Genomic DNA, 144179 nt, shown 5'->3' on the forward strand with positions numbered 1-144179 from the left:
CCAAACTACTCCATGTACCGCGACGATACACGAGGCTTTTTTTACTGATGGGATTGTGGTAGCACTCAAATTAATCGCTCTATTTGAGGACATGGTCTATATAGTTGCAGAAATAAAGCTCTTTGAGAAATTAAACGACTGCATAGTTGCTTGAAGCTTGCAAAATAAACGACCGAAGTCCAACGACCTCGGCAGTATGGTACTTGATGTTGTTTTTTGAGATAAATTGAGTTCACAAAGAGGGAATGGCGGTTACCGTCAGACACTGGCACAGGTCGTGATGAACTCGAAATGAAACAACACAACTTTGGAACAGAAGACGAAAGCCTTCCAGGCAGTGGCGTAACTAGGGTTAACATTCCAAGGGGGCGCCTGGGGCTGCGCCACTGATCTCTATATAAAGACTGGATAGCGGATATGCATACAACATTCACACAGTAGACTTTGCATATTGACCAATTCGCCCCCGGTCTCACGAAGATGGCCGCGTATAATACGAACGTTCTACGCGTAAATACGCGCGCGTTGTATCAACAGTTGACGCGCATTTTGGTCACGTACACATATTATGATGTTCTAAAAGGGACACATTTCCTTAGTGATTATTATTTCAAAACGCCGAAAAAGTGATATTTGCGGCATTTTAGTAACCACAACATTAGAAAAACTGCAGTTAACCTTGGTCAGTGGTGGTGGTCAAAATCTAAGTCAAGTGAACCGCGACGTTACAAAAGAAATCATGCTGTCTATAAAAACGGCAACTTGTCCTTTGTAGATCACCAGCCGGTCTCACCAATATGGCGTCAAATTCGTACATTGTGCGGCTCTGTATTAGCTATCCAGTCTTTATATAGAGATCAGTGGGCTGCGCACACTGTTCAAAGGGGGGAAGGGGCACCCGAAGGCAAGTGATATATAAATGGTGGGGGAGGGGCACCCAGGTAGGGGTGGGTGGTGTGGTTGGGGTCACGGAAAGCCGCTGGGGAAAGCGTGCCCAGCACCCTGCCCCCCTCCCCCACCCGTAGTAATGCCACTCCTTCAAGGATGCGACAGTCAGGCAGGGGTGAATGACATGTGGGGAAGTTGGATTAATACAGGAATAGATGGTTGATGGCAAATTAGACACGGCACGGTTGCTGACAAAACTAGCAACCAAAAAGGAAAAAACCCCAGATATTTTGCTGTCCGAGAAAAGACTGGAATATTTCATCATGGTTTGCGTCAAACACTGGAGTATACTTTCCGTTGGTTTCAGTGGAATCAAATTACTCACAGGGGTCTACTTTCATGGCAGTTTATTCAATGCATGTTTCGAAATTCCCAGAAACATATTCGCTATAGACTGTTTTTAGAATTAATGTAAAATACTTGTGTTTTGAATCGGAAAGTGATTATATTTTCTACTCGTATTTCATATACCATTTCAACTAGTCAAAATAAATATTCAAACAACACACTAAGCAAAATACCACATGAATGTAGATTAAAACCCTTCATAAATGCCCTTATACGGCAGCTGAAAGGTTAATAGTGACTTTGGTTGTTGTTTTTGTGTGTGAAACAGCGACTGTGCGTAATTTCTGTTTAGGATCTGATACACCGTGCCCACTGGAGACATGTACACAATAGGAACAAAAAATTGTATCCGAAATTCAGCCAAGGAAATTAATTCTGGTTAAAATAAGAGCATTTTGAAACTGTACTTTCAAACTCGAAAACTTTAGTAAACAAAAACAAAGAAATGTCTCCACAAGGATACAAATTTCAGTATCTTGCAACAACAAACTTTTGTTTGTGAATTATGTTTATATCAAAGATGACGTGTTTGTGTGCTAAAAATAAAGTTGTTGAAGTAACGTGTAGTTCGCAAATTAGTGCTCGTAATGTAAACCTCAAAAAGCCTTAGAAAAATTGAGGTGTATACGATCGTTATATGAAGATGTTAACCACAATGCATCAAAACTATGTATATTTACTGCATGTTTGTAAAGCTTGATATTGATAACATGAATTACTTGTATAATGTAAAACTTTTAGATAAACATTCACTAAATAATTCACCAAATCTCTGCGATATCAAAATTTTCCGTCGAGACACTCCGAAATGAACAACACGGATATACCAAGCGCTACCTATACAAATCCGCCAAAAGCAGCTATACTATGCGCTTTAAATTTTAATTGTCGAATAAACAGCAAGCGCAAATTGATTATAGGTGAATATATAAGAGAAAACTGACAGGAGCAGGGTTAACATGCGACCTCCGCAAAGTCGTACCAGTGCTCTGCAAACTTGGCTATCAGGCCCCATGTTGGCGGATACACGTTATTTCAATATTTATGTTCAAGGGTGCTAGCTCGTCAGAATCGCTTCAATCTCTCACAGTCATTCCAAAAAGCACAAATGCTCTAAGATAAATGTACCGTTTTCCGATTTTGTTTTGAAAAGAAACAACCAGTGATGTAGTGCCTTGATGCTGGGCCTTGGCCTTAAGGCTGCCTTAAGGCTGGATTTTAGGGCCTTGGCCTTGGCCTCGAGGCTTGAGGGCAAAAGCCTTGGCCTTGGCCTTAGCCTTGAGAGTTCAGGGCCTTGCAATTTTGAGTCAAGGCTCCTCAAGGCCCATAGATTTTTGCATTTTCAAGATAAAGCTGTTCGAAATTTTGCTGTTACCATTTTAATCGTATTACCATGGAGGAGGGAAGCACCCTATAGATTTGTGTGTTGGGCACACTTTCACTTTTGTAGCATCACATTTTGTTACCATTGTAGTAGATTTGCTGCAAAAATATTCCGTACACTTGTGGGGCTAATGAGATGATCACTTAAATTGCATATAACTATGGAATAGATCTGATTGGTTGTATATGTCTCCCTGATAAGTGCTAAAGATTTGCATGTATCTGTTTTAGATAATGCTGATATTTCTGACCATGTTGGGCCAGCAAATAAAAATTTCCCAAATCAGTTTCTTGGATCCCCCTTTTGTTACACTTGGGAGAATTGTGTGTCAATATAGAAGTAAATCATTATTTTGTTTAGTTAAACCATATTGAAGACCTGAACTTATACTTTATTAGATACAGTGCAGTCATAAAATGGTGTAGGCCTACATGTATGCGAGCATGTTGATTGCAATTAAAGAAATGTTGTTCTTCGTAACGAGCAATTCGTGATGATAAGGGCGGATCCAGGAGGGCCAAAAGGGGCCATGCCCCCCCCCCCCCCAAAAAAAAAAACCCCGAAACCCCGAAGCCCAAGCCGTAATTTTTTGACCCACTTTTTTGGGGGGGACCAAAATTTCTTCCCCCCCTCCAAAAAAAAAATTGTGTTCTGGATCCGCCCTTGCGTGATGATGTGTCACTCATGTGACTATAATTACAAATGTAGTTCTATATCAGTAGTCATTTCATAAAACAGGGCCTTGGCCTTGGCCTTGGCCTTGAGGGTTAAGCCTTGGCCTTGGCCTCGAGGCTTTAGGGTCAAAGCTTTGGCCTTGGCCTTGGCCTTGATGGTCAAAGCCTTGGCCTTGGTCTTGGCCTTGAGGGTCAAAGCCTTTGCTCCAACACTGGAAACAACAGTGTACCAGGGATCATTTTTAGGTTAATGAATGTCAATCCACATGGAAAAAATCCATTGGACATTGAATCAACTCAAACCGAAGCACAGGTTTACCGATGTATACAGTAGGGTGAATGCGCACAGTAGACGCCATGATGGACTGGTTGAAGTAATTAGTGTGTGGGGTAGAAGCAGAGTTGACATCCCCGCCATCAAACAACTGAAAAGAAGAGAAAACATTTGAAAACGCTGTGAAAATTAACTGCTTAAAAAATCTTATAAGAACGATGAAGTTACTTTTCTATTCCACTTGGGATTGGGCGTTTCACAATGCCGTGTGCGACCAAGAGTTTGCCATAGAGAGTCCACTTTTCAAGTTGGACAAAACACGGCCCGGTGGACAAAACACGGCCCATTTTAACGAGTACCAGTAGACAACTTGAGCTAATTTGTTAAAGATTGGGGCATAGCGTTCTGCCACGTTACAAAACAACACCATATTGATAAAAAGTGACAGAAAAGGGCAAACAGATACTCGAACCATACGCTCACGAAACTACTGGCCGGGCAAATTTGTCGACCATCTTCCACAATGCACTGGCAAACTCTTGGTGGCGCACTACATTGTGAAACGACCGAATTACTTCAGGCTTTGCGATGCATTTGTAGGTGGATTGTTGTTAATCAAGTAGCTCGTGTGGTGCATATTTTTTTTGAAGACACTAATCTCATTTTTTCGAAACTCACATAAAACTGGATCTAGCTCAATATCAATTAAATGATTCACGTAATTAGTGAAGGACTTATATACTGTAAGCCTATACCTTGATATCACCGTTGGTTTCCTTGATGTACTCGTAGCTAAATGAAGGTGTAGGCTTGTAAGACACCTGGAATTCTGTCACCAGATGTGAGGCCCAGACCAGTTTATTTCCTTGTGTGATGACGCCAGAAACCCTAGTCGTTTGGAGGAGATCCACCCCAATCCAACAGGACGTCAGGCTATAATGGTCACTAAAACCAAAAATTAACAAAAAACAAATCAGCGTCATCAAAAAACGGGGGCACATTAAGTTATGAGAATGGGTTTTCCCGTGAAATTACTGCATATACATTGATAACCACGTGATATGTAAACCACGCAAGTGGAGCAGATTTTACACCATTATTGTTTCAAAGATATTTTCTGCTTTCATGGTATACATAATGTATATTATAATAATTATAGCGTTTATTCACAACATGCGGGCCCTAAATTGAGAAATTAACAGAATCACTAAACAAAGCGACGCTGACGTAGTAGCGAAACGTTATTACTAAAATTATTTAAGTCGGTGAGGATCCGCTCAAGTGGCAAAAGCTTGCCACCAGCTTAGTCTTGGTCCAAGGATGAAATTGTTTTTTCGTTCCTCATATTCAGCCAATCTGATACAAAACGCCGTCAAACTGCAGCGGTGGTAGACGGTATAGTCAGAAGGATTAATCAAAGAAAAGAGCTACATTGACATTCTCAGGGTCTGAGTGTCAAACTTCCCAAGACGGAATTTGATCATCTTGTCGATAGCGCCCCAGCGCCGAGGTGGTTTAACGGCGCTTGTCAGGGATCGGGACTATTCTTGTTCCCTGAACTGACAATAAGCCAGTTTTGTATTTCAATGACCCGAGGACATTCGGGATCAACCTCGTTCCCATGGGTACGAGATCTTGCTGCGCCATCATGCCTTGCGCGATATCAAGTGTAAGGAACGCGCACGCGCCCATGGAGTCGAGGCTGCTTCGGGATAACATCGCTGATCGGGTGCGTTCGAGCATGCTACTCGTTTTAACGCGTGTATACTCCTGAGCGCACGAACGGCAGGAGTACCACCCGCGGGTTAGCAAGAGTATGCTCTCTGTCATACCGGGCATACTCCTGCACCGAGAGAAAGGCCAAAAAAAAGTCTCTGGTTTCTGGTATGGAGCTTGCCCAAAAAGTGGTGCGGCGACGCGGCTTTTGTTTTTTTACCTGATTTTTTGCTTCAAATGTCGGCTGATGACTGCAAATTTTGCCCGACTAAACTTAGTGCGAATATATGGGAGTCCAGAGAGGCCACATAAAGCTTATTCTCGACCATAACCCAATCTAAAAACACGTTAAAATTGTGCAGCAGCAGCATTCCAGTAAAAACAGTGAGTTCGGCGGTTTTGAGACATCATCTTTTATTGAAAAAAAAAAACTTTTTCATTTTGCTAACGTGCATGGCTACGGAGACGCGCGCGCAAGCATTGACACTACGCACAGGCGCGCGCGGTTAATACAATTCTTCGGATCAGCAACTTTTGATTTGAAATTAAGATCCTAGAATGCTGTTTTTCTCGGAAAATACAGCTGAAGCTGATCTGAAACTTCATCAGGTTAGTTGTTCAGTATGCTTCAAATAAACAAAATGCACAAATTACAAATGATAGATTATATCTTTAAATACACAGAAACACACATGAAATATGAACATTTAAGACAAAACATACACGGTACAATATTTAACCAGCTCCCGCTGGTTCACCCCAAAAGAAACATGGTTTCTGTCGAGGGGCTCTCAAACTGATTAAATATGACACACTAAAAACAATGTTTAATAAATCATAACTATGTAAAACTTTACAGAAATAAAACAATAAAACAAGTCCTTAAATGAATAAAACTATGAATAAAACAAAATACTGCATTGTGTCTTAAATTGAATTTATTACAGTCAGTGAGTAAAAATAATAAAATGATTTGTTATTTGTTGTAGATCAGGCAGCCTGCGTGTCTAAAAACATAAACATGGCGACACTGACAGCCCTTTTTAAAGCTCGGCTTCGTTACCGAATTCGCTTTATCACTTTCAGCTTTTAATGTTCCGATCGAATTTTCAATAAAATCACTTGCTTCATTTATCATACAGTCATCACATGCAGTTTGAAATTTCTGTAAGAAAACATTGACTAATGTTGACCTGAAATCCGAAAGTTAGGAACCCGAAAAGCACTGTTGGGCAGGCGGCGTCGAATGGAGACCACGCCGAGTTTTGGCAAATCCCGGCAACGGTCGTTAAATTCAAAAAAGCACACGACACAGCAAAACGTTCGCCCCTCGTACACGATCCGAATGCATACTTGTTGCACAAAATCGTCGTTGAATTTCAAATTTTCGAAATGCAAGCAATGAGTATATATTACCAAATCATTTTTCAAAGTTTCAATAAGCAATTAGGCAGTTCATAAAACCTGTATTAGACTCAACAATACCCGGGCCCTATCCGATTGTCGACGAAACGAAATTGGCAAACTTCGGACATTTTCGGGAAAAGGAGGCATTCTTTCCGTTTTAGTCAAGTGACGTATAGTTGTAATACAATGTATTACTAGCTGCTACCTGACCTAAGCTTCATCAGGAATAATCAGAATCTATAGAAACCAGACTTGGATCAGGACCGGCTACAGGGAAAAAAAGGGCAAATCTAGTTTTTTAGACTTAGACCCAACCCAACCTCGCAATGAACCCATGGGAACAGTGACCTATAGCATGATGCGACGTTCCAATCAAGTTTCCAAGATCATGAGACGTCCCTCAGCTAGCTCAGGGGAGGGCCGGCGCTTGTCAGGGATCGAGACCGGCTGAATGAGGGCGGAAAAGTCAAAATCCATTCTTTGACTAAGACCCAACCTCGCAATGAACCCAGGGGAACAGGTACCTACCAGTATATCGGACTCCAATACGACGGGCCATTCAGTCGTCCCATGGCGGCAGGATTAAAGACACCATCACTTGATGCTCGGATGCGCTCATCAGGAATGGTGCCGTCTTCAAGACCCAGTCGCTGACAACTATCTGATGTCAATATCAACATAAAATCATGGATGAAAACTCATCATTTGGTAACACTTTCAATAAAGACAGCATTCACTCCGAAAAGGTGCACTTGTGCTTAGAGGTAGCAAAAATGCGAAGTTTAAATTTAGTGGTCCCGGAAAACCCATGTCTTATATTTAAGAAGGACTAGTGCAGGGCCAGTCGAAAATGTGCCTGTTTGGAAGGGGCAGTTGAGAATTATAGCTCGTGCAAACAACGCACATTATTCAATGATGCTTCCACAGGTTGAACGCACACTCGCAGGTTAAACGCACACAATGTCGCCATCCCCTGGCGCTGTTATTTACCCCTACTTGACAATATGGTATCGCCCTGCAGTAAGGTTGCTCAGCCGACCGCCTACAATGGTCGCGCAGTCGACTGCACAAATAATGTGCCCGTGTAGCTACCACGTACGTGTACATACGGAAACAGGGTATGCAGTGCTATTCATCCATACTGAACAATGGTATCGCCCTACAATGCACGCGCGCGTGCCCACATCCTTTTTCCATTGTTGCGTCATATTGAGCACGCGCGCTTTAGCTTTACATGACGTAAACAATTGGAAAGAACGGCAGTGCGTGGTGTTACTGTTATGTCCTAAGCTATATACTGTCACGTTAGGACTTAGAAAATATTGGGGGGTTTTTGGCAGCTTTTTCCGAGAACCGCTGGTCCAAACCACTACAAACTTGCCACTGCACATGCTGGTATCCCGAGCAATACGGCGCCCGGTTCTGGAGATAATCGAAGTACAGACAGACAGACAGACAGACAGACAGACAGACACACACACACACCCACCCACCCAGGTTTACGTTACATACCTTGTTTGGACATTCCTTTATTTTCGTGTAGTTAAGAAATTCTGTACAAAAAATAACTTTACTTAAACTGTGAAAACTCTTTTAACCCAATTTTTTCCCTATGATTCCCTATAGTGTTTCTCTTCATTTTGCTACGGATAAACCTAACCAAAATGCCTCTAAACCTGTTTTCCAGTAAGGGCAAAACGTTATGTGGACACGGCTTAGTCCACAAAACGTTAACACAACCTGCATTATGTGGACATCTTTTGTTCACAAGTCCACATAGGGAATGTAAGACAAACTCACACGCAGTCGTGTTTTACTATACGCCTGAGGACAACCTATTGTGTTTCCCTTTGTCCCTCTAATATAACACTTTCCCATTGACTAAGCACATAACCATACGATCGAGGACCGGTTTTAACAATAGGCATCGTCGTCCGAGGATCAAAGGCCCCTTTGTGCTCCTTTTGTTGTCTGTCCTCGAGTGTAATACAATACAAGAGCGCACACACACACACAGATTCCTGGAATTATAGTAAGGATAATTATGTTCCATCAAAAAGTGCCTACATCCGACTCAGGCTGTTTATCTAAATTGATTACCATGGCGACCATGGGTATCCCACAATTTATCTTTGTACCGCTGATAAAAGTAGAGAACTCCACCAAATGTTAATGCCGATCGGACGGAACGTTCCGCAGCTAGAGCAAGAAGGTTCATCAGGTTGTGCCACCCTCCCCCCCCCCCCCGGAAAAAAAATTATGTGCTCTGTAAAAAAAAAGATGCTTCTCAGGGCATGCTGCTTATTAAGATCGTAAAATATCCGTGTTTTTCTTTACAATGAAAGTTTAATTTGCGATAACATGCCTTCTTTGGCGAAATGATCATCATTTGATGCTCCAGATGCACTGCAATGTCTTGGGCATCCTTTCCATACTAACTCCATGAACTGTGCCGTCCATTGGTGCATGTCTGCTGCATCCAGCTCCGGTGGTTGACCGAAGAAACAAACCCTCGCCTTGCTCTCCGCACAGTCCATGAATACTAGAACTATCGAATTAAGCACACAGAACACATTCACTGCAATATTCTTGGAGGTGATAATTTTGTCTTAAAATTAAGGTTAAGGAGTAAGATATTTCTATTGAAACCACACGATACAGAGACAGGAAACTTGGATTGTCGAAAACCACATTTTTTTTTTTAAACTTGGCATATCAAAGTTTCATAATCAGAGTGTAAAATTTCCTACAGATTCGGATATGACTGAGTGACCGATAATCTTGGCAATCTTCAATACTTCAACATTCATTTCATTCTGAAAATCGCAAGGATTTCCTGTACTATAATGACCGCTTATATAAATGTGTTCCCAAAACTGTAACGAGAAGGCAACCTGAGGGGGGCTTTGTGGGCACGCCGCCTCCCCCCCCCCCAGCCCGCCAGAGGCTTTGCTCCGTTCCCTTGTGCAACGGCCCCTCCCGCTCGCAATTATTTTTTTCTGCAACCAAGTATAGCCAATGACCACAATGTGCATATATATCAGTTGGTGTATCGGTGTGGTTCTCGGACTTAATTTCCCTTAAAAAATATCCTTTGGAGCCATGAGTCAGCCAAAAAATAGGAATTATTTTACAAATCAGTCAGACTTGATAAACACAATTCAAGAAAACAAATTGCTCAGACACAAACCCGCAACCTTCAGCATTGCGACCACTATCAAAGCGTGTAAGCAAGCCATAGTGAAGCCACGCTTCCCACCGTGAAATCTAACTTACAATTCACATGACATCACGCGAAATGTTGGCATGCGTTTTAGGCCTAAGGTGAATGGGCCTTATTCACGAATCGGCCATATTGAATTGAACATTAGGTAAATGGAAACAAGTTAATGTTTGATAAATTCCAGTCTGCTTTAATGAATAATTTAACATTATTTTGTAATTAAACGTTCCCTAATGTTTAAAGCCATCTTAAAAAAACAAACAAATGACACTAAAAAAAAAAAGGCTGCATTGTGCCTGCATCAAAAGTCTGGCGCCATCCCATTCAACAGTTAACAATTAATGAAATCAATAAAGGGAACTCGATAAAAATGGCCAAATCGTGAATAAGGGCCATGACTGTACTAGCCTGCAAAAAGAGAAATCTGTTGAGCAGCGGCAGTAATAGTTTAATTAATTTTAAACGAAAGGGGAAATAGCGGATTAAAAAGAATGGCCCATGCAGACTGCGGAGAAGAGCGAAACTATTTTACAGGGAAACGAGCTGTAACTCCTATTATTGTTAATCGATTCTGCATGACCCCGTGAAAAAAAGACCAAATAAAGAGAAAAAACAATACAAAACTCCTAGTTTTACAAGAAGGGGATATTTTCAAGGGGTCTTGTCGAAAAAGGGGACGATTTCACCGACTTGAGCAAACTTACCACTGATGGTTGCAAAGAATGACACAATTGCCACGAACTGCGACATGATTATTCACTTCCACAAATCTGGTCTACTAAATTTGCAGACAAAATTCGTTGGCTGTGCTCATCTACACCAACCGAGAAACAATGCTGAGTCTGTTGACATAGGTTCGCGTCAGACTGAAACTTGCTACGAGAGTTGAACAAGAGTACTGACATTTCGATGTTACATCACAGGGGTTTGGAAGGATTGCATAAACTGGTTGCATAAAGGCACTTTAAATAAAGGAGTTTTCTTGCACTGATGAATCGGTTACGACATTGCAGGAGAAAAACCAGAATCTAATCAACGTTTGAGTGCCTCGCACTCAAGTTGATCAAGACAAGTCTGTTACCAGCTTGAGTAAACCAAGCATGAAGAACGTGGCGCCATACCACTAGCAAATGAGTGAGTAAACTCAGACAAAGTACGGTATACCCTAATAATCGACAGCGGCATTGCGCCCATAGACCAATCCTGGCACGCTATCACGGAGGCCCCCCTCAGTGGCGAAATCTAGCTATTGTTCAGATAATAGGTACGTCATGGAAAAGTCGCTTTGTACAATAGCTATATACAACGCCTTCGTCTAGTAAAGGGGGACCGTGAGAGTATCATGTGCCAGGATTCGTCTATATCTTCCACATGATGATACGCGCCATAACTTATTATTACAAATACACACTATACAGGCATGCAACTGGGAAATCCAAAAAAAGAGGAAAGTAAAATATTTTCCAGACTTTGTACAGTGTTTTTCTATTTTCAATAGCACACATGGGAAGTAAAAAAAAGAGGAAATCAGCTGATCCGAGGAAAAGTTGCATGCCTGACTATATGTGTTTGATTGTAGGTTTTTTTAAAACATTGAATTTGGACGACCTCGCGTCCGGATAAAAATATTCAATTATTGAAAGACTTTGTAAGCATCTTCATCCAGCCTTTTCAAAGGAAGAATACTTTGAACTGAGAGGAAATTAGAAAAGAAGAACGGGGAAAAGAAGAAACAGAATAATTATTAAAGTCATGGAGCTCCTTTCAGTTTATACGCGGCGAAATAAACCCCTCCTTTATGCGAGTGACAAGTTGGAAGTGAAAGCGTAAAGTTAGGTCTTACTATCTAAGGTGAACGATACCCACTGAGACCAAACCTGGAAGATGACAACAAAATAACCAACTCTTCATATGCGAGAGTTGAATGACTGGCCATCAGTTTGGCTACTTCGATGCGTGCCCGATGGATGATAAGCCACATTAAGCTAATGAATGGATAGTGGTAGAAATGGCGCAATGGTTATTGGAATACGTATGATCGTAATACCAATTCTGGTATGGACTCGGTTGCGTCGTTCATCAGCAGAATGGACGCTGGTTACCTCCAACATTTTCTGATTAAGTTCGACTATCTATACCAAACAAAACCAAACTACTCCATGTACCGCGACGATACACGAGGCTTTTTTTACTGATGGGATTGTGGTAGCACTCAAAACTAATCGCTCTATTTGAGGACATGGTCTATATAGTTGCAGAAATAAAGCTCTTTGAGAAATTAAACGACTGCACAGTTGCTTGAAGCTTGCAAAATAAACGACCGAAGTCCAACGACCTCGGCAGTGTGGTACTTGATGTTGTTTTTTGAGATAAATTGAGTTCACAAAGAGGGAATGGCGGTTACCGTCAGACACTGGCACAGGCATTGATGAACTCGAAATGAAACAACACAACTTTGGAACAGAAGACGAAAGCCTTCCAGGCAGTGGCGTAACTAGGGTTAACATTCCAAGGGGGCGCCTGGGGCTGCGCACATTTTTCAAAGGGGGGAAGGGGCAACCGAAGGCAAGTGATATATAAATGGTGTGGGAGGGGCACCCAGGTAGGGGTGGGTGGGGTGGTTGGGGTCACGGAAAGCCGCTGGGGAAAGCGTGCCCCCCCCACCCCGCCCCACCCCTCCCCCACCCGTAGTAATGCCACTCCTTCAAGGATGCGACAGTCAGGCAGGGGTGAATGACATGTGGGGAAGTTGGATTAATACAGGAATGGATGGTTGATGGCAAATTAGACACGGCATGGTTGCTGACAAAACTAGCAACCAAAAGTGAAAAACAGATATTTTGCTGTCCGAGAAAAGACTGGAATGTTTCATCACGGTTTCCGTCAAACACTTGAGTGTACTTTCCGTTGGTATCAGTGGAATCAAATTACTCACAGGGGTCTACTTTCATGGCAGTTTATTCAATGCATGTTTCGAAATTCCCAGAAACATATTCGCTATAGACTGTTTTTAGAATTAATGTAAAATACTTGTGTTTTGAATCGGAAAGTGATTATATTTTCTACTCGTATTTCATATACCATTTCAACTAGTCAAAATAAATATTCAAACAACACACTAAGCAAAATACCACATGAATGTAGATTAAAACCCTTCATAAATGCCCTTATACGGCAGCTGAAAGGTTAGTGACTTTGGTTGTTGTTTTTGTGTGTGAAACAGCGACTGTGCGTAATTTCTGTTTAGGATCTGATACACCGTGCCCACTGGAGACATGTACACAATAGGAACAAAAAATTGTATCCGAAATTCAGCCAAGGAAATTGATTCTGGTTAAAATAAGAGCATTTTGAAACTGTACTTTCAAACTCGAAAACTTTAGTAAACGAAAACAAAGAAATGTCTCCACAAGGATACAAATTTCAGTATCTTGCAACAACAAACATTTGTTTGTGAATTATGTTTATATCAAAGATGACGTGTTTGTGTGCTAAAAATAAAGTTGTTGAAGTAACGTGTAATTCGCAAATTAGTGCTCATAATGTAAACCTCAAAAAGCCTTAGAATAATTGAGGTGTATACGATCGTTATATGAAGATGTGAACCACAATGCATCAAAACTATGTTCATTTACTGCATGTTTGTAAAGCTTGATATTGATAACATGAATTACTTGTATAGGCCTAACGTAAAACTTTTAGATATAAACATTCACTAAATAATTCACCAAATCACTGCGATATCAAAATTTTCCGTCGAGACACTCCGAAATGAACAACACGGATATACCAATCCGCCAAAAGCAGCTATACTATGCGCTTTAAATTTTAATTGGCGAATAAACAGCAAGTGAAAATTGATTATAGGTAAATATAATAAGAGAAAACTGACAGGAGCAGGGTTAACATGCGACCTCCGCAAAGTCGTACCGGTGCTCTGCAAACTTGGCTATCAGGCCCCATGTTGGCGGATACACGTTATTTCAATATTTATGATCAAGGGTGCTAGCTCGTCAGAATCGCTTCAATCTCTCACAGTCATTCCAAAAAGCACACATGCTACAAGTAGTTCCGTTTTCCGATTTTGAAAAGAAACAACAGTGTACCAGGGATCATTTCTAGGTTAATGAATGTCAATCCACATGGAATTAATCCATTGGACATTGAATCAACTCAAACCGAAGCGCAGGTTTACTGATGTATACAGTAGGGTGAATGCGCACAGTAGACGCCATGATGGACTGGTTGAAGTAATTAGTGTGTGGGGTAGAAGCAGAGTTGACATCCCCGCCATCAAACAACTGAAAAGAAAAGAAAACATTGGAAAACGCTGTGAACATTAACTGCTTAAAAAATCTTTTAAGAACGATGAAGTTACTTTTCTATTCCTCTTGGGATTGGGCGTTTCACAATGCAGTGCGCCACCAAGAGTTTGCCATAGAGAGTCCACTTTTCAAGTTGGACAAAAACACGGCCCGGTGGACAAAACACGGCCCATTTTAACGAGTACCAGTAGACAACTTGAGCTAATTTGTTAAAGATTGGGGCATAGCATTCTGCCACGTTACAAAAAAACACTATATTGATAAAAAGTGAAAGAAAAGGGCAAACAGATACTCGAACCATACGCTCACGAAACTACTGGCCGGGCAAATTTGTCGACCATCTCCCACAATGCACTAGCAAACTCTTGGTGGCGCACTACATTGTGAAACGACCGAATTACTTCAGGCTTTGCCATGCATTTCGAGGTGGATTGTTGTTAATCAAGTAACTCGTGTGGTGCATATTTTTTTTGAAGACACTAATCTCATTTTTTCGAAACTCACATAAAACTGAATCTAGCTCAATATCAATTAAAACCCTCCGACGCAGAAACTCGCCCTTTTGGGGACCCAATTTGGTTAATTACCTTAATAAAAAAAAATTTCAAACCAATTCTGGTGATCTTCCATCTAATCCTAGCCAGAGGCACCCACTACGCAACCTTGTCCCCAGTGCTTACTTTATTTCCAACACGGTTTCCAATAGTAAATCCTGGATAGGAAACTTTCTTCCTGTATCCTGATTGGATACCGCAATTGGCTAGTAAAGGGACCCCTTACTGTAAGTGTGTTAGTCAATGGGCCGTCTGCATCGGAGGGTTAATGATTCACGTAATTAGTGAAGCACTTATTTACTGTAAGCCTATACCTTGATATCACCGTTGGTTTCCTTGATGTACTCGTAGCTAAATGAAGGTGTAGGCTTGTAAGACACCTGGAATTCTGTCACAAGATGTGAGGCCCAGACCAGTTTATTTCCTTGTGTGATGACGCCAGAAACCCTAGTCGTTTGGAGGAGATCCACCCCAATCCAACAGGACGTCGGGCTATAATGGGCACTAAAACAAAAACAAACAAAAAACAAATCAGCGTCATCAAAAAACGGGGGCACATTAAGTTATGAGAATGGGTTTTCCCGTGAAATTACTGCATATACATTGATAACCACGTGATATGTAAACCACGCAAGTGGAGCCGATTTTACACCATTATTGTTTCAAAGATATTTTCTGCTTTCATGGTATACATAATGTATATTATAATAATTATAGCGTGTATTCACAACATGCGGGCCCTAAATTGAGAAATTAACAGAATCACTAAACAAAGCGACGCTGACGTAGTAGCGAAACGTTATTACTAAAATTATTTAAGTCGGTGAGGATCCGTTCAAGTGGCAAAAGCTTGCCACCTGCTTAGTCTTGGTCCAAGGTTGAAATTGTTTTTTCGTTCCTCATATTCAGCCAGTCTGATACAAAACGCCGTCCAACTGCAGCGGTGGTAGACGGTATAGTCAGAAGGATTAATCAAAGAAAAGAGCTACATGGACATTCTCAGGGTCTGAGTGTCAAACTTCCCAAGACGGAATTTTATCATCTTGTCGATAGCGCCCCAGCGCCGAGGTGGTTTAACGGCGCTTGTCATGGATCTGGACTATTCTTGTTCCCTGACCTCAAGTGTAAGGAACGCGCACGCGCCCATGGAGTCGAGGCTGCTTCGGGATAACATCGCTGATCGGGTGCGTTCGAGCATGCTACTCGTTTTAACGCGAGTATACTCCTGAGCGCACGAACGGCAGTAGTACGACCCGCGGGTTAGCAAGAGTATGCTCTCTGTCATACCGGGCATACTCCTGCAGCGAGAGAAAGGCCAAAAAAGTCTCTGGTTTCTGGTTTGGAGCTTGCCCAAAAAGTGGTGCGGCGACGCGGCTTTTGTTTTTTTTACCTGATTTTTTGCTTCAAATGTCGGCTGATGACTGCAAATTTTGCCCGACTAAACTTAGTGCGAATATATGGGAGTCCAGAGAGGCCACATAAAGCTTATTCTCGACCATAACCCAATCTAAAAACACGTTAAAATTGTGCAGCAGCAGCATTCCAGTCAAAACAGTGAGTTTGGCGGTTTTGAGACATCATCTTTTATTGAAAAAACAAAACTTTTTCATTTTGCTGACGTGCATGGCTACGGCGACGCGCGCGATAGCATTGACACTACGCACAGGCGCGCGCGGTTGCTATAATTCTTCGGATCAGCAACTTTTGATTTGAAATTAAGATCCTAGAATGCTGTTTTTCTCGGAAAATACAGCTGAAGCTGATCTGAAACTTCATCAGGTTAGTTGTTCAGTATGCTTCAAATAAACAAAATGCACAAATTACAAATGATAGATTATAATCTTTAAATACACAGAAACACACATGAAATATGAACATTTAAGACAAAACATACACGGTACAATATTTAACCAGCTCCCGCTGGTTCACCCCAAAAGAAACATGGTTTCTGTCGAGGGGCTCTCAAACCGATTAAATATGACACACTCAAAACAATGTTTAATAATTCATACCTATGTAAAACTTTACAGAAATAAAACAATAAAACAAGTTCTGAAATGAATAAAACTATGAATAAAACAAAATACTGCATTGTGTCTTATATTGAATATAATACAGTAAGTGAGTAAAAATAATAAAATGATTTGTTATTTGTTGTAGATCAGGCAGCCTCCGTGTCTAAAAACATAAACATGGCGACACTGACAGCCCTTTTTAAAGCTCGGCTTCGTTACTGAATTCGCTTTATCACTTTCAGCTTTTAATGTTCCGATCGAATTTTCAATAAAATCACTTGCTTCATTTATCATACAGTCATCACATGCAGTTTAACATTTCTGTAAGAAAACATTGACTAATGTTGACCTGAAATCCGAAAGTTAGGCACCCGAAAAGCACTGTTGGGCAGGCGGCGTCGAATGGAGACCACGCCGAGTTTTGGCAAATCCCGGCAACCGTCGTTAAATTCAAAAAAGCACACGACACAGCAAAACGTTCGCCCCTCGTACACGATCCGAATGCATACTTGTTGCACAAAATCGTCGTTGAATTTCAAATTTTCGAAATGCAAGCAATGAGTATATATTATCAAATCATTTTTCAAAGTTTCAATAAGCAATTAGGCAGTTCATACAACCGGTATTAGTCTCAACAATACCCGGGCGCTATCCGATTGTCGACGAAACGAAATTGGCAAACTTCGGACATTTTCGGGAAAAGGAGGCCTTCCTCCCGTTTTAGTCAAGTGACGTATAGTTGTAATACAATGTATTACTAGCTGCTACCTGACCTAAGCTTCATCAGGAATAATCAGAATCTATTGAAACCAGACTTGGATCGGGACCGGCTACAGGGGAAAAGAGGGCAAATCTAGTCTTTTAGACTTAGACCCAACCCAACCTCGCAATGAACCCATGGGAACAGTGACCTATAGCATGATGCGACGTTCCAATCAAGTTTCCAAGATCATGAGACGTCCCTCAGCTAGCTCAGGGGAGGGCCGGCGCTTGTCAGGGATCGAGACCGGCTGAATGAGGGCGGAAAAGTCAAAATCCATTCTTTGACTAAGACCCAACCTCGCAATGAACCCAGGGGAACAGGTACCTACCAGTATATCGGACTCCAATACGACGGGCCATTCAGTCGTCCCATGGCGGCAGGATTAAAGACATCATCACTTGATGCTCGGATGCGCTCATCAGGAATGGTGCCGTCTTCAAGACCCAGTCGCTGACAACTATCTGATGTCAATATCAACATAAAATCATGGATGAAAACTCATCATTTGGTAACACTTTCACTAAAGACAGCATTCACTCCGAAAAGGTGCACTTGTGCTTAGAGGTAGCGAAAATGTGAAGTTTAAATTTAGTGGTCCCAGAAAACCCATCTCTTATATTTAAGAAAAATAATTATGTTCCATCAAAAAGTGCCTACATCCGACTCAGGCTGTTTATCTAACTTGGTTACCATGGCGACCATGGGTATCCTGATAAAAGTAGAGAACTCCACCAAATGTTAATGCAGATCGGACGGAACGTTCCGCAGCTAAAACAAGAAGGGTCGTTAGGTTGTGCCCCGCCCCCCCCCCCCGGGGGAAAATTATGTGCTCTGTAAAAAAAAAAATGCTTCTCAGGGCATGTCGTCTTTATTAAGATCGTAAAATTTCCGTGTTTTTCTTTACAATGAAAGTTTAATTTGTGATAACATGCCTTCGTTGGCGAAATGGAGCTCATTTGATACTCGAGATGCACTGCATTGTCTCGGGCATCCTTTCCGTACAAACTCCATGAACTGTGCCGTCCATTGGTGCATGTCTGCTGCATCCAGCTCCGGTGGTTGACCGAAGAAACAAACCCTCGCCTTGCTCTCCGCACAGTCCATGAATACTAGAACTATCGAATTAAGCACACAGAACACATTCACTGCAATATTTTCATGTCTATATTTCTATTGAAACCACACGATCCAGAGACAAGAAAGCTTGGATTGTCGAAAACCACATTTTTGTTTTAACTTTGCAAATCAAAGTTTCATAATCAGAGTGTAAAATTACCTACAGATTCGGATATGACTGAGTGACCGATAATCTTGGCAATCTTCAATACTTCAACATTCAGTTCATTCTGAAAATCGCAAGGATTTCCTGTACTATAATGACCGCTTATATGAATGTGTTCCCAAAACTGTAACGAGAAGGCAACCTGGGGGGGGGGGGGGGGGGGGGAAGGGGGCTTTGTGGGCACGCCCCCCCCCCCCCAGCCCGCCAGAGGCTTTGCTCCGTTTCGTTGTGCAACGGCCCCTCCCGCTCGCAATTTTTTTGTCTGCAACCAAGTATAGCCAATGACCACAGTGTGCATATATATTTGTTGGTATACCGGAGTGGTTCTCTGACTTAATTTCCCTTAAAAAATATCCTTTGGAGCCATGCGTCAGCCAAAAAAAATAGGTATTATTTTACCAATTAGTAGGACTTGATCAACACAATTCAAGAAAACAAATATCACTGTTTAAATTGTGGTTTAACGGCGCTTGTCATGGATCTGGACTATTCTTGTTCCCTGACCTGACAATAAGCCAGTTTTGTATTTCAATGACCCGAGGACATTCGGGATCAACCTTGTTCCCATGGGTATGAGATCTTGCTGCGCCATCATGCCTTGCGCGATCTCAAGTGATCAGTAGGACTTGATAAACACAATTCAAGAAAACAAATTCGCAGACACAAACCCGCAACCTTCAGCATTGTGACCGCCATCAAAGCGTGTAAGCAAGCCATAGTGAAGCCACGCTTCCCACCGTGAAATCTAATTTACAATTCACATGACATCACGCAAAAATGTTGGCATGCGTTTTAGGCCTAAGGTGAATGGGCCTTATTCACGAATCGGCCATATTGAATTGAACATTAGGTAAATGGAAACAAGTTAATGTTTGATAAATTCCAGTCTGCTTCAATGAATAATTTACCATTTGTAATTAAACATTCCCAAATGTTTTAAAAAGCCATATTTAAAAAAAAATGACACTAAAATAAGGCTGCATTGTGCCTGCATCTCATTCAACAGTTAACAATTAATGACTCAACAGTTAACAATAATTATTAATAAATCAATTCAGGGAACTTGAACAAAATTTCAAAATCGTGAATAAGGGCCATGAATTTACTAGCCTGCAAAAAGAGAAATCTGTTGAGAAGAGGCAATAATAGTTTAAATAATTTTAAACGAAGGGGGAAATATCGGATTAAAAAGAATGGGCCATGCAGACTGCGGAGAAGAGCGAAACTATTTTGCAGGGAAACGAGCTGTAACTCTTGTCATTGTTAACTGATTCTGCAAGAACCCGTAAAAAAAGACCAAAGAAAGAAAGAAAAAAAAATACAAAACTCCTAGGTTTACAAGAAGGGGAGATGTTCAATGGGTCTTAGCGAAAACGGGGACGATTTCACCGACTTGAGCAAACTTACCACTGATGGTTGCAAAGAATGACACGATTGCCACGAACCGCGACATGATTATTCACTTCCACAAATCTGGTCTACTAAATTTGCGGACAAAATTCGTTGGCTGTGCTCATCTACACCAACCGAGAAACAATGCTGAGTCTGTTTACATAGGTTCGCGCCAGACTGAAACTTGCTACGAGAGTTGAACAAGAGCACTGACATTTCGAGGTTACATCACAGGCGTTTTAACGGATTGCATAAATTGGGTGGACAAAGTCACTTTAAATAAATGAGCTTTTCACCAAAAATTAAAAATCGGTTGCGACATTGCAGGAAAAAAACAGAATCAAATCAACGTTTGAGTGCCTCGCACTCAAGTTGATCAAGACAACTTTGTTACCAGCTTGAGTAAACCAAGCATGAAGAACGTGGCGCCATACCACTAGCCAATGAGTGAGTAAACTCAGTAAAAAAGTACGGTATACCCTAATAATCGACGGCGGCATTGCGCCCATAGACCAATCCTGGCACGCTATCACGGAGGCCCCCCTCAGTGGCGAGATCTAGCTATTGTTCAGATAATAGGTACGTCATGGAAAAGTCGCTTTGTACAATAGCTATATACAACGCCTTCGTCTAGTAAAGGGGGCCGTGAGAGTATCATGTGCCAGGATTCGTCTATGTCTTCCACATGATGATACGCGCCATAACTTATTATTACAAATACACACTATATGTGTTTGATTGTAGGAGATTTTTAAAAACATTGAATTTGGACGACGTCGCGTCCGGATGAAAATATTCAATTATTAAAAGACTTTGTAAGCATCTTCATCCAGCCTTTCAAAGGAAGCTGCAGTTTAGGAAGCAACTGACCTTATGAAGAATACTTTGAACTGAGAGGAAATTAGAAAGAAAAAAAAAAGAAGAAGAAACAGAATAATTATTGAAGTCATGGAATTCCTTTCAGTTTATGTCGCGGCGAAATAAACCCCTCCCTCATGCGAGTGACAAGTTGGAAGTGAAAGCGTAAAGTTAGGTATTACAATCTAAGGTGAATGATACCCACTGAGACCAAAGTTGGAAGATGTCAACAAAATAACCAACTCTTCATTTGTATGCGAGAGTTGAAGGACTGGCCATCAGTTTGGCTACTTCGATGCGTGCCCGATGGACGATAAGCCACATTAACCTAATGAATGGATAGTGGTAGAAATGGCGCAATGGTTATTGGAATTACGTATGATCGTAATACCAATTCTGGTATGGACTCAGTAGCTTCGTCCATCAGCAGAATGGACGCTGGTTACCTCCAACTTTCTCTGATTAAGTTCGACTATCTGTACTGCACTCTCCGGTTTTTTTTCTCGTTTTTTACATATAATTATGCGTCGTGTTTTATGTTTGTTTACTTTTTTTCGGGGGGGGGGGGGGGTGCTAGTCAAAAGTGTTGTTTTTTTTAGGGACCCCCCCCCCCACGCATAAGCTAGCTGCGTATGACCTCTCAATGTTTTACTGGAACCCCGCTTGAAAAGTTGACTGTGAACTCGGGAAAGTGATTAGATATTTGACTTGATTTTCAAACGAGAATAGTTTTATGATGTTAAGGAAATGATAACATCTTTATTTTTCTGAGTTGTGCACAACGTTGAAGTAAACTCGTTAGGCAGGCCCGCACCAAGTGGGGCTAGACCGAGTAGCTAGTAATTTGGTCCCTATAGTCCGTGGGACGAGAGGTCGAAAACGCTTTAGTTTTCGAGATAGGCGATCTGGTGGGCCGAATTTTATAAAACTTTCCAGACATGTAGATTATGACGTACAATATCTAAAAAAACATTGCTCCCCGATCCACAGTTTGTTTGGGAATGAGAAAATCTCGGATAAAAACGCCGAAAATTCTGCATGAGGAAAAACATAAGAAACAGCGCCCTCTATTGACACAGTCAGATACCTTTTCACACGCAATGGGTGCTTGCCAGATAATGCTTCTCTTAAGTTTCATATTACATGCATATTCTAGATTTTTGTTATTATTTCTCATCAGGATGCCAAATCATTTTCATTACAGTTTGTCCAACTTAAAATGATCAATTTTTAAGATCGAATGTTATGTATTAGCTACATGTACATAAACATTGATTGGTATTGTAGCGGACTTTACCAGGCGGCGTCTGCCGCTGACTAAATAATGGGCTTCGGCCTCCACGACGAGCGGTAACCGCAGAGGCCTGAGGGGCGGACTCGTTTTGGGGGAAGTCTACCTCCAGGCGCCTAGGTCTGCACACCACGCACACACGCTCACCACACAAGGGTAGACACGTCAAAGATTATGCACCACACCAGGCTTTTTATATACTTGAACTGGTTGATTTATTCAAGGCAATTCACAGGTTCCTATATAGGCGCTAATTACAGGGTTGATTCGTACACCAACGATGATTATCTCTTGGGGACTTTATAATTAAGAATCACAAACAATCACCAATCGGGTAATTACAATAGACATCGGGACCGATAAGCCTAAGACGCAGCTACTCACCCCGCAACCAGGGTTCACGGGGTAAAGCCTAATCCCACCACTCCAACAGCCAGCGAGCAACGGCAGAGCGTACTTGCTTTCGTCCGCACGGAGCAAGAGCAAGCAGCGGAAAGACGCCCGCGACGCACGTGCAGCGCGCTTAAATACACTGCACGCAGAGCACCAGCGACGTGCACTGCCGCACGGAACGCAGCCCGCGCACCAGCGCTCAGCAGCTACGGAAGCCCAGTGCGCGAAGCAATATTTCGTTACACAGCCGCACCTCAAGGCTGGTCAGTCCCCTTGACCATTCAGCTTAGCAAAACTTTAAAAGAAATATTGCGCCTTAAGTAAGGTGTCCTAAAGTCTCTTAGGTGTTTGTTTAAACAAGAACAATACTGACCTAATTTTAAAAAGTCTTTAAACTTCAGAAAACTACGTAAGACTTTCTTATACAAAAATAAAAGGCTACAAATCTCTTTCATAAAACTTTAGTTAAATAACATTAAGACCCTATCCTCAAGAGCCTATACAGGTTTAACTTTAAACCTAAGGTCTTTTACAAAAACTCCTTCATAAAACTTAAGTTAAACAACAATAAAACCTTATCCTTATAAGAGCCTTTACAGGTTTGACTTTAAACCTGAGATCTTTTATCAGAAACATTGACGCCTAACGCTAAAATACCTAGAAGGTCGAACTCGGCAACACTAAAAAAATCCTTCAAGGTGTTAACATCAAACTTAAAAGTTTAAACGTCCCTGTACAGCTATGGTTTTCTGTTCACTGCAACTCCCGCCTGGAAACTGCAGTCGAAGACCCGCTTTGTCTTGTCCTTCGTTACTCTCTCTCCATCCACGTAGACTTCCCGTACGTCAGTCTCTGCCACCCGCCGAACATTGCTGATCATGGCGTCAACTAGGTCGTTATCCTTGTAGGGTGCTCCTGCTTGGTCACCCTCCGTCCTCACCAGCCTGCACAGGTGTCTACTCTGACCAGGTGGTGCGGTGCCCGGCTCTTTCCCCTTGGACTCCGCTTGCTCAGCATAGGGCCGTAAGTAAACAACATCGAATTCTCGAGACGTTTCACCTTTGATTACCTTGTCGTCGCCCTTGTATAGGTAGGTCTCCTTTACCTCCCTCCAGCGGACCATTTGTCCAGGCAGCAGCTTGTTGATCTGGAAGGGTGTGGATGGCATGCGCAGGCCCTCCGTCTCTGCGGCGCCTTCCACGGGATTTTCTCCCAGACCACGAATCAACCTCATCATGCTTAACGGTTTTCCTCCTGGCCTGACAGGTCGCCATTCTCGCTGTGGGCTCCCGGACCCCTCATTCTCCCACATACTCGGTGATGCAGACACCATTATCTCCGGTACACTCTCATCCTCACCATCCGCTGCAGTTGTGGGTATCTCGACCTCTGTGGCCGCTTGCGGCACGTCCGTGCCCAGCAAATCACCTCCTGAGGTGTTTTCTGCTGCTACAGATACCACCACCTGTGTAGGTGACTCAGCTTTCTCCTTTGCTTTCTCAGAGCTGGAGAGCTCCATCGCCTCGTCGTCGGGGGCACGAGAGATCGTGGAAGGAGCCTTCACCCTGCGCGCCCTTGTGGCCGGTCGCTCCTCCTCAACCTGGCGTTCATTTGGTGCTCTTGACACTGTTGCTGGGGCACTTTCACCTCGAAGGCGCTTCTTTGATGGCTTGTCTCCGGCATCAGTCGCTCGGCTACGCTTTCTCTCGTTGTTACCGGCGTCCGGGTGGTCACTGCCCCGTCCAGAAGAGCCTGACTTTGTCTCTGCCTTGCGTCTGGCTTCATTATCCCTCTCGGCTGTGGTAGGGTGGTCCTCATGAGAGCGGTGGCCTGACTCTTCGATGTTAGAGCGCCTAGCACGCTCTCTGGATTCGTACGTCTCAGCTCTAATCTGGCTTACTTCTCTCTGTGCCGATGGGTGACAGTCACGATAGTGGGCCCGTAGGTTATCCCGTCTGTTGTTTCTGTGCTCACATTGCCCACACCAATAATATTCTTGCGGGCCATGCTCCACCTTGATGTGTCGCTCCAAACTGCGCTTGTGCAGAAACACATCATGGCAGGTGGGGCACTCCACTGTCGCTGCTTCATCAAGGTCCCTTGGTGTCTTCTTCGGCGGTGATTTTCTCATGATGATGACTCTGTCGACAAATTACAGAATGAAATTACGGTTAGTCCTCACTGCTATCTTAAACCTTTAGGGTGTCTACTTTTTACAACTCATTCACTCTCTCCTCACACACCCACGCCTCAGAGGAGGTGATTCCCTGGGTTAACCCTACGTAGGTCCCGCTTTCTATGTGTGATGTTACAAGTAACGTTGTGGTTTACGGCGATGCCTAGGTGGATTTCTTCTCCCGGCTACAGGTTCAAGAGTCTCTCTTTGGCTTTCTTCTTGCACTTCTAGGGTTTCTGGTATTTCTTGCAATGGTTCACTAAGCTCCCTAGCTTCTTCCGCTTCCACTCCCTCATATAGAGTCTCTTCTAACGCCTCAGCGTTTTCCACTCCTACTATCTCTGATTCTCCTTCTTGTCTCTGTGGTTGACGAGGTGTTCCATGTGGTTCTGTCCCATCCCAAGGCACGAGTGGGCGACCTTCATAGGGCTTTAGTCGGTCGAAATGAACAACTTTCTTCTTGCCCCGTCGGTTCCTCTGAATTCTGAAAGTGACCTCCGATAGCTTCTTCAAAATAAGGTAAGGTCCCTCCCACCTCCGTTGCAACTTAGGTGACAGGCCTTTTTTCTTACTCGGGTTGTGTAACCAAACAAACTGCCCGGTCCTTAGCGTCGTTGAACTTGTCTTGTGGTCGTAGTATTTCTTCTGCCGCCTTGCACTGTTTTTTAGGTGCTCCCTGGCCTTTTCGTGCGCAAATCGCATTCCTTCCCGTAAGTCGTAAGCATAATCGCTTCTGACATCTCCCTCATCCTTGTCTGAGGAAACCCTAGTGGTCAAGTCTAGAGGCAAGAGCACCTCCCGGCCTAACATTAGCATGTTAGGTGTTTCCCCCGTGGATTCGTGTGGTGTTGCCCGGTAGGCGAACGTTGCAAGTGCCACCTTCTCATCCCAATCGCGTTGACGTCGATGGGGTTCTATCATCACAGCAACCATACTGAGCAAGGTCCGGTTGAAGCCCTCTATCATCCCATCCGATTTTGCGTTGTATGGTGTCGTACGCGTCTTTTTAATCCCCAGAACCTTGCACATCTCTCCAAACACCTGGGATTCAAAGTTCCTTCCCTGGTCTGAATGTAGCTCGACGGGGACTCCGAACCTACACACAAATTCCATAACTAACTTCTGAGCCACAGTCACTGCTCTCTCGTCAGGCACTGGATACGCTTCTATCCATTTGCTAAAGTAGTCGCCAACGACTAACACATATTTGTTGCCACGTTCAGTTTCTGGAAGAGGTCCAAGGATGTCCAGTGCCACACGCTGCATTGGGGCACCAACTACGTACTGTTGCAGTGGGGCTCTTCGACGTTTAGTAGGCGACTTCTTTGAGGCGCAGGTGTCGCACTGCCTGACAAAGGACCTAACATCGGCATTCATCCCAGACCAAAAAAATCTTTGGCGCACCTTTGCCAGTGTTTTCTTCTGACCAAGGTGTCCTCCTGTCAGTCCCCCATGAAGTTCGTCCACTACCTCCTGTCGATGTGGTTTTGGCACAATAACCTGGTATCTTATCTGCCCGCCATCATCCGACTCCCACCTCTTACACAAGAGTCCTTTTCTAATTTCTATCTGGTCCCACCGCAGCCAATACGACTTCACTGAAGGCGAACTTGATGTAATCTCTGACCACTCTGGTCTAGGTGTGGCAGCAGCCTTCGCCCTTAGGATCCAACCAAGTGTTTGATCGTCCTCCTGTTCCCGTCTCCATGATTCGTGTGCTACTGTTGGTTCTATTGTCACAATTCGTACTGTAGGTTCTTCCACGGGTTACGCCTCGTCTCCTCTTTGGTTCACGTCGCCTGGATAGGTCTTTGCTGTTATATCTCTGTCATCCATACCACACTGTGGACACGGCCGGCGCGAGAGACCATCCGCGTTTCCATGGGAACGTCCTGCCCTGTGAACTATGGTGATATCGTACTCGCTGAGTACCTGTAGCCAACGTGCTATTTGGCCCAGTGGATCGCGGAAGTTGAGTATCCACCGGAGTGCCCCGTGGTCAGTTCTTATGGTGATTTTCTGTCCGTAAATGTAAGGCCTATACTGCTTCAAAAAGACCACAACTGCCAAAAGCTCTTTGCGTGTAACGCAATAGTTCTTCTCTGGTTTGCTCAGGGCCCTGCTTCCATAGGCAATGACTCTTTCCTGTCCATCCACCAACTGAGAAAGAACAGCACCTATGCCTACGTTGCTGGCGTCTGTATCAAGGATGTAATCTTCTTCAGGGTTAGGGTAAGCCAATATAGGTGCCTCTTGGAGCAGTCCCTTGAGCCGTTGAAACGATGTTTCACAATCGTCGTCCCACTTAAACGGCCTTCCTTTCTCCGTCAAGCGATGCAGGGGTCGGGCTTTGTCGGCGAATCCCTTCACGAAACGCCTATAATATGACGCCAATCCTATGAAACTTTGCACCTCGGTTACAGTTGTTGGAGTCGGCCAGTCGCGTACTACCCGTATCTTCTCTGGATCCGTAGCAACGCCCTCGCTTGATACGACATGCCCTAGGTACAACACCTGCTGCTTGAACAACTCACACTTTTTTGGCTTAAGTTTCAGACCCGCGCCTCGAAGGCGTTGAAAGACCACCTCAAGGCGTCTTAGCTCTTCTTCTACAGTCTTGGCAAAGATGATTACGTCATCCAGATACACTAGGAGCATGTCCCATTGGAGGCCCGCCAAAACCCGCTCCATTAACCTCTCAAATGTGGAGGGGGCATTGCAGAGGCCGAATGGCATGACCCGCCAGCAGTACAGACCACCGCGGACCACGAATGCTGATTTCTTCTTGGCCTCGTCGTCTAGCTCTACCTGCCAATACCCTGCAGCGAGATCCAACGTGGAAAACCACTTGGCCCCTGCCAAGGTGTCTAGTGTATCATCGATACGCGGTATTGGGTATGCGTCCTTTATTGTCAATGAGTTCAGGCGGCGATAGTCAATACAGAATCTCTTTGTCCCGTCTTTCTTGTTTACAAGCACGACGTTGGATGCCCATGGACTGTCTGATTGTTCTATCTGTCCACCAGCAAGCAACTTCTGCACTTGACGTGTTATCTCCTCTTGTTCTTTTGGCGAATATCTTCTCGGTTTTTGCTTCACAGGCGCTGCATCGCCCGTTTCAATGTGATGCTTGACACAGTCTGTCCTACCAATGTCCTCATCGCCTCTGGAGAACACATCTTGGTTTTTCTGCAATAACTTAGCAATGTCGTTGTGGTATTTTTGGTCCACTCCCTGCTTGCATCTGCTAAATAAATCTGCAAGGTGATCAGGAACGTCTTGTGATCCAGCCGCTTGAGAATGTGCACCTTGTGTCTCCTCTATCTCGTCCACCTCTACAGGCGTAAGGTAGCCAGCCATAGTCCCTCTACGGACTACGCATTCACGCCTACCCGGGTTAAACACACGGATCGGCAGAACACCCTGTTCTGCAGTCACCACTGTCCGTGCCACAAGCATTCCCCTGTCGGAAATATCATTCCGGTCAGCCGGCTCAATTACTCCAATGCCGTTAACCTGCACCTTGCCAGTTACGTGCCCTTGTAAAATTGCTTCGTGTCCAGCAGGCACCCTTGTAGTCCGTCCAATGACGATTCTTGCACAAAAAGCTGACCCCATTCCATCACTACACTGCACCCGCTCGCCATTGACGGATAGTTCTAGTGTTCTGAAGTTAAGTGTTCCGCACGTCGGTAGCAAAAAATCCATGCCCAAGATGCCATCCATTGTCGGACAGGCTCCAAATGTTGCATATACAGCGTGCGTCGTCTTTCCTACCTGCACCTCCATCCAGGCGCTGCCCAGTGTCGCTATAACTGAACCATCAGCATTCCTAATGTGTGTTCCATCTGCTTGAAGGTGGGGTCTTCGTTCGGGTGAGATTTTATAATACAATGCGGATGAAAGGAATGTGTCCGTGGCTCCGGTGTCTATCAGCAGTTTCGCATGCTGCCCCCGTATCACTGCAGGAACATACATGCCTCCCTTTGCGCTCGCCTTTGGCAATCTTGTGTTTTTGTCTGCGCGCTCGCCTGTTACTGGTCGTGCGTCTTGTTGTTTTGGCCCTCGTCTCCAGGCAGCTTTCCCTCGGGCCTCTGGGTCGGCTGCAGCCCGTTTCCCGACTTCTTCCCCTCTTCCGCAGTGGCTCTGCAATTTCGTGCGAAGTGCCCGTTTCTACCACACCTGTAGCACACTATGTCCGCCATAAATCGCCGTCTATGATAGGTGTTACTTTCTTCGTCGTGTTTCTCCTTCCGTAGTCCGTCCGTAGATGTTGCCTTGGCAAGCTGGTTTGTCACCCAAGCTCTTGTTTCGACTTGCGCCTCTTGTATGGCCTGAGTTGTTCTCCGGTAAATGTCATCGGCAATCCCCTCCAGCCCATGCTGCAGCGTGTCTGTCTCCCCACCGAGAACTCGAGCGTGTTTCTGTCTATGACCACTCCGTTGTTCCTCTATTTTCAAGAAACTCTCCGTCGCCATGGCCGCTCTGATTGCCTCATCGAGCGTATTTGGCCTCGCCCGAAAAATCCCCTCCCGTATGGCTTGGTCCTCAATTGCATCGGAAAAATGGCCTCTCGCTAGGCGGTCTTTCCCCTCGTCTGCAATCTCCGGATAGGCTAGTGTAGCCAGCTCCCTTATCGCCTGACCAAGTTCCCTTAAGGTTTCTCTCGGGCCTTGCCGCCTACAACGAAGTTCCATCAGATGATTTTCGGACAACTGCCCCGGACCAAATCTCCTTTCTAGTCTGTCTTTCATGTCTTCATACGTCATTTCTTCACCAGCCGGTCCGTTACTCAGCACCTTTACGGCTGTCCCCTGCAGACTGGCAGCTAAGAAAACTTTCGCCTGTTTGTCATCCCATTGGTTAGCAAGTTTGCAAGCCTCAAAGTGGTGCAAAAAATCTCTCCATGAGGTTTTCCCGTTGTATCTATCCGGCACAATATTTGGGCGGCGAATTGTCGTAGTCGTATGGCTCTCATCTTTCCCCTGATTTCCCTCGTGTCTCCCTTCACGCTTCAAATCTTTTCTAACTGAAGGCTTCTCTAATTGGTCGGTCGTTCTTTCTGTTAGCTGCAAGGAAGAACTCCTCTCCATCGACGAACCAATGTTCATGATGTCTTCACCGCCTACTCCGTCGACATCAATTACTGCGCCCATCGCTGTAGATGATGAAACTGGTGAATTAACTGGCGCCATCATCACCAATGAAGGTACACGACGACCTGTTCTCGGCTTAGGTGTCGGCCTGCTCCTTGGCACTGGTGTAGGTGATGAACTGCTCCCCGTGTCTCCATAGTTCGCCAGCGTCGAGGCCCTTCCGGTATAATCATCATTATACCTCCCTCTCGAAGGTGGTGATTCAAACTCCATCGTCCCTTCCGGTACTCGTGGCCTCTTGACATCTATTTCACCTAACTGCACCCGTAGTTGGTCTAACTCTGAGTGGAGCTGCGTATACAACTTCTCCAACTGCCGTCTCTCTTCAAGGGACCGTTGGCTAATCTCCAACCCCTCAGCCCGTCGCCACTCATCCACCGATGCCGTCTGTGGTCCTTCCGCCCTCTGCTGCTGCTGCTGTTGTTCCATAACTCGCTAGTGTCTAATGTAGGTCCCCGCAACTAGGGTTCACGGGGTACAGCCTAATCCCACCAATCCAACAGCCAGCGAGCAACGGCAGAGCGTACTTGCTTTCGTCCGCACGGAGCAAGAGCAAGCAGCGGAAAGACGCCCGCGACGCACGTGCAGCGCGCTTAAATACACTGCACGCAGAGCACCAGCGACGTGCACTGCCGCACGGAACGCAGCCCGCGCACCAGCGCTCAGCAGCTACGGAAGCCCAGTGCGCGAAGCAATATTTCGTTACAGTATGGTTAAAACCGTACCCCGGATGAGATTTTCAGGGTAACATCTTTCAGTTCTGCAACATCTTTCAATTCTGTTCCCAATATTTGTATTTTTTATTTTATTTTTTTTTCGGGGGGGGGAGGTTTGTAGAAAAGAAAATGGCCATAAATAGGCGAGACTTCCCCCTTTTCAGTAGCAGTGTTGCAGAATTTTAAAAGGGGATTTATACATGTATCAGATAAGTTTAAGCGTCTTAATTCGAAACCACTCAAAAATGACATCTCAAGTTGATTTTATTTTTAATTATACTTTTTTTTAATCATTTGCTGTATGCTTATCCTTCCACCTTTTCATCCATGTCTTATTTTGATCTTGACAGTAGATAGTTGTCAGTGACTGGGTCTTGAAGGCGGCACCATTCCTGATGAGCGTATCCGAGCATCAAGTGATGGTGACTTTAATCCTGCCGCCATGGCACGACTGAATGGCCCGTCGTATTGGAGTCCAAAATACTGGTAGGTCACTGCTCCCATCAGTGCACTGCGCGGTTGGGTTGTGTCTTAGTCTTAAGACTGCACTTGCACCTTTTCCTGCTACTCCGGTCCCGATCTTGCAAGTGTCGTTAATCCATCTCGGCGCTAGGGGGCGCTATCAACAAGATTATCAAATTTTTACATGGGAACTTTGGCATTGAGACCCAGAGAATGTCCAAGTAACCCTTACGCGCGCTTGAGATGCTCGGAATCTCATGAGTCCCACTGCTACGGTTCCCATCAAGACTGCATTGGATTCATCTTTCTGATTGCGACGCCTACCACCGCCGCAGTTTGATGGCGTTTTGTAAGTCAGAGACCGGATGCCTACGTGAAAAAAAAAACTACAGCCTTGCACAAAGACTAAACAAGGTTGAAATATTGGCAAGCTTTTGTCAGTTTTTGTTTTAACTCTTGCGATTCCGTCCTGTTTGATCTGAGAATAATGTCTAATTTTCAAGCATAAGGAACCTAAAGGTCGTGAGTGAACGTAATAATTGTTATACCATGAAAGAAGAAAAAACCTTTTAAACATTTATTCATAAGTGCTTGAAACAGTTTACCTATTCCTATTGGTCGAGAGCCCGTCACGTGGTTGATTTTAAACAAACGGGGAAACACCGCTGCATTGTGCGCCAAATCGCGGAGTACGCGCCTATCCCCTTATAAGGATATGTTTAGCACTACGCGCGCGAGGCACATACCATCGACATGTCCAGAGGGTAAACGTGCGCTTCGGTTTGAGTTGATTCAATGTCCGATGGATTAATTCCATGTGGATTGATATTCATTATAGAAAAGATTCCTGCCACACGATTTTAAAGAAAAAGGAGGGGAAAAAATGTGAGAAATTAAAGCGATTTTCAATAGCACCCTTGAACAAAGACATTGAAATAACATTGGACCACCAACATAGGAATGGGTAGCCCGGTTGGCAGCGCACTAGAGGTCGCAGGTTCAAACCCAGCCCCAGACAGGTTTTTTTTGTACTCGTTTTTATATGCACCTATAAACAATTTCACTTGTGGTTTATTCGAAAAGTTAGAAATGAAAGAACATAGTATCTTTCGGTTGAATCATATAGATAGAGCAAACAGATGCAGTTTGGTGTCCGTGTTGTTCATTTTGAATGTACATGACAACGGTGAATTGTTTTAATATCGCAGAGATTTGGTGGCTTGATATTTAATCAAATGGTTGTGTCGATAAATAGTTCAACAGTACAAGTTAGTTTAATCAAGCTGTACAAACATGCAGTAGATGCTATGTGGTTTAACTCTTCATTTGGGATCGTAGGATTAATGTAGGATTTTAAAGCATTTCCATGCTTCACATTGCACGCTTTCTTGCACTCATGAACCCAGTGATACCTCAACAACTTTATCTTTAGCACACAAAACACGTTATCGTTGATATAAACTTAATTTACAAAAAACTGTGTTGTTCCTAAACTTAAATAGCGAATACTGGCTCTCAAACAACAACCACAACAACCACAAGAACCACAAGAACCACAACAACCACAACAACCACAACAACCACAACAACCACAACAACCACAACAACAACCAGAGTCAACATTTACGCTGCCGTATATATAATGACATTTTATTATAGATTGTCAGCTATCCCATTATTTGCTCATTGTGTTATTTGGATATTTTTTAGACTGAAATTCAAGTGAACAAAATTCAACTTCACTTCGCAGTTCGTAACAGAAGTCTTTTACATACTTGTAAATAGGCGATCTAACGAATGTGTGTCTGAGAATTTTGAAACATGCACTAAAAAAACTGATATGAAAGCACTTAATAACGCACAGAAAGTACACTTCAATGTTTGACGGAAAAACATGGTGAAATGTTCCCGGCTTTCTCACTTATGTTGATGCCAACCACAGCCACCGCTAGTTCCGTGTCTACGATGGGTGGTTAACCCTTTCGCTTCACTGCAAAAACTAAACACTTTCTTGCTATCACTTCATAACAATTTGGTATAAATACCAAACATGTATAGAGTATTGATAAACAGTATTTAGCAACTGCACACTGATGTTCAGGCATTGGACATGTAATGTTCAGCCTCTAAACCTGTTTACAAAGTAATAGCAAGATCATTTGAATTTAATTTCTAAACGCAGCTTAAGGAGTGTACTCTTGATTAAAATAATGATTATTACTAGAATTGTACCATAAACAATATTTAAACAACATCTTGAGTATATAAATAATTAGAGACTTTGCGTAATATGTCTCGATTTTATGCTTAATATTAGCGTATAAGTATCTCAGTGAAGTCATCATTTTTGTAATTAAAAGCACTTATCTTAACGTTGACTAGATCCAATGGTTCGCATTTTACGACAAAGGCTTTGTTTTCGATAATATAAATGTTAAATTAATAATCGTGTACAATGAGCACATGATTGAAGTTTACAGCACAGTTTACTTCTTTATGCCCACATGGTGTCTGAGTAAATGGTCATATATCAATTACCGCTTGTCTAATTAGGTATAAAAGTAATCAATTAATGATATCATTATTTTGTGACTGCATTTGTCTCGTCATTTCTTGAATAATTATTATACTAAGGATTTGTTAAACCAAAGCGGGGAAATAAACACAAAGATGACTATATAGGACAGGTTGAGACGGCAAAGGAACATGTTGAGTTTAAAATATAGGAGGAAATTCCCTGCTAAACAGGGACAAATAAAGAATACTAGGTAAGCCTGCTTAATCTCACATCAGGCCAAGTCAGAGCGCATATTCAATTGATTTACAACGGATATTCACTGGCAGACGTTTCAAACATCTGTATGGGGCCAATTACACGGCGCTGCTAAGCAAAAAAAATGCTTAGCACAAAAAAGTATAGCTTATAAAAAATCCCACTTTCACGCGCTGCTCAGCACAAAAGTTGCTTAGCACAACAAAAGTCTGGCTTATAAAAGCAGGTTATCAGCCAAAACTCCATGTGATGTATAATGCTTGTGATTAGTATTCAACTGTTGTTTGCTTAGCATAAAAATCACGTGGAGTTTTGGCTGGTAATATGCTTTTATAAGCTAGACTTTGTTGTGCTAAGCAACTTTTTGTGCTTAGCAGCGCCGTGAAATTGGGCCCTGGTCTACACAATGACCCAGATTTAGCACATCAGTGCGGGGTAATCCTAAACGATAACACTGCCCCGCGCTCCGTACCGCAAACAGTCTTGTCAGTCAGTCAGAAAGTCAGTCAGCGAGATAGGAACAAAAAGGCTAGTAGCCTGGGCCCCAAGACGAACATAAATTGCTGAGCTAGAATTGAAACTAGATTTCATACCGAGGTAGAAGCGAAACCTACCTTTTAAAAATCCTCTCTGACGTTACAAAAACTTTAGGTATCAGTTACAAATTAATGGACATGCAAATCTGACATTTATGATGTCTAATAAGTTGTTCCACACTGGTTCATCAATAGTTCTCGTAGATTGAGCCGGAATCCAAGTAGGTTTGGATCACCTGGTAGCACAGTTGGTACTGAGCCTGAAATTAAGATCAAAACATAGGTATGAGTTGATTTCATTCATGTTCACATTTAAATATCACAATTACATGGTGACTGTCTTTAGTAAAAAAAAAAGGTCTTTGGTTTCTGGTATGGAGTGGTGCGGCGAAGCGTCTTTTTTTTTTTTTTACTTTTTTTTTTTCGTTAAATGTCGGCTGATGACTGCAAATGGTTCCTGACTAAATTTAGTGCAAAATGTATCGGAGCCCAGAGAGGCCACATAAAGTTTATACTCGACTGAACCCCATTGAAAACACGTTTAAATTGTGCAGCAGCAGGATTCCAGTCAAACCAGTGAGTTTGGCGGTTTTGAGACAGCATCTTAAATTGAAAAAAAATAACTTTTTCATTTTGCCGACGCGCATGGATACCACGACGCGCGTGCAGACCAGAAACCGGAGCCTTTTTTGGCCTTGGTATCCATTCATGAATTAAAGTATTGCTTCAGTTATAATAACCCCACTGTTTTGGCTACTGCTCTATTTTTTCACCAATGTTGAAGCAACAAAACATCTGATTTGGCCACGAACTAAGAACCCGATGCACACCAAGCCAATCAACAAGACAAGGTTTCGAAAAGTCCTTATACCACATCGCAAGATTCTGCTTAAAATCACCCATTACGCCCCGGTACGTAGGTGCAGTAATAATGACTTGACACGTACCAAAGTTTTGACCATCCCAGCCCGGGTGGTGCGGAGTTTCTTAATGGCTTGGAAGACGTCTACGTCTTTCTCCACTGCGAGTTGGTCCAGGAGTGTGAGTATGGCGCAGAATGTTCCGCTGCATCCAACACCGTCACTGAGACAAGAATGAACAGTTTGGTGAAAAAAAATAATTCAACTTGAATTGTTTGTATTAATTTAAAATGGTAGAAACACATGGAATATGATTTGTTCTATGTGAGTCATTCTGGTACTTCATAAGTACAACGAAAACATTTCATCGGTCTTCCTTTGTTTATACCTCTCATCGGTTTTATACACGTATACCAATTGAGGACTGTCCTCACTTTGTTTCATGGTCCCCAATCAGAAATGAATTATGGGTGTCGTCGATGAAGAACAGGAAAGCTGATGAAGAAACCTACAGGAATAAAGTTTAGTTCAGACTGTTCAGACAGAGGGGAAAAAGTTCAAGCTTTAACGACATTTCAGAGATCCCATGGATTAAAATATGCATACCTACAACCCCGGTCAAAATGGTTGGGGCACTTCCTGAGCCTGCCACGGTCACCCACTCCCCCGCTCTCCCAGTCAATGTTGTTCTCTCCAGCTGATAGAGCACACACCGCGTAATGAGAGACAACATTGAACGGGGGCCGGGGGGTTGGGGGCCCAGCGAGATTTGGCCAAGATTGCAGGTAAGGAAAGTGAAACTGCGCGGCTGCCACGGCTGACAACTATAGATTGTTTCTCCCTGTGAAGTACTTACATGCAGTGGACAGCGATGGGTCCATCAGGGTGGTCAGTCGTCCACATCTTAACAGCCTCCAGCACCTTGAGGAGACTAGACGGAGATCTTGGGACCTCTTTCCCAGGGGGCCATCCCAGGTATTGGATCTGACAGACGCTCTGAACCTCGTCATTCTATTTGTCAAAGTAATTGGTTGAACATATTGTTTGTTTTGCTTACTAGCAACAAAACCTACAGTATTTAATGGCAAAATCTGACATCTAATAATGATTCGTGTGCTTCGTGGGTATACAAACATGTACCAAAAGAACGAAATTTTAGGCATCGGACTGTTTCTAATGACATAATCTGTTTCGAATAAGCTGCAACTTATATACAATATTTAACAAACAACATTCGACTTATAGCTACGGTCACCCATTACTATAGAAATACCCAATCAAATCGAACGCACGTATAGTCGACAATAAGTGAACAAGTCTATTCGACCATTCGGGTTAGCCTACCTCAGATTGGTCATATCGCTGGTTACCAAAAAAATGCGGGCACTCAGCGTGATGCAGGGAGCCAGGACATGAACGTTCGAGCACAGTTCGACGCGGGATCCTGATTCTAAGTTAAAAGTTAGCGCGCAGGCGCAAGGTGCGTCACGAGTCAACGACAAATTGATGAATGGTCTTTGATAGAACTTTCTCATTTGCCTACCTTCCTAGCGGGATAGCTAACATCAAACTGCCGTATGATAATGTCCTCGCAATATCGGTCCTCATTCGTCAGTGTAACGGTCAGTGGTCCGAACTCCAAACTGTCCTTCTCTGGCCAATACTGGACAACGCTCTGGAAAAAAGAATAGCAAGAGTCACAAGAGATTTAGGCTTATGGGAGGAAAGTACAGTGCTTATCAGGCCCTCCAGCGATATCATTGGGATGGTAATGACGTATCCTATCAAAGAGCTTGTACTGTATATTCAACAGATGCATGCAGGTACCGTGTGGAATATCACCGTCTTTTGTGTTCGTTTAATTGCCATGTTCCTGACAAATTTTCAGCAAAAAGCCTTTTTTTAATAATTCATAAGTGTGGAAACAAAGCTACCCCTTGAAATATAAGGAATTGTATAGCCTATACCGGGTCATTGTCCATGGAATTGAGCACTACAATGCAAGATGCTTTGTAGTCAAACACCATCCTCCACATGTCACCCCGTGTGTTAGGCAGAGGTGCCTGGGTAGCTAGGTAGGCATGCTTGCTGTTATAACCCTGTTAGATAGAAGAACACAGACAATTAGGTTTCTATAACTCCAAGGGTATTACAATTTCTGCATAATAACTACGCTATATCAAATGTTTGCTAACAGTAACCATAATATATCAAGCTAATACTAAACGTTCCCTTATTAGTGTTACGTCATGGGTATGGGCACGATATGGGAGGGCGTTATAGTTAAGATGTACGTTTTTGAGAAGTTTAAGGGGAATCACTCTAGGGGTTGACGGGTGAGGTATGGATCAAAGTTGTTGTCGATATTGTATTGGCAAGTTTGTAAGACTTACATCCAGGAATGTAGCATTGATGTAGTTGGTACTTCTTTCGTCACCTTTTGTCATCAGATACGGTCGGGTGCTGTCTTCTGTTAGACAAACAGTTTCAATGAAAATTGTAAAATGCATGTCCTACAAGGCCTTGATATTTATAATCCAAAGTCAGTGTAGAAATAAACAAAACATTATAAGCATTCTACACTTGTCCTTCAAACGAATGCTTATTGGAATGTGGTTGGAGCACCAAATTTTGAAAAAAAGGCAACATCACAAGAAAAATAGTTCAACTTATGCTAAAGAGAAAACGAAAAATGTTTGCTGTCTTGAGCCAACAAGCTGACAAAACCCAAACAAATACAGGAAAAGTGTTTATACTTACTCACCAAAATCTGTTACTGTGGACCGAGAACACTGAACCTATATTCTCTAAAAATGAAATGAACTTTCAAGGAGTTTTGAAAATAGGTAGTAACAGTAACAGTGGGTTTGCATGTGCCAGTAATTATGTGCCTTTATTTTGGATACTGACTTACTTGGAATGCATTCTTTGAATCTGTTCTTATCAACGTTGGCGGCGCTTCTCCCTCCCATACACTGCTCCTCGCTCGGTGAGGCAGTGAATGACTCCAACATCTGTGAAGGTATCACAGAGAAAAAAATGGCAACCGATCAAAGATAATCAGCAGGGTTGAATAACTTACTCTGGGTCTATCTTCTTATCCGTCGTTACTTATTACTTCAGATTACACCTCATTTAGGGTTGATAAAGAAGTTTCAACCTCTCGGGCATTCAGGTTTGGGGCTGAACGGGCTGAAGTGATTTTTTTCCAGAGAAGGGTCTTCCCTTAAAAGTGAGCTGACAGCTTAACAAGTAAATCCTTAAATATAGTACCCCATTGCCCTCTAAAACCACAATCTTCTAAAGAAGTTATGACAAGAGTGTTTTACTATTATATTTAACCTTTAACCTTCTTAATAATAGCTCCATGGGTAGGACACCTGACTTTTATGTACGTTACTTTTAAGCCATCTTTGTCACGTCACTGTAAGGGTAATGTGGGAACTAAGATTCACTGCTGAGAAGGAAAACCTTCCCAAACCAAGTTTAAATGCCTTGTGTTTAAGACTTTTATCATGATCAACATGTTTCCGAAAGCATTTCAGACGACTTGCCTGGAACTGCGCCTCAATGCCAGTAGTCCCTGTCTTCTTGTCCCGTTTCTTGAGTTTAGCGTAGCTCTGATGGAAGCAATCAGCGCTGATGGCCGTGTTCTCTAACAGACTCGACTCCAACAGAGCATCGAAGATGAACTTGTATTGATCCTAGAAATACAAACGATGCAATATTGAGATGTTGCATACCATATGAACTCTTGTTGGTGTGAATTGTCACCTTCTAGTTTTAATTTACAAATCTGAAACTGGAAGTTTATCCGAAACCAAAGACTCACCAGAGTTTGCACCATAAGGAAGCGCTGATCCCTCATATCGCGTACAAACTTCAAGACATCGACTTGGCCCTCTGCCTCCGCCATCTCAAGCATGGAGTCCAAAGTAATGAAAATTCCTGTGCGGCCAACTCCAGCACTGAAGAAACGAGTACGACATAATCAAGTGTTTTAAACAATTTTCTCCACTCGAACTCAATGTGAAGTTTGAAGATATTCATTTGTGTTAAACTAATGTCCGAACGATGCTCGTAGAAAGGCTATGATAAAATTAAATAGATATAATCGGTACTTATAGTTTCATAAATGTTGGCTCATAAGTTTGATTCGAGAGAAATACATAACAGACTCATTTCTCTTAGTCGGGTCATCTTTACTGAGACTTAAGGTTGACTTCGATAGCAGAGAAAAGTGAACATGCCTTCGTGGAAGCTTTTTGAGAACTCAAAATACAAAGAGGTCACATAACGATACCTGCAGTGGACAACGATGGGTCCTTGTTGTGAAGCGTCTGTTGCTCGGACCCTTCTTACAAACTGAAGTAGCGGAAATGACTCTGGTGGTTTCATGTCTGGCCAGGTGGTGTAGTGGAACTGGGTTAACTCACGGTATTCACCCTCAGGCTCAGTGCTCTTTAAGATAAACAAATATTTTAATTTTGCACTACAAAAAAAAGGAAATCTATATTGAAAGAAGGGTGCGAATATCAGACGGTCACAAGTAAGTTTCTGCAATGTGTAAAATCTGGATAAATTCAGAAGAAGCGTTTAAAGCTTTAATTTGGGCAGATAGCGGCGGCATGTATTGCGTTATGTTAGCTTTACACGCAACAAAGTAAGCAACTTTAATCGAGTATCAGCAATTATGGTACGGAATATATGTAGGCTAGATAAAGCACAAACATGGTTTGGGCTTTTTTACAACGGGCATAGTGTTTTTAATGTAGGCCTAAACTGGATGGGATAAAAGAATGTCATGATTTGTACCTACCTTCGACAAGTGCAAAATTCTTTCAATGAAATTTGCGTGTTTTGTTTCGTCCACGTGACGGACGAACAGATCACCGTAGTTTGCGCTGCCCTCACTCGCTGGCCAGTATTGCTCGCATTTCCCCTGGACAAAGAGGAAAAAAGAGGTCAGAATAAAACCTAACCACGGAATGCTTGAAGATGAAATCGTTTGATTAAAAAAAAAGTGAAAATAATGATTACCTGTGTGAGTCTGGTATACAGCGGAGTAATAAATATAATTTCGGCAATTCGCGTCCTATACACATTGATATAAAAAAAAATTAGCGACAACTTTTTTTTTTTCAACGTGTGGACGGCGACTTTGTTTTTGTTTCCTTGTGTAGATGAGGGTATGATTTTTTGCATATAGATGGTGATTATGTTTGTTTTACCCTGTGTAGATGGTGGTTTATTTTGATCGTTTTTTTTTCATCGTGTATAGATGGTGATGAATTTTTTCACTGTAAAAAGATGGTATGCTGTATTTAGATGGCGGTACATTTTCACCATGTGGATGGCGAAGATTGGTAATGTCCTAGTTTTCTAGATTTGTTCGAGTGTTTGACCAAAAAAATGATATATAGGCGCAATTGTATGGCTTGTATGAACCACCTTTTTTTCGGCTCACAGACTTTAATGTCTGACCGGTTTCTTTTTATGAAACTTCGTACACGTATCTGATGTCGTATTATAATCTTACTATTAACTAGAAAAAACACGGAAAAGCAGGGACTGTATATGCATGTAAGAACGACATGGACCGGTTGAAGAAACGAAATAGATAGACCCATGCGTAGGCCAATCTCAAATCCAATTACCTTGCCATTTTCGATCAGGTTCGTCAGCATGACGATCTTTCCTACTCGTTCCTGCCACACCATGCGCCACATGTCCCGCACTGAAGCCTTGGTAGGACCTTTATCATATACAGAAACACTTATTTGAACAGTGTGACGTGCAAGGACGAATCTACTGCCTTTATAAATGCTAAGTGCCTTTGAATTTACTACAATATACCACCTCATGCTTATTAGAAAAGGGTGACATACAAGATTGAACGTCTATGATATAGGAAAGGGGCATGCAATTCTGAACAGTTTAATTCTATTCCAACTTTTGATGATGACAACCCACTCAAATAATTATAGGACATGATGCTGTTGAAAAAAATTACTTCAAAATCAGATATTTTTGTTTTTAGATCATTTAACATTATGTTTAGGGATCAAGCAGAAATATGTATATTGTTAGTTTCTGTGTATGTCTCTGCACTATATTTTTTTAAATAATTATATTTTTTTTACGAAATACTTACCCTGGCTGGCAATATACTTTGAGTCATGCTTGTAGCCCTATTGGATAGAAAAATATACACCAATAGCTTATATCACTTCTTTTGAAAAGGAAAAGTGTTGTGGTTAAATGGGCATCCTAACCATGAAAGATTGAAATGAAGACTTACATTGATGTAGGAGGCATTGATGTAATCTGATCGTGGGTTATCTTCAAGACACTCCAAGACCACGCGAGAATGGTCATCTGTCGAGACAAGATATTGCAATATTTTTAGGTCTAGTCCGCGAACATCTGGCATATTTGTTTTTAATATTAAATTAGAGTTTTGCCATAGGCGAAAGCTAGCGGGATCTGAAATTAGAGATATTTTAAATAATGGGTCCCCATTTTACTTCATTGATAGATTTTGGCAACAATCCCATGGTAAAATTCTCTAAAATGACAAAATGTAAAATATATACTGACGAAAAAGCGGTATATAGGCCCTGTTGATGATAAGCTTTGAATCGCCCAATCAAATGAACTCACATGCCAAGATGTTATTGTATCTATTATTCTTCTTGTTATGGTCCAGTTTGGCAACATTCCAAGGGTGGATAGATACACTTGGAATCGACTGGAAGAAATAGGAAAATAACATTATCAAAAAATCGCAGTTACGAAGACACGGATCTAAAAACAAAACCGTACGTACGTCTGACCAAAATAACAATTAATCTTGGTATTAAGAAAAGTCAAGAGACTCACTTCATAGTCTTGTTGGAATCCATTGATCTTCCCAGCTGTTCTACTTTTGATGTATTCAGCCAGGTGAGCCATGGCAACTGGGCCGGCTTGGGAGAAACTCGGGGATGTCTTTGCCGAAGCCTTCAGATTGGACTTGGTGGCAGGATTGACGTACGGTTTGGACTTCACGGGAGCCTTAGTGGATGTGGATGGACCAGATGCTGATGCTGAATCAGTTGATGTTGTGGATGGTCCCACTTTTGGCGAGATATCAACAGCTACTTGATCGGTTGACTTTGGTGGATTAGAAGATGACGCCACTGGTTCATGACCCTTTGTAGCGTATGGCTTGTAACCAGACGTAGATGGCAGATTCCTCAACTCAACTGAAATAATAAATGCCAGTTTCGTTTTCCGACCAAACATTCTCAAATTACTGAATTGCCGGGTTTTTTTAAGAGCTTTACGAAATTATCATCGTTTTAATGGTCTTGCTAGTCCTGTCTCTGCAGATGGGTTGCAATAAGACCTTTCTTATTAACAGAAGTTTCTTTTTAATTTGTATATTTACGTGCACATGCCCAAATTAATAATAGACAACCATACCTCCACCTTTGTCTCCTTTCCCATAAGTATCCTGGACACCATCGCCAGTGTTGTCCTTGCCCAGTGCCTTGGTCCTCTGTTGTCGTCGTTTCCTTTGATAGAAAATGCCAGAAACTCTTCATGGATTCTTAAAAGATCGCCTTGTATTTCATTTTTAGCAAGGGCGGATGCAGAACACAATTTTAGGGGGGCCAAAAAAATTTTTGGTCCCCCAAAAAAGTGGGTCAAAAAAATTACGGCGTGGGGTTCGGGGCCCGCTTAAGGGCCCGGAAACATTTTTGGATTCTAGATGCTCTGTGGTGCGATCTGAGGCAATTTCTGACCACTTTAACCAATGTTTTTTTGAGGAAAAGATGGTGGTGTACTCATTGCCTGCCTTTATTGCGATGTCACATAAAAAAAAAAAATGGTTTCGTTTTTTTTGGGGGGGGGGCCATGGCCCCCTTTAGCCCCCCCCCGGATCCGCCCTTGATTTTCAGTGCCTTGATTACGGTAACTTACTTGACTAAGACAGCTATCAGGAGAGCAAGAACCGCAACTACCAAGATGAAGACGACCACGCCCAAAAATGAGCCCACAGGACTACTCCCAGGCGGAGTAGGCGGAGCAGCATCGTCTTACGAAAGACAAATCAAACCAACTCGATTATTACATACACATAGTAATATGATGGGCCTGCGAAATAAAATTGCACCATTTCCAAAATAGGTAAAAAGCTTTGTTATGACGCATACAGGCTTCATGAATATAGTTTCCACACATTTTTGTTCTTTCAAATAGATTTTCAACAAATACAATATCTATGAGATTGACGAAGTCTTACGTTTCTTCGATTTACATTTCAAGAGCATAATTTGTTTATTTAAATTGGAAATACACCTTTGTCGTGATAGTTGAATAAACATTCAAGCTAACAGCAAAATAGGAATAGCAAAGTTACTGATTACTCTTTGAGTATTTTATACCTTTGGGAATCTCAAAATCTCCTTCCTTCCAGGGTCCTGGTCCTACACGCGTGAACGCCCACAGCCTGAAGGAGTAGGACGCCCCCTGTGACAGACCATCGACTTCAACAGACTCTGCCGTGGTGTCGGCTGTTTTTACCATGAACCCAGATGCGTCACGCAGCTCGTACGTGTAGCCTGTGATGTTACCGCCTCGTTTGCCGCAGGGAAGGGGATGCCAAGACACTCGAACGCTCTGATTGGATGGGAGCATTGTGTCGACTACCGGAGCAGCCAATGGCACTGTAAAGAAATGGATTTCGAAAGTGATACTTGCATTGTAATGAAAAGACTATCGTGTTCATGTATAGGTGTATATGGCATTGCAATGAAATGGATTTCAATATATTTTTTACGTGTTGTACTATCGAGTTAATTTGTTGCATTACATTGAAAAGGGTCATGAGATCATGCACAGGTACATACGCATAATTAGCTTATAATGTCACCTTGTCTGACAAAAGAAACGTTGCCTACTTGCTATCCATGAATAAGTACCCTGATTTGTACCACAGAAGTCTGTCTTTAGACAGAAAGCTAAGCTGCGCCCGAAGCTCCTGTCCAGATGTATTGTCTAGGCCGGCCATTGGCAATTACAACGACTAAGAAAGGTGCTGACAAGAGTCATAGCCGTAGCTCTGGAGGCCCGATTCAGACATTGCCGTAAGCTAGTCAGGGGTAAACCGCCCTCTTGCGTTTAAGTGCACTTACCTCCCTCGTCGGTCGTAACTGTCTTGCTCTTCCTGTATTTCGCGCCAGCATTATTTGCTGGTACGACTTGCACGTTGTACGTAGAGTAAGCATGCATTGATGTGAATTCGATGTCACTGCCATTTACAACTGTCTTATTTATAACGGCAAGATCGGTCCGTGGTTGGCACTGTTCCAAATTGAGAAGTTGGTAACTAACGCGATACGAGGTCACAGAGCAAGGGTTGTCCTCGTTCCCAGCAGTTGTCCAAGAGGTCCTGATTTCATTGGTTGAGGGATCGAGGTTAAAGGATTGGATTTCATCTGGAAAAGATGAAAAATCAAACTACATCATTAACAAAAAAATGATCTTCAGTAATATTTATTTTCAATGAGCAATGGTAAAACGCATGCTCCATTTTCCCTTCTTTTTTTTTCAAGAGAATCAAAAACTATAGCACTTTCGTACACCTGACCCATTCATCGAATGGGGGAAAAAATCAGCAAAATAGTTTTACGAGTTACCTATTACGACTGTATCTTGGTGTGTCCAGTTTGCCCACAGACCTGCTCCTATGCGAGTAAATGCTCGAACTCTGATTGAGTAAGTGGTACATGGTGATAAATCACGGAAGGTGACCGACAGCTTGGAGGTGTTACTCTTCTCGTTGGTTTTTCCTTCTTCTTGTGGTCTTGGCCCTGTGAATCTGTACTCGTAGTGCGTGATGTTGCCACGTCTACTGCCACAAGGGATGGGATCCCAGGAGAACGTGACGCTGTCATTGGTTGCAGTACCTCGGATTACCGGTGATGCAGATGGTACTGTAAGAGATCAAATTTACCAAATTTGTTTTTTCTTGGGAAATCGAGTTATCCCTAAATTGTACCCTAAATCAAGAAACTGAAGAAAACGTGTCACGGTCTTTTCAATTGGCAAAATTATGTTTGACGTTTCAGTTGATACACAGGCACGGTACAATTTAGGGTTAAAAACTATTCTAAAACCCGATGTGATCGACATCCATTTTGTAACTAAAGTTATAAAACAATATATAACACACCAATATAAAACACCGAACTTACCGTTTTCGTTAGTTACTATATCTTTGAAATTGCCTTCACCATGTCCAGCTTCATTGATTGGCGCGACATTTACTCTGTACTTTGAGTAATACGCAGGTAGGTGGAGAGTAGCGTGAGTGGTGTCGACCGTTCCTACATCTGTTATGATTGGTGGATTCTGCTTGGTGCATTGGTCCATCGTGATGAGCTCATATGTTACACTGTAAGATGTCGCAGGGCAGGGTCCTTCGGAGGAAGTCCAATGAACGTCAAATTCGTTTCGTTCACGTGAAGTGGCGCGGACGGATATAACTGATACATAGTCTGGAACTGTAACAAATTGAGGTATCACAATTGAACTTGTCTCCAGTTTTAATCAAGGAAATGAACTTTTAAATCACTTTTAAAAAAATCCTTTATTGTGCCTGTATGTTTTGCGGCTATTGACATAAAATAAGTGTGTGAGGTTTTTAAGAATCAAAACATACTTTATATAACTAATGTCTATATTTTAATTATACATATAAATTGGTACATGTTTATCTGTTCATGACTTCCAAAATATGTACTGTCATCATAGGCCTATATGTAAGCCAATTAGTGTCATACACCCACTTAATATTCACCTCTCCTGTTAAAAAAAAACTCGGAGATCATGAACGTACCGACAGTGCCCGTCCTTTGTGTTTGAGTAGACTGATTTGGACGTCCTGTGGTGTACCCCACACTGGTGTATGCCCTTACACTTAGAATGTAATTTGTACAGGGTCTTAATCCTGTGTGTTTCACTGACGTGGTTGAGACGTCTTCTTTAACTATCCCAACGGGCCTTCCAGTCAAACGTGTCCTGTAGCCAATAATGTTGCCACCTCTGCTCCCGCAAGGAATGGGGCTCCATGTCCACGTGATGCTATCAGTTGTTGCTGAACTGCTGATGAATGCAAGTGGAACCAGAGGATCTAGTAAATATAATAATTAATTCGAATACAGTATTAATTGAATGATGTCTAACAAAAGATGGATAAGGGAAATTCGTGCATTTGGCTAAGATTTTCCGCAGTAGGTTTTACTAATGGGGTTTGTACATCTTTGTTATTTTTATTTTTTAAGATTTCCAGTGCTGTCCCCGGAAAGCAGTTATTTGCGATAATGAAAAGAACATTTTACGGTTTGTGCAAAATGTATTATGAAGTTCAGTGTCCATGTAATTTGGACAATGTATGTGCGCACTGTATTTATACACAGATGGAAGAATACTCCTTCAATGAATTAGATGTCTTTCCAATTTTTGAAAACGCGCAATTCGTTTTAAAGAATAATTTCCCGTGGTAATATTGCAAAATATTATGTAATATTGCAATGTATCAAAAGAACAAACACAAATATGGACAAACAAACTTACAGGTTTCCCCAGTTGTTACTTGAAGGAATGATGTTGTACCGTTGCCGGCTTCGTTTCGCGGGGTGACAGACATGTTGTAAGTAGAGTACGCCTTCAGTCCTTGTAGAGTAACGCTTGTGTCAGTCGTATTCACTGAACCGCCGTATTGATGAACTTCAAGACACTGCTCCAGGTTTATGAGGTCAAAGGTCACCAGGTAGTCAGATGCAGGACAGGGGTGTTTTTGGCTGGTTCCCGGTGCTCCCCACGACAGACTTAAGGTGTTGTGACTGGTTCCCTTGTCTGTTAGTCCACCTACGGTATCAGGTACTACACAGCAAGAATATACGATTGTATCGTTAATAATGTGGTAATGTGTGTTTTGCTTACATTGTGTGTAGAAATGAATCCCAAAAAGTTTATCACAGAATACCCTTTTATGTTCTTCTCAAAACATCGCTCCCAAGAGCCAATTTCAAAGTGTTACCGAGATAACACAAAAAAGTTGTTTGATAAAGCAAAAAGGAATAAAGTACAGGAAGTGCATTAAATGGTTTGTCCGCGCGGTGAACAAACTGATAGGCATAATTAGGCTCTAGTGACCGGGAAATAAGTGTTAAGGGGAATTTTGGGGTGACATTGCATTTTCAGTACAAATATTATATTAACAATTTCCAACCATGTATCGTATACCTTTCCAAATAGGCGGAACAATCTGTTTAAAGCTGAATGGTCCGATGCCTTTGGTAGTTTCAGCAGCTACCTCAAATCCATACCCTGTACCGCATGGTGACAGGTGTACAGATACAGAGTCGCCTTCAGTCCATACTGCCTCGGCTTCATGCTCACCCTCGACTGTCCCGAACTTGTATGCGTAATTCACAATGATGTTGCCATTTGGACAATTCACAGGACGCCAACGGAACGTCCTTATCGAATCATTTTGGAATAAACTGAAGGATTGAACGCCACCTGGTGCCAGGGACTTCGTAGCAGGGTCTGAAAGGAATAATTTAAAAACAAAATCATAAAAAGAACAACTGATTTACATCAGAAGGACATTAAGCAAATAACCTCCGAAGTTCAACAAGCGAAATAATCTAAATCTGCTAAATATATACATGTTCATATGGTTGTTTATACATCAGCCCTAAAATTTTGAATTCCTGAATATTTCGGCATTTTGCCCTTGGTATGCGCTAAAGTAAAGGCCTTTGTTGCTAAATGTTACATCCATTGTAATGTGACGGTTACCTAATATTGTGGTACTGGTATTAACAAAACATCATGGGATCTGGTCAGGCCAGGGAACAAGACACTATTAGCAAAGAAAATCCCCTTCTTATTCTTATCAGAATCTATAGAAGAAGGAAGCAGTCTAGAGGTGTCAGCATCTTAACTTGCTAGGGAGCGCGCTGTTAAATAGAGTAAAATCACTGCATATCCGAACAAACTAATGATGTATGCATACAACAAAAGTAATTTTTCTGATGAAGAAATCCCTACTATGCCTGATTCAGTAGATTATGTCCGTTAATTTAAGCTGAAATTATACAAGTTTCTTTACTTTACTTAGAAGTTTACAAGTTTACAAGGTTCTTTACTTAGACAGGCGCTGATCAATCTAGTCCATTTTCTTTATTTATAAGTGAGAGTACTGTCTTACCCAAGAATTCTGTGCAGGTTGTACCGCACGATGCTATTCCATTATACGGAAGACAATTTTCTGCAATCAGAAGAAAACAATGCAATATGTGTTAGCAAAAGGAATGTTCCAGTAACTTTGTTCATAAAATCCGATGTAAATTGAGATATCTGTGTGTTCTGTTGAAAACCTTTTGATCGAGTGAGTAGACATTTAAGAAGTATCACATTCACAATCAGTTACTTCCTAATCCCAATGAATCATCCCTTGCCAGCAATAATGTGAAGTTTGGAAAACTCACCAATGCAGTGGAGCTTTTAAAATAAGGTTGAAAAATTCAATCGCAGTTAGACGTATGTGTGTTTTATTCATCGGATGGAAACATTTTACATTGACGTTTAATACCTTGGCAGTTCAGCCCTGTGAATCCTGGCGCGCAGTCTCCGAAGCACTCGCCCGTAGTTCTGTCGCACGCGACCCCGTCCATACAGTGACAAAGGCGACAGTCTTGTCCGTATGTGTCATCGTCACAAACTGAAACAAAACACCCGTATTGACATTCTGATACATGTGTTACATTCAAAGGATCTGACCTAGTGTTAATACATCATTATTGTTCATTACCTTGGCAGTTGATGCCTATGAATCCTAGGGCGCAGTCCCCGGGACACTCGCCCGTAGTTCTGTCGCACGCCACTCCGTTCATGCAGTGACATGTCTGTGCACAGTCTGCTCCGTAAACACCATCAGCACAAGCTACAATACAATTAGATTGCGTTCTACAGTTATGTTTGGGTTTATCAGTAATAGTTGTTTTAGAGAGTGCTCGTGTCCAACTGTTTACTAATCATACATGTATATTTCAGGGTTTTCTTAAATTAATTTTAATAATTATTGTGTTTACTGTTGTGAAACTATTATTGTCCCTCGTGATCATCTGAAAATCTGTCTCATTAAATATGGTTTTAAATATAATTATACGACTTCACATATTAAGCATGAGGGCCAAATCGAAGCCTTTCATATGGGCCGAAATTAAAGATTATGTCCGTTCGCTTCATTTAATTAGATTCCTTTCCCCTTACAAAGTTTCAAGTTGTATACTCTATTTCCAAACCGTGATTTTTTTGTTTGGCTGGGTTAGTCTCTATTATGTCCACCCTGCGAGCAAACTTGATTCTAATTGGATGGCGGGAACCAATCTACGTTATGAAAACTTTATTGTCGGGTTGCAAATAATTCAAAATTTGTAAAGTAGGCCTAACTATTTTAGCAACAAACTTAACGGTGGATTACGTGTCATTATCTTGTATTACTAGCCTAAAAAAAAAACATCTAGTATTTTTCTGTTGAAAGTTTAAAATAACAAGAACGAACAGAATATCTTTTAAAAAAATGCGTTAAGAAAACTGGCATATTCTTCTTACTTACTTTCATCGCAGTCGATTCCCTGGTACCCTGCAGCACACGAGCAGCCATACGGATCTGGTAAACAGAATAACATCCCTTCGCACGTAGTACCGCCTCCTAACTCAGGTGAGTCGCAGCGAAAACTGCCTGATTGCCCAAAACGGTTCGGGCCTTCAGCTGAAAACAGAGAAAACAGTTCCTGACAAGATTAACAATCCAGTTATTACTCTTCAAAACCTCTGCGAAGTCTCGTGATTTCATAATTGTGACTGACTTAGTTTTACACAGTTGTGTCACGTGTAAAAACGTAATTCACACACGTCCCATGCCACTTTGCCTGTAAAACTTTCAGCCGTGGGCCGTAAAACAATGGTCAGTTAACCCTTGGTTTACAAGCTATCCGCACTGGACTTAATTTGCTTAAGGTGACAACAGTCTCAATAAAGATGACATCAGTTTGATAGTTAAAAAAAAAAAAAGGTCCAATGCGCACACCGTCTAACTATAAAGATTATTCTAAAGACTCACGTATTCCGCAGAAATCGCCACTAAATCCAGGTGGGCAAATGCAGTCTCCACTCCGATCGTCACACACACCGCCATTGAAACAGACTGGACAATCTGCATGGCACAATGGCGGGTTCCATTTATTCCTTTTGCATCCTACGAAGTAAATATTAAAAAAAAAAATTAACATCACACCATTTATATTGAAATCGTACATCATCAATGGGATTCCAGCTTTCGGTTCATCTTCGGTTAAAAGTCAGTCACATACTTCAAGAAAATCGTTTGAAACTATTCATAAAATGGAAGTTGCTTCGGGGTGAGTGAATTTAATATTAGGTTTTGCCCGTCAAACCATTTGAAGGTGTCAAAAAGGCTTTTCAACTTTAAGTAATATTGTAATTAACCTGTATACCTCTGACAATCAACCGCATGAGTGCCTGGTTTCCATTGTTACGTTCCCCGCCAAAGTGGACCTCATAGATCCCACCAGTGTCATCATTGGCATTGATGAAATCAAAGTAAAGCTTTCCGAGTTTGTCCTGGAAGACTCCACCGCCATCCTTTTTCCATCGAGTGTCGGTGCGGGCTTGGTTTGTCGCAGTGACAGTCAGATTGCCAACACCGCCCGGGTATACCATCTGACCCAGTCGGGTAGGGATGAAGTCAGCTGTATAGTACAAAAAATACGATATTTAATGGCAGGTGTGTAGTGTCAGGTTGACGGGTAGTTTAAAAGTGTACTTTCGTCCGAAAATCTCCAAAATTTACTGTGTCACAGAAAAACTACACGTTTCCATCTACGGTGAGAAATTTGAGACAAAAACGATTGAGGCAAGTTGCAATTTATATATTTGTTGGGTATGATTAGAAACATGACTAACGCTCCAACGCGTTGGCGGGATATTAGAGACGAACTTTGTACCTGGAATCTGTAAGGTTTTATATGGTATGCTGTGTTAACGAACTTTTCAACGATTATCATTTCTTGGGAAATGCGTTTTGGATCCTAAACAGCCGCATTACGGAGGAAGTTCCCTTTAAGTCCCCCTGACACCTTACAAGTTGCCTAAGCTATAACATTTGCTGAAAGGAATGACGACTATGGAAATAAATCCTGAAAGTTTACTGACATTTCAAATTTCCAAATGGTGGGGTGGGGTTGGCTGAATGGGCACCATAAATGAAGATATATGGCGATGCTCATAAAACTTGTATGAAAATGTGTAGGCCTATTTCATGTCCGTCTACACAGTTTACACCCAATCAAAGAGGTTTGTATCCTAGACCTATAAGCTTCACTTTGATTTCAGAGTGCTTTTGGTGGTATTCCTTTTTTATTCACTTTTTATATCAATTACAACGAATGATTTTTTTTTGCATACATGGGCGATCCTTTGGCCTATCCTCCGCATATGTGTGACATAGCATAATGAAGAATAACCCCCACCTTTGAATTTTCACGTTATGTGCATCATGTTAAAGCGCAAAAGAATGGCTTTCCAATGATACCAAGTTTATTTCTGTGGCTTAGTTTATTTTTAAGATATGACGCAGCATTTTCAACAGTGTCCTGTTAAATTTTGCTAACCTCCTTTCGAGAAAAACGGCATTGAAAAAAACACGCATTTCACCACCAGCGGCAGTGAAAAACGTTCTTCAGTTTTTCCAGTTATGTGGGTAGTTTTTCCCCAACAAAAATGCATAGTATGAATCTTGGATACCTTGGCTACTCAAAAATACAAAACAATCAATATCGATTTTGACATAATTTTTCTAGAACGTCCGACTTCAGGCGTCGATTACGCAAAACAAGGTTTTGGGGGGCATTCCTCATTTTGCCTCAGCAGGTCACATATAGGCACACAGTGTTGTTCACAGCTACACAGCAATTTGCAGGAAATTTGAAGTGGGCGTATATACTTTGGCCTATCCCCCGGTCATAAAGGGCTATATCCTCCCCGTACCCCGGAATTAGACAATGTCCCTGATGTCCCACTCCGGCAAATCATTAATTTATCGTTTAAATTTTAATTTCGATTATTAAGAAAAATCATTAATTTATCGATTTGTTGTCGATCATTAAACAAAACTACCCCTCTGTATCCTTGCATTATGTATCCATGATGATATAAAAACCTACCTGTTTTGCTCATGATGACGGTACCAATGAGGACGTTTCCACTTCCTGCTATCATAGCATTACAGGCAAAGGCTCCAATCCTAGTCTTCCCTCCAGCCGCCGGCAATCGAAGAATAGAGATCTCATCTCCCTCTGATGACGAGGTTGGTTCATAACGGTGGCCTGAAGGTAGCCCTAACTGGTCGTTTATGTTATCGACGCTTGTGTACGTGTAAGTTGTTCGAGCGAAGGACAGCTCAGCATGACCGCTATGTAGATAGGCTGCGATGTAGGTCTCGTCACTGCCGATATCAATACGGGGCTTGGTGACACAGGTGAAATCGTCAAAGGTCAACTTGACTGAAATTGAACAATATAGAGAGAGAAATTCAAGGTGTAGTTGCATGAAATTAACGCAAACTTTCCCGGACATCATTTATTTTTCATTAATTACTAGGATAGAGAACATAAAGCAGCACAATCTACACCCACGTGCGTCGTTAGGGGGTTGTCTGACATCCCCATTATTCCTTATAGACCAGCTAAATCCTGTATATGTCCATTATGCCGCAACGTATAGTTTCAGTCTAATCTGACTTGTTGAATGGCGCCCTCATTGGTTAGTTGGTGTACAGCATCCCTCCCCACCCCCATCCAGACTTTATTTCCTGGCTACCTTCCAGCACGGAGTGGTCTGCACGAATGCACTTTTGTTGTCATCGGTCTACACCCAAATTCGATTTGTTCCAGCGGCGTCCGTGGCGATACCCAGTCATGTGATTATGTTGATCTGACCTATCACTCGATGCTGATATTCCCTGCATGTAAGCTTTGAAATATTGAGATAACTGTAGTCATGAAACAAGTGTTGTGGGTTCGAATCCTTTATACTTTGCTGGGAAAATCCTGCAGCAATTTACACTTTATCGACTCGCAAGTATTTTGTTATTGGATACTGTTATTTCATTGGTATAGAACAGCCCGGTTTCCAGTCAAAAAAAAATGATTGTCTCAAGTTATGAACAATAAATGTAAAATTACCGTGGCAGTTGATGCCTGTGAATCCTGGCGCGCAGTCTCCAGGACACTCGCCCGTAGTTCTGTTACACGAGACCCCATCCATGCAGTGACAAAAGCGACAGTCTTGTCCATATCTGCCATTGTCACAAGCTGGGACAAAAACAAGACACGGCAAGCCTTCTATAGTAATGCTGGTCACAGAGCACACAAATTACATCCACTTGATTAAGAATGGCTGAAATGTTCGTGGAAACATTTATAAATAACATACATTCCCCGTTCGTCACATGAAGACTTGAATTATTTCCAACACATACTCATACTAATACTAATACTAATTTGGGAGGCTAATCATCCTTACTCGCAGCTGGTATGCTGAATTGCGAAGGACGCGGCTACAACATGGTCGGGCCGCTGGCACGTAATTTAAGGCGCCTATGGATGCCGGCTACATCGACCCTATATGACCACGGAGCACAGCCAGAGATCGAAAGTGTTTGATTTTTACGGAGGGAGGAAAACCGGAGGGCCTGGAGAAAAACCCTCGTGGCACAGGAGAGAACCAACGCACAACTCTACTCACATGCGATCCGCGGCCAGGATTCGAACCGTAGGCACCTTGGTGAGAGGCGAGCGCTTTACGCACAAGCCACCAATGCCACCCTACATGTATCATGTACATAAAACTATCGGCGCTAGACTAATACACTAGATTCAACAAGACATTCATAAACATGAATAGGCCCAGGCAAGCATAAGAATGCGAGAAAAAAAAACAAAGACGACAAAATGATAATTACCTTGGCAGCGGATGCCTGTGAATCCTGGCGCGCAGTCTCCAGGACACTTGCCCGTAGTTCTGTTGCACGCAACCCCATCCATGCAGTGACAAAGGCGACAGTCTTGTCCATATCTGCCATTGTCACAAGCTGGGACAAAAGCAAGACACGGCAAGCCTTCTATAGTAAAGCTGGTCACAGAGCACCCAACTTATATCCAATCAATTCAGAATGGCTGAAAATTTTCATTTATTGGTAGCGTGATGAAAATAAATAACATACTTTCCCCGTTCAGATCACATGATGACTTGCATTATTTCCAACACATGTATCAGGTTAGTACATTAAACTATCGGCGCCAGAATAAATGTACACTAGATTCAACAACATACATTTACACGAATATGCCCATGCAGGCAAGCCTCGCAAAGCTTCTCTCAGATCAGTGTAGGGCTATGTCTTGTGTGACAATCAGTTAATTGTGGGGAATTAATGCGAAAGCAAACAAAGACGACGATATGATATTAGTAATTACCTTGACAGTTGGCCCCTGTGAATCCCGGCGCGCAGTCCCCAAAACACTTGCCCGTAGTTCTGTCGCAAGTGACCCCGTCCATGCAGTGACAGAGGCGACAGTCTTGTCCATATCTGTTAGTGTCACAGGCTGAAACAAAACACCCGTATTGACGTTCTGATACACGCGTTACAATCTGACCTAGTGTGAATACATCATAAATGCTCATTATGAACAAAAAAACAGATTGGTTAAACCCATCATTGATTGAAATAACTAACAATTGGTTAAATTGGTTGGACACATATTAGATAATTGTTGGTCATTTCAACCAATGATTAGTTATGTTAAAGAGGATGTGGAATGCTCGAAGGCATTTCTGTCGTTTTTCGGGTATATGTAGCCTAAGGTGTGATGAAATAAAAACGACTATTGTTTCTGTCATGAAATGAGTACAAAAGGTACTTTTGAGAGCTGTTTTTCAGGTCCAGTTTCGACCCGAACGTGCAACTGTGAAAAAGTCGTCGTTGCGGGCAGCAAACAAAACACAGTAAATCGTGACGTAATAAACAGGACTCGTGTATGCTACTGTGCATCGGGAGTCCTGTTTATTACGTCACGATTTACTGTGTTTTGTTTGCTGCCCGCAACGACGACTTTTTCACAGTTGCACGTTCGGGTCGAAACTGGACCTGAAAAACAGCTCTCAAAGTACCTTTTGTACTCATTTCATGACAGAAACAATAGTCGTTTTTATTTCATCACACCTTAGGCTACATATACCCGAAAAATGACGGAAATGTCTTCGAGCATTCCACAACCTCTTTAACCAATGTTGTGTTTAGAGCGTACCTTGGCAGTTGATGCCCGTGAATCCTGGCGCGCAGTCCCCAGAACACTCGCCCGTAGTTCTGTCGCAAGTGACCCCGTCCATGCAGTGACAAAGCAGACATTCTTGTCCATATGTGTTAGTGTCACAGGCTGAAATAAAACACCCGTCGTGAAGTTTTAATGCAAAGTTAAAGTGACGGCCTACATGTTAAAGGTTTAATTGATACGGAGCTAATCTTGTATTACGAAGAACTCATCGAGACTCATTACCTTGACAGTTGATTCCTGTGAATCCTGGCGCGCAGTCCCCAGAACACTCGCCCGTAGTTCTGTCGCAAGTGACCCCTTCCATGCAGTGACAGAGGCGACAGTCTTGTCCATATGTGTTAGTGTCACAGGCTGAAACAAAACACCCGTCGTGAAGTTTTGATGCAAAATTAAAGTGACGGCCTACATGTTAAAGTTTTAATTAATACGGAGCTAATCTTGTATTATGAAGAACTCATCGAGACTCATTACCTTGACAGTTGATTCCTGTGTATCCTGGCGCGCAGTTTCCACGACACTCGCCAGTTGTTGCGTTGCACGAAACCCCGTCAGCACAATGACACCTCTGTTCACAGTTTGCTCCATAAAAACCTTCAGCACATGCTACAACACAAGATTGTGACAAGAAACACTGGTAAAATCTCCAAGAAAATTCCACGCCTGTGAGAAGTTGCCAAGAAATATCAAATGAACAATAAATGGAAAAATTAGACCTATGCCCATTTTGAGACGATGTATGGAATGCAAAGTTGGAACTTCCTAACCTCGTCCCCAGGGTGTCGAACAGTACGCACCCATCACTACCTGCTCTCTCACCCTGGTATTGGATCATTTGCATGTGCAAGATTTTTGAACACGTATGCAAATGAGGAACAGTCTGGTGCCTGGTTATGCGTTACATTAGCGTTTGTTTTTGTATGCGGTGTCTGGGGTAAAAAAAAAAAAAACAGAGTCAATTCGTCGCAGCGTGAGCACGGCGTAAGTTACGAAAACACGATTTTTTGAAATAAACAGTTACGATATTATATCGAGACAACATGCAGTATCACATTTCATATTGATATGAGCAATTTGGAAAGGAAATAAATATTTTCGAGAAGGCGTGGACGAATGATCGCGAAAACACGTACTGCACGTTGTGAATAATAGCACCAAGTACACGATAAAAATCCATAACTAGCAAATTGCGGTAACGAATCAGGATTCAGGAAGAAAGTTTCCTATCCAGGGCTTACTATTGGAAACTAGTAAATAAAGTGAGCACTGGGGACGAAGTTGGGAACTTCCGACTTACTTTCATCGCAATCGATTCCTTGGTACCCTGCAGCGCACGAGCAGCCATAAGGATCTGGTAAACAGAACAGCATCCCTGCACACGTAGGACCGCCTCCTAACTCAGCTGAGTCGCAGCCAAAACTTCCCGATTGACCAAAACGGTTAGGGCCTTCAGCTGTGAAATACAAAGAAAACGTTTTGTTTATCAAAATAAGAAAGAGGCCCATAACAATTTCCCATAATATGACGGCCTTCACTGCTCGGTTGTTTAAAGCTCATATTACCCCCCCCCCCCCCAGGCCCCGCCGAAAAAAATCAAACGATTTCCTTGGTTGATTTCAAGTCTGATTGGCAAATTGAAAGTATTTATCAACTTTGATTTATTGATGACCGCAGAGTACTTCGGGAATAACAATGTGTAGGAACTGGTCATGGTTTAAACTTAAAGCCATCGTCATGACGGGCTGCCAACCAATGGGGGTATTCAACTGTATATAGTTCCATACACTGATGATTTTTTTATTTCAGGTTTTTCATTACAAACAAGAAAACTGTTAATTCTAAGACTATCACGGCTATTAATACGACTCACGAGTTTCGCAGATATCGCCACTAAATCCAGGCGGGCAAATGCAGTCTCCACTCCGGTCGTCACAAATACCGCCATTGAAACAGAGTGGGCATGCACTTTCACAGGTGGTCAAATTCCATTTATTCTCTTTGCATCCTATGAAACAAATCAAAACAGAAAACCAGATTGACTTCAGTGATATTTGCTTTCGCTGCAAAGTTAAATGATTTGTACTTTTCAGATGATTCATGGGATTAAGGCCTTCGATGTCCGGTTAAAAGAGATTAACCTATTTCTGTAACTATTGTTAAAAGTGTAGATTATTTTCACGAATCTACATTTTACTGTAGATTATTTTGAGAATCTACACCTAACTGTAGATTGTTTTAAGAATCCACAGTTTTTGTTGGGAACAATTCCATGTATATTCCGGCACTGTATAATTCCATGTATAATTCCGGCACTAAAGATTTTTTTTTTAAGTTTCAGTCCATTATAATTAAAAGAAAAAGAAATGTTAATGGTACTCAAAAATGTACGAATTTTGTTGTTTTTTTTCTGAAAGAATTTGACGTGTACCTGATTTTAATAAATACCTTACTACTTTAGTTTTTTAAATTTTTACACAAAATGTTCTCGTTTGATTTTTAATTTGCCGTGCTGATATTTTTAATATGATATACGGTGGCGATTATAAATTTTAACCTAAAGCGCAGTGGAAAATATTCCTCTTTATGTTATTTGCAGTTACCTTTATTTTTTATTTTAAGTCTTATTTTTTATTTTTATATTATTATCTATATGTTAAAGCTAAAAATTCAATTTTTATTTTTTGTCTTTAAATTTGCATTATAAAAAAGTCAGTGGATTCCCCTCGGTTAAAGAATATGTACACATCTTTCATTATTAAAATGACAATCATAAATAAAATGGACGAATAACTAACAAAATCAAACTGAAACTTACACAATCATATACGTCTCAGAATATATTCCAATGTAGGCCTATATTTTCCAAGTAATAGTTTTTCCTGTGGTGAGTGAGATGGGCATATTCCGTTATGTAGCCTACTCATCATCAAGTTAAAGAAATGTGGGTAATCCTTACTTTTAGGACACCTCTATTTTTTACAAGTTCTGTTCAAAACTGACTTTTGCGGATAACTGTCCAGTACCAAAGTGACTTTTGCAGGCTAAAGCAGTCTTTTTTCTTCATATAAACTCATGATAGTTGTAGTTTTGAAAGCACTTTCGAAGAAAATGTGACTTTCCTACCTTTTTTCGCAGTCAGACGTGCATGTTGTAGTTCTCACACGCGTGGGAGCCCTACATAATGAAAGCCCGATGCTGATTGGCTGCTAAAAAAATAAATTAGTCTGGTTCCCAGACCAAAAGATTCTGACTACTCTTGAATCCAGACTAAAAATAAATAAATTAGTCTGGTTCTCAGACCAAAAGATTCTGACTATTCCTGAATCTTTTGGTCTGGGAACCAGACTAAAAATAAATAAGAATTTTTTTTTAACAGCCAATCAGCATCGAGCTTTCATCGCATCGAGCTTTCACGTTTGCCATCTTGGTTTTTGAGTCTGTTTTCTGGTTGTCATCGTCGTCTTTTACCCCTGAATTTCCCTCATAAATCAAAGCCCTGCCCTCTTTCCACAAAATTAAACCTGCTGATATATTCAAGAAGGTGTCATTGACAATTGTTCAGATGTGCCAAGAAGTATCAGAATGTCAATTTTGAGTGTCATTTAATAGTCAACTGTTTGGGTGAATCTTTCCCTTCCTATATAGGAACGGGGTCCTAAAAGTAAGGATTACCGAAATGTGGTTCTCGATTGAATGGCCAATGACATGTGGTTCCACAAATCAAAAAGCTCTTTTGAGTTGCTTGCCAACTTTTTCTTGTGGTTGGTGTTTAAACTCCTCAGATCAATCCCGTAAAATAAACAGCATCAAAGTATTTTCCGTTATAATCCCGTAGCTGTAACATAGAAGCGCTAACTCCATTTGGCTTTGGGAGTAAGGAAAGACAGTGTGTTCGCACTAAACACTTCTGATCTTGAATGTGCGTGTGACCATAGAGCAAGGACCCAAGGAGTCAGAACTCTTGGGCGATTTACATTTTGACCATTAACATACCAATCCCTCGGGAATGTCTATAGCTACAGCACTGTGACCGCAAGCCTCGACCATTCAAAGCGTGAATGCCAGCGGCCTTTGAACACGATGATCGTCGCCGCCATTTTAGTTGGTAACCATCAACCTCCCTATATGCTGCATAATAAGTCATGTCACGTCGCTGCTCTTTTTTGAAAAATATATTTTACGACAAGATAGGTTTTTACAACTGCGCAGTTGTTAGGTGTGAGTTATGAACTCAAGTTAGCAATGTGCAGTTGTTGGTGCTTAAAAGCGTTATCTGTCCCTGTAATTTGGAGATAAATAGGATTTCTTTTAGATAAGTTTTCATGTATTTTCAGACATTTTAATTAGCAATGTATCATTGATGAAATGTGTTTTTTTGGAATATTTCACAAGTTTTCACACTAAAGGTACAGAGCATTTTGTTCTTCATGAAATGATTGTTCCAGTGATGTTGACCACATTTATATACAGTATCATCCAACTGCGAACAAACACTTTAAATCATTCATTTTTAGCGATGTATGACAACTGCGCATGCGTATTTACCATGGTACTGTCTACGAAGCCATGCAAACTCCTTTTTTGGCATTAGTGAGCGCGGATCTCTATTGTGTCGAGATTAGCGCAGTGAGCAACTGAGCAAGCTGGCGCCAGGTGCTTTCTATTGTAGCTTTCGAGCGCGGCGACCATCATTTTACTTTTGAAGTCTTGGAGTACGAACTCCTTGGGTCCTTGCTCTATGGTGTGACTTGCCATGAGGACAAATGAACTGTGCAATTGATGAATGGAACAAAAGATGTGCACCCATCCATCCGATAACAATAGGATCTTGTTACGATGCAAGCACAGGGCCAGGCAAAGTTGACTAGATTGTACGAATCTACACTTATTCACAAAATAATGTGGTAAACCAGGGATCTTATTTGCATAAACTATTGTTGTTTTAAGAAATAGGTTAAGTCAGAGAATAGACTCGGAACTGTAGATTTGTGCTAAGAATGGACTCGGTTTCGCCTCGTCCATTCGTGCACGAATCTACAGTTCCTCGTCCATTCTCTATAACGTCACGTACTTTGAGAAAATTATTTGATATTGTTATAATGCTTTACAAACTTCTGAGAAAACAGCATGTACCTCTGACAATCAACCGCATGAGTGCCTGCTCTCCTTTTTTACGTTCCCCGGCAAAATGAGCCTCATAGATCCAGCTGTCGGAAACAGTGTTGATAAAATCAAAGTGCAGTTTGCCGTTTCTTTTGTTGATGATACCCTTGCCATCCTTTCTCCAGCGGGTTTCGTTACGGGCTTGGTCTGTTGCAGTGACAGTCAGATTAACTAAATCCCCGAGGTTTACCGTCTGACTCACTCGGGTAGGAAGAAAGTCAGCTGTAATGTACAACAACACGACGTTTTATGGCAGGCGTGTAGCATATCAGCGTTTAAGAGTGCACTTCGTCCGGGGATACCCAACTTTGTTTGTATTCTAGGGTTTCGGTCGCAGAAAGACCATGGAATGTCGCAGGGGAAAAATTGTTGAAAAAACCCGTTTGGCAAGAGCTGGTCCCTCTTTTTTTCCTTGCTTACGCGTATTTCAACCTATGAAAAAAACCCAATATTTGTTGTTGTTGGGTTTTTTTTTGGGGGGGGGGCCAAAGTGACTTTCTGCATAAGGAAGTGGTGCCACATAAATAAAAATTCTCACTCCATGTCGTATCAATTCACTATGTGATAAGTCCCACAAAGGGCAATCCCAGTGCACACGTATATGAAGCAATTTTTTTTAAAACGAAACGGTGTGACTGCATGGCGCATATTGTACTCATTCATTAATAATGAATTAAATAAATTCATTTGCGAGATAACTACCAATAAGTTTTCAAAGTTTTTAACGATCTTTCAAGTGTCGTCAGAAACTCATTTAGAACCCAAATTTAAGGGAACACTTCGGAAACAAAGTGTCCCAAGCGACAGTCCACATCAACACCATATATAGTCTCCTTGCCGTCACATTAATTTGTGACAACGGCTGGAAAGGATGAAAATCATACAATCATGAAATTTTACCAACATTCCGAAAAGCATGGGTTTGGATTGGGTTTGGGGATGGGCCCTGTGATGTCCCATGTGCTGCAATAACTTGGTTTAGACACAATAAAGACGAACAATTGCCGTTTGTTTTCATGCATGCCATATTGGATCAACAATGTCGTGCAGTTGGTGCTGCTAATAACGCCTCGTGTATACCAACATCTCAAGTCACTGACATTGAAGAATTTTAACTCGTATTACAGACGCATTAATGTCTATATATTATGCGGCACAATATTATAGAACATGTACGTTTGCACGGTAATCTAAGAGGTTTGTATCTCCGTAAATTTAAAATTTAAAATTGAGTGCTTTTGGTGGTTCGTGTATTCCAGCATTTTATATACCTTTTTGGTATCTATCACAATGAATGTATTTTTGTTGGCACAAACATCTCATGTTTCTGGTGTGCCGCTCCATCAGCTGGTTATTATTAATTAATTGTTATTGTCGCTTATAATAACTCGTATATATCTATGGGGGATGATCCATTGGATCAATCCCCACTGGTCAAAATGTGGGGGTATAATATTCATCCTCTTTCTCGGGATTAAGCTAATGCCTGGTCCTAAGTTCAACCTACCGGTTTTGCTCATGATGACCGTACCAATGCTGATGTCATCCCCTCCCATCATCCTGGCTCTACAGGCAAAGGCTCCAATCCTAGTCTTCCCTCCAGCCGCTGGCAATCGAAGACTAGAGATCTTACCTCCCGTAGATGACGAATACGTTTTCAAAAAGTGGTCTGAAGGTAGCCCTAATGGTTCGTTTTCATCGACGCTTGTGTACGTGTTTATTGTTCGAGCGAAGGACAGCGCAGCATTACCGCCATGTAGATAGGCAGCGATGTAGGTGTCTTCACTGCCGATATCAATACGAGGCTTGGTGATACAGGTGAAATCAACGATGGCTGAAACATCTGAGAAGCAATAGTTTTGTGCATTATAAATTGTTCACTTTTAAATCAAACTCTTCGGACGCATGCAACGTTCACAACCAAAATTCGTCTGGTAATCTGATTTCAATACTTTATTAGCGGGGGTGATAATGGGGATGAAAATAAAAAAAATGGCAATATGATTGCACCCACTTCAGAGGTGATGCATTGGGTCATTTGAGGGATATTTTGTATAGGAAGTGGGTATCTAGCGTGAAAAAAACCCATCCCACCCAAAAAACTAAATCTGCACTGTACGCACAGTGGACAGTGAGTATTATTGCGAAATTAATGACTTTGTTGCCCATTTTAATCGCTTTGACATAGTCTATATTGAACACACCACTGAAGTCAATAAGACTTTCATAGATGAGCACATAACTGACAATTTAATATATTAAGAACATTGTTAATGCACTAATATCACTAAATATCACAGACAGTCGGGGCATAGATATACATGTAAATGAGTAAAGTCTATTGTATAAAACTGACATAGGCCTAGGGGTCTTTCCACACAAACGGTAACTAAAGTGTCACATTTAGAGGGAACCATAGACAGAAGTCGATACATGAAGTAATCTGTCATGTTTTTTCCTCTTTGTACATCCAATGTCCAAGTAAGAACATTGTCCACTTTGGTAGCAAGTTTGATAAATTTCTCAGGATTCCAGAAAGTACAGAGGATTATCTTCAAGATTTAACGTTCCTAACATGGACAGACATTCCTTTTTAAGTGTTGGGAAGCAGTAAATGAAATGCATGAATCATCCTAAATTTGTTCCTAAAGTAAATCTATCCGTTGAGGGATTGCCACTGGCCAATCTTACATTAAACCTGTAGGTATTTTTAAACTACAGCGATGTACACATCTTCAAGACTTCATACATTTTCATAACAGGGACAGAAATTTGTCACAAATCGTCACCGACACCACGAAGTAACACTTTACCGTGTTAAACCATATTTTTTCGATTTTCAGATTTTTTGATTTTTGAACATTATTCATCAAGGCCTACCATTGCACGAAGTTTCAAAGCTTCAAGAGCTTTACTTTAATAATTACGCTAAGTATCCATGGCAACTTTTGCGCAAAAGTGACAATTTTCGTTTTCACGAAGTAACACTCAAGTTCCATTTACCATTGCAATGCATGGCGCGCACTCTGCTCATAAGTGAGCATGCAAAAACATTTTCACGAAGTAACACTCTTCTTGTAATAAGTTGTATGAGCGCGCGCGCGCTGACCTGAAGTTGCACTTTCCTCGTGTTGAATACATTGAAGAGTGTTACTTCGTGAAAACGAAAATTTACAGTTTCGCAGCCTTTTCGGTTTCACGAACTAACACTCATCTTTTTTCTCTTATTTCTTGTTTATTTAATACACAAACGGGTGAAAAACAGCAGATTTAATAAAGAAGGCAGATTTAAACTTTAGAAGGCGTTCAACTTTAGTTGCTGTTTTCTCCGATTGCTAGTTGTTACTGGTATGTAGATGGGTGTTACTTCGTGGTGTCGGTGACGAAATGTGTGTCCTTGTTATGAACATGTATCAAGTTGCATCTCAATTTCATACATGCTTTAGTGTTTAACGATACCAATTTTACATTGAATAAGTAATATAAATGGAACAAGAGCTGGATTAATCATAAGAATGAAAGTAGTATGATTCAAGAATGTCCATCCATGTCCGTCTTTTCATCTTTAATAAAGATGGCATAGTAATTTCATACATATCCATTGAATCAGCCTATACTTACTTATCAGTGCAATCACAAATAATACAGGAATGTCTATAAATTGTAACTTTACAAAAAGTCATGCCATTGTGCCATCGGCTGTATGGGCGCCTTCGTAAGAATTGTATGCATGTATCGCCCTGAAAAGCACCATACATCCGTTATACTAGTGCGCATTATTTTCGGTTAGAACAGCACCCCCATCGACAGATGGTACCAGCCCCCTCCCCCCCCCCCCCCATTTGATTTTACGGAGGCCAAGTATACTGAGAAAAAAAATGTGTCTGTATATACATTTCAGCCTGGATGTGCAAGTGCCCCCTTTTCAAGACATTGTTATCCCCCCCCCCAATATACATGTAAATGCCCTTGCTATACTCCTGTTGCCTCTTTCAGGGGTTAAACTTTCAAGGCAGCGCCTCAAGCTAAGCATCTATCCGAGTTCTTTCCATATGCTATTGTGCCTGAATGTTTCCAATTTGAAATAATAAGTCTTTACTACAACAGGACTAGTCAGGTTATAATCCGCAGAATAGCCAGAAAAGGCCATTTTGGGGTTAATTTTGAATGTCAAGGGGTGGGGGGTTATTTAAGAGATACAGCGTTACTTTTGGTGTCAAAAGTCTCGTACTGATGGTGTTTACCATTTCCCAGATGGGTGTCTTCAAATTTTGACATTGGATTTTACCACTCCCTGCTAACTTTATGCTGGCATTTTGAAGATAAATAAATGCTGTTTGCCTGAGCACGTAGTTGCTGTTCAGGGTCTATACCAACACCAGTAAAAATTAACAGCGATTCTGCTCTATCCACATGTAGTACCGCAACATTTCTTCCAAAAAAATGTTAAAATTCGATGGCTAAAAGGTCGATTAATACGGAAAGGGCTTTTAAAAATTACATCCATGTAGATCTTATACATGCAGCTTTTTGTTTTATAATTTTATAAACTTTTTATCGAGTCATAGATTCAATGGGAAACAAAATTCAAACGGAAACTATAGGGCCCTACCTGTAAACGGTCCCAGCAGAAGAAACAAAAAGATGAAATAGAGACGGTCCTCCATGACGACCAAGCTGCTCCAACGATCAAATAACTGATTCTCTAGTGACATACAGTTAATTAAACGAGTTTGTAAACGAATGAGGAACTTGGGATTAAAATAATAAAGGAAGTGATGGAGATCGTTTCTGCATTTCCCCCAACGTATTGGCAATGAAATCATAATGATCTGCAGAATGAATGCTGATTTGTTGATTCTTGAAATATTGGCTATTTCCTGCCAGACCCATTATTATATCCGGAATATGACGAGATCCTTATTTTCTTCGTCGATCACAATAGCTGTCATTATTCCTCTTTGTACTAGAGGAAGGAATAAACTTATAAAATAGGCCTACATGTTTGTTCCATCAGTTACCACAAGATGAATTCCTTTTTTTTCCAAAGAATATTTTACCACATATTTGATTTTACGCTGATAAAACTTTGATTTGCAAGTACCATCAGTGTTTTCCTTTACTCTTCATTGCTTCCTATTGTCCGAGTGGATCAATGCAACGGCGCAGTATTGTGTCAAATGTGTTTAATGTTCGAATTTGAAGGATAAATACAAATCTTCAAAAATACTTTTGAGATCAGTAAATCTTATACTTCTGAGTTGAAAGAACGTCAGTGAATCAGTCAAACAAGAGAGAAATTTCATTTCAATGAAAATACTGCATCAACGAACAGTGTGTTAAGTTGTTCGTTTAAATTTAATGGGAAAAAGCGCATTATCGATTCATACAGGCTGCCTGGTGCTGATCAGAAAAATGTAGCTCAGACCGGACATTATAGACAGGGAAGGAAATAATTTTTAAATTGCTCCATTTTGATCGGAGATAGATAACACATTTATGTTGGGTTTTGTTTTCTGGTGCCATCAGGCCTCGCTCATGAATAAAACATAATTTTGAACTATTTACCCTAAGGCCAAAAAAAAAAGTCTCCGGTTTCTGGTATGGAGCTTGCCCAAAAAGTGGTGCGGCGACTTTTTTTTTTTTACCTGATTTGTTTTGCCTCAAATGTCGGCTGATGACTGCAAATGGTGCCCGACTAAACTTTAGTGCAAATATATGGAAGTCCAGAGAGGCCACATAAAGCTTATTCTGGATCATAACCCCATCCAAAAACACGTTAAAATTGTGCAGCAGCATGATTGCAGTCAAACCAGTGAGTTTGGCAGTTTTGAGACATCATCCTTCATTGAAAAAAAAACCCTTTTTCATTTTGCCGACGCGCATGGCTACGGCGACGCGCGCTCATACCAAAAACCGGAGACTTTTTTTTTGGCCTAAGCGCAAGGGATGAACTACATAATTCTCGCCGTCATTCATTAAATGCATATAAACAGTCTTATATTTATGTATTATAACCTTTTTTATTTGGTTGTTCGTTATTATCTAGCATAATCGGTGGTTAATAAGCCATGATAGCTGTGTTATCTCTCTAGTCTCAGATTTGAATTAGAAAAGTGGAGTGAGGACATTTTAGTTTGAGAAGTCTTTGGGGAAGTCCTGCAGGCTGCAGATTGTTTCTGCGGGCAAAGGCGAATCCAGGGGAGGGCCAAAGGGGGCCATGCCCCCCCCCCAAAAAAAAAACACGAAACAATTTTTTTGTTATGTGACATCGCAATAAAGGCAGGCAATGAGCACACCACTATCTTTTCCTCAAAAAAACATTGGTTAAAGTGGTCAGCAATTGCCTCAGATCGCACCACAAAGCATCTAGAATCCAAACAATTTTCGGGGCCCTAATTTTCGGGGCTCCGAACCCCACGCCGTATTTTTTTTTTACCCACTTTTTTGGGGGGCCAAATTTTTTTGGGGCCCCCCCCCCCCAAAAAAAATGTGTTCTGGATCCGCCCTTGTCTGCGGGGGAGGGGGGGGAACCATAGATAAATAACCTTCCTCCATAGGCCATGGTCAGACATAATGTGACCTTTATATTGTGACAAAAATCAGCTTTTCCTTTAAATAATCTTTCCGTACTAGAGAATAGTCTGGTTTCCTTAACATAAATCTCGGACTACAGAATGGAGATGAAACTTGTTGATTTTAAGCCATTTTCAGCCCTCAAATCCAACTTTATTCACCTACTAGACTTACCAAATATTCGTAGTATTTATAGAATAATTCCACAATGATGTGAAGAAGCCATTAACTTTGCGTTACACTGTTGTTTCTTCCAGGTACTTATGCAAGTTTTATAACGTTCAAGGCATTTGACGTATGTGCACAGTGTTATTGAATGCACCCATTGTTTGTGTGTTATTGACTTTTGTACACAGGTTAATGATGTCATCATCAGGGTTGGTGACTCGTTTTGCATACGCGATACGCGCTACGCGCACTTTTAGCCTATTGGAACGCGCGCGCTCACCGCGACCCAGATTCAGCCCTGCCAAAAGTGCATAAAGGGCGAGCTGGAACAGCAATCGAGCGCTCTGTTCGCCTCCAGAACAAGCCCTGTGGGAAGAACCAAACGGATGTCAGGATTCGGAAGAAGAAGAGGAATGAGAAGAAGGAACAAGCAAGAAGATGAAGAAACAAGCAAGAGGAATGGAAGAAGTGGTCAGAGGAAGAAGATAAGAAGAGACGAAGCACGAAGAAGAATAATACCGATGTCCACAGGGAAAAGGAAGGCACGGCCAACGACAGCCCATGCATTATGCGCCGTGTACATGTACATCATGTATGCAACGCAATGTGCGCTCCTTAATTAGACTTGCTATCAGTCCAATTTGCGCACTGTGTTTAAGCGGCAGCACTTAAAATTTGCGTATGCAAACTAAAGTGACCCAATCTGATGAAGTGTTTAATTCTTATTATTTGATGGTGATTGATTAAAACAAACAAGAAGTTTGATTGTGAATTATAGCCACTTGTCTCTGCTGCCTGACTGATTTATGTCAGTTATTGTCTTTTTTAAGTAATCTGCCTCAGAATAAAGGTTTAGGGCAAGACTTTAGGTCAGACTCTTAGGCAAGACTTTAGGGTCAGACTTTATAGGGAAAGACTTAAGAGCCAGACTTTAGGCCTATAGGACAGACTCAAATTATATTGCCTCCTCCACCCCAGCCTTCCCTTTTCTATTGCGTTTGCGCGCCAAGTTATAGTCCAACCCCTCCCCTTACCCTTCCCCTATCCATAAAGTCATCGAGGCCTTGAAGAAAGCTACGCTACCAGACGAACTCCACTTGGGTCAGGTTGACGTCCTGAGGTTGTGACGGCGCCCTCAACGCTGGTCCCGGTCAAGCACTAGCTCAGCCATTCATCACCGATTTCTCCTGGTTATTAATCCCGGCGGGTTTTTAGGGATTCGTTGTACCCCTGGGTATATCGAGCCCCGGATTCCCGTTACAATATCATCTGAAGACACTTGTGACGGAGACAAATGACATCGCAGATAATCGGCGACCGTCTGTGACTCTATGCATATTGCAAATTCTCGGGAACATCAACTGCGGTCACCACGTCCTGCACGATGACTAATAGACTTTCCAGGGTTAGCACCTAACGTAGTCTGTTGGCTGAGATGAAGCTTCTCGGTCTGGCAAGACTCCAAAAGGGCGACAAAGATGAAATTGTACTGATCCTATAATAATCCAAAAGTTGACAGAAAGCTTAAGGACAAATAAAATTCTATATAATTCGGTAAGGACACTGAAATTGAAAATATTGGGAACATCTCGATCAACTCAAATATTTGATTCTTTGGGAATTGGGAAGTAAAAAAAAATAGTGTCATAATGTACAACACAAGGAAGTAAGCATTTTAATAACAAGAAACCCCCTCAAAAATAAAAATTAAATAACATGAAGAAACAAGGGAGATGATCGCGAGAGTGGACGAGGATGTTCAAATGTTTGCAAATGATTTCGATTTTCTACACAGAAAAATGCCCGCTAATGTGCATATAGCTGGACGCTAACAAAATGTATCAATAAGGGAATAACTGTGTGAGGAGCCGGTCTTCACTGCATGATAATGACCGCGGGTTTGGGGGTGACCGCTGTTAATGGACCTCGACTTCGTCTCGGTCCATTAACAGCGGTCACCCCCAAACCCGGTCATTATCACGCAGTGAAGACCGGATCCTCACACTGTTATTCCCATTAATAAATACCTTTTTAACGAAATAAACAGTTAAATGCTCTAATTTTGTGACTTTCTTTCGGCGATATTTCCAGACTTTTTTGTGTTCATGTTCTTTGGCCATATTTTAACTTATGCGTGGTACCCCGTCTCTTCAATAAGCGTTGTTATATACACCACAACCGGGCCCAGACTGCGCTGGACAACGTCTTCATTGCGTACGCGTACGACGTCCAGGGCTTGGACTTCTGCTGCCGTAGCGAAACAAATTACAACAATGTTTTCATATTTTTACCTGATGGAGGAAGCTGAAATTTCGTTTACACATTTCTTGTGTCCAGAATTACAAAAATGCTTGGTTTAGGAAAGGTAAATATGTCGATGGGCGAAGTGTTTAATGAAAATAAATCGTAGATCTACGCTTTCGTCGTGAACATCCTCAGTATACTGCACTGCTAGCTGTACGATGTCGTTTTAAAACTTCCTTACGCGCGCGCGCACCCATAGCAACTGTGTTGCGTACGCGCGCGTCAGTCTCACGCCAAGGTGGTTGGGCGCATGTGCAGTGCTGTTGTAATAAGCAGAAAGTAAACAAGCAGTCACAATCGGCGGTGTATTTCCTCCCTTAGCCTTGAGGTCGCTCTTAGAGGTCTCTCTTCTCAGAGAGGTGGGAGAACATTGCTTTAACTGAGAAGATTGTCTGCGTCCAAGCAGGTGTCAGACTGGATCTTGACAGAGTTAGCTTGTTAGGCCCGGGGATGCCCCTCCACAACATTGTGAATGTGTTGTGTGAGCTTGATTCGATAGTTCTAGTATTCATGGACTGTGCGGAAAGCAAGGCGAGGGTTTGTTTCTTCGGTCAACAACCAGAGCTGGATGCAGCAGACATGCACCAATGGATGGCACAGTTCATGGAGTTAGTACCGAAAGGATGCCCGAGACACTGCAGTGATGATACTGCAAATGGTAAGTCGAAATAATGAACTTCTACAGTAAGCGAAATATAGGAAGCACATTTTGTTAGGTATTCTGTCAAAACAAGATACCTTTGCGCGCAGCTTGATGGAGAGATTTGACAAAATAAAAAGTATGCGGGGCTGAGTATAGTATTCGATTTTCAAGTGTGTTTCTTCAAAAACATTTTTTATTCAAATTTGTAATTCCAAATATGTCTTGAATATAGTGTGAAATTTTAGGTGATGGCCTGAAATTTAACAGTAGATGTACATTCAAGACATATGTGGAATTACAAATGTTAGGTTATTTTTGGATAAATTGTAAATTTTCAGAAATGCTTAACTGGTGCCTGTTATCGGCCTCTTTCTCTGTTTTCACCTTGGGCATCAATCTGTCAAGGAAGGTTCGTTTTCAAACCATTAAGCGTTATTATAAAGAAAAAGATGTAACATAACAATATAATTATTTCGACAAACGGCTCAGAATTGTCTTATTTTGACGGACACTGTCACTTTTTCCGTGGGGGGGGGGCGGTAACCTGATGAAACATCGTGTAATAACCCAGACATTTTTTTTTATCAGGGGTCAATTTAGTACCAAAATAAGTTTTGTGGAATGGCCATATGAATGCCGTAGCAACCGATTTCACTAAATAGACTGCGTCACATATAATCTGTCTTATTTTTCAACATTGCCTCCGTAAATGTAAGACATTTTTTTCTGGGACCCAGACTTTGTGATATGATTACTAACCAACATTAAACACTAAATTGCTGGATTCTCCAAACAAAAGAACAGCTTCACATTACTGTGTTGTCGTTATTGAAAGCGTTACTACTTGAGAAGGAATTGGAAATATCATGGACGAAGTCGCACTACCGAATCATTTGCTGTATGCTTATCCCTCCACCTTTTCATCCATGTCTTGTTTTGATCTTGACAGTAGATAGTTGTCAGCGACTGGGTCTTGAAGACGGCACCATTCCCGATGAGCGTATCCGAGCATCAAGTGATGGTGACTTTAATCCTGCCGCCATGGGACGACTGAATGGCCCGTCGTATTGGAGTCCAAAATACTGGTAGGTCACTGTTCCCATCAGTGCACTGCGCGGTTGGGTTGTGTCTTAGTCTTAAGACTGCACTTGCACCTTTTCCTGCTACTCCGGTCCCGATCTTGCAAGTGCCGTTAATCCATCTCGGCGCTAGGGGGCGCTATCAACAAGATGATCACATTTTTACTCGGGAACTTTGGCACTGCGACCCAGAGAATGTCCAAGTAACCCTTGCGCGCGCTTGAGATGCTCGGAATCTCATGAGTCCCACTGCTACGGTTCCCATCAAGACTGCATTGGATTCATCTTTCTGATTGCGACGCCTACCACCGCCGCAGCTTGACGTAAGTTGATAAGTCAGAGACGTTTGGTAAGTAGAGACCGGATGCCTACGGGACCAAACCAAAACAACTACAGCCTTGGACAAAGACTACACCAGGTTGAAATATTGGCAAGCTTTCGTCAGTTTTTGTTCTAACTCTTGCGATTCCGTCCTGTTGGAGCTGAGAATAATGTTTAATGTTCAATCATAAGGGACCTAAAGGTGGTGAATGAACGTAATAATTGTTATACCATGAAAGAAGAAAAAAACCTTTTAAACATTTATTCATAAATGCCTGAGACAGTTTGCCTATTCCTATTGGTCGAGAGGCTGTCACGTGGTTGATTTTAAACCAACGGGGAAACACCGCTGCATTGTGCGCCAAATCGCGGATTACGCGCCTATCCCCTCATAAAGATATTTTTAGCACTACGCGCGCGAGGCACATACCATCGACATGTCCAGAGAGGTGCTTCACATATGACGAAAACATGTTAAGCCAAATCGTGGAAATTTTGTCAATTTTTGACCTAGTATTTGGACTCTTCACCCAAAAAGGTATAAAGTACTATAAAACCCGGCTAGGGCCCGGTGGTTGATAATATAGCTCACCTGCGGCTTGGGCCATTATTGGCGACCAGACCCCGAGCCGGTTATAAAAGAACTTGTTTAGAATTGACCAAGCACATATTTATTCCCTTATTAATGGTGCAAAATCGGCTCCTGTAGGCCTTTGTGCACCTATCCATTCAGATTAGCGCATGCGTACTTGGTCTACATATCACGTGGTTATCAATGTTTATATAAGGGTTTCACTAGAAACCCATTCTTGTGCACCTTTAATGTACCCTCGTTTTAAGATGACACTGAATTGATTTTCTTTGGTTTTTAGTGATCTTGGCAGCTCGTCCTGTTGGATTGAGGTGGATCTCCTCCAAACGACTAAGGTTTCTGGCGTCTTCACGCAAGGAAATAAACTAACCTGGTTCTCATATCTTGTGACAGAATTTAAGGTGTCCTACAAGCCTACACCTTCATCTAGCTACGAGTACATCACGGAAAGCAACGGTGATATCAAGGTAGGCCTACAGGATAAGTGCTACTAATAACTGTTATTGAGCAAGATAGAGTTTGATGTGATTCAGTTTCCGAAGAGTTCGAATTGTGTCGTCAAAACGTAAACAGAAGCACCACACAAGCGGTTTGACTATTAAGTTAAACAGTCATATAGTTAATTAGTTATCGCAACCGGATCAGAAAAGCAATTACAATTTTTTTGCAAACATTGAAATGAAACCACAGACGTACTTCAATATTTGTGTGTACTTTTTGAGAGAAAAATGTGATTATTTTAATTTTACGTCTATTTGTTTGCACAACGTTTCGTTCTATTTTCTGTTCTTTTCAGTTTTTTGATGGGATGTCATCTCTGCTTCTACCCCACACACTAACTACTTCAACCCGGCCGTCATGGCGTCTACTGTTCGCATTTACCTTACTGTATACATTGGTAAACGTGCGCTTCGGTTTGAGTTGATTCAATGTCCGATGGATTAATTCCATGTGGATTGATATTCATTATAGAAAAGATTCCTGCCACACGATTTTAAAGAAAAAGGAAGAATAAATGTGAGAAATTAAAGCGATTTTCAATAGCACCCTTGAACAAAGACATTGAAATAACATTGGACCACCAACATAGGAATGGGTAGCCCGGTTGGTAGCGCACTAGAGGTCGCAGGTTCAAACCCAGCCCCAGACAGGTTTTGTTTTTGTTCAATTTTCTACTCGTTTTTATATGCACCTATAAACAATTTCACTTTGTGGTTTATTCGAAAAGTTAGAAATGAAAGAATATAGTATCTTTCGGTTGAATCATATAGATAGAGCAAACAGATGCAGTTTGGTGTCCGTGTTGTTCATTTTGAATGTACATGACAACGGTGAATTGTTTAAAATCGCAGAGATTTGGTGGTTTGATTTTTAATTAAATGGTTGTGTCGATAAATAGTTCAACAGAACAAGTTACTTTAATCAAGCTGTACAAACATGCAGTAGTGCTATATAGTTTAACTCTTCATTTGGGATCGTAGGATTAATGTAGGATTTTAAAGCATTTCCATGCTTCACATTGCACGCTTCCTCGCACTCATGAACCCAGTGATACCTCAACAACTTTATCTTTAGCACACAAAACACGGTATCGTTGATATAAACTTAATTTACAAAAAAACTGTGTTGTTCCTAAACTTAAATAGCGAATACTGGCTCTCAACAACAACAGCAACAGCAGCAGCAGCAACAGCAACAGCAACAGCAGCAGCAGCAGCAGCAGCAGCAGCAACAGCAGCAGCAACAGTAGCAACAGCAACAGCAGCAACAGCAGCAACAACAGCAACAACACCAACAACAGCAACAACAGCAACAACAGCAACAACAGCAACAACAGCAACAACAGCAACAACAGCAACAACAGCAACACCAACAACACCAACAACACCAACAACACCAACAACACCAACAACACCAACAACACCAACAACACCAACAACAACAACAACAACAACAACAACAACAACAACAACAACAACAACAACAACAACAACAACAACAACAACAACAACCAGAGTCGACATTTACGCTGCCGTATATATATAATGACATTTTATTATGGACTGTCATCTAAGTCATTATTTGCTCAGTGTGTTATTTGGATATTTTTTAGACTAAAGTTCCAGTGAACAAAATTCAACTTCACTTCGCGGTTCATAACAGAAGTCTTTTACATACTTGTAAATAGGCGATCTAACGAATGTGCGTCTGAGGATTTTGAAACATGCACTAAAAAACTGATATGAAAGCACTTAATAACGCACAGAAAGTACACTTCAATGTTTGACGGAAAACATGGTGAAATGTTCCCAGCTTTCTCACTTATGTTGATGCCAACCACAGCCACCGCTATAAGTTCTGTGTCTACGATGGTTGGTTAACCTTTTCGCTTCACTGCAAAATCTAAACACTTTCTTGCTACCACTTCATAACAATTTGGTATAAATACCAAACATGTATAGAGTATTGATAAACAGTATTTAGCAACTGTACACTGATGTTCAGGCATTGGACACGAAATGTTTAGCCTCTAAACCTGTTCACAAAGTAATAGCAAGATCATTTGTGTTTAATTTCTCAACGCAACTTAAGGAGTGTACTCTTGATTAAAATAATCATTATTACTAAAATTGTACCATTAAACAATATTTAAACAACATCTTGAGTATATAAATAATTAGAGACTTTGCTTAATATGTCTCGATTTTATGCTTAATATTAGCGTATAAGTATCTCAGTGAAGTCATCATTTTGGAATTAAAAGCACTTATCTTAACGTTGACTAGATCCAATGGTTCGCATTTTACGACAAAGGCTTTGTTTTCGATAATATAAATGTTAAATTAATAATCTTGTACAATGAGCACATTTTATCAATTGTATTAAGTTTGATATGATTGAAGTTTACAGCATAGTTTACATCATTATGCCCACATGGTGTCTGGGTAAATGTTCATATATCAATTACCGCTTGTTTAATTAGGCATAAAGTAATCAATTAATGATATCATATGTGACTGCAGTTGTCTCTTCAGTTCTTGAATAATTAATATACTAAGGATTCGTTAAACCAAAGCGGGAAAAAACACGAAGATGAATATAGGACAGGTGGAGACGGCGAAGAATGTGGAGTTTAAAATATAGGAGGAAATTCCCTGCTAAACAGGGACAAATCGCATTAGATGAAATGAAGAATATATCGGTAAACCTGCTTGGTCTTACATCAGTCTAAGTGAGAGCGCATATTCAATTGATTTACAATGGATATTGTCTGGCAGACGTGTCAAACATCTGTATGGGGCCAATTTCACGGCGCTACTAAGCACAAAAATTTGCTTAGCACAAGATATAAAAGCAGGTTACCAGCCAAAATTCCATGTGATGTATATTGATCGTGATTAGTATTCAACTGTTGTTTGCTTAACATGAAAACCACATGGAGTTTTGGCTGGTAACCTGCTTTTGTAAGCCAGAATTTTGTTGTGCTAAGCAAATTTGTGTGCTTTTTAGCAGCGCCGTGAAATTGGGCCCTGGTCTACACAATGACCCAGATTTAGCACATTACGGGGTAATCCTATACGATAACACTGCCCAGCGCTCCGTACCGCAAACAGTCATGTCAGTCAGTCAGAAATTCAGTCAGAGATAGGAACAAAAAGGTTAGTAGCCTGGGCCCCCAAGACGAACAGAAATTTGCTGAGCTAGAATTGAAACTAGATTTCATCCTGAGGTAGAAGCGAAACCTACCTTTTAAAAATCCTGTCTGACGTTACAAACACTTTAGGTATCAGTTACAAATTAATGGACATGCAAATCTGACATTTATGATGTTAAATAACTTGTTCCACACTGGTTCATCAATAGTTCTCGTAGATTGAGTCCGAATCCAAGTAGGTTTGGATCACCTGATAGCACAGTTGGTACTGAGCCTGAAATTAAGAGCAAAACATAGGTATGAGTTGATTTAATTCATGTTCACATTTAAATGTGACAATTACACGGTTTCTAGTATGGAGCTTGCCCCAAAAGTGGTGCGGCGAAGCGTCTGGGTTTTTTTTACTTGTTTTTTTTTTTAAATGTCGGCTGATGACTGCAAATGGTTCCTGACTAAATTTAGGGCAAAATGTAACGGAGCCCAGAGAGGCCACATAAAGTTTATACTCGACCGTAATAAAAACACGTTTAAATTGTGCAGCAGTAGGATTCCAGTCAAACCAGTGAGTTTGGCGGATTTGAGACAGCATCTTAAATTGAAAATAAAAAACCTTTTTAATTTTGCCGACGCGCATGGATACCACGACGCGCTTGCAGACCAGAAACCGGAGCCTTTTTTGGCCTCAGTATCCATTTATGAATAAAAGTATTGCTTCAGTTATAATAACCCCACTGTTTTGGCTACTGCTCTATTTTTTCACCAATGTTGAAGCAACAAAACATCTGATTTGGCCACGAAGTAAGAACCCAATGCACACAAAGCCAATCAACAAGACAAGGTTTCGAAAAGTCCTAATACCACATCGCAATATTGTACTTAAAATCACCCATCATACCCCGGTACGTAGGTGCAGTAATAATGACTTGAAACGTACCAACGTGTTGACCATCCCAGCCCGGGTGATGCGGAGTTTCTTGATGGCTTGGAAGACGTCTACGTCTTTCTCCACTGCGAGTTGGTCCAGGAGTGTGAGTATGGCGCAGAAGGTTCCGCTGCATCCAACACCGTCACTGAGACAAGAATTAACAGTTTGGTGAAGAAAAGTAATTCAATTTAAATTATTAACATTAATTTAAAATGGCAGAAACACACTTCATAAGTACAACGTAAACGCATGATTGTGAATGATGTAAATCGAGGACATGCCATCGGTCTTCCTCTGTTTATACCTCTCATCGGTTTTATACACGTATACCAATCGAGGACTGTCCTCACTTTGTTTCATAATCCCCAATCAGAAATGAATTATGGGTGTCGTCGATGAAGAACAGGAAAGCTGATGAAGAAACCTACAGGAATAAAGTTTAGTTCAGACTGTTCAGACAGAGGGAAAAAAGTTCAAGCTGTAACGACATTTCAGAGATCCCATGGATTAAAATATGCATACCTACAACCCCGGCCAAAATGGTTGGGACACTTCCTGAGCCTGCTACGGTCACCCACTCCCCCGCTCCCCCGGTCAATGTTGTTCTCTCCAGCTGATAGAGCACACACCGCGCAATGAGAGACAACATTGAACAGAGGCCGCGGGGTTGGGGGCCCAGCGAGATTTGGCCAGGATTGCAGGTAGGGAAAGTGAAACTGCGCGGCTGCCACGGTTGACAACTTTAGATTGTATCTCCTGTGGAGTACTTACATGCAGTGGACAGTGATTGGTCCATCAGGGTGGTCAGTCGTCCACATCTTAACAGCCTCCAGCACCTTGAGGAGACTAGACGGGGATCTTGGAACCTCCTTCCCTGGTGGCCATCCCAGGTATTGGATCTGACAGACGCTCTGAACCTCGTCATTCTATTTGTCAAAGTAATTGGTTGAAATTATTGTTTGTTTTGCTTACTAGCAACAAAACCTACAGTATTTAATGGCAAAATCTGACATCTAATAATGATTCGTGTGCTTCGTGGGTATACGAACATGTACCAAAAGAACGAAATTGTAGGCATCGGACTGTTTCTAATGACATAATCTGTTTCGAATAAGCTGCAACTTCTATAAAATATTTAACAAACAACATTCGACTTATAGCTACGGTCACCCATTATTATAGAAATACCCAATCAAATCGAACGAACGTATGGTCGACGATAAGTGGACAAGTCTATTCGACCAATAGGGTTAGCCTCCCTGAGATTGGTCACATCGCTGGTTACCAAAAGAATGCGGGCACTCAGCGTAATGCAGGGAACCAGGACATGGACGTTCGAGCATAGTTCGACGAGGTATCCTGACTCAAAGTTAAAAGTTAGCGCGCAGGCGCAAGGTGCGTCACGAGTCAACGACAAATTGAAGAATGGTCTTTGATAGAACTTTCTCATTTGCCTACCTTCCTAGCGGGATAGCTAACATCAAACTGCCGTATGATAATGTCCTCGCTATACCGGTCCTCATTCGTCAGTGTAACGGTCAGTGGTCCGAACTCCAAACTGTCCTTCTCTGGCCAATACTGGACAACGCTCTGGAAAAAGAATAGCAACAGTCACAAGACATTTAGGCTAATGGGAGGAAAGTACAGTGTGTACTTCTGGTATGGTGCATATCAGGCCCTCTAGCGGTAACATTTGGGGAGAGTAATGACGTATCCTATCAAGGAGTTTGTGCAGTATTCAACAGATGTAGATATCTTGTGGAATATCACCATCTGTTGTGTTCATGTAATTATTATGTTCTTGAGAAATTCAAGGAGATATTTTTTTAACGTGTCAAAACCAAGCCACCCCTTGAAATATAAGGAATTGCATATACCGGGTCATTGTCCATAGAATTGAGCATGACGATGCAAGATGCTTTGTAGTCGAACACCATCCTCCACATATCACCCCGTGTGTTAGGCAGAGGTGCCTGGGTGGCAAGGTAGGCATGCTTGCTGTTATAACCCTGTAAGATAGAAGAACACAGACAATTAGGTTTCTATAACTCCAAGGGTATTACAATTTTGCATATAACTACGCTATTTAAGTGTTTGTAAACAGTAATAAGAAATCAAGCTGACACAAAATACGCACTATAGTCTGTGCCAACATTTCAGGTGTTAAGTCATGGGCGTGGGCACGATATGGGAGGGTGTTACACAGTTAAGCTGTACGTTTTGGAGAAGTTTAAGGGGAATTACTCTAGGGGTTGACGGGTGAGCTATGGATCAAAGTTATTGTCGATATTGTATTGGCAAGTATGTAAGACTCACATCCAGGAATGTAGCGTTGATGTAATTGGTACTTCCTTCGTCACCTTTGGTCATCAGATACGGTCGGGTGCTGTCTTCTGTTAGACAAACAGTTTCGATGAAAATTGTAAACTGCATGTCGTACAAGGCCTTGATATTTATAATCCAAAGTCAGTGTAGAAATAAACAAAACATTTTAAGCACTCTACACTTGTCTTTTAAACGAATGCTTATTGGAATGAGGTTGGAACACAAAATAAAAAAAAGCAAAAAAAAATCACAAGAAAAATAGTTCAACTTAAGAGAAAAAGAAAAATGTTTGCTGTATTGAGCCAACAAGCTGACAGAACCTAAACAAATACAGGAAAACCGTTTATACGTACTCACCAAAATCTGTTACTGTGGACCGAGAACACTGTACCTATATTTTCTAAAAATGAAATGCACTTTCAAGCAGTTTTGAAAATAGGTAGTAACGGTAACAGTGGGTTTGCATGTGCCAGTAATATGTGCCTGTTTTGGATACTGACTTACTTGGAACGCAGTCTTTGAATCTATTTTTGTCAACGTTGGCGGCGCTCCTCCCTCCCATACACTGCTCCTCGCTCGGTGAGGCAGTGAACGACTCCAACATCTGTGAAGGTATCAAAGAGAAAAATGGCAATCGATCAAAGATAATCAGCAGGTTTCAATAACTTACTCTGGGTCTATCTTCTTCTATTCGTCGTTACTTATTACTTCAGATTATACCTCATTTAGGGTTCATAAAGAAGTTTCAACTTAATAAATAATAATAATAATAATAATACTTGTGGGGCATTCAGGCTCGGGACCGACAGGGCAAAAGTGTTTGTTTCCCTCAGAGGCAGTCTCCCTTAAAAGTGAGCTAACAGATTAACCAGTAAATCCTTAAATATAAAGTACCCCCTTGTGTCAATTTTATTTTACCTTTAACTTTCTGGGCTTCTCTGCGGTATTTCATATAGCTCCATGGGTAGGACACATGACTTTTATGTACGTTAAGCCATCTTTGTCACTAAAAGGGTAATATGGGAACTACGATTCACTGCTTATTACGAAGCCCTTCCCAAACTGTGTAATGCCCAGTGTTTAAGAGTTTTGTCATCGTTAGCAATTTACCGGAAATATTAATTCAACTTGCCTGGAACTGCGCCTCGATGCCAGTAGTCCCTGCTTTCTTGTCCCGTTTCTTGAGTTTAGCGAAGCTCTGATGGAAGCGATCAGCACTGATGGCCGTGTTCTCTGACAGACTTGACTCCAACAGAGCATCGAAGATGAACTTGTATTGATCCTAGAAATACAAACATGCAATATTGAGATGTTACATACTATATGAACCCTTATCAGTGTGTTTGCAGACATCTTTCACCATAGTGTTGTGGTCTATCACAAGTCCAACAAAACTTCGCAAGTGAATCACTAAAGTCAATCACAAGTCTTCCATTCCTCATGCAAGTTGCAGGCTATTCATATGAACTCACACAAAGGCATTCCTTTGTTATTGTTCATCTCTTGCTACGTATGACCAGACTTGTGATTGAGTTTGTGATGGACTCGACTTCAACACTGACTATAAGCTTGTTTTTGTATCGTCAGTTTAGGTTTCAATTTACAAATTCGAGACTGGAAGTTTATCCGAGACCAAAAGACTCACCAGAGTTTGGACCATAAGGAAGCGCTGATTCCTCATATCGCGTACAAACTTCAAGACATCGACTTGGCCCTCTGCCTCCGCCATCTCAAGCATGGAGTCCAAAGTGATGAAGGTTCCTGTGCGGCCAACTCCAGCACTGAATAAGTTAATGCGACAGAATACAACAATAAATCGAGTGTGTTCAAGACTTTTCTCCACAAGTTGTTACCTGATCAAGGGGAAACGAGGAACTTTTCATCCCCAACTCAGTGTGAAATTTGAGGATAATTAGAGTTTTTTTTAAATGTATAGACATAAAAACGTACTGTATATTTTACCTGCAATGGACAACGATGGGTCCATGTTGTGAAGCGTCTGTTGCTCGGACCGTTCTGACAAACTGAAGTAGCGGAGATGACTCTGGTGGTTTCATGTCTGGCCAGGTGGTGTAGTGGAACTGGGTTAACTCACGGTACTCACCCTCAGGCTCAGTGCTCTAAGAGACCCCCCCCCAAAAAAAAAAAACCAAAACCCGCCAATTAATATTAACATTTCTTACTGCAAAAACTGCATTGTTGAACTATGTGCACACGGTCGGTGTTGCTTTATCATGTTACATTTCTGCTGTGTGTAAAAGAAGGATACGGCGAAGAGTGGCATCGAAGGGTACTGCAGGCAGTTTATTATTGTAAGTGATGCCATGTTTTAATTCAATGCCTACTTGTTACTTTTTTCTTACAACTATAAAGTACTCAATATAAACCCAGTATCGCCGTTCGGATGAAATATGAAGATGAAACGCGCACCAGCATTTCAGCTGCAATTTACTTCTTCCACAGAAACCGTGTCTTTCAGTAAATTACTTTGGCTTTGCAAAACCATTCTTGCACTCTGGACTTACCTTCGACACGTGAAAAGTCCTCACAATGAAATTGGCATGTTTTGTTTCATCAACATTACGGACAAACAGTTCTCCGTAGTCGGCAATGTCATCGGGCCAGTACTGCTCGCATTTCCCCTAAGTAATGCAGTAAAGACCAAAAGGTATCAGTTAGTTAAAGAAGATCGGAGCAACCATGCAAGAGCTCCTGTGGCAGCATTTGTTTATGAGCTTGTCAGGGCACATGGCACTATTGTGGCCAGAATAACTACCCGTGGCATGAGCCGGGTTCTCGGAGAACCAGTAGATGAAACCTTACAATAATTGTGCATGAACAAAATTAATCATCTTAATGTACGATATACTATTTTGAAAAAGGAACTCTCCCAAACAGAACAGACAAGGCTTACTTTACTTTATGCTATTTAATCTAGTCTTTGGCTTTTTAAACTCGGTCATTTCATTCTTTGGCACTTCCAGAATATGATTGCACGCCTCTTCAATATTCTCAAAGACCTATAGCTAGTTGAAAGACAGCGAGAAAGAGGCATGGTTCTGTGTCTCGATGAGAAAATTACGCACAGCAATTTGTTTTATATTATTTTGAATTACCTTGCCATGTTCGATCAGGTTCGTCAGCATGACGATCTTTCCTACTCGCTCCTGCCACACCATGCGCCACATGTCCTTCACTGAGGCCTTGGTAGGACCTTGAATTACACGTTAAAACTTTGTTAAAACATTAAAACATTCAAACATTCAAACACGTTAAAACATTCTCTTTGTACTCTCTAAAGGATGTATCAATATTCAATAATGTCTTTAAATTTGAAACGTTGTCACCTTTTAAGTTAATAAGTGACGTGAGACGATCCACTTTGAATTAAATTTAAGAAATTAACCAGAGTTTGATTAGCGTCATTTCTCAAATTATTCTTTCATTTTATATTTTTGATAACGGAAAATGGTTTGATTGCGCCCACTTTACAAATGTTTCAGTCAGTTTGAGGATTTTAATTTACAACTTTAGTTTTTGTTTTCATTTTCACTAAGTGCTTACCTTGACTGGCAATGTACTTGTAATCTTGTTTGTATCCCTACGTGGAAGAAAATATAAAGTATCCTGTTTAAAAGAAAATCAAGATCTTTCTACTTTTTTCGCCAGAGTCAAATAAGGCAGATAAAAATGTGTTAACCCATTTTGAAGATTGCGGCATAAACTTACATTGATGTAGGAGGCATTGATGTAGTCTGAGTGTGGGTTATCCTCAAGACACTCCAAGACCACGCGAGAATGGTCATCTGCCGAGACAAAGTATTGCAGATTTTTAGTCTTTGTAAATCTGTGTTTAACCCCTCCAAGGACAAATGTGTGTGAAAATCATATCAAATTTTTGAATACAAAAATTGAGGTTTCAGGAATTTTAAGGGAAAGAATAACAGGGTATTCTTGTGCAAGCATAATACTAGCGACATACGTAATTATGGCCACCACTTTTACTCCCTTGCTTACTTTTGACACCATTCCTATTACAACTTGCGGGACATTTACTGAATGAAGAGTAGAGGGTATTTCTTGTAGGATGCAATAAGCTGTTGGCGTCAATGTTCAAAATGTGAACGACGTACATTTTTTACCAACAAAACATTACAAAAGTAAGAGGTGATAGAGGATGAACAATTAGACTTACAGGCCAGGATGTTATTGTATCTGTTGTTCTTCTTGTTGTGATCCTGTTTGGCCACAGTCCACGGGTGGATTGGTTCACCTGGAATCGACTGTAAGAGATAGGAGATAATCACAAAATCGCAGTTAGACACATATCTCAAACATAAAGAACATTATGTAGCAAACGTTTTGGTCCATTCCTCTCAGTGTCTTTCACTGGCCATTTTAGGTCAGACCAAAATAACATTAAATCGTGGTAAGAGCAGTCAGAAGACTCACTTCATAGTCTTGTTGGAATCCATTGATCTTCCCGGCTGTTCTACTCTTGATGTATTCAGCCAGGTGAGCCATGGCAACTGGGCCGGCTTGGGGGAAACTCGGGGATGCCTTTGCCGAAGCCTTCAGCTTGGGCTTGGAGGCAGGATTGACGTACGGCTTGGGCTTCACGGGAGCCTTAGTGGATGTGGATGGACCAGATGCTGATGCTGAATCAGTGGATGGTCCTGCTTTTGGCAACACATCAACAGGTACTTGATCGGTTGACTTTGGTGGATTAGTAGATGACACCACTGGTTCATGACCCTTTGTAGCGTATGGCTTGTAACCAGACGTAGATGGCAGATTCTTCAGCTCAACTGAAATAATAAATGCCAGTTTCGTTTTCCGACCAAACATTCTCAAATTTCTGAATTGTCACTTTCAAAAACGTTTTATTAACAGCTGTACAAAATTCATCATAGTTTGAATAGTCTGGCTTGCTTCATCTCAGCAGATGGATTGCAATAAGACCTTTCTTATTAACAGAAGTTTCTTTTTAATTAGTATACGTGTACATGCCCAAGTAATAGACAACCATACCTCCACCTTGGTCTCCTTTCCCATAAATATCCTGGACACCATCGCCAGTGCTGTCCTTGCTCAGTGCTTTGGTCCTCTGCTTTCGTCGTTTCCTTTGATAGAAAATACCAGAAACTCGTTTGATATATTCTTAAAAAGATCAGATTGTATTTCATATTCAGTGCCTTGATTACGGTAACTTACTTGACTACGACAGCTATCAGGAGAGCAAGAACCGCAGCTACCAAGATGAAGACGACCACGCCCAAAACTGAGCCCGCAGGACTACTTCCAGGCGGAGTAGGCGCAGCAGCATCGTCTTAAGAAAGAAAAAATAAAACCATCTCGATTATTACATACACATAGTAATATGATGGGCCTGCGAAATAAGATTGCACCATTTCCAAATGGGTAAAAAGCTTTGTTATGACGCATACAGGCTTCATGAATATAGTTTCTACACATTTGTGTTCTTTCAATAGATTATCAACAAATACAATATCTATGAGATTGACGAAGTTTTACATTTCTTCGATTTACTATTTACTAAATGTATTTACTATTTACTATTTTATTTCTCGGGAATAAATCAACAAATACATGTAAACAAATGACTAAAGTTACAACACACAAAAAAACAAAAGCTTTAGATACATAAACAAACAAACAAAAACAAAATACCATTCAGCTCCCAAAGGATTGCCCAAAAGAAACATTGTTCTCCAAAGAACCCCTAGACAGAAACGATGATTTATATTCGATTTATATTTCAAGAGCATAATTTGTTTATTTAACTTCGAAATACACCTTTGTCGTGATAGTTGAATAAACATTCAAGTTATCAGTGAATTAGGAATAGCAAAGTTATTGATTGCTGTTTAAGAGTATTTTTTATTATACCTTTGGGAATCTCAAAATCTCCTTCCTTCCAGGGTCCCGGTCCTACACGCGTGAACGCCCGCAGCCTGAAGAGGTAGGACGCCCCCTGTGACAGACCATCAACTTCAACAGACTCTGCCGTGGTGTTGGCTGTTTTTACCATGGACCCAGATGCGTCACGCAGCTCGTACGTGTAGCCTGTGATGTTACCGCCTCGTTTGCCGCAGGGAATGGGATGCCAAGACACTCGAACGCTCTGATTGAATGGGAGCATTGTGTCGACTACCGGAGCAGCCAATGGCACTGTAAAGAAATGGATTTCGAAAGTGTTGTGATACTTGCATTGTAATAAAAAGACTATCGTGATCATGTATAGGTGTATATGGCATTGCAATGAAATGGATTTCAATATATTTTTTACGTGTTGTACTATCGAGTTAATTTGTTGCATTACATTGAAAAGGGTCATGAGATCATGCACAGGTACATACGCATAATTAGCTTATAATGTAACTTTGTCTGACAAAAGAAACGTTGCCTACTTGCTATCCATGAATAAGTACCCTGATTTGTACCACAGAAGTCTGTCTTTAGACAGAAAGCTAAGCTGCGCCCGAAGCTCCTGTCCAGATCTATTGTCTAGGCCGGCCATTGGCAATTACAACGACTAAGAAAGGTGCTGACAAGAGTCATAGCTGTAGCTCTGGAGGCCCGATTCAGACATGGCCGTAAGCTGCTCAGGGGTAAACCGCCCTCTTGCGTTTAAGTGCACTTACCTCCCTCGTCGGTCGTAACTGTCTTGCTCTTCCTGTATTTCGCGCCAGCATTATTTGCTGGTACGACTTGCACGTTGTACGTAGAGTAAGCATGCATTGATGTGAATTCGATGTCACTGCCATTTACAACTGTCTTATTTATAACGGCAAGATCGGTCCGTGGTTGGCACTGTTCCAAATTGAGAAGTTGGTAACTAACGCGATACGAGGTCACAGGGCAAGGGTTGTCCTCGTTCCCAGCAGTTGTCCAAGAGGTCCTGATTTCATTGGTTGAAGGATCGAGGTTAAAGGATTGGATTTCATCTGGAAAAGATGAAAAATCAAACTACATCATTAACAAAAAAAATGATCTTCAGTAATATTTATTTTCAATGAGCAATGGTAAAACGCATGCTCCATTTTCCCTTCTTTTTTTTCAAGAGAATCAAAAACTATAACACTTTCGTACACCTGACCCATTCATCGAATGGGGAAAAAAATCATCAAAATAGTTTTACGAGTTACCTATTACGACTGTATCTTGGTGTGTCCAGTTTGCCCACAGACCTGCTCCTATGCGAGTAAATGCTCGAACTCTGATTGAGTAGGTGGTACATGGTGATAAATCACGAAAGGTAACCGACAGCTTGGAGATGTTACTCTTCTCGTTGGTTTTTCCTTTTTCTTGTGGTCTTGGCCCTTTGAATCTGTACTCGTAGTGCGTAATGTTGCCACGTCTACTGCCACAAGGGATGGGATCCCAGGAGAACGTGATGCTGTCATTGGTTGCAGTACCTCGGATTACTGGTGATGCAGATGGTACTGTAAGAGATCAAATTTACCAAATTTGTTTTTTCTTGGGAAATCGAGTTATCTCTAAATTGTACCCTAAATCAAGAAACTGAAGAAAACGTGTCACGGTCTTTTCAATTGGCAAAATTATGTTTGACGTTTCAGTTGATACACAGGCACGGTACAATTTAGGGATAAAAACTATCTTTAAACCCGATGTGATCGACATCCATTTTGTAACTAAAGTTTCAACAACAAAACCCATTAAATCATTAGTATTTAAATACTTTTATAATACCAATCAAACTCCAATATAAAACACCGAACTTACCGTTTTCGTTAGTTACTATATCTTTGAAATTGCCTTCCCCATGTCCAGCTTCATTGATTGGCGCGACGTTTACTCTGTACTTTGAGTAATACGCAGGTAGGTGGAGAGTAGCGTAAGTGGTGTCGACCGTTCCTACATCTGTTATGATTGGTGGGTTCTGCTGCATGCATTGGTCCATCGTGATGAGCTCATATGTTACATTGTAGGATGTCGCAGGGCAGGGTCCTTCGGAGGAAGTCCAATGAACGTCAAATTCGTTTCGTTCACGTGAAGTGGCGAGGACGGATATATCTGATACATAGTCTGGAACTGTAACAAATAGAGGCATCACAAATGAACTTGTCTCCACTTTTAATCAAGGAAATGAACTTTTAAATCACTTTTAAAAAAATCCTTTATTGTGCCTGTATGTTTTGCGGCTATTGACATAAAATGAGTGTGTGAGGTTTTTAAGAAACAAAACATACTTTATATAACTAATGTCTATATTTTAATTATACATATAAATTGGTACATGTTTATCTGTTCATGACTTCCAAAATATGTACTGTCATCATAGGCCTATATGTAAGCCAATTAGTGTCATACACCCACTTAATATTCACCTCTCCTGTTAAAAAAAACTCGGAGATCATGAACGTACCGACAGTGCCCGTCCTTTGTGTTTGAGTAGACTGATTTGGACGTCCTGTGGTGTACCCCACACTGGTGTATGCCCTTACACTTAGAGTGTAATTTGTACAGGGTCTTAATCCTGTGTGTGTCACTGACGTGGTTGAGACGTATCTTGTATCTATCCCAACGGGACCTCCAGTCAAACTTGTCTTGTAGCCAGTAATGTTGCCACCTCTGCTCCCGCAAGGAATGGGGTTCCATGTCCACGTGATGCTATCAGTCGTTGCCGAACTGCTGATGAATCCAGGTGAAACCAGAGGATCTAGTAAATATAATAAATAATTGGAAAACGGGATTAATTGAATGATGTCTAACAATAGATGGATTATGGAAATTCGTGCAATTGGCTAAGATTTTCCGCAGTAGGTTTTACTAATGGGGTTTGTACATCTTTGTTATTTTTATGTTTTTAGATTACCAGTGCTGTCCCCGGAAGGCAGTTATGTGCGATAATAAAAAGAACATTTTACGGTTTGTGCAAAATTTATTACGAAGTTCAGTGTCCATGTAATTTGGACAATGTATGTGCGCACTGTATTTATACATAGATGGAAGAATACTCCTTCAATGAATTAGATATCTTCCCAATTTTTGAAAACGCGCAATTTGTTTTAAAGAATAATTTCCCGTGGTAATATTGCAAAATATTATGTAATATTGCAAAGTATCAAAAGAACAAACAAAAATATGGACAAACAAACTTACAGGTTTCCCCAGTAGTTACTTGAAGGAATGATGTTGTACCCTTGCCGGCTTCGTTTCGCGGGGTGACAGAAATGTTGTAAGTAGAGTAAGCCTTCAGTTCTTTTAGAGTGATGCTGGTGTCATTGGTATACGTAGTATTCAGCGATCCGCCATATTCACGAACCTCTCGACACTGCTCCAGGTTTATGAGGTCAAAGGTCACCAGGTAGTCAGATGCAGGACAGGGGTGTTCTTGGCTGGTTCCCGGTGCTCCCCACGACAGACTTAAGGTGTTGTGACTGGTTCCCTTGTCTGTTAGTCCACCTACGGTATCAGGTACTACACAGCAAGAATATACGATTGTATCGTTAATAATGTGGTAATGTGTGTTTTGCTTACATTGTGTGAAGAAATGGATCCCAAAAAGTTTATCACAGAATACCCTTTTTATGTTCTTCTCAAAACATCGCTCCCGAGAGCCAATTTCAAAGTGTTACCGAGATAACACAAAAAAGTTGATTGATAAAGCAAAAAGGAATAAAGTACAGGAATTGCATTAAATGGTTTGTCCGCGCGGTGAACATACTGACAGGCATAATTAGGCTCTAGTGACCGGGAAATAAGTGTTAAGGGGAATTTCGGGGTGACATTGCATTTTTCAGTACAAATATTATATTAACAATTTCCAACCATGTATCGTATACCTTTCCAAATAGGCGTAACAATCTTATTTAAGCTGAATGGTCCGATGCCTTTGGTAGTTTCAGCAGCTACCTCAAATCCATACAGTGTACTGCACAATGGCAGGTGTACAGATACAGAGTTGCCTTCAGTCCGTACTGCCTCGGCTTCATGCTCACCCTCGACTGTCCCGAACTTGTATGCGTAGTTCACAATGATGTTGCCATTTGGACAATTCACAGGATGCCAATGGAACGTCCTTATCGAATCATTTTGGAATGAACTGAAGGATTGAACGCCACCTGGTGCCAGGGACGTCGTAGCAGGGTCTGAACGGAATAGTTTAAAAACAAAATCATAAAAAGAACAACTGATTTACATCAGAAGGGCATTAAGCAAATAACCTCCGAAGTTCAACAAGCGAAATAATCTAAATCTGCTAAATACATGTTTATATGGTTGTTTATACATCAGCCCTAAAATTTTGAATTCCTGAATATTTCGGCATTTTGCCCTTGGTATGCGCTAAAGTACAGGCCTTTGTTGCTAAATGTTACATCTATTGTAATGTGACGGTTACCTGATATTGTGGCACTGGTATTAACAAAATCTTGGGATCTGGTCAGGCTAGGGAACAAAACACTAATAGCAAAACAAACCCCCCTTCTTATTCTTTTCAGAATCTATAGAAGAAGGAAACAGTCTAGAGGTGTAAGCATCATAACTTGCTAGGGAGCGCGCTGTTAAAAATCGGCTATAATAGAGTAAAATCATTGCATATCCGAACAAACAACTAATTATGTATGCATACAAAAGTAACTTTTCTGATGAAGAAGTCCCTACTATGCCTGATTCAGTAGATTATGTCCGTTAATTAAGCTGAAATTATACAAGTTTCTTTACTTAACTTAGAAGTTTACAAGTTTACAAGGTTCTTTACTTAGACAGGCGCTGATCAATCTGGTCCATTTCTTTTTTTATAAGTGAGAGTACTGTCTTACCCAGGAATTCTGTGCAGGTTGTACCGCACGATGCTATTTCATTATTCGGAAGACAATTTTCTGCAATCAGAAGAAAACAATGCAATACGTGTTAGCAAAAGGAATGTTCCAGTAACTTTGTTCATAAAATCCGATGTAAATTGAGATATCTATGTGTTCTGTCGAAAACCTTTTGATCGAGTTAGTATAGACATTTAAGAAGTATCACATTCACAATCAGTTACTTCTTAATCCAAATGAATCATCCCTTGCCAGCAATAAAGTGAAGTTTGGAAAACTCACCAATGCAGTGGAGCTTTTAAAATAAGGTTGAAAAATTCAATCGAAGTTAGACGTATGTGCGTTGTATTCATCGGTTGGAAACATTTTACATTGACGTTTAATACCTTGGCAGTTCAGCCCTGTGAATCCTGGCGCGCAGTCCCCAAAGCACTCGCCCGTAGTTCTGTCGCACGCGACCCCGTCCATACAGTGACAAAGGCGACAGTCTTGTCCATATCTGTTATCGTCACAAGCTGAAACAAAACGCCCGCATTGACATTCTGATACATGTGTAACATTCAAAGGATCGGACCTCGTGTGGCTACATCATTAATGTTCATTACCTTGGCAGTTGATGCCCGTGAATCCTGGCGCGCAGTCCCCGGGACACTTGCCCGTAGTTCTGTTGCACGCGACCCCGTTCATGCAGTGACATGTCTGTGCACAGTCTGCTCCATAAAAACCAGCAGCACAAGCTACAATACAATTTGATTGTGTTCTACAGTTATGTTTGGGTTCATCAGTAAAACTCTTTTAGAGAGTACTGGTGTCGTTCATCTGTTCAACTATTTTAGCAACAAACTAAACGCTGGCTATTTTTTTGGCTCGATGTCTCCTTACGTGTCATTATCTTTTATTGCTAGTAAATAAATAAAAAAGTATTGCTACAAAAACACAAATTGAAATAGAAAATGTATTTTTCTGTTGAAAGTTTAATATAACACGAACGAAGAGAATATCTTTAAAAAAAAAACATGCGTTAAGAAAACTGGCGTATTCTTTGGACTTACTTTTACCGCAATCGATTCCTTGGTACCCTGCAGCACACGAGCAGCCATAAGGATCTGGTAAACAGAACAGCATCCCTGCACACGTCGGACCGCCCCCTAACTCGCCACAGCGAAAACTTCCTGACTGTCCAAAACGGTTCGGGCCTTCAGCTAAAACAGAGAAAACAGTTCTTACTATCTAAAACCTCTGCGAAGTCTCATGATTTCAAACGTAATTCATCCACGTCCCATGCCAGTTTGCCTGTAAAATTTACCGCTGTGGGCCGTAAAACTAACAATGGACAATCAACATTTGCCGATTTGGGAGGTTTACAAACTTTCCGCACTGGACTTAATTTTCTTAAGGTGACAACAGTCTCAATAAAAATGACATCAGTTTGTTAGTTTTACAAAAAAAAGGTCCTATGCGCACACCGTCTAATTATAAAGATTATTCTAAGACTCACGTATTCCACAGAAATCGCCAATAAATCCAGGCGGGCAAATGCATTCTCCACTCCGATCGTCACACACACCGCCATTGAAACAGACTGGACAATCTGCATTGCACAATGGCGGGTTCCATTTATTCCTTTTGCATCCTACGAAGTAAAAATTTAAAAAGTTAGCATCACAGCATTTATATTGAAATCGTTCATGATCAATGGGATTCCAGCCTTCGGTTCATCTTCGTTTAAAAGTCAGTCACATACTTCGAGAAAACCATTTGAAACTATTCATCAAATGGAAGTTGCGTCCGGGAGAGTGATTTTTAATATTAGGTTTTGCCCATCAAACCATTTAAAGGTGTCACATAGGCTTATCGAATGACAGTAATATTATAATTAACAGTAATATTATAATTAACATGTATACCTCTGACAATCAACCGCATGAGTGCCTGCTTTCCATCGCTACGCTTCCCGGCAAAATGAGCCTCATAGATTCCGGTGTCTGCAACACTGGCATTTACAAAATCAAAGTACAGATCGTCGTTTCTGTCCATGTAGACTGCACCGCCGTCCTTTCTCCAACGGGTTTTTTTGTCTTTTGCAGAGACGGCCAGATAGACAGCATCGCCCAGGTTTACCATCTGACTCACCCGGGTAGGCAGGATGTGAGCTATATGGTACAGATCATATGACATTTTATGGCAGGCGTTGTAGCGTCAGGTTGGCAGGTAGTTTAAAATTGTACGTTCGTCCGAAAATCTCAAACATTTACCGTGTCCATAATTTGAAAGGTCTTTTCCATCTACAGTGTACAATTTGAACAAAAACCGTTTGCAATTTATATGTATTTTTTAGGTCTTGCCTATACATACCTCAAGCAGTCAAAAAGGCATGGAAATTTGAGCGAATTTAAAAAGGACTAATGCATACCTTTGTAAGTTACAATTAAATGAGTTAAATATCAGGTCCGATGCTAGTTTCATAGAGTTGCACAGAATAAAAAAGATTCTATATAGGGCACACGCATTGGTTCTTCTCCTAAATACTATATGCGGGGGCCAGTTTTAACGGGAGGCCAGAAACACCGGGGCAAACCCCTTCTCTTATCGATAATTAGTGTTACTGGGTTCTTTTGCGTGCATTGCATTACACAACACATGGGACCTACGGCTTTACGTCCCATCCGCGCGAAGGACGAAGCAATAAAGGTTAAGTGCCTTAAAAGGGCACAAGCTTCCACCCGGCGGGCTCGAACCCACGCCACGGTTGCCTTTGAAACACCAGAGCCTGAGTCCGGTGCTCTTAACCGCCAGGCCATGACACTCCACGCGTCTGAAGCCACTTTTGAAAACAACCATGGTGTGACTGGAAACACGACTATAACGCTCCAACGCGTCGGCTCGATATTGCAGACAAAAGTTGTACCTGGAACCCGTAAGGTTTTTATATGGTGTGCTGTGTTAACGAACTTTTCACCGATTATCATTTCTTGAGAAATTGTGTTTTATTTCCCAAACAGCCGCATTATGGAGGAAGTTCCCTTTGAGTCCCCTTGACACCTTATATGTTCCTTGCCTAAGCTATAACATTTGTGTCGACGGCTGAAAGGAATGACGACTATGGAAATAAATCCTGAAAGTTTACTGACATTTCAAATTTCCAAATGGTGGGTTGGGGTTGGCTAAATGGGCACCAAAATGAAGATATAATGGCGATGTTCATAAAACTTGTATAAAACTGTGTAGGCTTATTTCATGTCCATTTACACAGTTTCCACCCAATCAAAGAGGTTTGTATTCTAGACCTATATAAACTTCACTTCGATTTCAGAGTGCTTTTGGTGGTATTCCTTTTTTACTTACTTTTTGATATCAATTACAACGAATGATTTTTTGTTTTTGCATACATGGGCGATCCTATGGCCTATCCTCTGCATGTGCGTGACCTGCCATAGCATAATGAGGAATAACCCCCACCTTTGACTTTTCACGTTATGTACATCATGTTGAAGCGCAAATCATTAGCTTTCCAATGGTACCAAATTTATTTCTGTAGCTGAATTTATTTCAAAGATATGACGCAGGAACTTCAACAGTGTCCTGCCAAATTTCGCTAACCTCCTTTCGAGAAAAACGGCATTTTAAAAAAAGACACGCATTTCACCACCAGCGGCAGTGAAAAACGTTCTTCACTTATTCCAGTTATTTGGGTAGTTTTTCCCCAACAAAAATGCATAGTATGAATCTTGGATACCTTGGCTACTCAAAAATACAAAACAATCAATATCGATTTTGACATAATTTTTCTAGAATGTCCGACTTCAGGCGTCGATTACGCAAAACAAGGTTTTGGGGGACATTCCTCATTTTGCCTCAGCAGGTCACATATAAGCACACAGTGATGTTCACAGCTACACAGCAATTTGCAGGGAATTTGAAGTGGGCATATATACTCCATATACCCCGGAATTAGACAATGTCCCTGATGTCCCCCTCCGGCAAATCATTAATTTATCGTTTTAATTTCAATTATTTAGAAAAATCATTAATTTATCGATTTGTTGTCGATTATTAAACAAATACTACCCCTCTGTATCCTTTGCATTATGTATCCATGATGATATAAAAACCTACCTGTTTTGCTCATGATGACGGTACCAATGCTGACGTTACCACTTCCTGCTATCATAGCATTACAGGCAAAGGCTCCAATCCTAGTCTTCCCTCCAGCCGCCGGCAATCGAAGAATAGAGATCTCATCTCCCTCTGATGACGAGGTTGGTTCATAACGGTGGCCTGAAGGTAGCCCTAACTGGTCGTTTATGTTATCGACGCTTGTGTACGTGTAAGTTGTTCGAGCGAAGGACAGCTCAGCATGACCGCTATGTAGATAGGCTGCGATGTAGGTCTTGTCACTGCCGATATCAATACGGGGCTTGGTGACACAGGTGAAATCTTCAAAGGTCAACTTTTCTGAAATTGAACAATATAGAGAGAGAAATTCAAGGTGTAGTTGCATGAAATTAACGCAAACTTTCCCGGACATCATTTATTTTTTCATTAATTACTAGGATAGAGAACATAAAGCAGCACAATCTACACCCACGTGCGTCGTTAGGGGTGGTCTGACATCCCCATTATTCCTTTTTGCCAGCTAAATACGTCCGCATATATGCCGCAGAGAATAGTTTCAGTCTTATCTGCCTCGTTGAATGGCGCCGTCATTGGTTAGTTGGTGTCCAGCATCCCTCCCAATCCCACCACAAACTTGATTTCCTGGCTACCTTCCAGCACGGAGTGGTCTGCACGAATGCACTTTTGTTGTCATCGGTCTACACCAAAATTCGTTTTTATCTGGCGGCGTCCGTGTCGATACCCAATCATGTTATTATGTTGATCTGAAATTATCACTTGACGTCGGTAGTCCCTGCTGCCGTGTCAGCTTTGAAAGATTGAGATGACTGCAGTTATGAAGCATGTGGTGTATACTTTATATACTTTACTGGGTAATTCCTGGTCAATTTACACTTTATCGACTCGAAAGTATTTTGTCAATGGTTACTGTAATTTCATTAGTCTAGAACGCGTCCAGTAAAAATATGATTGTCTCAAGACTAGTTATGAATTAATGTTCATTACCTTGGCAGCTGATGCCCGTGAATCCTGGCGCGCAGTCCCCTCGACACTCGCCCGTAGTTCTGTCGCACGCGACCCCGTCCATGCAGTGACAAAGGCGACAGTCTTGTCCATATGTTTTATTGTCACAGGCTGAGGTAAAAACGCCAAACAATATAACAGTGATTTACTTTAAATGTAATATAACGAGAAAGAAAACAACAGAGAACAAAGAGTATACCTTGGCAGTTGATGCCCGTGAATCCTGGCGCGCAGTCCCCGGGACATTCGCCCGTAGTTCTGTTGCACGCGACCCAGTCCATGCAGTGACAAAAGCGACAGTCTTGTCCATATGTGCCATTGTCACATGCTGAGGTAAAAACAAGTCACGTCTAATGCAGTAAAGCTGGTCACAGAGCACACAAATCATATTCAATTGATTCAGAATGGCTAAAATGTTCGTGGAATCATTGCTTCATTTATAAATAACATACTTGCCTCGTTCACATGCAGACTGGAATTATTTCCAACACATGTATCATGTAAGTACATAAAACTATCGGCGCTAGACTAGCACACTAGATTCAACAAAACATACATAAACAGGAATAGGCCCAAGCAAGTATAACAATGCGAAAGAAAACAAAGACGACAAAATGATAATTACCTTGGCAGTGGATGCCTGTGAATCCTGGCGCACAGTCTCCAGGACACTCGCCCGTAGTTTTGTTGCACGCGACCCCGTTCATGCAGTGACAAAGGCGACAGTCTTGTCCATATCTGTTATCGTCACAAACTGAAACAAAACACCCGTATTGACATTCTGATACACGTGTGTATATTTAAAAGATCAACTGGTGCAAATATATCATTTAATGTTCATTACCTTGGCAATCGTTGCCCATGAATCCTGGCGCGCAGTCTCCAGGACACTTGCCCGTAGTTCTGTTGCACGCGACCCCGTTCATGCAGTGACAAAGGCGACAGTCTTGTCCATATCTGCCATTTTCACAAGCTGGGACAAAAGCAAGACACGGCAAGCCTTCTATATTAATGCTGGTCACATGCAGAGCAAATAAATTATATGCGTGAATCCTGGCGCACAGTCACCGGGACACTTGCCCGTAGTTCTGTCGCACGCGACCCCGTTAATGCAGTGACAAATACGACATTCTTGTCCGTATATGTTATTGTCACAGCCTGTGACAATCACTATTTTTTTGTTTGGCGTATTTACCTCAGCCTGTGACTCGCAGGCTGAGGTAACGCCAAACAATAAAATAGTGATTTACTTTAAATATAATTTAACGAGAAAGAAAACAAAAGAAAACAAAGAGTATTACCTTGGCAGTTCAGCCCTTTGAATCCTGGCGCGCATTCCCCGGGACACTTGCCCGTAGTTCTGTTGCACGAGACCCAGTCCATGCAGTGACAAAGGCGACAGTCTTGTCCATATCTGCCATTGTCACAAGCTGGGACAAAAGCAAGACACGGCAAGCCTTCTATAGTAAAGCTGGTCACAGAGCACCCAACTTATATCCAATCGATTCAGAATGGCTGAAAATGTTCATTTATTGGTAGCATGATGAAAACAAATAACATACTTTCCCCGTTCAGATCACATGATGACTTGCATTATTTCCAACACATGTATCAGGTTAGTACATTAAACTATCGGCGCCAGACTAATTGTACACTAGATTCAACAACATACATTTACACGAATAGGCCCATCAGGTAAGCCTCGCAAAGCTTCTCTCAGATCAGTGTAGGGCTATGTCTTGTGTGACAGTCAGTTAATTGTGGGGAATTAATGCGAAAGAAAACAAAGACGACGATATAATATTAGTAATTACCTTGACAGTTGGCCCCTGTGAATCCCGGCGCGCAGTCCCCAAAACACTTGCCCGTAGTTCTGTCGCAAGTGACCCCGTCCATGCAGTGACAGAGGCGACAGTCTTGTCCATATCTGTTAGTGTCACAGGCTGAAACAAAACACCCGTATTGACGTTCTGATACACGCGTTACAATCTGACCTAGTGTGAATACATCATAAATGCTCATTATGAACAAAAAAACAGATTGGTTAAACCAATCATTGATTGAAATAACTAACAATTGGTTAAATTGGTTGGACACATATTAGATAATTGTCGGTCATTTCAACCAATGATTAGTTATGTTAAAGAGGATGTGGAATGCTCGAAGACATTTCTGTCGTTTTTCGGGTATATGTAGCCTAAGGTGTGATGAAATAAAAACGACTATTGTTTCTGTCATGAAATGAGTACAAAAGGTACTTTTGAGAGCTGTTTTTCAGGTCCAGTTTCGACCCGAACGTGCAACTGTGAAAAAGTCGTCGTTGCGGGCAGCAAACAAAACACAGTAAATCGTGACGTAATAAACAGGACTCGTGTATGCTACTGTGCATCGGGAGTCCTGTTTATTACGTCACGATTTACTGTGTTTTGTTTGCTGCCCGCAACGACGACTTTTTCACAGTTGCACGTTCGGGTCGAAACTGGACCTGAAAAACAGCTCTCAAAGTACCTTTTGTACTCATTTCATGACAGAAACAATAGTCGTTTTTATTTCATCACACCTTAGGCTACATATACCCGAAAAATGACGGAAATGTCTTCGAGCATTCCACAACCTCTTTAACCAATGTTGTGTTTAGAGCGTACCTTGGCAGTTGATGCCCGTGAATCCTGGCGCGCAGTCCCCAGAACACTCGCCCGTAGTTCTGTCGCAAGTGACCCCGTCCATGCAGTGACAAAGCAGACATTCTTGTCCATATGTGTTAGTGTCACAGGCTGAAATAAAACACCCGTCGTGAAGTTTTAATGCAAAGTTAAAGTGACGGCCTACATGTTAAAGGTTTAATTGATACGGAGCTAATCTTGTATTACGAAGAACTCATCGAGACTCATTACCTTGACAGTTGATTTCTGTGAATCCTGGCGCGCAGTCCCCAGAACACTCGCCCGTAGTTCTGTCGCAAGTGACCCCTTCCATGCAGTGACAGAGGCGACAGTCTTGTCCATATGTGTTAGTGTCACAGGCTGAAACAAAACACCCGTCGTGAAGTTTTGATGCAAAGTTAAAGTGACGGCCTACATGTTAAAGTTTTAATTAATACGGAGCTAATCTTGTATTATGAAGAACTCATCGAGACTCATTACCTTGACAGTTGATTCCTGTGTATCCTGGCGCGCAGTTTCCACGACACTCGCCAGTTGTTGCGTTGCACGAAACCCCGTCAGCACAATGACACCTCTGTTCACAGTTTGCTCCATAAAAACCTTCAGCACATGCTACAACACAAGATTGTGACAAGAAACACTGGTAAAATCTCCAAGAAAATTCCACGCCTGTGAGAAGTTGCCAAGAAATATCAAATGAACAATAAATGGAAAAATTAGACCTATGCCCATTTTGAGACGATGTATGGAATGCAAAGTTGGAACTTCCCAATCTCGTCCCCAGGGTGTCGAACAGTACGGTATTGGATCATTTGCATGTGCAAGATTATTGAACACGTATGCAAATGAGGAACAGTCTGGTGCCTGGTTATGCGTTACATTAGCGTTTGTTTTTGTATGCGGTGTCTGGGGTAAAAAAAAAAAAACAGAGTCAATTCGTCGCAGCGTGAGCACGGCGTAAGTTACGAAAACACGATTTTTTGAAATAAACAGTTACGATATTATATCGAGACAACATGCAGTATCACATTTCATATTGATATGAGCAATTTGGAAAGGAAATAAATATTTTCGAGAAGGCGTGGACGAATGATCGCGAAAACACGTACTGCACGTTGTGAATAATAGCACCAAGTACACGATAAAAATCCATAACTAGCAAATTGCGGTAACAAATCAGGATTCAGGAAGAAAGTTTCCTATCCAGGGCTTACTATTGGAAACTAGTAAATAAAGTGAGCACTGGGGACGAAGTTGGGAACTTCCGACTTACTTTCATCGCAATCGATTCCTTGGTACCCTGCAGCGCACGAGCAGCCATAAGGATCTGGTAAACAGAACAGCATCCCTGCACACGTAGGACCGCCTCCTAACTCAGCTGAGTCGCAGCCAAAACTTCCCGATTGACCAAAACGGTTAGGGCCTTCAGCTGTGAAATACAAAGAAAACGTTTTGTTTATCAAAATAAGAAAGAGGCCCATAACAATTTCCCATAATATGACGGCCTTCACTGCTCGGTTGTTTAAAGCTCATATTACCCCCCCCCCCCCCCCAGGCCCCGCCGAAAAAAATCAAACGATTTCCTTGGTTGATTTCAAGTCTGATTGGCAAATTGAAAGTATTTATCAACTTTGATTTATTGATGACCGCAGAGTACTTCGGGAATAACAATGTGTAGGAACTGGTCATGGTTTAAACTTAAAGCCATCGTCATGACGGGCTGCCAACCAATGGGGGTATTCAACTGTATATAGTTCCATACACTGATGATTTTTTTATTTCAGGTTTTTCATTACAAACAAGAAAACTGTTAATTCTAAGACTATCACGGCTATTAATACGACTCACGAGTTTCGCAGATATCGCCACTAAATCCAGGCGGGCAAATGCAGTCTCCACTCCGGTCGTCACAAATACCGCCATTGAAACAGAGTGGGCATGCACTTTCACAGGTGGTCAAATTCCATTTATTCTCTTTGCATCCTATGAAACAAATCAAAACAGAAAACCAGATTGACTTCAGTGATATTTGCTTTCGCTGCAAAGTTAAATGATTTGTACTTTTCAGATGATTCATGGGATTAAGGCCTTCGATGTCCGGTTAAAAGAGATTAACCTATTTCTGTAACTATTGTTAAAAGTGTAGATTATTTTCACGAATCTACATTTTACTGTAGATTATTTTGAGAATCTACACCTAACTGTAGATTGTTTTAAGAATCCACAGTTTTTGTTGGGAACAATTCCATGTATATTCCGGCAGTGTATAATTCCATGTATAATTCCGGCACTAAAGATTTTTTTTTTTAAGTTTCAGTCCATTATAATTAAAAGAAAAAGAAATGTTAATGGTACTCAAAAATGTACGAATTTTGTTGTTTTTTTTCTGAAAGAATTTGACGTGTACCTGATTTTAATAAATACCTTACTACTTTAGTTTTTTAAATGTTTACACAAAATGTTCTCGTTTGATTTTTAATTTGCCGTGCTGATATTTTTAATATGATATACGGTGGCGATTATAAATTTTAACCTAAAGCGCAGTGGAAAATATTCCTCTTTATGTTATTTGCAGTTACCTTTATTTTTTATTTTAAGTCTTATTTTTTATTTTTATATTATTATCTATATGTTAAAGCTAAAAATTCAATTTTTATTTTTTGTCTTTAAATTTGCATTATAAAAAAGTCAGTGGATACCCCTCGGTTAAAGAATATGTACACATCTTTCATTATCAAAATGACAATCATAAATAAAATGGACGAATAACTAACAAAATCAAACTGAAACTTACACAATCATATACGTCTCAGAATATATTCCAATGTAGGCCTATATTTTCCAAGCAATAGTTTTTCCTGTGGTGAGTGAGATGGGCATATTCCGTTATGTAGCCTACTCATCATCAAGTTAAAGAAATGTGGGTAATCCTTACTTTTAGGACACCTCTATTTTTTACAAGTTCTGTTCAAAACTGACTTTTGCGGATAACTGTCCAGTACCAAAGTGACTTTTGCAGGCTAAAGCAGTCTTTTTTCTTCATATAAACTCATGATAGTTGTAGTTTTGAAAGCACTTTCGAAGAAAATGTGACTTTCCTACCTTTTTTCGCAGTCAGACGTGCATGTTGTAGTTCTCACACGCGTGAGAGCCCTACATAATGAAAGCCCGATGCTGATTGGCTGCTAAAAAAATAAATTAGTCTGGTTCCCAGACCAAAAGATTCTGACTACTCTTGAATCCAGACTAAAAATAAATAAATTAGTCTGGTTCTCAGACCAAAAGATTCTGACTATTCCTGAATCTTTTGGTCTGGGAACCAGACTAAAAATAAATAAGAATTTTTTTTTAACAGCCAATCAGCATCGAGCTTTCATCGCATCGAGCTTTCACGTTTGCCATCTTGGTTTTTGAGTCTGTTTTCTGGTTGTCATCGTCGTCTTTTACCCCTGAATTTCCCTCATAAATCAAAGCCCTGCCCTCTTTCCACAAAATTAAACCTGCTGATATATTCAAGAAGGTGTCATTGACAATTGTTCAGATGTGCCAAGAAGTATCAGAATGTCAATTTTGAGTGTCATTTAATAGTCAACTGTTTGGGTGAATCTTTCCCTTCCTATATAGGAACGGGGTCCTAAAAGTAAGGATTACCGAAATGTGGTTCTCGATTGAATGGCCAATGACATGTGGTTCCACAAATCAAAAAGCTCTTTTGAGTTGCTTGCCAACTTTTTCTTGTGGTTGGTGTTTAAACTCCTCAGATCAATCCCGTAAAATAAACAGCATCAAAGTATTTTCCGTTATAATCCCGTAGCTGTAACATAGAAGCGCTAACTCCATTTGGCTTTGGGAGTAAGGAAAGACAGTGTGTTCGCACTAAACACTTCTGATCTTGAATGTGCGTGTGACCATAGAGCAAGGACCCAAGGAGTCAGAACTCTTGGGCGATTTACATTTTGATCATTAACATACCAATCCCTCGGGAATGTCTATAGCTACAGCACTGTGACCGCAAGCCTCGACCATTCAAAGCGTGAATGCCAGCGGCCTTTGAACACGATGATCGTCGCCGCCATTTTAGTTGGTAACCATCAACCTCCCTATATGCTGCATAATAAGTCATGTCACGTCGCTGCTCTTTTTTGAAAAATATATTTTACGACAAGATAGGTTTTTACAACTGCGCAGTTGTTAGGTGTGAGTTATGAACTCAAGTTAGCAATGTGCAGTTGTTGGTGCTTAAAAACGTTATCTGTCCCTGTAATTTGGAGATAAATAGGATTTCTTTTAGATAAGTTTTCATGTATTTTCAGACATTTTAATTAGCAATGTATCATTGATGAAATGTGTTTTTTTTTTAATATTTCACAAGTTTTCACACTAAAGGTACAGAGCATTTTGTTCTTCATGAAATGATTGTTCCAGTGATGTTGACCACATTTATATACAGTATCATCCAACTGCGAACAAACACTTTAAATCATTCATTTTTAGCGATGTATGACAACTGCGCATGCGTATTTACCATGGTACTGTCTACGAAGCCATGCAAACTCCTTTTTTGGCATTAGTGAGCGCGGATCTCTATTGTGTCGAGATTAGCGCAGTGAGCAACTGAGCAAGCTGGCGCCAGGTGCTTTCTATTGTAGCTTTCGAGCGCGGCGACCATCATTTTACTTTTGAAGTCTTGGAGTACGAACTCCTTGGGTCCTTGCTCTATGGTGTGACTTGCCATGAGGACAAATGAACTGTGCAATTGATGAATGGAACAAAAGATGTGCACCCATCCATCCGATAACATCCATCCATCCGATAACATCCATCGTACTCCCCTCCTTTTTTAGTTTGGAAGTACGGATGGATGGTTAACAAAACTTCCGATTTTACCCTCAAAAACGGCGACTGAGAAATAGTAGTTACGCCGCCAGAAATACAAATAAAGTTCAAGGATTAGTTGAAGGCGGTGGTATCAAATGTTGCTCACAATCTGGATGAAATGGGAAAATGTACCGTTCATCGGCAAGGGCTTCATCGCGAACGGACGGGTACCGCGCGAAGAACATTTTCAAAACGGCATCAGTGTGGTACTCGCGAGTCGACGGAGCCCTCGCTGATGAACGGTAAATTTCACTTTTCATCCAGATCATCAGATGTGTTATTTTAAAATTTGTGTAGTATTTTCTCTTAGTAATGATGTTTTTCTTTCTTTTTTCAGAGACCCTGGATCACTGAGATTGCGGAGTGACTGTGCGAACTGCCACGTCTTTTTTTTGTTCGGTCGAACGTGTTTTAAGGGCATGGTTTTCATTTTTACGAATTTAATAGAAAGCTGCTATTAAAAAATGAATTTTGTAATGTAAAAGTAATATTTTTCAACGTTCACTCACTCCATTTTTGGCATCATTTATTGAATAATAACTGCACATGGCACAAATCTCTTTGGGAAGATTGGGGGCCCTGAAAGTAGCCCTGAACGATGTCACCGTGCACGGTACGACCACGTTGGCCGATGAGTGCGCGCACAGGCCCGGCAAAAACGATGTCACTGTGCACGGTACGACCACGTTGACCGGCGAGTGCGCGCACAGACTTGGCACAAACGATGTCACCGTGCGCTGCACGGACAACCGGCCTATCCCTCCGATCTTCCGTTCGTTTCACTGATTTTCTCTTTACGAAACTATGCAACTATTTTGAGCTGCGGGTACGAGTTGACTCGGGTACGAGTCAACTAGGGTACGACTTGACTCGGGTACGAGTTGACTCGGGTACGACTTGACTCGGGTACGACCTAACTCGGGTACGACTTGACTTGGGTGTCAATTTTGGGGTACGAGTTGACTCGGGTACGAGTTAACTCGGGTACGAGTTGACCCATTTCCGCACAGGGCCAGGCAAAGTTGACTAGATTGTACGAATCTACACTTATTCACAAAATAATGTGGTAAACCAGGGATCTTATTTGCATAAACTATTGTTGTTTTAAGAAATAGGTTAAGTCAGAGAATAGACTCGGAACTGTAGATTTGTGCTAAGAATGGACTCGGTTTCGCCTCGTCCATTCGTGCACGAATCTACAGTTCCTCGTCCATTCTCTATAACGTCACGTACTTTGAGAAAATTATTTGATATTGTTATAATGCTTTACAAACTTCTGAGAAAACAGCATGTACCTCTGACAATCAACCGCATGAGTGCCTGCTCTCCTTTTTTACGTTCCCCGGCAAAATGAGCCTCATAGATCCAGCTGTCGGAAACAGTGTTGATAAAATCAAAGTGCAGTTTGCCGTTTCTTTTGTTGATGATACCCTTGCCATCCTTTCTCCAGCGGGTTTCGTTACGGGCTTGGTCTGTTGCAGTGACAGTCAGATTAACTAAATCCCCGAGGTTTACCGTCTGACTCACTCGGGTAGGAAGAAAGTCAGCTGTAATGTACAACAACACGACGTTTTATGGCAGGCGTGTAGCATATCAGCGTTTAAGAGTGCACTTCGTCCGGGGATACCCAACTTTGTTTGTATTCTAGGGTTTCGGTCGCAGAAAGACCATGGAATGTCGCAGGGGAAAAATTGTTGAAAAAACCCGTTTGGCAAGAGCTGGTCCCTCTTTTTTTCCTTGCTTACGCGTATTTCAACCTATGAAAAAAACCCAATATTTGTTGTTGTTGGGTTTTTTTTTTGGGGGGGGGGCCAAAGTGACTTTCTGCATAAGGAAGTGGTGCCACATAAATAAAAATTCTCACTCCATGTCGTATCAATTCACTATGTGATAAGTCCCACAAAGGGCAATCCCAGTGCACACGTATATGAAGCAATTTTTTTTAAACGAAACGGTGTGACTGCATGGCGCATATTGTACTCATTCATTAATAATGAATTAAATAAATTCATTTGCGAGATAACTACCAATAAGTTTTCAAAGTTTTTAACGATCTTTCAAGTGTCGTCAGAAACTCATTTAGAACCCAAATTTAAGGGAACACTTCGGAAACAAAGTGTCCCAAGCGACAGTCCACATCAACACCATATATAGTCTCCTTGCCGTCACATTAATTTGTGACAACGGCTGGAAAGGATGAAAATCATACAATCATGAAATTTACCAACATTCCGAAAAGCATGGGTTTGGATTGGGTTTGGGGATGGGCCCTGTGATGTCCCATGTGCTGCAACAACTTGGTTTAGACACAATAAAGACGAACAATTGCTGTTTGTTTTCATGCATGCCATATTGGATCAACAATGTCGTGCAGTTGGTGCTGCTAATAACGCCTCGTGTATACCAACATCTCAAGTCACTGACATTGAAGAATTTTAACTCGTATTACAGACGCATTAATGTCTATATATTATGCGGCACAATATTATAGAACATGTACGTTTGCACGGTAATCTAAGAGGTTTGTATCTCCGTAAATTTAAAATTTAAAATTGAGTGCTTTTGGTGGTTCGTGTATTCCTGCATTTTATATACCTTTTTGGTATCTATCACAATGAATGTATTTTTGTTGGCACAAACATCTCATGTTTCTGGTGTGCCGCTCTATCAGCTGGTTATTATTAATTAATTGTTATTGTCGCTTATAATAACTCGTATATATCTATGGGGGATGATCCATTGGATCAATCCCCACTGGTCAAAATGTGGGGGTATAATATTCATCCTCTTTCTCGGGATTAAGCTAATGCCTGGTCCTAAGTTCAACCTACCGGTTTTGCTCATGATGACCGTACCAATGCTGATGTCATCCCCTCCCATCATCCTGGCTCTACAGGCAAAGGCTCCAATCCTAGTCTTCCCTCCAGCCGCTGGCAATCGAAGACTAGAGATCTTACCTCCCGTAGATGACGAATACGTTTTCAAAAAGTGGTCTGAAGGTAGCCCTAATGGTTTGTTTTCATCGACGCTTGTGTACGTGTTTATTGTTCGAGCGAAGGACAGCGCAGCATTACCGCCATGTAGATAGGCAGCGATGTAGGTGTCTTCACTGCCGATATCAATACGAGGCTTGGTGATACAGGTGAAATCAACGATGGCTGAAACATCTGAGAAGCAATAGTTTTGTGCATTATAAATTGTTCACTTTTAAATCAAACTCTTCGGACGCATGCAGCGTTCACAACCAAAATTCGTCTGGTAATCTGATTTCAATACTTTATTAGCGGGGGTGATAATGGGGATGAAAATAAAAAAAATGGCAATATGATTGCACCCACTTCAGAGGTGATGCATTGGGTCATTTGAGGGATATTTTGTATAGGAAGTGGGTATCTAGCGTGAAAAAAACCCATCCCACCCAAAAAACTAAATCTGCACTGCACGCACAGTGGACAGTGAGTATTATTGCGAAATTAATGACTTTGTTGCCCATTTTAATCGCTTTGACATAGTCTATATTGAACACACCACTGAAGTCAATAAGACTTTCATAGATGAGCACATAACTGACAATTTAATATATTAAGAACATTGTTAATGCACTAATATCACTAAATATCACAGACAGTCGGGGCATAGATATACATGTAAATGAGTAAAGTCTATTGTATAAAACTGACATAGGCCTAGGGGTCTTTCCACACAAACGGTAACTAAAGTGTCACATTTAGAGGGAACCATAGACAGAAGTCGATACATGAAGTAATCTGTCATGTTTTTTCCTCTTTGTACATCCTATGTCCAAGTAAGAACATTGTCCACTTTGGTAGCAAGTTTGATAAATTTCTCAGGATTCCAGAAAGTACAGAGGATTATCTTCAAGATTTAACGTTCCTAACATGGACAGACATTCCTTTTTAAGTGTTGGGAAGCAGTAAATGAAATGCATGAATCATCCTAAATTTGTTCCTAAAGTAAATCTATCCGTTGAGGGATTGCCACTGGCCAATCTTACATTAAACCTGTAGGTATTTTTAAACTACAGCGATGTACACATCTTCAAGACTTCATACATTTTCATAACAGGGACAGAAATTTGTCACAAATCGTCACCGACACCACGAAGTAACACTTTACCGTGTTAAACCATATTTTTCGATTTTCAGATTTTTTGATTTTTGAACATTATTCATCAAGGCCTACCATTGCACGAAGTTTCAAAGCTTCAAGAGCTTTACTTTAATAATTACGCTAAGTATCCATGGCAACTTTTGCGCAAAAGTGACAATTTTCGTTTTCACGAAGTAACACTCAAGTTCCATTTACCATTGCAATGCATGGCGCGCACTCTGCTCATAAGTGAGCATGCAAAAACATTTTCACGAAGTAACACTCTTCTTGTAATAAGTTGTATGAGCGCGCGCGCGCTGACCTGAAGTTGCACTTTCCTCGTGTTGAATACATTGAAGAGTGTTACTTCGTGAAAACGAAAATTTACAGTTTCGCAGCCTTTTCGGTTTCACGAACTAACACTCATCTTTTTTCTCTTATTTCTTGTTTATTTAATACACAAACGGGTGAAAAACAGCAGATTTAATAAAGAAGGCAGATTTAAACTTTAGAAGGCGTTCAACTTTAGTTGCTGTTTTCTCCGATTGCTAGTTTTTACTGGTATGTAGATGGGTGTTACTTCGTGGTGTCGGTGACGAAATGTGTGTCCTTGTTATGAACGTGTATCAAGTTGCATCTCAATTTCATACATGCTTTAGTGTTTAACGATACCAATTTTACATTGAATAAGTAATATAAATGGAACAAGAGCTGGATTAATCATAAGAATGAAAGTAGTATGATTCAAGAATGTCCATCCATGTCCGTCTTTTCATCTTTAATAAAGATGGCATAGTAATTTCATACATATCCATTGAATCAGCCTATACTTACTTCTCAGTGCAATCACAAATAATACAGGAATGTCTATAAATTGTAACTTTACAAAAAGTCATGCCATTGTGCCATCGGCTGTATGGGCGCCTTCGTAAGAATTGTATGCATGTATCGCCCTGAAAAGCACCATACATCCGTTATACTAGTGCGCATTATTTTCGGTTAGAACAGCACCCCCATCGACAGATGGTACCAGCCCCCCCCCCCCCCCCCCCCCCCCCATTTGATTTTACGGAGGCCAAGTGTACTGAGAAAAAAAATGTGTCTGTATATACATTTCAGCCTGGATGTGCAAGTGCCCCCTTTTCAAGACATTGTTATCCCCCCCCCCCCCAATATACATGTAAATGCCCTTGCTATACTCCTGTTGCCTCTTTCAGGGGTTAAACTTTCAAGGCAGCGCCTCAAGCTAAGCATCTATCCGAGTTCTTTCCATATGCTATTGTGCCTGAATGTTTCCAATTTGAAATAGTAAGTCTTTACTACAACAGGACTAGTCAGGTTATAATCCGCAGAATAGCCAGAAAAGGCCATTTTGGGGTTAATTTTGAATGTCAAGGGGTGGGGGGTTATTTAAGAGATACAGCGTTACTTTTGGTGTCAAAAGTCTCGTACTGATGGTGTTTACCATTTCCCAGATGGGTGTCTTCAAATTTTGACATTGGATTTTACCACTCCCTGCTAACTTTATGCTGGCATTTTGAAGATAAATAAATGCTGTTTGCCTGAGCACGTAGTTGCTGTTCAGGGTCTATACCAACACCAGTAAAAATTAACAGCGATTCTGCTCTATCCACATGTAGTACCGCAACATTTCTTCCAAAAAAATGTTAAAATTCGATGGCTAAAAGGTCGATTAATACGGAAAGGGCTTTTAAAAATTACATCCATGTCGATCTTATACATGCAGCTTTTTGTTTTATAATTTTATAAACTTTTTATCGAGTCATAGATTCAATGGGAAACAAAATTCAAACGGAAACTATAGGGCCCTACCTGTAAACGGTCCCAGCAGAAGAAACAAAAAGATGAAATAGAGACGGTCCTCCATGACGACCAAGCTGCTCCAACGATCAAATAACTGATTCTCTAGTGACATACAGTTAATTAAACGAGTTTGTAAACGAATGAGGAACTTGGGATTAAAATAATAAAGGAAGTGATGGAGATCGTTTCTGCATTTCCCCCAACGTATTGGCAATGAAATCATAATGATCTGCAGAATGAATGCTGATTTGTTGATTCTTGAAATGTTGGCTATTTCCTGCCAGACCCATTATTATATCCGGAATATGACGAGATCCTTATTTTCTTCGTCGACCACAATAGCTGTCATTATTCCTCTTTGTACTAGAGGAAGGAATAAACTTATAAAATAGGCCTACATGTTTGTTCCATCAGTTACCACAAGATGAATTCCTTTTTTTTCCAAAGAATCTTTTACCACATATTTGATTTTACGCTGATAAAACTTTGATTTGCAAGTACCATCAGTGTTTTCCTTTACTCTTCATTGCTTCCTATTGTCCGAGTGGATCAATGCAACGGCGCAGTATTGTGTCAAATGTGTTTAATGTTCGAATTTGAAGGATAAATACAAATCTTCAAAAATACTTTTGAGATCAGTAAATCTTATACTTCTGAGTTGAAAGAACGTCAGTGAATCAGTCAAACAAGAGAGAAATTTCATTTCAATGAAAATACTGCATCAACGAACAGTGTGTTAAGTTGTTCGTTTAAATTTAATGGGAAAAAGCGCATTATCGATTCATACAGGCTGCCTGGTGCTGATCAGAAAAATGTAGCTCAGACCGGACATTATAGACAGGGAAGGAAATAATTTTTAAATTGCTCCATTTTGATCGGAGATAGATAACACATTTATGTTGGGTTTTGTTTTCTGGTGCCATCAGGCCTCGCTCATGAATAAAACATAATTTTGAACTATTTACCCTAAGGCCAAAAAAAAAGTCTCCGGTTTCTGGTATGGAGCTTGCCCAAAAAGTGGTGCGGCGACTTTTTTTTTTTTACCTGATTTGTTTTGCCTCAAATGTCGGCTGATGACTGCAAATGGTGCCCGACTAAACTTTAGTGCAAATATATGGAAGTCCAGAGAGGCCACATAAAGCTTATTCTGGATCATAACCCCATCCAAAAACACGTTAAAATTGTGCAGCAGCATGATTGCAGTCAAACCAGTGAGTTTGGCAGTTTTGAGACATCATCCTTCATTGAAAAAAACCCCTTTTTCATTTTGCCGACGCGCATGGATACGACGACGCGCGCTCGTACCAAAAACCGGAGACTTTTTTTGGCCTAAGCGCAAGGGATGAACTACATAATTCTCGCCGTCATTCATTAAATGCATATAAACAGTCTTATATTTATGTATTATAACCTTTTTTATTTGGTTGTTCGTTTTTATCTAGCATAATCGGTGGTTGATAAGCCATGATAGCTGTGTTATCTCTCTAGTCTCAGATTTGAATTAGAAAAGTGGAGTGAGGACATTTTAGTTTGAGAAGTCTTTGGGGAAGTCCTGCAGGCTGCAGATTGTTTCTGCGGGCAAAGGCGAATCCAGGGGGAGGGCCAAAGGGGGCCATGGCCCCCCCCAAAAACGAAATCATTTTTTTTTTATGTGACATCGCAATAAAGGCAGGCAATGAGCACACCACTATCTTTTCCTCAAAAAAACATTGGTTAAAGTGGTCAGAAATTGCCTCGGATCGCACCACAAAGCATCTAGAATCCAAAAAATTTCGGGGCCCTAATTTTCGGGGCTCCGAACCCCACGCCGTATTTTTTTTGACCCACTTTTTGGGGGGGCCAAATTTTTTTTGGCCCCCCCCCCAAAAAAAAATGTGTTCTGGATCCGCCCTTGTCTGCGGGGGAGGGGGGGGGGACCATAGATAAATAACCTTCCTCCATGGTCAGACATAATGTGACCTTTATATTGTGACAAAAATCAGCATTTCCTTTAAATAATCTTTCCGTACTAGAGAATAGTCTGGTTTCCTTAACATGAATCTCGGACTACAGAATGGAGATGAAACTTGTTGATTTTAGGCCATTTTCAGCCCTCAAATCCAACTTTATTCACCTACTAGACTTACCAAATATTCGTAGTATTTATAGAATAATTCCACAATGATGTGAAGAAGCCATTAACTTTGCTTTACACTGTTGTTTCTTCCAGGTACTTATGCAAGTTTTATAACGTTCAAGGCACTTGACGTATGTGCACAGTGTTATTGAATGCACCCATTGTTTGTGTGTTATTGACTTTTGTACACAGGTTAATGATGTACTTAACTAATGCAGAGATTTCATCATCAGGGTTGGTGCCTCGTTTTGCATACGCGATACGCGCTACGCGCACTTTTAGCCTATTGGAACGCGCGCGCTCACCGCGACCCAGATTCAGCCCTGCCAAAAGTGCATAAAGGGCGAGCTGGAACAGCAATCGAGCGCTCTGTTCGCCTCCAGAACAAACCCTGTGGGAAGAACCAAACGGATGTCAGGATTCGGAAGAAGAAGAGGAATGGGAAGAAGGAACAAGCAAGAAGATGAAGAAACAAGCAAGAGGAATGGAAGAAGTGGTCAGAGGAAGAAGATAAGAAGAGACGAAGCACGAAGAAGAATAATACCGATGTCCACAGGGAAAAGGAAGGCACGGCCAACGACAGCCCATGCATTATGCGCCGTGTACATGTACATCATGTATGCAACGCAATGTGCGCTCCTTAATTAGACTTGCTATCAGTCCAATTTGCGCACTGTGTTTAAGCGGCAGCACTTAAAATTTGCGTATGCAAACTAAAGTGACCCAATCTGATGAAGTGTTTAATTCTTATTATTTGATGGTGATTGATTAAAACAAACAAGAAGTTTGATTGTGAATTATAGCCACTTGTCTCTGCTGCCTGACTGATTTATGTAAGTTATTGTCTTTTTTAAGTAATCTGCCTCAGAATAAAGGTTTAGGGCAAGACTTTAGGTCAGACTCTTAGGCAAGACTTTAGGGTCAGACTTTATAGGGAAAGACTTAAGAGCCAGACTTTAGGCCTATAGGACAGACTCAAATTATATTGCCTCCTCCACCCCAGCCTTCCCTTTTCTATTGCGTTTGTGCGCCAAGTTATAGTCCAACCCCTCCCCTTACCCTTCCCCTATCCATAAAGTCATCGAGGCCTTGAAGAAAGCTACGCTACCAGACGAACTCCACTTGGGTCAGGTTGGCGTCCTGAGGTTGTGACGGCGCCCTCAACGCTGGTCCCGGTCAAGCACTAGCTCAGCCATTCATCACCGATTTCTCCTGGTTATTAATCCCGGCGGGTTTTTAGGGATTCGTTGTACCCCTGGGTATATCGAGCCCCGGATTCCCGTTACAATATCATCTGAAGACACTTGTGACGGAGACAAATGACATCGCAGATAATCGGCGACCGTCTGTGACTCTATGCATATTGCAAATTCTCGGGAACATCAACTGCGGTCACCACGTCCTGCACGATGACTAATAGACTTTCCAGGGTTAGCACCTAACGTAGTCTGTTGGCTGAGATGAAGCTTCTCGGTCTGGCAAGACTCCAAAAGGGCGACAAAGATGAAATTGTACTGATCCTATAATAATCCAAAAGTTGACAGAAAGCTTAAGGACAAATAAATTCTATATAATTCGGTAAGGACACTGAAATTGAAAATATTGGGAACATCTCGATCAACTCAAATATTTGATTCTTTGGGAATTGGGAAGTAAAAAAAAATAGTGTCATAATGTACAACACAAGGAAGTAAGCATTTTAATAACAAGAAACCCCCTCAAAAATATAAATTAAATAACATGAAGAAACAAGGGAGATGATCGCGAGAGTGGACGAGGATGTTCAAATGTTTGCAAATGATTTCGATTTTCTACACAGAAAAATGCCCGCTAATGTGCATATAGCTGGACGCTAACAAAATGTATCAATAAGGGAATAACTGGGTGAGGAGCCGGTCTTCACTGCATGATAATGACCGCGGGTTTGGGGGTGACCGCTGTTAATGGACCTCGACTTCGTCTCGGTCCATTAACAGCGGTCACCCCCAAACCCGGTCATTATCACGCAGTGAAGACCGGATCCTCACACTGTTATTCCCATTAATAAATACCTTTTTAACGAAATAAACAGTTAAAATGCTCTAATTTTGTGACTTTCTTTCGGCGATATTTCCAGACTTTTTTGTGTTCATGTTCTTTGGCCATAGTTTAACTTATGCGTGGTACCCCGTCTCTTCAATAAGCGTTGTTATATACACCACAGCCGGGCCCAGACTGCGCTGGACAACGTCTTCATTGCGTACGCGTACGACGTCCAGGGCTTGGACTTCTGCTGCCGTAGCGAAACAAATTACAACAATGTTTTCATATTTTTACCTGATGGAGGAAGCTGAAATTTCGTTTACACATTTCTTGTGTCCAGAATTACAAAGATGCTTGGTTTAGGAAAGGTAAATATGTCGATGGGCGAAGTGTTTAATGAAAATAAATCGTAGATCTACGCTTTCGTCGTGAACATCCTCAGTATACTGCACTGCTAGCTGTACGATGTCGTTTTAAAACTTCCTTACGCGCGCGCGCACCCATAGCAACTGTGTTGCGTACGCGCGCGTCAGTCTCACGCAAAGGTGGTTGAGCGCATGTGCAGTGCTGTTGTAATAAGCAGAAAGTAAACAAGCAGTCACAATCGGCGGTGTATTTCCTCCCTTAGCCTTGAGGTCGCTCTTAGAGGTCTCTCTTCTCAGAGAGGTGGGAGAACCTTGCTTTAACTGAGAAGATTGTCTGCGTCCAAGCAGGTGTCAGACTTGATCTTGACAGAGTTAGCTTGTTAGGCCCGGGGATGCCCCTCCACAACATTGTGAATGTGTTGTGTGAGCTTAATTCGATAGTTCTAGTATTCATGGACTGTGCGGAAAGCAAGGCGAGGGTTTGTTTCTTCGGTCAACCACCAGAGCTGGATGCTGCAGACATGCACCAATGGATGGCACAGTTCATGGAGTTAGTACCGAAAGGATGCCCGAGACACTGCAGTGATGATACTGCAAATGGTAAGTCGAAATAATGAACTTCTACAGTAAGCGAAATATAGGAAGCACATTTTGTTAGGTATTCTGTCAAAACAAGATACCTTTGCGCGCAGCTTGATGGAGAGATTTGACAAAATAAAAAGTATGCGGGGCTGAGTATAGTATTCGATTTTCAAGTGTGTTTCTTCAAAAACATTTTTTATTCAAATTTGTAATTCCAAATTTGTCTTGAATATAGTGTGAAATTTTAGGTGATGGCCTGAAATTTAACAGTAGATGTACATTCAAGACATAATGGAATTACAAATGTTAGGTTATTTTTGGATAAATTGTAAATTTTCAGAAATGCTTAACTGGTGCCTGTTATCGGCCTCTTTCTCTGTTTTCACCTTGGGCATCAATCTGTCAAGGAAGGTTCGTTTTCAAACCATTAAGCGTTATTATAAAGAAAAAGATGTAACATAACAATATAATTATTTCGACAAACGGCTAAGAATTGTCTTATTTTGACGGACACCGTCACTTTTTCCGTGGGGGGGGGGGGGGGGGGGGGGGCGGTAACCTGATGAAACATCGTGTAATAACCCAGACATTTTTTTTATCAGGGGTCAATTTAGTACCAAAATAAGTTTTGTGGAATGGCCATATGAATGCCGTAGCAACCGATTTCACTAAATAGACTGCGTCACATATAATCTGTCTTATTTTTCAACATTGCCTCCGTAAATGTAAGACATTTTTTTCTGGGACCCAGACTTTGTGATATGATTACTAACCAACATTAAACACTAAATTGCTGGATTCTCCAAACAAAAGAACAGCTTCACATTATTGTGTTGTCGTTATTGAAAGCGTTACTACTTGAGAAGGAATTGGAAATATCATGGACGAAGTCGCACTACCGAATCATTTGCTGTATGCTTATCCCTCCACCTTTTCATCCATGTCTTGTTTTGATCTTGACAGTAGATAGTTGTCAGCGACTGGGTCTTGAAGACGGCACCATTCCTGATGAGCGTATCAGAGCATCAAGTGAGGGTCACTTTAATCCTGCCGCCGTGGGACGACTGAATGGCCCGTCGTATTGGAGTCCAAAATACTGGTAGGTCACTGCTCCCATCAGTGCACTGCGCGGTTGGGCTGTGTCTTAGTCTTAAGACTGCACTTGCACCTTTTCCTGCTACTCCGGTCCCGATCTTGCAAGTGTCGTTAATCCATCTCGGCGCTAGGGGGCGCTATCAACAAGATGATCACATTTTTACTTGGGAACTTTGGCACTGACGCCCAGAGACTGTCCAAGTAGCCCTTACGCGCGCTTGAGATGCTCGGAATCTCATGAGTCCCACTGCTACGGTTCCCATCAAGACTGCATTGGATTCATCTTTCTGATTGCGACGCCTACCACCGCCGCAGCTTGACGTAAGTTGATAAGTCAGAGACGTTTGGTAAGTAGAGACCGGATGCCTGCGGGAACAAAACAAAGCAACTACAGCCTTGGACAAAGACTACACCAGGTTGAAATATTGGCAAGCTTTTGTCAGTTTTTGTTCTAACTCTTGCGATTCCGTCCTGTTGGAACTGAGAATAATGTTTAATGTTCAATCATAAGGGACCTAAAGGTGATGAATGAACGTAATAATTGTTATACCATGAAAGAAGAAAAAACCTTTTAAACATTTATTCATAAATGCCCGAGACAGTTTACCTATTCCTATTGGTCGAGAGCCCGTCACGTGGTTGGTTTTAAACCAACGGAGAAACACCGCTGCATATTGTGCGCGGAGTTTTAGCACTATAGGCGCGCGAGGAACATACCATCGACATGACCAGAGGGGGGTTTCACAAAATATGAAGAAAACATGTTTAGCCAAATCGTTGAAATTTTGTCAATTTTTGACCTATTTGGACTCTTCACCCAAAAAGGTATACAGTACTATAAAACCCGGCTAGGGCCCGGTGGGGGATAATATACAGGGTGAGTAAAAAAAAGCGGAGCCCAAACCCCCAAAAATGTATTTCATATTTTAAAAATATGTAGCACTAAAAATAATAATGACTGGAAAGCCAAGTTCAAAAGCTAGTTTTAGATGAAAAAAATACTGAAATTGCTCAATCCGTTCAAAGAATATCACCATTTAAACGCAATGACCCTAAAACCTGTCTCGTCCAAAAAAATCAATTTATTGCGTGTTTTGACTGTTTGGAACAACAAAGAAAATGACACAGAATACTTGTTTCACAACTGTCACCAAATGTAGCACACAATATTTTGATTAACAACCCTGGTTACGCAAACAATATGATTCATAAAATCTACTTTTTTAAAAGACGGGCCTTCAAAAGGACTTTGTTGCATATTGTTAACGTTTAAACTAAGATTTCATCGCTGGTGATGTTTGAAGACAATTGTGACGATTGTTGAAATCGCATTTTTTGGACGAGACAGGTTTGAGGGTCATTGTGTTCAAATGGTGATATTTCGTAAACGGATTGACCAATTTGAGTAATTTTTTTCATCCAAAAGTAGCTTTTAAAATTTGCTTTCCAGTCATTATTATTTTTGGTGCTAAATATTTTTTTAAATATGAAATATGTTTGGCGTTTGGGTTCCGCTTTTTTGACTCACCCTGTTCCTCACCATCGGCTTGGGCCATTATTGGCGACCAGGCCCACATAGCCGGTTATAAAAGTACTTGTTTAAAATTGACCAAGCACATATTTATTCCCTTATGAAAGTTGCGAGATCGGCTCCTGTATGTGCACCTTTCCATTCAGATTAGCGCATGCATGCTTGGTTTACATATTACGTGGTTATCAATGTTTATATGCTTTCATCACGGGAAACCCATTCTCACCTTAAATGTACCCTTGTTTTAAGATGACACTGAATTGATTTTCTTTGGTTTTTAGTGATCTTGTCAGCTCGTCCTGTTGGATTGAGGTGGATCTCCTCCAAACGACTAGGGTTTCTGGCGTCATCACACATGGAAATAAACTAACCTGGGCCTCATATCTTGTGACAGAATTTCAGGTGTCCTACAAGCCTACACCTTCATCTAACTACGAGTACATCAAGGAAAACAACGGTGATATCAAGGTAGGCCTACTACCTACTAGCCTACTAGCCTATACAGGATAAGTGCTACTAATAACTTTTATTGAGCAAGATACAGTTTGATGTGATTTAGTTTCTGTAAAGTTCGAATTGTGTCGTCAAAACGTAAACAGAAGCACCACACAAGCGGTTTGACTATTAAGTTAAACAGTCATATAGTTAATTAGCTATCGCAACCGGATCAGAAAAGCAATTACAATTTTCTTGCAAACATTGAATTGAAACCACAGACGTACTTCAATAGTTGGGTGTACTTTTTGAGGGACAAATTTGACTATTTTGTTTTTACGTCTATTTTTTTGCACACTGTTTCCTTCTATATTCTGTTCTTTTCAGTTGTTTGATGGCGGGGATGTCATCTCTGCTTCTACCCCACACACTAACTACTTCAACCTGGCCGTCATGGCGTCTACCGTTCGCATTTACCTTACTGTATACATTGGTAAACGTGCGCTTCGGTTTGAGTTGATTCAATGTCCGATGGATTAATTCCATGTGGATTGATATTCATTATAGAAAAGATTCCTGCCACACGATTTTAAAGAAAAAGGAGGGGGGAAAATGTGAGAAATTAAAGCGATTTTCAATAGCACCCTTGAACAAAGACATTGAAATAACATTGGACCACCAACATAGGAATGGGTAGCCCGGTTGGTAGCGCACTAGAGGTCGCAGGTTCAAACCCAGCCCCAGACAGGTTTTTTTGTGTGTTCAACTTTCTGCTCGTTTTTATATGCACCTATAAACAATTTCACTTGTGGTTTATTCGAAAAGTTAGAAATGAAAGAACATAGTATCTTTCGGTTGAATCATATAGATAGAGCAAACAGATGCAGTTTGGTGTCCGTGTTGTTCATTTTGAATGTACATGACAACGGTGAATTGTTTTAATATCGCAGAGATTTGGTGGTTTGATATTTAATCAAATGGTTGTGTCGATAAATAGTTCAACAGTACAAGTTAGTTTAATCAAGCTGTACAAACATGCAGTAGATGCTATGTGGTTTAACTCTTCATTTGGGATCGTAGGATTAATGTAGGATTTTAAAGCATTTCCATGCTTCACATTGCACGCTTTCTTGCACTCATGAACCCAGTGATACCTCAACAACTTTATCTTTAGCACACAAAACACGTTATCGTTGATATAAACTTAATTTACAAAAAACTGTGTTGTTCCTAAACTTAAATAACGAATACTGGCTCTCAACAACAACAGCAACCACAACAACCACAACAACCACAACCACAACAACCACAACAACAACCACAACAACCACAACAACCACAACCACAACCACAACAACAACAACAACAACAACAACAACAACCAGAGTCAACATTTACGCTGCCGTATATATAATGACATTTTATTATAGATTGTCATCTAACCCATTATTTGCTCATTGTGTTATTTGGATATTTTTTAGACTGAAATTCAAGTGAACAAAATTCAACTTCACTTCGCAGTTCGTAACAGAAGTCTTTTACATACTTGTAAATAGGCGATCTAACGAATGTGTGTCTGAGAATTTTGAAACATGCACTAAAAAAACTGATATGAAAGCACTTAATAACGCACAGAAAGTACACTTCAATGTTTGACGGAAAAACATGGTGAAATGTTCCCAGCTTTCTCACTTATGTTGATGCCAACCACAGCCACCGCTAGTTCTGTGTCTACGATGGGTGGTTAACCCTTTCGCTTCACTGCAAAAACTAAACACTTTCTTGCTATCACTTCATAACAACTTGGTATAAATACCAAACATGTATAGAGTATTGATAAACAGTATTTAGCAACTGCACACTGATGTTCAGGCATTGGACATGTAATGTTCAGCCTCTAAACCTGTTTACAAAGTAATAGCAAGATCATTTGAATTTAATTTCTAAACGCAGCTTAAGGAGTGTACTCTTGATTAAAATAATCATTATTACTAAAATTGTACCATAAACAATATTTAAACAACATCTTGAGTATATATATAATTAGAGACTTTGCGTAATATGTCTCGATTTTATGCTTAATGTTAGCGTATAAGTATCTCAGTGAAGTCATCATTTTCGTAATTAAAAGCACTTATCTTAACGTTGACCAGATTCAATGGTTCGCATTTTACGACAAAGGCTTTGTTTTCGATAATATAAATGTTAAATTAATAATCTTGTACAATGGGCACATTTTATCAATTGTATTAAGTTTGACATGATTGAAGTTTACAGCATAGTTTACATCATTATGCCAACATGGTGTCTGGGTAAATGTTCATATATCAATTACCGCTTGTTTAATTAGGTATAAAAGTAATCAATTAATGATTTGTGACTGCATTTGTCTCGTCATTTCTTGAATAATTATTATACTAAGGATTCGTTAAACCAAAGCGGGAAAAAACACGAAGATGATTATAGGACAGCTGGAGACGGCAAAGAATGTCGAGTTTAAAATATGGGAAGAAAATTCCCTGCTAAACAGGGACACATCGCATTAGATGAAATGAAGAATACTAGGTAAGCCTGCTTAATCTCACATCAGGCCAAGTCAGAGCGCATATTCAATTGATTTACAATGGATATTCACTGACAGACGTGTCAAACATCTGTATGGGGCCAATTTCACGGCGCTACTAAGCACAAAAATTTGCTTAGCACAAGATATAAAAGCAGGTTACCAGCCAAAACTCCATGTGATGTATATTGCTCGTGATTAGTATTCAACTGTTGTTTATTACTTAGCATGAAAACCACATGGAGTTTTGGCTGATAACCTGCTTTTGTATATGCCAGAAGTTTGTTGTGCTAAGCAAATTTTTGTGCTTTTTAGCAGCGCCGTGAAATTGGGCCCTGGTCTTCACAATGACCCAGATTTAGCACATTACGGGGTAATCCTATACGATAACACTGCCCAGCGCTCCGTACCGCAAACAGTCTTGTCAGTCAGTCAGAAAGTCAGTCAGCGAGATAGGAACAAAAAGGCTAGTAGCCTGGGCCCCAAGACGAACAGAAATTTGCTTAGCTAGAATTGAAACTAGATTTCATACCGAGGTAGAAGCGAAACCTACCTTTTAAAAATCCTGTCTGACGTTACAAAAACTTTAGGTATCAGTTACAAATTAATGGACATGCAAATCTGACATTTATGATGTTAAATAACTTGTTCCACACTGGTGCATCAATAGTTCTCGTAGATTGAGCCCGAATCCAAGTAGGTTTGGATCACCTGGTAGCACAGTTGGTACTGAGCCTGAAATTAAGAGCGAAACATAGGTATGAGTTGATTTAACTCAAGTTCACATTTAAATGTGACAATTACATTATGACTGTCTTTTGTATCCATTCATGCTTCAGTTAACCCCACTGTTTTGGCTACCGCTCTATTGTTTTTACCGCTGTTGTACGTAGCAACGAAGCATCTGACTCGGACACGAACTAAGAACCCGATGCACACAAAGCCGATCAACAAGACAAGGTTTCGATAAGTCCAAATACCACATCGCAATATTGTGCTTAAAATCACCCATCACACCCCGGTACGTAGGTGCAGTAATAATGACTTGAAACGTACCAAAGTGTTGACCATCCCAGCCCGGGTGATGCGGAGTTTCTTGATGGCTTGGAAGACGTCTACGTCTTTCTCCACTGCAAGTTGGTCCAGGAGTGTGAGTAAGGCGCAGAAGGTTCCGCTGCATCCAACACCGTCTCTGAGACAAGAATAAACAGTTTGGTGAAGAAAATTAATTCAACTTGAATTATTTACATTAATTTAAAATGGTAGAAACACATGGAATATGATTTTGTCTGTGTGAGTCATTCTGGTACTTCATAATTACAACGTAAACGCATGACTGTGAATGATGTAAAACGAGGACATGCCATCGATCTTGCTCTGTTTATACCTCTCCTCGGTTTTATACACGTATACCAATCGAGGACTGTCCTCACTTTGTTTCATGATCCCCAATCAGAAATGCATTATGGGTGTCGTCGATGAAGAACAGGAAAGCTGATGAAGAAACCTAGAGGAAGAAAGTTTAGTTCAGACTGTTCAGACGGAGGGAACAAGTTCAAGCTTTAACGACGTTTCAGAGATCCCATGGATTAAAATATGCATACCTTCAATCCTGGCCAAAATGGTTGGGACACTTCCTGAGCCTGCCACGGTCACCCACTCCCCCGCTCCCCCGGTCAATGTTGTTCTCTCCAGCTGATAGAGCACACACCGCGCAATGAGAGACAACATTGAACGGGAGCCGGGGGGTTGGGCCCAGCGAGATTTGGCCAGGATTGCAGGTAAGGAAAGTAAAACTGGGCCTGCGCGGCTGCCACGGCTGACAACTATAGATTGTTTCTCCCTGTGGAGTACTTACATGCAGTGGACAGTGATGGGTCCATCAGGGTGGTCGGTCGTCCACATCTTAACAGCCTCCAGCACCTTGAGGAGACTAGACGGGGATCTTGGAACCTCCTTCCCTGGGGGCCATCCCAGGTATTGGATCTGACAGACGCTCTGAACCTCGTCATTCTATTTGTCAAAGTAATTGGTTGAAAATATTGTTTGTTTTACTTACTAGCAACAAAACCTACAGTATTTAATGGCAAAATCTGACATCTAATAATGATTCGTGTGCTTCGTGGGTATACGAACATAATCTATGTCATAATATGACATAATCTGTTTCGAATAAGCTGCAACTTATATAAAATATTTAACAAACAACATTCGTCTTATAGCTTCGGTCACCCATTACTATAGAAATACCCAATCAAATCGAACGCACGTATAGTCGACAATAAGTGGACAAGTCTATTCGACCATTCGGGTTAGCCTACCTGAGATTTGTCACATCGCTGGTTACCAAAAAAAATGCGGGCACTCAGCGTAATGCAGGGAGCCAGGACATTGACGTTCGAGCACAGTTCGACGCGGGATCCTGATTCTAAGTTAAAAGTTAGCACGCAGGCGCAAGGTGCGTCACGAGTCAACGACAAATTGATGGAACTTTCTCATTTGCCTACCTTCCTAGCGGGATAGCTAACATCAAACTGCCGTATGATAATATCCTCGCTATACCGGTCCTCATTCGTCAGTGTAACGGTAAGTGGTCCGAACTCCAAACTGTCCTTCTCTGGCCAATACTGGACAACGCTCTGGAAAAAAGAATAGCAACAGTCACAAGATATTTAGGCTGATGGAAGGAAAGTAAAGTGCATAATGGCCCTCCAGCGACAACATTGGGGATGGTAATGACGTATCCTATCAAAGAGCTTGTACTGTATATTCAACAGATGCATGCAGGTACCGTGTGAAATATCACCATCTATTGTCTTCGTTTAATTGCCATGTTCCCGACAAATTTTCAGCAGATAGCCTTTTTTAAATAATTCATAAGAGTGGAAACTAAGCTAACCCTTGAAATATAAGGAATTGCCTATACCGGGTCATTGTCCATAGAATTGAGCATGACAATGCAAGATGCTTTGTAGTCAAACACCATCCTCCACATATCACCCCGTGTGTTAGGCAGAGGTGCCTGGGTGGCAAGGTAGGCATGCTTGCTGTTATAACCCTGTAAGATAGAAGAACACAGACAATTAGGTTTCTATAACTCCAAGGGTATTACAATTTCTGCATAATAACTATGCTTTATCAATTGTTTGTAAACAGTAATAAGAAATCAAGCTAACACAATATACGCACTATAATCTAGTCTGTGCCAACATTTCAGGCGTTAAGTCATGGGCGTGGTCACGATATGGGAGGGCGTTATAGTTAAGCTGTACGTTTTGAAGAAGTTTAAAGAGGGTTACTCGAGGGGTTGACGGGTGAGGTATGGATTAAATTTGCTGTCGATGTTTTAGTAAGTTTGTACGACTTACATCCAGGAATGTAGCGTTGATGTAGTTGGTACTTCCTTCGTCACCTTTGGTCATCAGATACGGTCGGGTGCTGTCTTCTGTTAGACAAACAGTTTCGATGAAAATTTTAAAATGCATGTCATACAAGGCCTTGATATTAATAATCCAAAGTCAGTGTAGAAATAAACAAAGCATTATAAGCATTCTACACTTGTCTTTGAAACGAATGCTTATTGGAATGTGGTTGGAACACCAAATTTTTGAAAAACAAGGCAACATCACAAGAAAAATAGTTCAACTTATGCTAATTTAACGAAAAGTGTTTGCTGTATTGAGCCAACAAGCTGACAGAACCTAAACAAATACAGGAAAACCGTTTATACGTACTCACCAAAATCTGTTACTGTGGACCGAGAACACTATACCCATATTCTCTAAAAATGAAATAAACTTTCAAGCAGTTTAGAAAATAGGTAGTAACGGTAATAGTGGGTTTGCATGTGCCAGTAATATGTGCCTGTTTTGGATACTGACTTACTAGGAATGCAGTCTTTGAATCTGTTCTTGTCAACGTTGGCGGCGCTTCTCCCTCCCATACACTGCTCCTCGCTCGGTGAGGCAGTGAACGACTCCAACATCTGTGAAACAATCCCAAGAGAATAAAATGGCAACCGATACAAGATAATCAGCAGGTTAAAATAACTTTAAATACCCCATGTCTATGTTCTTCTATTCATCATTACTTATTACTCGGGATTATACCTCATTTAGGGTGGATAAAGAATTTTTAACCTGCGGGGTACGCAGGTTTGGGGTGGAAGGCACAATTATTATTTCCCTGAGAAGAGTCTTCCATTGAATGAGCTAACAGTTTAACAAATAAATTATGACAAGAGAGCTTATACTGCTTTCTTTTACCTCTAATCTTTCTTGGCTACCCTGCAGAAGTCCTGAGGATGTTCACGATTGTTACAAATAAGCCATCTTTGTCGTTGTTAGGAAAAGGTGGAAACCAAGATTTATTGCTCAGTAGGAAGCCTTTCCTAAATCGCGATTAAATGTCTTGATTATGGTTTAAAAGTTTCTTAATGACCAGCATGTTTCCGAAAACATTTCAGACGACTTGCCTGGAACTGCGCCTCGATGCCAGTTGTCCCTGTCTTCTTGTCCCGTTTCTTGAGTTTAGCGAAGCTCTGATGGAAGCGATCAGCACTGATGGCCGTGTTCTCTGACAGACTTGACTCCAACAGAGCATCGAAGATGAACTTGTATTGATCCTAGAAATACAAACGATGCAATATTGAGATGTTGCATACCATATGAACTCTTGTTAGTGTGAATTGTCACCTTCTAGTTTTAATTTACAAATCTGAAACTGGAAGGTTATCCGAAACCAAAGACTCACCAGAGTTTGGACCATAAGGAAGCGCTGATCCCTCATATCGCGTACAAACCTCAAGACATCGACTTGGCCCTCTGCCTCCGCCATCTCAAGCATGGAGTCCAAAGTGATGAAGGTTCCTGTGCGGCCAACTCCAGCACTGAAGAAACGAGTACGACATAATCAGATGTTTAAAAAATTTTCTCTACTCTAACTCAATGTGAAGTTTGAAGATAATTTGTATTAAATTAATGTCCGAACGATGTTTGTAGAAAGGCTATGATAAAATGAAATATATATGATCGGTAGTTAATAGTTTCATAAAGGTTGGCTCATAAGTTTGATTCGAGAGAAACACATAACAGACTTATTTTTCTTAGTCGGGTCATCTTTACTGAGACTTAAGGTTGAATTCGATTGCAGAGAAAAGTGTACATGTCTTCGTGGAAGCTTTTTGAGAACTCAACATACAAAGAAGTCACGTAATGATACCTGCAGTGGACAACCATAGGTCCATGTTGTGAAGCGTCTGTTGCTCGGACCCTTCTGACAAACTGAAGTAACGGAGATGACTCTGGTGGTTTCATGTCTGGCCAGGTGGTGTAGTGGAACTGGGTTAACTCACGGTATTCACCCTCAGGCTCAGTGCTCTTTAAGACAAACAAGGAAAGTGTTTGTTTTAATAATATTTTAATTTTGCACTACAAAAAAAGGAAATCTATATTGAAAGAAGGGTGCGAATATCAGACGGTCACAAGTAAGTTTCTGCAATGTGTAAAATCTGGATAAATTCAAAAGAAGCGTTTAAAGCTTTAATTTGGGCGGCATGTATTGCTTTATGTTAGCTTTACACGCAACGAAGTAAGCAACTTTAACCGAGTATCGGCAATCATGGTACGGAATATATGTAGGCCTAGATAGAGCACAAACATGATTGAGGCTTTTTTTACAACGGGCATAGTGTTTTTAATGTAGGCCTAAACTGGATTGGATAAAAGAATGTCATGATTTGTACCTACCTTCGACAAGTGGAAAATCCTTTCAATGAAATTTGCGTGTTTTGTTTCGTCCACGTGACGGACGAACAGATCTCCGTAGTTGGCGCTGCCCTCACTCGCTGGCCAGTATTGCTCGCATTTCCCCTGGACAAAGAGGAAAAATGAGGTCAGAATAAAACCTTACCACGGAATGCTTGAAGATGAAACCGTTTGATTTAAAAAAAAAAAGTGAAAATAATGGTTACCTGTGTATTAAAGTCTGGAATACAGCGGAGTAATAAATATAATTTCGGCAATTTGCGTCCTATAAACTTTGGTATAAAAAAACTGGCGATAACTTTTTTTTCAACGTGTGGACGGCAACGTTGTTTTTGTTTCCTTGTGTAGATGGTGGTATGATTTTTTGCATGTAGATGGTGATTATGTTTGTTTTACCTTGTGTAGATGGTGGTATATTTTGATCTTTTTTTTCATCGTGTATATATGGTGATGAATTTCTTTCACTGTGAAAAGATGGTATGCTGTATTTAGATGGCGGTACATTTTCACCATGTCGATGGCGATGGTTGGTGATGTCCTAGTTTTCAAGATTTGTTCGAGTGTTTGACAAAAAAATGATATATAGGCGCAATTGTATGGCTTGTAAGAACCACTTTTTTTCGGCTCACAGTCTTTGATGTCTATTCTATTTGACCGGTTTCTTTTTATGAAGCATCGTACACGTATCTAATTTCCTATGATTATCTTACTATAAATTACAACAAAACGTGGAAAAGCAAAATGTATGCATGCAAGAACGACATGGACCAGTTTAAGAAACGAAGTAGGTAGGCCTATAGGCCCGTGTGTATTTCAAATTCAATACCTTGCCATTTTCGATTAAGTTCGTCAGCATGACGATCTTTCCTACTCGTTCCTGCCACACCATGCGCCACATGTCCCGCACTGATGCCTTGGTAGGACCTTTATCATGACAGAAACACTTATTTGAACAGTGCTACGTGCAAGAATGAGTCTACTGCCTTGAGAAGTGCGAACTGCCTTCGAATTTACTACAACATACCACTTCATGCTTATCAGAAAAGGGTGACATACAAAATTGAACGTCTAGGATATCAAGGAAAGGGGGATGCAATTCTGAACAGTTTTATTCTATTCCAACTTTAGATGATGACAACCCACTAATATAATCATAAGACGTGATGCTGTTAAAAATATCGGATATATTCTCAAATATATATCTCAAAATCGGATATTTTATGGTTATTAGATCATTTAACATTATGTTGATGAGATTTGAGGGTTTGCATGGCGGAAAGATACTGAGACAAGAGAAGTTTGCGGTAGCATCATGCGAATAAATCCCTTTTGTGAGTATGTGTGGTTCTGAAAAGAACCGGAGGTATGTGTGGTTCTTTTCAGAACCACACATACTCACAAAAGATATTCATTCACATGGTGCTATCGCAAACTTATATTGTCTTAATATTATGTTGAGGGATCAAGCAGAAATACGTATATTGTTAGTTTTTGTGCTGTCTCTGCAATAGATTTTTTTTAGTTATTATATTTTCTTCACGAAATACTTACCCTGGCTGGCAATATACTTTGAGTCATGCTTGTAGCCCTATTGGATAGAAAAATATACACCAATAGCTTATAATTATCACTTCTTTTGAAAAGGAAAAATACATTTTGAAGTATTGTGGTTAAATTGGCATCCTAACCATGAAAGATTGAAATGCAGACTTACATTGATGTAGGAGGCATTGATGTAGTCTGAGTGTGGGTTATCTTCAAGACACTCCAAGACCACGCGAGAATGGTCATCTGTCGAGACAAGGTATTGCAATATTTTTAGGTCTAGTCCGCGAACATTTGGCATATTTTAATATTAAATTAGAGTTATGCCGCAGGCGAAAGCTAGTGGGATCTAAAATAAGAGATATTTTAAATAATGGGTCCCCGTTTTACTTCATTGATAGATTTTGACAACAATCCCATGGTAAAATTCTCTAAAATGACAAAATGTAAAATATTTACTGACGAAAAAGTGGTATATAGGCCCTGTTGTTGATTAGCTTTGAATCGCCCAATGAAATGAACTCACATGCCAAGATGTTGTTGTATCGATTATTCTTCTTGTTATGCTCCAGTTTGGCAACATTCCAAGAGTGGATAGGTACACTTTGAATCGACTGGAAGAAATAGGAAAATAGCATTATCAAAAAATCGCAGTTACGAAGACACAGATCTAGAAAAAAAAAACGTATATACGTACGTCTGACCCAAATAACAATTAATCTTGGTATTAAGAAAAGTCAAGAGTCTCACTTCATAGTCTTGTTGGAATCCATTGATCTTCCCAGCTGTTCTACTCTTGATGTATTCAGCCAGTTGAGCCATGGCAACTGGGCCGGCTTGGGAGAAACTCGGAGATGTCTTTGCCGAAGCCTTCAGCTTGGGCTTGGTGGAAGGATTGACGTACGGTTTGGGCTTCACGGGAGCCTTAGTGGATGTGGATGGACCAGATGCTGATGCTGAATCAGTGGATGGTCCCACTTTTGGCAACACATCAACAGCTACTTGATCGGTTGACTTTGGTGGATTAGTAGATGACACCACTGGTTCATGATCCTTTGTAGCGTATGGCTTGTAACCAGACGTAGACGGCAGATTCTTCAGCTCAACTGAAATAATAAATGCCAGTTTCGTTTTCCGACCAAACATTCTCAAATGACTGAATTGCCGGTTTTTTTTTTTAAAGAGCTATACGAAATTATCGTCGTTTAAATGGTCTTGCTAGTTCTATCTTTGCAGATGAATTGCGATAAGACCTTTCTTATTAATGCAAGTTTCTTTTTAATGTGTATATTTACGTGAACATGCCCAAGTAATAGACAACCATACCTCCAACTTGGTCTCCTTTCCCATAAATATCCTGGACACAGTCGCCAGTAATGTCCTTGCTCAGTGCCTTGGTCCTCTGCTGTCGTCGTTTCCTTTGATAGAAAATGCCAAAAAGTCTTTATAGATTCTTAAAAGATCGCATTGTATTTCATTTTCAGTGTCGTGATTAAGGTGACTTACTTGACAACGACAACTATCAGGAGAGCAAGAACCGCAACTACCAAGATGAAGACGACCACGCCCAAAACTGAGCCCGCAGGACTACTCCCAGGCGGAGTAGGCGGAGCAGCATCGTCTTAAGAAAGACAAAATAAAACCAACTCGATTATTACATACACATAGTAATATGATGGGCCTGCGAAATAAGATAGGTAAAAAGCTTTGTTATGACGCATACAGGCTTATTTGTGTTCTTACACATCCGTGTTCTTTCAAATAGATTATTAACAAATACAATATCTATGAGATTGACGAAGTCTTACATTTCTTCGATTTACTATTTACTAAATGTATTTACTATTTACTATTTTATTTCTCGGGAATAAATCAACAAATACATGTAAACAAATGACTAAAGTTACAACACACACAAAAACAAAAGCTTTAGATACATAAACAAACAAACAAAAACAAAATACCATTCAGCTCCCGAAGGATTGCCGTAAAAGAAACATTGTTCTCCAAAGAACCCCTAGACAGAAACGATGATTTATATTCGATTTATATTTCAAGAGCATAATTTGTTTATTTAACTTCGAAATACACCTTTGTCGTGATAGTTGAATAAACATTCAAGTTATCAGTGAATTAGGAATAGCAAAGTTATTGATTGCTGTTTAAGAGTATTTTTTATTATACCTTTGGGAATCTCAAAATCTCCTTCCTTCCAGGGTCCCGGTCCTACACGCGTGAACGCCCACAGCCTGAAGAGGTAGGACGCCCCCTGTGACAGACCATCAACTTCAACAGACTCTGCCGTGGTGTCGGCTGTTTTTACCATGGACCCAGATGCGTCACGCAGCTCGTACGTGTAGCCTGTGATGTTACCGCCTCGTTTGCCGCAGGGAATGGGATGCCAAGACACTCGAACGCTCTGATTGAATGGGAGCATTGTGTCGACTACCGGAGCAGCCAATGGCACTGTAAAGAAATGGATTTCGAAAGTGTTGTGATACTTGCATTGTAATAAAAAAGACTATCGTGATCATGTATAGGTGTATATGGCATTGCAATGAAATGGATTTCAATATATTTTTTACGTGTTGTACTATCGAGTTAATTTGTTGCATTACATTGAAAAGGGTCATGAGATCATGCACAGGTACATACGCATAATTAGCTTATAATGTCACTTTGTCTGACAAAAGAAACGTTGCCTACTTGCTATCCATGAATAAGTACCCTGATTTGTACCACAGAAGTCTGTCTTTAGACAGAAAGCTAAGCTGCGCCCGAAGCTCCTGTCCAGATCTATTGTCTAGGCCGGCCATTGGCAATTACAACGACTAAGAAAGGTGCTGACAAGAGTCATAGCTGTAGCTCTGGAGGCCCGATTCAGACATGGCCGTAAGCTGCTCAGGGGTAAACCGCCCTCTTGCGTTTAAGTGCACTTACCTCCCTCGTCGGTCGTAACTGTCTTGCTCTTCCTGTATTTCGCGCCAGCATTATTTGCTGGTACGACTTGCACGTTGTACGTAGAGTAAGCATGCATTGATGTGAATTCGATGCCACTGCCATTTACAACTGTCTTATTTATAACGGCAAGATCGGTCCGTGGTTGGCACTGTTCCAAATTGAGAAGTTGGTAACTAACGCGATACGAGGTCACAGGGCAAGGGTTGTCCTCGTTCCCAGCAGTTGTCCAAGAGGTCCTGATTTTATTGGTTGAAGGATCGAGGTTAAAGGATTGGATTTCATCTGGAAAAGATGAAAGATCAAACTACATCATTAACAAAAAAATGATCTTCAGTAATATCTATTTTCAATGAGCAATGGTAAAACGCATGCTCCATTTTCCCATCTTTTTTTTCAAGAGAATCAAAAACTATAACACTTTCGTACACCTGACCCATTCATCGAATGGGGGAAAAAATCATCAAAATAGTTTTACGAGTTACCTATTACGACTGTATCTTGGTGTGTCCAGTTTGCCCACAGACCTGCTCCTATGCGAGTAAATGCTCGAACTCTGATTGAGTAAGTGGTACATGGTGATAAATCACGAAAGGTAACCGACAGCTTGGAGATGTTACTCTTCTCGTTGGTTTTTCCTTTTTCTTGTGGTCTTGGCCCTTTGAATCTGTACTCGTAGTGCGTAATGTTGCCACGTCTACTGCCACAAGGGATGGGATCCCAGGAGAACGTGACGCTGTCGTTGGTTGCAGTACCTCGGATTACCGGTGATGCAGATGGTACTGTAAAAGATCAAATTTACCAGATTTATTTTTTTTCTTCGAAAATCGAGTTATCCCTAAATTGCACCCTAAATCAAGAAAATGAAGAAAACGTGTCACGGTCTTTTCAATTGTCAAAATTGTGTTTGACATTTTAGTTGATACACAGGAACAGTGGGTTAAAACTATTCTAAAACCCAATGTGATTGACATCCATTTTGTAACTACATTTTCAACAACAAAACCCATTAAATCATTAGTATTGAAATATTTAAATAAACACAATCAGACTACAATATAAAACACCGAACTAACCGTTTTCGTTAGTGACTATAATTTTGAAACTGCCTTGAGCGTGTCCAGCTTCATTGATTGGCGCAACGTTCACTCTGTATTTTGAGTAATACGCAGGTAGGTGGATCGTAACGTGAGTGGTGTCGACTGTTCCTACATCTATTACGATTGGTGGATTCTGCTGCATGCATCGGTCCATTCTGATCAGCTCGTAGGTGACTTTGTAAGATGTCGCAGGACAGGGTCCTTTGGGGGAGGTCCAACGAACGTCGAATTCGTTTCGTTCACGTGAAATGGCAAGTATGAATATGTGTGATACAGGACCTGGTACTGTACATGAAAGCATCAAAATGAAAATGATAATGTCACACTGGGTTAGTAAAGGAAATATCTTTTCAACAATTTACAAAATGTATTGTGAAGTGTATTTTGTAAAAACTGATTTGCAATGAGGAATAAATAAGAAAAAATAAACAGCGATGCAGCATCTCTAAAAGGTAGGGTTTCTAAAAAAAAAGTGTTATCCCAACGTTGTGGTCAGTATTATGTGGTGTGTCAACGAAGATGTCCAAAGTTGTACTCGACTTGAGATAAAATCCATATATCTCGTGAAAATACACCTTTTGGCATGTGATTGTTATCCAAAACGTATAATGTTATCCAAAACGTTCAAAACAAACGTTCAAAACAGTTCAAATTGGCGCAACCCCAAAAAGGTCAACACGCACAATGTTTGTCACTCCGTTTTAAAATGAATTGAAAAACTACGAGGAATAGAATTACCATCAGTGGCCGTTCGTTGATGCACAGTTAACCACAGTCCACTCCTTTTACTTGAATATGCACTGACACCCAGAGTGTAATTTGTACAGGGTTCTAAATCGGTGTGTGTCACTGATGTGGTTGAGGTACTCGTCCTGTTTATCAGACTTGAGCTTGTCAGACGTGTTTCATAGCCTATAATATTGCCACCTTTCTTCCCACAGGGTATGGGGTTCCATGTCCACGTGATACTGTCAGTCGTTGCTGGACTACCGATGAATTCGGGTAGAACCTGTGGAACTATAGTAAACATAGGCCTAATAGTTAGTTTTAATGACAGGATGATTGATATCCGTCATTCTATGATTTTGGGAAAGGTATTCAGTTGAATCATTTGCATTTTTTATAATCATTTTCTAACCTCGGATTGATATTGTAACGGACAGTCTATGCACATTTTTGTTGTCATTGCTTTCTAGCGCTGGTGCTCCGGCGGAGGGGCTCCGGCGGCGCAAGCCTGACCTGGTTTTGGGTCTGGCTGGCGCGCGCTCCGGAAATAGGCTCCGGAAATAGGTTGCTTAAGTGGGTTTCTTTTGTTGGGGGACGCGGGAAAGGTTTGGCGAGATGCCAGGGTCATTGCAAGTTGTTACAATTGTATACATTTGTTCAGACTGTGTGTATTGCTATGCTGGGAATCAGCAGTCGTGGTACTGGTAGCAGTGTGGCAGGTTGACCACAGAGTTGTTGTGCTGAATAAATGAGAGTTTCTTCAGAAGTTGGAAATCCTGTGTGTTTGTCCCCTTTTCTTGCGTTTGGCCGGACTCGGAGGACAAGAACCCAATAAGGTCCCGTTACAATATTTTTTATCTTTAACCGCACTTTCCAGGTATAGTTTTTATAAAAGAAATCAACTTGGCTTTCACCAACGATATGCCGTTCCTTCAAGTAAATGTAACTGTCTGTCATTTATTCCTAATATAATTATATAATTCCTCATAGAAAAAGATGCAACCAGTGGTGTGGTAAGGGTGAAGGGTTTCGTGGAAACCAGTATGTCCACAAAAGTTGGAAAACAACCAGAACCCAATATTATTATTAGAAAGTGACGTTCAGTTAACAATAGCAACTGCGATGCCATACATCGGCATTAAACGGGGTATTTAGATTTGTGTTTCTAAGGTGCGTATCAGTCCAAAAATACTTGACAAATGAAAATAAGCATGTTATGCGAACTTACTGGTTTCCCTAGTTATAAATCGAAGAGACGATATCGTGCCGTTTCCGGCTTCATTTCGCGGTGTAATAGACACATTGTAAGTAGAGTACGCCTTCAGTCCTTGTAGAGTGATGCTGGTGTCAGTGGTGGTCACGGATCCGCCATGTTGATGGACCTCTAGACACTGCTCCAGGTTTATGAGGTCAAAGGTCACCAAGTAGTCGGATGCAAGACAAGGGTACTCTTGGCTAGTTCCCGGTGCGTCCCATAATAGACTCACGCTATTGTGACTGGTGCCCTCAACGGTCAGTTTGTCAACAGCATCTGGGACTTTAACAATGATTTATTCATAAATCAGTTTTACAATCGTAAGTTAACTCCAGTTTTTTTTATATTGCAAACTAGCAATTTGGCTGGTTCCTGGTGCCTCCCACGATAAACTGAGGGTATTATGACTGGTGTTCTCAGTGTACGGTCAGTCTATCTACGGCATCTGGGACTTTTAACACGGATGAAAAGATATTATGACATACTCAAATTTATCACCCATCGTTTGTTGATGTATTTTGAATTGTGTGAAGGAATTGATCCTCAAAAGATTGGAACAGAATAACCAAATATCTGCTCAGTAATTGCTTCCCAAAACGTCAGTCACGAGATAACTTCAAAGTGTAAAAAAGATACCACTCGAAATAAAGCATAAATGAAAGACAAGAACGGTAGTATGTTTGGTCCTCTTGAGAAAAAAAACCCGCCAAATTCAGGCTTAAGTGGCCGGGAAGTCGGCTATTAGGGGAAAACTGGGGGCGATCTTTGCACATGTCTTTCAACACAAATATATAATACAAGTTTCAAACCACGCTATGAATGTATACCTTTTGAATTAGACGTAAATAAATGTTTGTAGCTGAATGATCCGATGCCTTCGGTGGTTTCAGCAGCTACCTCAAATCCATACCGTGTACCACATGGTGACAGGTGTACAGATACAGAGTTGCCTTCAGCCCGTACTGCTTCAAGTTCCTGGTCACTCTCAACTAGCCCGAACTTGTACACGTAATTCACAATCATGACGCCATTTGGACAACTCACGGGCTGCCAAGTAAACGTCCTGCTCGCATCACTGTCATCCAGAGTAAAAGATGAAACGTTCTGTGGTACAAAGGACTCGGTAGCTGAGTCTGAAATTAATTGAATACAACCTTCTATTATATTTTCTACAAAGTTAGGGTACAGTTTTATAATGTCTGATGCTCAAATAGCCATTCACTAACAAAACGCTGGTGAAAATTTTGTCGGTTAAAAAAGTTGGTAAAAATTTTAACCAACGTTGTGTATAATTGTTTAATTTTGCCCAACGTTTGCCCAACGTTGCAACCAACCGTTGGGCTGTTCACCTGTTAAGCAACAGTTGGTTAAAAGTAGTCCCTTTACCCAATACTAGTTAAATGTACCCGATTTTAACCATCGTTGGGTAAATTGACTACTTTTAACCAACTGTTGCTTAACAGCTGAACAGCCCAACGGTTGGTTAAAAAAAGTTAACCAACGTTAGGCAAAATATGCCCAACATTGGGCAATGGTTGGGCAAAATTGGACAATTTTACACAACGTTGATTAACATTTTAACCAACTTTTTTAACCAACACAATTTTAACCAGCGTTTTGAGAGTGTTGGAATAAAGTTTCATTTCAAAGTTAAAATATTTCAACAAGATACCTGTAGACAACGATGAAAGCTAATTAAAAATACAAAAGGGTACTATTATGTAGCCCCATACTTTGTGATGACGCAGGAAACGTAGGGGGCTCGGAAAAAGTTGCCTATTATTTCAACATTTTGCATGGCGAATTCATCTGGGACACAGCAAGGGCGGATCCAGAACACAATTTTGGGGGGGGGCAAAAAAAATTTGGGTCCCCCCAAAAAGTAGGTCCCAAAAAATACGGCGTGGGGTTCGGGGCCCGCTTAAGGGCCCCGAAAAAAATTCGGATTCTAGATGCTCTGTGGTGCGATCTGAGGCAATTTCTGACCACTTTAACCAAATTTGCCCCCCCCCCCCCTGGATCCGCCCTTGGGACACACCTGCGCATTGTTAATCTCACATCAGAATACTGAAATGTATGCAAGTCTGATGAAATTATCAAACACATTTGTCATTTAAAAGGCGATTTATTTTCAAGCTGCATGTATCCTGAACCCGCACCTTTTCTATAATAGTCCCTAATAATCACTGAATCGGGCGCGTCGTTCATTTTCATTTGGGAATGGATGCGCACTGAGGTTTAACATGTATGAAGCAGCAGTCCCCAGACCTTCCACTGTTTGTGAGAGCACCTCCACTATTTGCTAGCTAGAGAGTTAATAGTAAATAGTATCTACATGTAGTTATTAGTAAATTCATTTTATTTACCAAGAGTGTTATGCATATACATGTAATGCGTTTGAGCCGGCCGGCCGGCCAACTGAGGGCGATCTACAGATTGGACGGTACAGACGGGAGCCCCTGCTGTACAGACTTAAAAACTCGTATGTGAGTATACGCGCGTTTTTCCATACGTCTTCGATACGTTTTCCACTAGAGTTCTGTGACATGTTTTGAAGTTACAAAGTAAAGAAGTGTTTTGCTGTGTTCCCAAGTTGAGGAAATAAAAAAAATGTGTCAAGGGAAATCGTCACCATTGTTTGTCAGTTAGTGTGTCCCAATACCCACCTCCCCATCGACTCGTTACAATACAGCGAGGGCGATATTTCACAATGTTACTTCTGATGCGAGGAGTCATGTAGCCTAAACCTAAAAATGCTTTGACTGATATGTTGCACAGAAACTGTTCCGTTAAACTAAAATGAAATGATACAAGTTTCTTTGCTTTTAAAAACAAGGCGCTCGATCTGGTCCATTTCTTTATTTATAAGTGAGAATATTGTCTTACCTGGGAATTCTGTGCAAGTTGTACTGCACGATGCTATTCCATTATACGGAAGACAAATTTCTGCAATCAGAAGAAAACAATTGATGCAATAAATGTTAGCAAATGAGGAATGTTCCAGTAACTTCGTTCATAAAATCCGATGTAAATTTAGATATCTATGTGTTCTGCCGAAACCTTTTGATCGAGTGAGTAGACATTTTAGAAGTAGGCCTTTCACATTCACAATCAGTTACTTCTTAATCCCAATGAATCATCCCTTGCCAGCAATGAAGTGAAGTTTGGAAAACTCACCAATGCAGTAAAGCATTTAAAATAAGGTTAAAACATATCAATCGAAGCCAGACGTATGTGTGTTTTATTCATCCGATGGAAACATGTGACATTGATGTTTAATACCTTGGCAGTTCAGCCCTGTGAATTCTGGCGCGCAGTCTCCGAAGCACTCGCCCGTAGTTCTGTTGCACGCGACCCCGTCCATGCAGTGACAAAGGCGACAGTCTTGTCCATATGTGTAATTGTCACAAGCTGAAACAAAACACCCGCATTGACATTCTGATACATGTGTTTCATTCAAAGGATCTGACCTAGTGTTAATACATCATTATTGTTCATTACCTTGGCAGTTGATGCCTATGAATCCTAGGGCGCAGTCCCTGGGACACTGGCCTGTAGTTTCGTCGCATGCAATCCCGTCCATGCAGTGACATGTCTGTGCACAGTCTGCTCCGTAGAAACCTTCAGCACAAGCTACAATACAATTAGATTGCGTTCTACAGTTATGTTTGAGTTTATCAATAGTAATTTTTTAGAGAGTACTCGAGTCCAACTGTTTACTAACTATACATGCATATTTTAGGGTTTTCTTAAATTTATTAAATTTTTTTTGTAACTTTATTGTCGGGTTGCAATTAATTCAGAACTAGTAATTTTGTAAAGTAACTATTTAATCAAAAACTAAAAGGTGGCATTTTTTTTTTCGTTTGATGTCTCATTACGTATTTAAAATCTTGTGTAGCCAGCAAAAAAAAAAGTGTTGCTAGAAAAACACTAATTTAAACAGCAAATCTATTTTTCTGTTGAAAGTTTAAAATAACAATTACGAACAGAATATCTTTAAAAAAACATGCGTTAAGAAAACTGTCGTATTCTTCGGACTTACTTTCATCGCAATCGATTCCTTGATATCCCGCAGCACACGAGCAGCCAAAAGGATCTGGTAAACAGAACAACATCCCTGCACACGTAGGACCGCCTCCTAACTCTTCACAGCGAAAACTTCCTGACTGTCCAAAACGGTTCGGGCCTTCAGCTGAAAACAGAGAAAACAGTTCCTGACAAGATTAACAATCCAGTTATTACTCTTCAAAACCTCTGCAAAGTCTCGTGATTTCATAATTGTGACTGATTTAGTTTTACACAGTTGTGTCACTTGTACAAACGTAATTCACACACGTCCCATGCCACTTTGCCTGTAAAACTTTCAGCTGTGGGCCGTAAAACTATGGTCAGTTAACCCTTGGTTTACAAGCTGTCCGCACTGGACTTAATTTGCTTAAGGTGACAACAGTCTCAATAAAGATGACATTAGTTTGTTAGTTTTACACACAAAAAAGGTCCAATGCGCACACCGTCTAACTATAAAGATTATTCTAAAGACTCACGTATTCCGCAGAAATCGCCACTAAATCCAGGCGGGCAAATGCATTCTCCACTCCGATCGTCACAAATACCGCCATTGAAACAGACTGGACAATCTGCATTGCACAATGGCGGGTTCCATTTATTCCTTTTGCATCCTACGAAGTAAATATTTAAAAAGTTAGCATCACAACATTTGTATTGAAATCGTACATGATCAAAGGGATTCCTGTCTTCGGTTCATCTTCGTCTAAAAGTCAGTCACATACTTCAAGAAAACCGTTTGAAACTATTCATCAAATGGAAGTTGCGTCCGGGAGAGTGAATTTAATACTAGGTTTTGCCCTTTAAATCATTTAAAGGTGTCAAAATAGGCAGAATCAAATGAAAGTAATATTATAATTAACATGTATACCTCTGACAATCAACCGCATGAGTGCCTGCTTTCCATCACTACGCTTCCCGGCAAAATGAGCCTCATAGATTCCGGTGTCTGCAACACTGGCATTGATGAAATCCAAGTAAAGACTGCCGTGTCTGCCCGGGAAGACTTCACCGCCATCCTTTCTCCATCGAGTGTTGGTACGGGCTGTTGCAGTGACGGTCAGATTGACAGCATCTCCCCGGTATACTGTCTGACTCACTCGGGTAGGCAGGAAGTCAGCTATATAGTACAAATCATATGACATTTTATAACAGGCGTGTAGCGTCAGGTTGACAGGTAATTTAAACATGTTCTTTAGTCCGAAATTTGAGCGAAATATTTAAATTATTTTAAAAAAATAATGCGTACCTTTGTACGTTACAATTAAATGAGTGATATCAGGTCCGGCGCTAGTTTCATAGAGTTGCACAGAATTAAGAAGATTCTAGATTTAGGGCACACACGTCGGTTCTTCTCCTAAATACTACATGGGGGAGTTTTAACAGGAGGCCAGAAACACCAGGGCAAACCCCTTCTCCTTACTATAAGTGTCACTGGGTTCTTTTATGTGCATTGCATTACACAACACATGGGACCTACGGCTTTACGTCCCATCCGAAGGACGAAGCAATAATGGTTTAGTGCCTTAAAAGGGCACAAGTGTCCACCCGGCGGGCTCGAAACCACGCCACTGTTGCCTCTGAAACACCAGAGCAGGAGTCCAGTGCTCTTAACCGCTAGGCCATGACACTTCATGCGTCTGAAGCAACTTTTGAAAATAACGTGAATGGCGTGACTGGAAACATGACCTCCAATGCGTCGGTTCGATATTGCAGACGAAAGTTGTACCTGGAACCCGTAAGGCATGGTATGCTGTGTTAACGAACTTTTCAACAATTATCGTTTCTTGAGAAATTGTGTTTTATATCCCAAACAGCCGCATTACGGAGGAAGTTCCCTTTAAGCCGCCCTGACACCTTACATGCCTAAGCTATTCCTTGCCTAAGCTATAACATTCGTGTCGACGGCTGAAAGGAATGACGACTATGGAAATAAATCCTGAAAGTTTACTGACATTTCAAATTTCCAAATGGTGGGCTGGAGTTGGCTGAATGGGCACCAAAATGAAGATATATGGCGATGTTCATAAAACTTGTATACAAATGTGTAGGCCTATTTCATGTCCGAGTTACACAGTTTACACCCAATCAAAGAGGTTTGTATCCTAAAACTATTAACTTCACTTTGATTTCAGAGTGCTTTTGGTGGTATTCCTGTTTTATTCACTTTTTGATATCAATTACAACGAATGATTATTTTTTTTTGCATACATGGGATCCTTTGGCCTATCCTCCGCATATGTGTGACATATCAAAATGAAGAATAACCCCCACCTTTGAATTTTCACGTTATGTACATCATGTTAAAGCGCAAAAGAACGGCTTTCCAATGATACCAAGTTTATTTCTGTGGTTTAGTTTATTTTTAAGATATGACGCAAGATTATCAACAGTGTCCTGCCAAATTTCGCTAACCTCCTTTCGAGAAAAACGGCATTGAAAAAAGACACGCATTTCACCACCAGCGGCATTGAAAAACGTTCTTCAGTTTCCAGTTATGTGGGTATTTTTCCCCAACAAAAATGCATAGTGTGCATCTTGGATACATTGGCTACTCAAAAATACAAAACAATCAATATCGATTTTTGACATAATTTTTCTAGCATGTCCGACTTCAGGCGTCGATTACGCAAAACAAGGTTTTTGGGGACATTCCTCATTTTGCCTCAGTCGGTCACATATAGGCACACAGCGATGTCCACAGCTATACAGCAATTTGCAGGAAATTTGAAGTGGGCGTATATACTTTGGCCTATCCCCCGGTCATAAAGGGCTATATCCTCCCCGTACCCCGGAATTAGACAATGTCCCTGATGTTCCACTCCGGCAAATCATTAATTTATCGCTTTAATTTCGATTATTAAGAAAAATCATTAATTTATCGATTTGTTGTCGATTATTAAACAAAAACTACCCCTCTGTATCCTTTGCATTATGTATCCATGATGATATAAAAACCTACCTGTTTTGCTCATGATGACGGTACCAATGCTGACGTTACCACTTCCTGCTATCATAGCATTACAGGCAAAGGCTCCAATCCTAGTCTTCCCTCCAGCCGCTGGCAATCGAAGAATAGAGATTTCATCTCCCTCTGATGACGAGCGTGGTTTCAAACGGTGGTATGAAGGTAGCCCTAACGGGTCGTTTATGTTATCGACGCTTGTGTACGTGTAGGTTGTTCGAGCGAAGGACAGGTTGGCATTACCGCCATGTAGATAGGCTGCGATGTAGGTGTATTCACTGTCGATATCAATACGGGGCTTGGTGATACAGGTGAAATCGTCAAAGGTCAACTTTTCTGAAATTGAACAATATAGAGAGAGAAATTCAAGGTGTAGTTGCATGAAATTAACGCAAACTTTCCCGGACATCATTTATTCTTCATTACCAAAGTAGAGAACATAAAGCAGCACAATCTACACCCACGTGCGTCATTAGGGGGTGGTCTGACATCCCCATTATTCCTTTTTGCCAGCTAAATATGTCCGCATATATGCCGCAAAGCATATTTTCAGTCTAATCTGCCTTGTTGAATAGCGCCCTCATTGGTTAGTTGGTGTCCAGCATCCCTCCCAACCCCACCCAAACTTTATTTCCTGGCTACCTTCCAGCACGGAGTGGTCTGCACGAATGCATTTTTGTTGTCATCGGTCTACACCAAAATTCGTTTTATCTGGCGGCGTCCGTGTCGATACCCATTCATGTTAGTATGTTGATCTGAAATTATCACTTGACGTCGGTAGTCCCTGCTGCCGTGTCAGCTTTGAAAGATTGAGATGACTGCAGTTATGAAGCACGTGTTGTGGGTTTGAATCCTTTATATACTTTACTGGGTAATTCCTGGTCAATTTACACTTTATCGACTCGAAAGTATTTTGTCAATGGTTACTGTAATTTCATTAGTCTAGAACGCGTTCAGTAAAAATATGATTGTCTCAAGACTAATATGAACAATTAATGTTCATTACCTTGGCAGCTGATGCCCGTGAATCCTGGCGCGCAGTCCCCGGGGCACTCGCCCGTAGTTCTGTCGCACGCGACCCCGTCCATGCAGTGACAAAGGCGACATTCTTGTCCATATGTTTTATTGTCACAGGCTGAGGTAAAAACGCCAAACAATATAACAGTGATTTACTTTAAATGTAATATAACGAGAAAGAAAACAAAAGAGAACAAAGAGTATTACCTTGGCAGTTGATGCCCGTGAATCCTGGCGAGCAGTCCCCGGGACATTTGCCCGTAGTTCTGTTGCACGCGACCCAGTCCATGCAGTGACAAAGACGACAATCTTGTCCATATGTGCCATTGTCACATGCTGAGGTAAAAACAAGACACGTCTACTGTAGTAAAGCTGGTCACAGAGCACATAAATCATATTTAATTTATTCAGAATGGCTAAAATGTTCGTAGAATCATTGCTTCATTTATAAATAACATACTTTCCTCGTTCACACGAAGACTGGAATTATTTCCAACACATGTATCATGTAAGTACATAAAACTATCGGCGCTAGACTAGCACACTAGATTCAACAAAACATACATAAACAGGAATAGGCCCAAGCAAGTATAACAATGCGAAAGAAAACAAAGACGACAAAATGATAAGTACCTTGGCAGTGGATGCCTGTGAATCCTGGCGCGCAGTCCCCAGGACACTCGCCCGTAGTTCTGTTGCACGCGACCCCGTCCATGCAGTGACAAAGGCGACAGTCTTGTCCATATCTGTCATCGTCACAAACTGAAACAAAACACCCGTATTGACATTCCGATACACGTGTGTACATTTAAAAGATCAACTAGTGCGAATATATCATTGAATGTTCATTACCTTGGCAATCGTTGCCCCTGAATCCTGGCGCGCAGTCTCCAGGACACTCACCAGTAGTTCTGTTGCACGCGACCCCGTCAATGCAGTGACAAAGGCGACAGTCTTGTCCATATGTGCCATTGTCACAAGCTGGGACAAAAGCAAGACACGGCAAGCCTTCTATATTAATGCTGGTCACAGAGCAAATAAATTATATCCGTGAATCCTGGCGCACAGTCACCGGGACACTTGCCCGTAGTTCTGTTGCACGCGACCCCGTTCATGCAGTGACAAAGCAGAAAGTCTTGTCCATAATTATGTGTTAGTGTCACAGGCTGAAATAAAACACCCGTCGTGAAGTTTTGATGCTAAGTTAAAGTGACGGCCTACATGTTAAAGTTTTAATTAATACGGAGCTAATATTGTATTATGAAGAACTCATCGAGACTCATTACCTTGACAGTTGATTCCTGTGAATCCTGGCGCGCAGTCCCCAGAACACTCACCCGTAGTTCTGTCGCACGCGACCCCGTCCATGCAGTGACAAAGGCGACAGTCTTGTCCATATGTGTTAGTGTCACAGGCTGAAACAAAACACCCGTCGTGAAGTTTTGATGCTAAGTTAAAGTGACGGCCTACATGTTAAAGTTTTAATTAATACGGAGCTAATATTGTATTATGAAGAACTCATCGAGACTCATTACCTTGACAGTTGATTCCTGTGTATCCTGGCGCGCAGTTTCCACGACACTCGCCCGTTGTTGCGTTGCACGAAACCCCGTCCATGCAGTGACACCTCTGTTCACAGTTTGCTCCATAAAAACCTTCAGCACATGCTACAACACAAGATTGTGACAAGAAAAACTGGTAAAATCTCCAAGAAAATTCCACGCCTGTGAGAAGTTGCCAAGAAATATCAAATGAACAATAAATGGAAAAATTAGACCTATGCCCATTTTGAGACGATGTATGGAATGCAAAGTTGGAACTTCCTAACCTCGTCCCCAGGGTGTCGAACAGTACGCACCCATCACTACCTGCTCTCTCACCCTGGTATTGGATCATTTGCATGTGCAAGATTTTTGAACACGTATGCAAATGAGGAACAGTCTGGTGCCTGGTTATGCGTTACATTAGCGTTTGTTTTTGTATGCGGTGTCTGGGGTAAAAAAAAACAGAGTCAATTCGTCGCAGCGCGAGCACGGCGTAAGTTACGAAAACACGATTTTTTTTAATTAAACAGTTACGATCTTATATCGAGACAACATGCAGTATCACATTTCATATTGATATGAGCAATTTGGAAAGGAAATAAGTATTTTCGAGAAGGCGTGGACGAATGATCGCGAAAACACGTACTGCACGTTGTGAATAATAGCACCAAGTACACGATAAAAATCCATAACTAGCAAATTGCGGTAACGAATCAGGATTCAGGAAGAAAGTTTCCTATCCAGGGCTTACTATTGGAAACTAGGTTGGAAATAAAGTGAGCACTTGGGACGAAGTTGGGAACTTCCGACTTACTTTCATCGCAATCGATTCCTTGGTACCCTGCAGCGCACGAGCAGCCATAAGGATCTGGTAAACAGAACAGCATCCCTGCACACGTAGGACCGCCTCCTAACTCAGAGGAGTCGCAGCCGAAACTTCCCGATTGACCAAAACGGTTAGGGCCTTCAGCTGTGAAATACAAAGAAAACGTTTTGTTTATCAAAATAAGAAAGAGGCCCATAACAATTTCCCATAATATGACGGCCTTCACTGCTCGGTTGTTTAAAGCTCATATTCCCCCCTCCCCCCAGGCCCCGCCGAAAAAAAATCAAACAATTTCCTTGGTTGATTTCAAGTCTGATTGGCAAATTGAAAGTATTTATCAACTTTGATTTATTGATGACCGCAGAGTAGGCCTACTTCGGGAATAACAATGTGTAGGAACTGGTCATGGTTTAAACTTAAAGCCATCGTCATGACGGGCTGCCAACCAATGGGGGTATTAAACTGTACAGTTCCATACACTGATGATTTTTTTATTTCAGGTTTTTCATTACAAACAAGAAAACC

At 41.1% G+C, this 144179-nt stretch overlaps 5 protein-coding genes across 5 annotated transcripts in view; 1 reads left to right on the forward strand and 4 right to left on the reverse strand.

Annotated features, from left to right (window-relative positions):
- Positions 1 to 3611: 3611 nt before the first annotated feature.
- Positions 3612 to 10724, reverse strand: LOC119736692 (inactive carboxypeptidase-like protein X2). The gene is made up of 5 exons (XM_038210707.1): positions 10679 to 10724; positions 9117 to 9299; positions 7280 to 7412; positions 4384 to 4573; positions 3612 to 3779 (listed from the first exon to the last, which is right to left on the reverse strand). Exons 1-5 carry the CDS (start codon positions 10722 to 10724, stop codon positions 3612 to 3614), a joined length of 720 nt encoding a protein of 239 aa, XP_038066635.1.
- Positions 10725 to 34510: 23786 nt separating this feature from the next.
- LOC119736693 (receptor-type tyrosine-protein phosphatase T-like) lies at positions 34511 to 65833 on the reverse strand. Its single transcript, XM_038210708.1, is given in 38 exon segments — positions 34511 to 34926; positions 35614 to 35749; positions 36383 to 36537; positions 37070 to 37201; positions 37494 to 37625; positions 37920 to 37996; positions 38441 to 38540; positions 39081 to 39230; positions 39359 to 39494; positions 39830 to 39987; positions 40346 to 40468; positions 41184 to 41281; positions 41681 to 41717; positions 41828 to 41904; positions 42190 to 42277; positions 42409 to 42773; positions 42994 to 43069; positions 43485 to 43609; positions 43959 to 44240; positions 44709 to 45011; positions 45213 to 45509; positions 45771 to 46079; positions 46415 to 46708; positions 47152 to 47460; positions 47980 to 48129; positions 48797 to 48856; positions 49181 to 49309; positions 49400 to 49531; positions 50207 to 50362; positions 50714 to 50848; positions 51108 to 51362; positions 52836 to 53174; positions 56478 to 56609; positions 57301 to 57456; positions 57874 to 58008; positions 61137 to 61388; positions 62674 to 63009; positions 65779 to 65833. Coding segments are annotated over 38 exon segments (6453 nt in total). The 3' UTR covers positions 34511 to 34854.
- Positions 65834 to 76324: 10491 nt separating this feature from the next.
- Positions 76325 to 109240, reverse strand: LOC119736694 (receptor-type tyrosine-protein phosphatase mu-like). The gene is made up of 38 exons (XM_038210709.1): positions 109186 to 109240; positions 106074 to 106409; positions 104538 to 104789; positions 100213 to 100347; positions 99638 to 99793; positions 98845 to 98976; positions 94679 to 95017; positions 92470 to 92715; positions 92061 to 92195; positions 91615 to 91764; positions 91168 to 91299; positions 90949 to 91077; positions 90563 to 90622; positions 89585 to 89890; positions 88902 to 89219; positions 88165 to 88458; positions 87522 to 87830; positions 86924 to 87220; positions 86420 to 86722; positions 85665 to 85946; positions 84969 to 85083; positions 84786 to 84877; positions 84207 to 84562; positions 83950 to 84037; positions 83484 to 83560; positions 83319 to 83355; positions 82871 to 82968; positions 82280 to 82396; positions 81717 to 81874; positions 81400 to 81535; positions 80887 to 81036; positions 80259 to 80358; positions 79746 to 79822; positions 79307 to 79438; positions 78888 to 79019; positions 78201 to 78355; positions 77439 to 77574; positions 76325 to 76778 (listed from the first exon to the last, which is right to left on the reverse strand). The coding sequence occupies exons 1-38, from the start codon at positions 109238 to 109240 to the stop codon at positions 76707 to 76709; spliced, it is 6594 nt and encodes a 2197-aa protein (XP_038066637.1). The 3' UTR covers positions 76325 to 76706.
- A 4891-nt stretch (positions 109241 to 114131) lies between these two features.
- On the forward strand, positions 114132 to 117896 carry LOC119736695 (EGF-like repeat and discoidin I-like domain-containing protein 3). Its single transcript, XM_038210710.1, has 4 exons — positions 114132 to 114279; positions 115225 to 115360; positions 117169 to 117355; positions 117710 to 117896. The coding sequence occupies exons 1-4, from the start codon at positions 114132 to 114134 to the stop codon at positions 117860 to 117862; spliced, it is 624 nt and encodes a 207-aa protein (XP_038066638.1). The 3' UTR covers positions 117863 to 117896.
- A 2293-nt stretch (positions 117897 to 120189) lies between these two features.
- Positions 120190 to 144179, reverse strand: part of LOC119736697 (receptor-type tyrosine-protein phosphatase T-like) — a 27451-nt gene continuing 3461 nt past the window's right edge. Inside the window, exons 3-36 of the mRNA XM_038210711.1 lie at positions 143643 to 143798; positions 142820 to 142951; positions 140265 to 140603; positions 138174 to 138422; positions 137782 to 137916; positions 137280 to 137429; positions 136736 to 136867; positions 136517 to 136645; positions 136121 to 136180; positions 134062 to 134367; positions 133208 to 133516; positions 131992 to 132270; positions 131230 to 131538; positions 130639 to 130935; positions 130136 to 130438; positions 129380 to 129661; positions 128702 to 128816; positions 128522 to 128613; positions 127946 to 128301; positions 127722 to 127809; positions 127365 to 127441; positions 127202 to 127238; positions 126477 to 126574; positions 125633 to 125755; positions 125106 to 125263; positions 124638 to 124773; positions 124360 to 124509; positions 123771 to 123870; positions 123254 to 123330; positions 122812 to 122943; positions 122393 to 122524; positions 121744 to 121898; positions 120942 to 121077; positions 120190 to 120620 (exon numbers count right to left, since the gene is read on the reverse strand). Of these exons, the coding sequence (XP_038066639.1) occupies positions 120549 to 120620; positions 120942 to 121077; positions 121744 to 121898; positions 122393 to 122524; positions 122812 to 122943; positions 123254 to 123330; positions 123771 to 123870; positions 124360 to 124509; positions 124638 to 124773; positions 125106 to 125263; positions 125633 to 125755; positions 126477 to 126574; positions 127202 to 127238; positions 127365 to 127441; positions 127722 to 127809; positions 127946 to 128301; positions 128522 to 128613; positions 128702 to 128816; positions 129380 to 129661; positions 130136 to 130438; positions 130639 to 130935; positions 131230 to 131538; positions 131992 to 132270; positions 133208 to 133516; positions 134062 to 134367; positions 136121 to 136180; positions 136517 to 136645; positions 136736 to 136867; positions 137280 to 137429; positions 137782 to 137916; positions 138174 to 138422; positions 140265 to 140603; positions 142820 to 142951; positions 143643 to 143798 (5801 nt within the window). The 3' untranslated portion in view covers positions 120190 to 120548. The remainder of the gene's footprint in view (positions 120621 to 120941; positions 121078 to 121743; positions 121899 to 122392; positions 122525 to 122811; positions 122944 to 123253; positions 123331 to 123770; positions 123871 to 124359; positions 124510 to 124637; positions 124774 to 125105; positions 125264 to 125632; positions 125756 to 126476; positions 126575 to 127201; positions 127239 to 127364; positions 127442 to 127721; positions 127810 to 127945; positions 128302 to 128521; positions 128614 to 128701; positions 128817 to 129379; positions 129662 to 130135; positions 130439 to 130638; positions 130936 to 131229; positions 131539 to 131991; positions 132271 to 133207; positions 133517 to 134061; positions 134368 to 136120; positions 136181 to 136516; positions 136646 to 136735; positions 136868 to 137279; positions 137430 to 137781; positions 137917 to 138173; positions 138423 to 140264; positions 140604 to 142819; positions 142952 to 143642; positions 143799 to 144179) is intronic.

The sequence above is a fragment of the Patiria miniata genome, unplaced genomic scaffold, assembly GCF_015706575.1.
Source record: "Patiria miniata isolate m_02_andy unplaced genomic scaffold, ASM1570657v1 HiC_scaffold_3, whole genome shotgun sequence".
In the NCBI taxonomy this organism is placed as follows: Eukaryota; Metazoa; Echinodermata; class Asteroidea; order Valvatida; family Asterinidae; genus Patiria; species Patiria miniata.

Excerpts from the sequence above, each read along its gene's own strand:
- LOC119736692 (XM_038210707.1), bottom strand. The coding sequence starts at position 10,724 with ATGTCGCAGTTCGTGGCAATTGTGTCATTCTTTGCAACCATCAGTG. Across the intron at positions 9,300-10,678 it reads ATTCTTTGCAACCATCAGTG|TTCTAGTATTCATGGACTGT; the intron begins GTAAGTTTGCTC and ends TTAATTCGATAG. Across the intron at positions 3,780-4,383 it reads AAACCAACGGTGATATCAAG|TTGTTTGATGGCGGGGATGT; the intron begins GTATAGGCTTAC and ends TCTTCTTTTCAG.
- LOC119736694 (XM_038210709.1), bottom strand. The coding sequence starts at position 109,240 with ATGGAGGACCGTCTCTATTTCATCTTTTTGTTTCTTCTGCTGGGACCG. Across the intron at positions 98,977-99,637 it reads AGGAATCGATTGCGATGAAA|CATGTGCTGAAGGTTTTTAT; the intron begins GTAAGTCGGAAG and ends CTTGTGTTGTAG. Across the intron at positions 92,716-94,678 it reads CGTCATCATGAGCAAAACAG|CTCACATCCTGCCTACCCGG; the intron begins GTAGGTTTTTAT and ends TGTACCATATAG.
- LOC119736695 (XM_038210710.1), top strand. The coding sequence starts at position 114,132 with ATGGACTGTGCGGAAAGCAAGGCGAGGGTTTGTTTCTTCGGTCAACCA. Across the intron at positions 114,280-115,224 it reads CAGTGATGATACTGCAAATG|TAGATAGTTGTCAGCGACTG; the intron begins GTAAGTCGAAAT and ends TGATCTTGACAG. Across the intron at positions 117,356-117,709 it reads AAAACAACGGTGATATCAAG|TTGTTTGATGGCGGGGATGT; the intron begins GTAGGCCTACTA and ends TGTTCTTTTCAG.